Raw genomic sequence first — 132,753 nt, forward strand, 5'->3', positions numbered from 1 at the left:
AGAATTAATATTGTTAAAATGGCCATACTACCCAAAGCAATCAACAGATTTAATGCGATCCTTATCAAATTACCCATGACATTTTTCACAGAACTAGGACAAATAATCCTAAAATTTATATGGAACCATAAAAGACCCAGAATTGCCAAAGCAGTCCTGAGGAAAAAGAACAAAGCTGGAGGCATAACCCTCTCAGACTTCAGATAATACTACAAAGCTACAATAATCAAAACAGTGTGGTAGGGACTTCCCTGGTGGCGCAGTGGTTAAGAATCCACCTGCTAATGCAGGGAACGTGGGTTCAAGCCCTGGTCTGGGAAGATCCCACATGCCGCAGAGCAACTAATCCCGTGAGCCACAACTACTGAGCCTGTGCTTTAGAGCCCACAAGCCACAACTACTGAAGCCCATGCGCCTAGAGCCCGTGCTCCACAACAAGAGAAGCCACCACAATGAGAAGCCTGTACACCACAAGGAAAAGTAGCCCTTGCTCGCTGCAACTAGACACAGTCTGCATGAAGCAACGAAGACACAACACAGCCAAAAATAAAGAAATAAAATATAGAAAACAAAAAACAGTGTGGTATTGGCACAAAAACAGACTCATGGATCAATGGAACAGAATAGAGAGCCCAGAAATAAACCGACAAACCTACGGTCAATTAATCTTTGACAAAGGAGACAAAAATATACAATGAAGAAAACACAGTCTCTTTAGCAAGTGGTGCTGGGAAAGCTGGACAGCTGCAGGTAAATCAATGAAGTTAGAACACGCCCTCTCACCATGCACAAAAATAAATTCAAAATGGCTTAAAGACTTAAATATAAGACATGACACCATAAAACTCCTAGAAGAAAACATAGGCAAAACATTCTCTGACATAAATCATACCAATGTTTTCTTAGGTCAATCTCCCAAGGCAACAGAAATAAAAGCAAAATGAAGTAAGTCAGACAGAGAAAGAGAAATATCATATGATATCGCTTACATGTGGAATCTAAAAAACAGGTACAAATGAACTTATTCACAAAACATAAGTAGAGTCACAGATGTAGAAAACAAACTTATGGTTACCAGGGGTAGAGGGAGGAGGGATAAATTGAGAGATTGAGATTGACATATACACACTACTATTTTAAAATAGATAACTAATAAGGACCTACCATATGGTACAGGGAACTCTACTCAATAATCTGTAATGGCCTATACAGGAAACAAATCTAAAAAAAGAATGGATATATCAATATGTATATGTACAACTGATTCACTTTGCTGTACACCTGAAATTAACACAACATTGTAAATCAACTATACTCCGATAAAAATTTTTTTAAAAAGAAATAAAAGCAAAAATAAATGAATGGGACCTAATCAAAGCTATAAGCTTTTGGGATTTCCCTGGTGGTGCAGCGGATAAGACTCCATGCTCCCAGTGCAGGGAGCCTGGGTTCAATCCCTGGTCAGTGAACTAGATCCCAAACGCATGCCACAACTAAGAGTTCACATGCCACAACTAAGGAGCCTGTGAGCTGCAACTAAGGAGTCCACCTGCCTCAACTAAGGAGCCCAAGTGCCACAACTAAGGAGCCAGCAACACACAACTAAGGAGCCCTGGAGCCGCAACTAAGGAGGCCACCTGCCGCAACTAAGACCTGGCACAACCAAATAAATAAATAAATATTTTTTTAAAAAGCCATAAGCTTTTGTACAGCCAAGGAAACCATAAGCAAAACAAAAAGCCTACCTGCGAACTGGGAGAAAATATTTGCAAATGATGCAACCGACAAGGGCTTACTTTCCAAAATATACAAACAGCTCATACAACTCATAACAAAAAACAAACAACCCAATCGAAAAATGGGCAGGAGACCTAAATAGACATTTCTCCAAAGAAGGCATACAGATGGCCAATAGGTGCATGAAAAGTTGCTCAACATCACTAATTATTAGAGAAATGCAAATTAAAACTACAATGAGGTACCACCTCACAGCAGTCAGAATGGCCATCATCAGATAGTCTACAAATAATAAGTGCTGGAGAGGGTGAGGAGAAAAGGGAACCCTCCTACACTGTTGGTGGCAATGTAAATTGGTGCAGTACCTATGGAAAACAGTGTGGAAGTTCCTTAAGAAACTAAAAAGAGAGCTACCATATGATCCAGCAATCCCACTCCTGGGCATATATCTGGACAAAACTATAACTTGAAAAGATATTTGCACCCCAACCTATTGAATACACAGCAGCACTATTTACAATAACCAAGACATGGAAGCAACCTAAATGTCCATTGACAGAAGAATGGATAAAGAAGATGTGGTTCATATATACAATGGAATATTACTCAGCCACAAAAAAGAATGAAATAATGCCATTTGCAGCAAAATGGATAGAACTAAGTGAAGTAAGTCAAAAAGAGAAAGACAAATACCATATGATATCACTTGTATGTGGAATATGACACAAAATATGACACAAATGAACTTATTTATGAAACAGAAACAGACTCAAAGACATAGAAAACAAACTTATGGTTACCAAAGGGGAAAGGGGGTGGGGGAGGGAGACAGTAGGAGTTTGGGATTAGCGGATAGAAACTACGATATATAAAATAGATAAATAACAAGGTCCTACCGTATAGCACAGGGAACTATATCCAATATCCTATGAAAAAACATAAGAGAGAAACAGACTAGAAAAGTTAAGCACACAATGCAAAAGAAAACCGGAAAAGGCAAAAGAATGAACATTTTAATGAAATTATTTTATAAGGAATTAAGAAGGGAGTTGACTATTGATGCAAGTTATTTTCACTTTGGCAAAATGAAAGTAATTATTAATATGTATACTTTAAAGAATAATGGAAAAGGATATATACATGTAGGTATAACTGAATCACTTTGCTGTATACCAGAAACTAACACATTGTAACATTGTAAATCTACTTCAATTAAAAAAAAAGATTCAGATTCCTTAATAGTTATAGGATGATTCAGGCCTTCTATTGTTTTGTCGGTTTTGGTCATTTTTGTTTTTCTAGGACTTTGTCCGTTTTACCTAAATTTTCAAACATATTTTCAAACAAAAGTTGTTCAACTGTCCATTGAATCTATCACTAAGTCCTCCCTTCTATCAAACCCTCAGAATTGCACTGTGCGGTCACTGCATGTACTCTTTTTTTTTTTTTTTCTTTTTGCGGTATGCGGGCCTCTCACTGTTGTGGCCTCTCCCGTTGCGGAGCACAGGCTCCGGATGCGCAGGCCCAGCGGCCATGGCTCACGGGCCCAGCCGCTCCGCGGCATATGGGATCCTCCCAGATCGGGGCACGAACCCGTATCCCCTGCATCGGCAGGCGGACTCTCAACCACTGCGCCACCAGGGAGGCCCTGCATGTACTCTTAAAAAATTTTTTTTAAATTTATTTTATTTACTTATTTTGGGCTGCGTTGGGTCTTTGTTGCTGCGTGCGGGCTTTCTATAGTTGCGGCGAGCGGGCTTCTCATCGCGGTGGCTTCTCTTGTTGCGGAGCACGGGCTCTAAGAGTGCGGGCTTCAGTAGTTGTGGCTTGTGGCCTCTAGAGCACAGGCTCAGTAGTTGTGGCTCACGGGCTTAGCTGCTCCGCGGCATGTGGGATCTTCCTGGACCAGGGCACGAACCTGTGTCTCCTGCATTGGCAGGTGGATTCTTAACCGCTGTGCCACCAGGGAAGTCCCCACCGCGTGTACTCTTGTCCAGGGGTCACGGAGGTAGCGTTTTTGCCTCCACTGCAACAACCTGTGAGTAAACCTGAGCCACACTTTCCTGGACCGCCCCCCCGCAGCCTCCCCACTTCCCCCACCCACCCCCCGCCACCCCCCGCCACCCCCTACCACCAGAGCCATGAAGGCACTCTGAGCATTAGCAAGTTACAACTACTGCCTGTAACTCACCCAGAAAGTTCAAGGGAGAGCCACATTCCCTCCCAGCCTCGGCTCCAGAAGACAGCTCCAGTGTGCCCCTGATGTAAGAGTTTGGGGTCGACCTAGCCATCTCCCCCCGCAACTTCCAGTAACTGCTTCAGCTTCCTCTGTCCTCACGGACTTCCCCAGCTGAGCAGGGGATATCAGTGACCTCACTTTGGCAACAGTCATTCGTGTCCCACTCCCATCTCTGTTGCTGGTTCATTTCCCCACTGAGGACAAGCAGCATCTAGCAGGTTGGGGTAAGGGCTGGGACCTGGGGATAAAAGAGGAGCTTACGGGGCAGTGGGGGGTTATCTGTTTATCCTAGAGTGACCTCATGTGTGCTTATGCTAACGTGAGAAACAGACGGGTGTAACCTCAGCAATGGCTTCAGGGAGGTGCCCGTTTGGGCTGCACCTTGCCATTCACCTTTCCCAGTGGCGCCCCCTTCCTTCTTGACACTTTCAGAGAAACCATAAAGGGTGGGATTGCTGGGTGGTGCTCCCGAGCCCTTGCCTCCTGGGGGGCCCCCGGCTTGCAGCCCTCACCCTCCATCTGTCCCCTCGGTTGGGTCCTCCCTGCTACCCCGCAACCCCCTGCCCCAAAAAAGCAGCCATTCCTGAGCTCTGCCGCTCTCCAAGGGTGGCTGCCCTGAGGGCCCTGGCAGCATTGTCCTCCATCTGGCCAACCAGCTGAGGTGAGCAGAGGACACGAGCAGCTGCCGGGAGTCTTGGGGTCAAAGGTGCTACAGACTCACTCAGGAACTGGCTACTCAGGCAGCACAGGAAACTGATGTTTTGAGGGATGAGTCGGTGCCCAGCCAGGCACTGAAGGGGTTAAAGGAACGTGGTGGAAGATAGCAGAATGGAGGCACATGGTGCTGCTGGAAAAAAGCTAGCCTTGTGCGGGGATAATTAGAACTGCACATCAGTAAACAATGCCTTTTCCCCTCATTAAGGACAAATCTGTATGTATAATGTGCCTATTTTCTCTTTCATTAACTTATAAATGGCCACTACTTTAAAGCCACTTAACCAGCAGTTTTGACTTGCGCATCAGCCCGGGGATCTGATGTGTCTTGTCTCCTACACAGACAGAGGCGCCCACTTCAGCACCCAGATCCCATGAGATGTCACAGGCAGAGCTGCAGCAGCTTCCAGAAGGGAGTGGGGAGAGGGTGTGAGGGCAGACCCCAGGCCCAGGCCACCGCCCACCCATCCCCTCCCCCACCATGCCCCTCTGATGACTCACTCTCATTCTCTAAATTGCTTTGTCTGGCCTTGAGTAGCTCGAGAACCCTGACTCTTGGGAGCCCCTGAGAATGTGGCCAATCTTCAAGCGTTCCTTAGGACGCCCAGCAACAAGCTGGGACCAGAAATCCCAGTGATGAGATAGCGGTTCTGCCCTCATGAAACTCACAGTCCTGTAGGGAGAGCAAGCAGCATGTGCATGTTAAGGAAGGGATGCTGTAAGAAACGTTCACACAAAATGGAAATCTTCAGTGAAAGTCAGGAAGGCGCCCCAGATGTATGTCTCCTCCATCAATCTGGAAGCTTCCCTGGGAACTGATAACATCTCTCCCTCATCAGGCAAGGAGCTTCAGGGGATACTGACCATGTCCTTCCCATCACACTAGGAGATCCCCTGGAGGCAGAGACGCTCTCTCCCATCAGATAGGAGATTCTACAATTAGGAACTATTGCCTCATTAGATTAAAAAATCCCAGGAGTGAGGGATCAGTCCAAGGGTAGGGCGCTGTCTCCCCATCTTTCTCTGGGTAGCCTCCCAGGACCCTGAATAAAGACAGCCTCCTTACATCACTCCCTCTCTCCTGGGGCCCCGAAGTGTGCCCCAAACCTACGCCAGGACTTGAGAGGGGCAGGGACAATGCCAAAGTGGGAGATGATACAATCTTTGTCCTCAGGAGCATCGACTAGCTTTTCAGTTTTGCGGTGACACTAATCCACACAAAGCGACAGGGAGACAAGGGAAAGGGGACTGAAGTGACCACTTACGGAGCACCCTCGTGGTGGTGACGGGGGCATGTGCGTGACCCATTCTGTTATCCCACAGAAGAGCTCACAAGCCCAGGAGGTGAATACTATTTTCCCCATCCCACAAATGAAGCACTGGAGACCCAGAGAGGGAAAGAGATTCACTCAAGGTCACACAATCCGTCAGTGGCAGAACTGGGAATCGAACAGTCTCTGGCTCTTTCCACCATAGCCAAGCGTCACCCCATGTGAGTGCAAGAGCCTTATGAGCAGTAGAGGCAAGAGGAGAAGAGGAAGAGCAGTGAGACTGGAGGCACCAGGCCTGGGGACAGGAGCTTCTGCTGGACCTCAACTGCGGGAACAGCTTGGAGAGGCCAAGGTCATTCTGAGAGCCTTTGATGGTGAAGCTGGGTACAGCCTCATCTCTGAAGCCCTGTACCGTCCCTGAACAGGGTAAATGGAGGAGCCTCAGTCCTGATGAGGGACCTTACTCATAAATTCAGACATTCCTCAAAAATGCCATCTCCTGAGAATATTTTTAGACTGACTTCTGTTGGACGCTGGGTGGTTCTGCTATTGGGACAGTATCACCGTCACCATCATCATTAGCATGGTTAGTCATTCTAAAGAATTGGAAACAACCCAAATATCCATCCACAACAGAGTGGAAAAATTCACATGTGGAATGCTTGACAGCAGTTAAAAGGAATGAAGCAGACCCACATGGGCTTGACACGGCCAAATCTCCAAGACATATATTGTTGAATGAGAAAAAACAACTTGCATGTTGATATATTTAGTGTGATACCACTTATGTAGAAAGAGATACCACTTATGTAAAAAGAGAAGTCTCAAACAAGGTGCTTTCAGTGGCTACATATTATACTAAAAGGGTCTGTAAAATACATCAAACTGGTAACAGTGGTTACCCCTGATTAGGGGTGGCTGTAACCAGGATGGGAGGTGATCAAAGGGGACTTTGGTCACCCTATGTAGGGTGACCGCTTGCCCAGGTTTGCCCAGAACAGCCTCTGTTTTCTCTCTTTCTGCTGTAACTAATAACAGCACTGCCTTTCACTCTCAAAAGTGTTCAGATTGGGTGATAAGTTACTTAATTACCTTACTTATCTGTAGGGTTTAATTTTTTACAAAAAGAATATATTAAGTGATCACTTGTGTCATCTCTAGCAGTGTATCGAGAGAAGGTAAAGTCTTCCTCTCCTTCTCCAGGGCCCCAGTCCCACTCCTCAGAGGTAACCCACTGTTAACAGTTCTAACATCCTTTTCAATACTATAACTCTAGGGACTTCCCTGGTGGCGCAGTGGTTAAGAATCCGCCTGCCAATGCAGGGGACACAGGTTCGATCCCTGGTCTAGGAAGATCCCACATGCCGCGGAGCAACTAAGCCCGTGCGCCACAGCTACTGAGCCTGCGCTCTAGAGCCTGCGAGCCACAACTACTGAAGCAAGCCACCGCAATGAGAAGCCCGCACACGCAATGAAGAGTAGCTCCCTGCTTGCCACAACTAGAGGAGGCCCACGCGCAGCAACAAAGACCCAATGCAGCCAAAAAACAAACAAACAAAAAGAAACGGTAACTCTGTATGTAACCACGTAACCTTAAAACACAGAGAAAAAGACATGGAATTATGCAGCACACCCTGTTTTGAAACTTGCTTTTTTCACTTAATTTTATCTATATCTGGGTATCAGGAAAACCTAACATAGATCCTTGGGTCCCATCAACAGAGATTCAGTTTCTGTGGGTTGGCAGTGGGGCCCACGGATGTGTATTTCTGATGAGTTTTCTGGGTGATTTTGATGCCAGTGGTCCATGGACTCCATGCTAACCTTTGTCCATAAAACAATCATTCATCCATTTATTTAATGAACAATCATGGACCCTTGCTCTGGGTTTGGCCCTGGCTAAGCCTGGAATTCAGCAGAGAACATAATGCAGTCCCTGCCCTCCAGGGCACAGCCTCAGGTCTACTTCCAGTGGGACCAGTCATCTCTGACCGTGGGTTGAACGGGCTATGAGCATGGGCACTGGGGTCAGACAAGCCTAATCCTGGCACTTCCTCTTTCTGACCATCTGACGGGGAAAAGTACTTAGCCACTTTCTGCCTCAGTTACCTGCTCTGTAAAGTGGACATCAAAATCCCCATGTCACATCATGGGCACTCAATAAGTTGCAGCTACTCTCATTAATAATTAATTATAAAGAACATATACATAATAATAAAACTCCTATAGCATTCTTGCTAAGAATGTTTAAACTAAATTCAATCATGGGGAAATAATCTGACGATCCGAACTCAGAGATATTCAAGAAAACTTGACTATATGCTCCAAAAATGTCATGAAAGACAAAAAAAAATAAGAGAGAGAACCTATTCTAGATTAGAGAAGACGAAAGAGACATACAACTAAATGCAAAGTGTGTTCCAGGCTTTCATACACACACACACACACACACACACACACACACATATATGTATACATAATATCATTGGGATATATATATTATATATATTTATATATTTATCATGGGATAAGTGGGAGATATGAATATCAACTGTATATTATATAACGATATTATAGCAATGTTAAATTTCTTTATTGTAATAACTGCACTATGTAAATGTTCTCCTTCTTAGGATGTGTGCTGAAATACTTAGGGATAAAGTGTCATGATGTCTGCCAACCACTCAAAGGGTTCAGAAAATTGTGTGTGTAGGGATGGGGGGAGAAAAAAGAGAGACAGAAAAGGAGACAGAAAGACAGAGAGAGAATATGTTGCAAAATGTTAACAATTGGTATATCTAGGTGAGTATACGGGTGTTCCTATTCTATTATTCCCATTTACTTTGTAGATTTAAATTTTTCCAAAGTAAAAAATTGGGGAAAATGAAATCTAATGGTTTTAGAAAATAATATTCAGGATAGTGGTTGACTGGGGAAGGAGGGAGTGACTGGGAGGGGAGTGTGGCTGGCAGCTTCCTGACTTTGGTGGATGTCCTATATCTTGAACTGAGTGTGCTCATTTTTGGAGGATTCATTGAGCTGAGCAACTATGATTTCTCCTCTTTTTGTATGTAGGCTACATGCCAAGAAATAATTTTATTTAGAATCATCATCATAATAAAGCATCCTTCCCAGCATCCTATCCTCTGATCTAGTTCTGTAAATGCAAGATGGGTCCAGGCGGGAGGGAAGGCTGGGGCGGGGCCATCCTTCCCTGAGAGTGTGTCTCATCTGAGAGGAGGGACAGCAGGGCCTGAGTCTGAAGACAGCCTGCCTCTCAGTCTGACCCCATGGGGAGGAGGCCGGCTGCTTCCGGAGGTGTCCCAGCCTGCGCCTCCGAGCCGTGCCCACTCCTGCTGCCAGCCCCTACAGCGGGAGGTTGGCCTTGACTCCACACTTCTCAGGCCCCAGCGTTCTCCTCTCTTGTCAGCCTTGTGGGCCCAGATGGATGTGGGCTTAATGAAGCATCTCATCTTGTGTGAGAAGGAAGTCCAGGGGTCACAGTTTCCTCTCCTTGCATTGTTTCCCCATGTGCTTGATCTGATCTGCTTCACTAGCTGGAGACAGAAATGTAGTCATGTCTCTGTGTTTTACAGATTAATTGCTGGAGTCCTCATCAGCCTAAATTAACAGGAACAGTAACAATGGCTAACACTTACACAGTGCTTACGACATGCCAGATCCTGTTCTGAGTACTTTATGTATATAACTCATTTAATCTTACAACAGCTTTCTGAGGCAGGGTTGTTTTTTTTTAATCCATTTTACAGATGGGGAAATTGTGGCATAGAGAAGTAATTTGCCCAAGCAGGACTCACTGCATAATTGGCAGGGCCAAGTGAAAAATGAAAATAGAGGAATGGAAGGGGGTCCTTCTTCAAAAATAACTTATTATAAAAAAAGAATGAAATAATGCCATTTGCAGCAACATGGATGGACCTAGAGATTGTCACACTAAGTGAAGTAAGCCAGACAAAGACAAATATGTGATATCGCTTATACATGAAATCTAAAAAAACAATGATACATATGAACTTAGTTACAAAACAGAAATAGACCCACAGATGTAGAAAACAAACTTATGGTTACCAAAAGGGAGGGGGGAGGGATAAATTAGGAGTTTGGGATTAACATATACACACTACTATATATAAAATAGATAACCAACATGGGCCTACTGTCAAGCACAGGGAACTCTACTCAATATTTTGTAATAACCTATAAGGGAAAAGAATCTGAAAAAGAATAGCTAGATATGTATGTATAACTGAATCACTGTGCCATACACCTGAAACTAACACAACATTGTATTATAAATCAACTATACCTCAGTTAAAAAAATAAAATAAAATATGGCTGACAGATTTTCAAAAAATTATTATGACTTTCAAGACAGCAAGCATTAAGCCCAGCATGGTGCCTGTTTAAGGCAGGCTCCGGTGAGGATGTACAGGTCTGCAGCCCATGAGATCAGGCCAGGGAAGTAGCAGAGCAGAAACTGGAACCCGAGCAGTCTGACTCCAGAGTCCATCCTCCCATCCACGGTGCTATACAACCCTCTACCCTCAGGGTCTTCCTCCGCTCACCTTCCCCAAGGTGCCCAAGAACTGGAACCACGACTCAGTGCATCGGGATCTGTCCTGGCTCTAAAAGCCAGGTGGAGACAGAATTGAACAGTCTAATCAGCCCGCTGCCACAAGGGGTCGCTGTTGAAAACTGGTCCTGCGCAGTTTGCTGCCTCCACGTCCACAGCTCAGTACTGCCCTTGCTGAGCCAACCCTGGAGGTGCACAGCAGCGCCCCACACTTGGGCTCCAGGCTACAACTCTTTTATTTCACACTCTTATGTGCAGCCACGGCTCCCACAGCACAACCTCTACCAGAGTGCCTGGAGGTCTCTGCCATGTCAGCTGCTGGCTGGGCTCCAGCCTCACTAACAAGTATCTAGGCCTGATATTAGCTTGGTTCACCTATTCAGCATCCCCGTTTCCTGATGGTGAGGTTCCCCTGTGGCATTCTTTCTACCCTTTCTTGCCAAAGGATCTCAGAGAGGCCCAACTCAGTACATCAGAAAGGCTCTAGTAATCTTAAACCCCAAAAGGGAAGGGTCACTCAGGGTCTTGACCTCAGCCCTCCCATATGCAAATATCCTGCCTCTGTGATCAGCCCTGCAAAACCTTCTCAGAATCACATAATTCCTTTCTGCACCCTTTTCCCAGAGCAATGTATTTGCCTACTTAACATAAGCACTGCATAACTAAGAGAACAGGGATTATTCTTTTGCCAGAAAATCTAGTTTTGCCTTCCTAGGCACACCATTACACGGGGTTTAACATGACTGACACATCAGTGTCATACCCAGATACTTTCTTAATAACATAAGTGTCTAAAAAGGGTTGACGAATGAGACTTTAAAAGATGAAGGATGGGAGGAGGGAACAGAGCTGGTGGCACGTGGGTATTATAACCTCACTGGCTGATGAGGCCAGGAATGTCTGGATTACTCTGGTACCATGGGCATCTGTGCAGTCAAGCTGGCACCATCTAGAGTTCCCCTCTGTATCAGTTAGAAGTGTATTCAGTTGCAGCTAACAGAATACCAACCAACAGTGCACTAAACAAATGGAGATTTATTATTTTCACCTGACAGAAATCTGGAGGTAGGCTAGTTACTGGCATTGGTTTGTCAGCTCATGGCTGGTGTCATTACAATTCTCTTGGTCTTTCCCTCATAGAGGCTGATGGCTGCTGCAGCTCCAGCCTTCAAGTCTGCATTCAAGGCAAAAAGAAGAAAGGGCGAGGATATGGGGAGGGGGAAGGGTAAGCTGTGACAAAGCAAGAGAGTGGCATGGACATATATACACTACCACACGTAAAACAGATAGCTCATGGGAAGCAGCCGCATAGCACAGGGAGATCAGCTCAGTGCTTTGTGACCACCTAGAGGGGTGGGATAGGGAGGGTGGGAGGGAGGGAGACGCAAGAGGGAAGAGATATGGGAACGTATGTATATGTATAACTGATTCACTTTGTTATAAAGCAGAAACCAACACACCATTGTAAAGCAATTATACTCCAATAAAGATGTAAAAAAAAAAGAAGAAGAAGAAAGGGCAAGAAGGGCCAGCACCAGCAGCATCCAATGCCTTTTATCAAGAAAGGAAAAGCCTTCCTCAGAGCCCCCCCGCAGGTTTCAGCTTATACCCCATTGGTCTGAATGTGTCCCATGCCTTTCCTGGCTGCAAGAGAGTTTGGGAAAGTGAGCCTTTATGCTGCAGCAAAGAGGATGATGCCACACCCTTCCCCCTACAGTCACCCTAGGTGGCACAGGACCCCGGGGCCCCTTCCCAACAACCCCAGATTCTTTCCAGAGGAGCTCCTGCATCCTGTGGCCCTCACAATGCCCCAGGCAACAAGGGCCCACCCAGGGAGCCAGGATTCCCCTGAGCAGGAGGCCCGCTGACTTCAGCCTTTTCCTTGGTGATTCATGGTGTTCTGCCAGCTGGGGGAGGCGACTAATTAGCTGTAGACTGATTAAGGACAAGACAGGCAAAGTCCCAGACGTGATAAACATGAACTTTCCATCTTCCCCCTCCCGTCCGTCGCCACCACCCACCACCAACAGCAGAAGGCAGGCCCGCGGCACCCCTCATGGTGCACCTGGCTGGGAGGCCAGCAGACATCGTCCAGGCCACCGCTCACACTGCCCGGCGCCAACCAGGGCATCGTGGCAGGGACGGGCACACTGGGTTTTCCTTCAGGGCTTCTCCTCTCCTCCAGCCTCTCCCAACCTTCTTGCTCTCGACCAGGTATGGTACCAGGCCCGGATTTCTAAACCAGCCTCTGCCCTAAAGAATCTACAGCTGGGCTTCCCTGGTGGCGCAGTGATTGAGAGTCCGCCTGCCGATGCAGGGGACGCGGGTTCGTGCTCCGGTCCGGGAAGATCCCACATGCCGCGGAGCGGCTGGGCCCGTGAGCCATGGCCGCTGAGCCTGCGCGTCCGGAGCTCGTGCGTCCGGAGCCCGTGCTCCGCAACGGGAGAGGCCACAACAGTGAGAGGCCCGCGTACTGCAAAAAAAAAAAAAAAAAAAAAAAGAATCTACAGCTGAGGACTCTAGAAATGCAGAAAGGGGTGAGTTCAGTATGACCTGGAGTTGCTGGCCAGGGCTCCATGGCGGTGCTTTGGGTGGGTTTTCTGAGTAGAGCGGTGGTCCTGGAGAAAGGGGAGGACACATGCACAGGAGTGGAGGCAAAGTGAGCAGAACATGCTCCTGGGGCAGTGAGGCATCTGGAGACAGGCCTGGAGAGGGGCAAAGCCAGGGGCAGGATGGAGATGAGGACGAAGAGGAAGCAAGGGTTTAGATCTGAAGCCCAGCTGCTTCCAGCCTCAGCTCCTCCACCATAGGTGGCCTTCACATGCATGAGACCCCATGGGGGGTTCAGGGGGATCTGCACCCCCAGCTCCAGCTGTGACACCTGGCCTGTTTCTCTCACTCCAGAAAGCACTTGCCAGGTGCAGGCAACCTTCATGCCACCAGGGCCTGGCCAAGCCACAGTGGAAAAGCTCTCTGACACATGAATCTTAGACCAGATAAGGCTGTAATAAGGACAAAGGATACATTTCACCAACAGATAACAAGCGAGATTCAGTGAATGGGATTTCTCAAGTCGCCTCTGTTTTTCCACGAGGAGACCCCCTCAGGAGGTGGCCAAGGTAAATGCCTATCTTAGGAGGCTTGGGAAGCACCCCACCCCCAGTCCACTCTGCCTGGCCCACTCTTACCCATCCCTTGGGTCTCAGCTCGTGTCATTTCTTCGAGGGAGCTTCCCTGACCCCTTCTAGGTCACATTCTATGTATTTCCCTTCATCAATTGTAACACAGCTTATATTAATGCATTTAGGTGACTGTCTTTATTACTATAGATTCAATCAGCAAACATTAATTGAGCCACGAACTGTGCTAAGTTCTGGGGATACCATGAGACACAGACCTACCTGCATGGAGCTTACAGCCTAGGCATAAGTCCCAGCTTGTACCTAAGTGGGGATCCACCCTAACTGCAGAAGTAAGACTCCTCCCAGTCCCAGTAAAACAATGGGACAACTCATGCCCATTCAACTCATGGCCTCAGGCCACCCCCAGAAGGACCTTCCTGTGTGGTTGCTCAGGTTGTCCATGACACAAGGGGACTGTAGTGGATGCTGGTGTGCTGCCCATATTTCTCCTTCAGAGCCAAGGCACTCGTTCCTCTAGCTGCTGGGAGTGTTGCGCATTGATGGCTGGCAACCAAATGCCCCTCCAGGACCTGTCCTCAGCCAAAGAGAGGCACATCAGTCCCAGAGTGATGTCTGCTCGTTTGAAACAACAAAGGCCTGCCCCCTTCCTTGCCTCAATCCAGGAGCTTCCCGTGCGGTTGTGGTCCAACTTTCCCCTCTACCCCATCCTACTTCCCTCACTCCCTCACTCAGGGGCTATTCCTGAGGACACTCCTCAGTAAGACGCCTGCACACAAATCTCGAGTCTCAGAGTCTGTTCCCTGGGGAACCTGAGAAAGAAACACGTTGGGGCAAAAATCCACCCTTACGTGTGACTACATCTGTCTGGAGGAAAGGACTCCTTTTTTCTCATCGGCACGAAGATGCCCTTTTATGACTTAGCAGCAGCCTGGCCCAGCCTGAGAGCTGAACAAGGAGTGCAACCCAGTGCTGGAAGGCCTTGGCAGAGACATGGGGAGGGAATCGGGCCTTGCAGCCAAGTGATTTGGGAGACTCCAGAGGAGAGTATATCTGTGGTAAGAAGCCCACCAGCTCCTGGAGGCTGATTCCAGCTGATTAAGAGGCACCCAGGGCTAGTATTTCTGCAAGACAGCTGGGAAATAAGCTGAGAGAAACTGTTAATCCAGGATTTCCAACAATGTGGAAGGTGTCAGCCCAGCCCCAAACATCCTAACTCAGGCCCAGTGTGTGGGAACTCGCCCAGGTGGGCTCAGGAGGAAGGCGGGAGAAGCAGGAAGGAATTAGACTTGCACAAACTTTGTAATTGAAATCATTAATAGCAGTGAAATAAGTTGTCCATCCTACATGTAATTTGTAGTAATGTTTGGTTACTGAGATTAATTTCTAGTAATGAAATACTAATTAAACCATTTATTGAGCAATGTATTTGCTTGGTGGTGTTTTATGGGTGTTTGCTTATAAATATTTTAATTACTTTTGCTAAGTAATTAGCATTTACTAAATAATTTCCAAACTAGTTATTAATTTCCAGCAATTCTCAGCCAACCAACAAGTTATTGTTTTACTTTATATCAGTAATTAAAGCCTGGGGGTTTTTTTGGTTTGTTTGTTTTTTGTTTTTTTAGACTTTGAGTGAAGAGAAAGAGTAATAAAGGCAGTCTATTCTATCACAGGAGGTTGGGTGTATTAAAGCAAAAAAAAAAAAGGGACATAAAAACGACTCATAACCCAACATTACTCAAACACTGTTAATAAGATAAAGATATCTTTACAGACTTTCCTAATGGGCACATGTGCTGTGTTTTTCAAAATTGAGATCATACCAACTACATGATTTCTGGCCACCAAACTTTGCCAATTTTTGTATCATACTTTCTATTCTATTAAAATGCTAAACCACTCTAGAGGGGTAAAGTCTCTTTAACAGTTGAAGAGACTTTCTGAAAGTAATATTTACTTTTTCTACCTCTATGTCAGACACTATGCAAAGTAATTTACACATTATTGGTAGTAATAAACTACTCTGGCAGTAGTCTGTGTAAAACTGGGCTGCCCACATGATACAGGCTTAGCATGAAGTCATTCATCTTCAATAAAATAATGGTCTGGGAGGAAAAAAAATTACCAAAATAAATGAAATATGGTCACAGTGAACGTAGTTCTGGGACCTGCTTTTCTTGCTTAAAATATAATAAACATCTTTCCATTTCAATAAATATGGAGGAGTAGCAGTGTCCTTTTTACTAGCTGCATAGCATTCTATATTCCCAGTATTATTTAATGCCTAATTGCTGGACATTTTGGCTGTTTTCAGTTCACTATTGTGAACAAGCTTATAATGAATGTCAGTATACATAGAACATCGTGCACTTGTCACCTACTTCCTTAGAACATATTCCTAGAAGTGGAATTGCTGGGTCAAAGCGCAGGAACATTTTTAAGACTTTTGATTCATGGTGCTCACATGCTTTAAGAAAAATTGAACAAATTTATTCTCCCATCAGTAGAGGTGAGAGACCTGTTTCCCTGCACTATATACAATTATTATTATTTTAAATCTCATGTCACTTGTTCTTGCTCCCTGTCTAAAGCAGAGGCAGCCCAGGAAAGCATCCTGAATCACAGAACTTCACAATCCACCACCCCATTGGCTCAGGAGAAACACAGTTGGTTGGCTCATGAAGACCTACATGCTATGTCTTCACAGCTTACGTAGCACCAAAATGTTTAAAATTATTCCCTACCACACCATTCCCCTCTCTCCCAGCCTCTTCCTTTCCAGCCACAACACCGCTTCCCTGAAGGCATCAGCAGAGGTGGCACAAAGGGCTTGGCTCCCTGCTGGCAGATGCCCGCCCCATGTGGTGTCAGAACAGGCACCTGTCTAGGCCTTCTCCCTTTATCTCTTGACAAAATATCGCCCCACCAGCATGTCACAGTGCCTAAAAATTCTACCATCAGTGGCGCACACTAAGGAGTTTTGTAAACATTCAGAGCTAGTTAGGCTGGGTGACATTTTATGATCTGATAAGTTTTCCAGAGGCTCTCCCATCTCCTTTCCAATGCTCCTTTCTCACCTGCTGTCAAGCCACCTGGTGCCTCTGGCCGTCCCAAGTGCCCATCCTTAGCCCCCATACCCCTCCTTGGACAGGACCACCTTGAATAATGTTTTAGTACCTGTGAGAAGGTACCTCCTCCAAACAAACCAAAAAGCCTTCTTAGAGGCAGGAGATATTTCAACAACTCTTTGAATAAAGAGAGGGAGGTAAATTCGGGAGGGAAAGGTGAGAGTGAATTGAGAGATGGCTTGATGTGGAGATAGAAGGGGGGATCACTGACGTTGCCCCCTCCCAAAAGAAAACCACAAAACAGAGCACACAGCTGGAGTTTGCTGTTTCTCCAAAGAATGAGAATTCCCACAAGCATGTTCCTATGGTACCACCGTGAGTTATTTTCCTCTTTTCTTTGCATCCATTTCCTCTCTCTCCCTAGAGCATGTCGTGTCTCAGGCACTTCTCCAGGCCCTCAAAAATTGCTCAGAAGAGCGGAGGAGGAGGTGTGAGAGCCCCCAGCATCGGCTGAACATTGGAATCACCTGAGGCTCTTTAAAAACTACTGATTAATATCTGTATCCCACCTTAAAAGTTCTGATGTAATTGGCCTGGTTTGACTTGGGCCTCAGAGTTTTAAAAATATCACAGGTTATTCCAATATGCCACCAAGGCTGAGAACTACAGGTGTAGAGTTTGGACTTCATCTACTAGCCAGCAGAGCCTATTGAGGATTTGTAAATGACACAACACAGTGGAAAACAACACTAACTGGAAAGATGACCACAGCAAGTAAAAATAATAAGAGCAAATAACAATACAGCATTTTTTGGATTCCAGGCACTTTTCTTAGGTATATATTATATTATATACTTTTAAAGTATATATGATATAAGAAATGCTAAGAAGCCCAGACAGGATAAATACAAAGAAAACCATACCCACACTTCTGGCACATCAGAGTAAAACTGCCAAAAGACAAAGGCAAAGAAAAACCTTAAAAAACAGTCAGAGAAAAAAAGGAATACTACCTTCAAAGTAGTAATAATAACAATAACTGACTTCTCTATGGAAACAATGGAGGCCAGAAAAAGAAGGTAAGTAGGAAAGTATATATAGATATATATATACACACTATATATAATACTTGTTAAATCATGACAATAACCCTATAAGGTAGCTACTGTTATTATGACCATTTTAGTGATGAGAAAAGTGAGGCTCAAAAAAAGTTAATACCTTGTTCATGATCACAGGACAAGTAAACGATGGAACTGAGATTTGAATCCTGGAGTTCTGGCTCCAAAGTCCATGTTCTTTGTATTGCTTCTGGATATGGTGGATTAGCTTGTATCAGACCAACCTCTTCACCAAACACAACTAGGAAAGCAAGTTTGAACAAAAAGAAAAGTTACCAGGGCACTGAAGGCTTGAGAGGCCAAGATCACTAAGATAAAAGAAGTACATTGTGTGAACCTGATATCTGGTCACATTTTTCCCCTGCAGGCATTTGCAGATTTGTAAACAAACATCTGAGGGGCCCAGAAGCTGAGTAGATATTCAGCAGTCTCCTGGGACTGAGGATTTTAAAAATGAATTCTGGGATGCCAAAACATAGGAAATTTAGCAAACATCTCCAGCTTTCAGTTGGGACACCTGACAAGTTATAGCCTAAAAGTAAGGGCTAACCTTACTTCTAGGATATGTAAAGAGATGAGCCATCATAAAAGCTGAAACCCAGATTTAAACCATCTCAATCTAGATTAAGATGATCTAACCCTGACCTCAAGTAAAAGCAAATCCCCTCTGAAGGAAGATAACATTCAAGCTCAAATTTCCACCATAATTTTTTATCCACAATGTCCATCATTCAATCAAAAGTTACCAGACTTACCAGGAGATAAAACCAAGCGACCAAAAACCAGAGAAAGACCAAATAATAAAAACAGACTTACAGGTAATTCATATATGAGAATTAGCAGAAACAATTTTAAATGAACTGTCATCAATACATTTAAGAAAACAAATTACAAGTAGAAAATTTTCAGTGGAGAACTAGAATCTATCCAAAAAATCAAACAGAAATTTTAAAACTGGAAAATATAATGAACGAAATTAAGAACTGGATAGACAGGTTTAACCACAAAGTAAACACAGCTGAAAAGAGGACTAGAAAACTAGCTACTAATAGGACTGAAGCAAAGGGAGAAAAAATAGAAAATACAGAAAGGAAATGAAAGATATGAACAAAGTGAAAAGGCACAAAATATGTGTAATTTTCCAATAAGGGGAGAAGAGAGAAAACAGAGCAAAAGCAATATTTGAAGAGATTGATTATTGACTAAGAATTTTTCAAAAGAAACGAAAAAACACAAGCTATGTATTTAAGAAATGTTAAGAAGCCTAGGCAGGGTAAATACCAAGAAAACTACATCCACACCTTTGGCACATCAAAGAAAAACTGCTGAAAGACAAGGCAAAGAAAAACCCTAAAAACAGAGAGAAAAAGGAATATTATCTTCAAAGTAGTAACAATAGCAGCAACTGACTTCTCTATAGAAATAATGGAGGCCAGAACAACGAGGGATATCTTCAAAGTTTTGAAAGAAAATAATTGTCAATTTAGAATAATATATCTTGCAAAAAAATTCTTTAAAAATAAATGAAAATAAGACATTTTCAGACAAAAATTAAAATATTTAACCAACAGACCAACATCAAAAAAAAAAAAAGGGGCTTCCCCGGTGGCGCAGTGGTTGAGAGTCCGCCTGCCGATGCAGGGGACACGGGTTCGTGCCCCAGTCCGGGAAGATCCCACATGCCGCGGAGCGGCTGGGCCCGTGAGCCATGGCCGCTGAGCCTGTGCGTCCGGAGCCTGTGCTCCACAACGGGAGAGGCCACAACAGTGAGAGGCCCGCGTACCGCAAAAAAAAAAAAAAAAAGACCCCAAGAAAGTCTTACAAAAAGGAAAACAATCCCAGATGAAATCGAAGATATTCAGGAAGGAATGAAGAGCAACAGGAAGGGTCAAAATGTATATAAAACTATAATGATTACATTGTCTATATAGAAAACTCCAAATAATCTACAAAAAAAGTTCCTACAGACTTCCCTGGTGGCGCAGTGGTTAAGAATCTGCCTGCCAATGCAGGGGACACAGGTTCGATCCCTGATCTGGGAAGATCCCACATGCCGCGGAGCAACTGAGCCCCTGTGCCACAACTACTGATCCTGCACTCTAGAGGCCAAGAGCCACAGCTACTGAGCCCACATGCCACAACTGTTGAAGTCCATGCACCTAGAGCCCATGCTCCACAACAAGAGAGGCCAATGCAATAAGAAGCCCATGCACCGCAACAAAAAGTGGCCTCTGCTCACCACAACTAGAGAAAGCCCGTGCAGCAACAAGGACCAGTGCAGCCAAAAATAAATAAATAAATAAGAGTGAACTTTAAAATAAAAAAGCTCCTAGAACTAATAAGTGAGTTTAACAAAGGTACAGGATACAAGGTCGATATACAAAATTTTATTGTATTTCTATATATCAGCAATGAACATTGGATTCAAAAATTTAAAAACAATACAATTTACAATAGCACCCCAAAAATGAAAGACTTAGTTATAAATCTAACAAATATGTGCAGGATCTGTGTGTTGAAAACTACAAAATATTGATGAAAGAAATCAAAGACCTAAATAAATAAAAAGATAATCCATGTTTATGGATTGGAAGAATCAAATTGGTAAGATAACAATCCCCCCCATTGATCTATACATTCAATGCAATCCGAATCAAAATCTCAGTATACTTTCCTGAATCATTACTGACCAGCTGATTCTAAAATGTATGAGACAAGGGCAAAGGATCTAGAATGACAATTTTGAAAAGGAAGAAAAATGTTGAAGGAATTAAACTACCTAAATTCAAGGCTTAAAAAAGTATGGCAATCAAGATAGTGTGGCATTAGCAAAAAAGACAGACATATAGATCAATGGAACAAAACAATCAAGATACACTCAACTGATTTTATTTATTTATTTTTGGCTGCGTTGGGTCTTCATTGCTGCATATGGGCTTTCTCTAGTTGCGGTGAGCGGGGAATACTCTTCACTGGGGTGCACAGGCTTCTCATTGTGGTGGCTTCTCTTGTTGCAGAGCATGGACTCTAGGTGCACGGGCTTCAGTAGTTGCAGCTCGCGGGCTCCAGAGTGTAGGCTCAGTAGTTGTGGTGCACGGGCTTAGTTGCTCCGCGGCATGGGGGACCTTCCCAGACCAAGGCTCAAACCTGAGTCCCCTGCATTGGCAGGAGGATCCTTAACCACTGCGCCACCAGGGAAGCCCTCAACTGATTTTTAACAAGGGTCAAAGGCAATTCAATGGAGAAAGGATAGTTATTTCGATAAGTGGTGCTGGAATAATTAGATGTCCATATGTAAAAAAAAAAAAAAAGAAATAAAAACACAACCTCAACCCATGCCTCACACCTTATATAAAAATTAACTCAACCACTCCTAAGTATATATGCAAGATAACTGAAAGTATGTGTTCACACACAAACTTGTACATGAATGTTCATAGCAGCATTATTCATAAGAGCCAAAACAATCCAAACGTCCACTGAATGATGAATGGATAAATAGTATGTATGTATTTATACAATGGAACATTAGTCAGCAATAAAAAGGAATGAAATACCAATACATACTACAAAATGGATGAAACTTGAGAACAATATGCTAAGTGAAAGAATCTATAGAGGCAAAAAGTAGATTAGTGGTTGCCTAAGGCTGGGGGAGGGGCAAGGGGCAGTGATTGCTAATGAGTTCTGGGGCTTCTTTTTCAGATGATGAAATGCTCTGCAATTAGATAGTGGTGATGGCTGCATAACCTTGTGAATATACTAAAAACCACTGAATTGTACACTTTCAAAGGGTGAATTTTATGGTATGTGAATTATATCTCAATAAAATAAAATGTTTTTTAAAATTAACTCAAAATGGATCATAAACCTAAATGTATAATGTGAAACTACAAAACTTCTGGTAGAAATACATGAGAAAATCTGCATGACCCTACATTAGGTAAAGAATTTCTAGACACTGAAAGCACAGTCCACAAAAGCATGATCCATGAAAGAAAAATGATAATTTGAACTTTATTAAAATTAAAAATTCTTGCTTTGCAAAAGACACTGATAAGAGAATTCAAAAGCAAGCCACAGACTGGAAGAAAATATTTGCAAATCATATTTCTGACAAAGATTTGTATACAGAACATATAAATAACTCTAAAAGCTGAACAATAAAAAAAAAAGTAACCCAATATCTAACTTGCCAAAAGTTCCAAACACACACTCCACCAAAGAAGATATATGGGTGGCAAATAAGCACATTAAAACATGCTCAGCATAATTAGTCATTAGGGATAACCAAATTAAAACCACCATGAGATACTACTACATACCTACTATAATGGCTAAAACTAAAAAGACTGATAATACCAAGTAGTGATGAGGATGTGGAGTAACTGGAAGCCTCAAATGTTGCTGATGGAGATGCAAATTGCTTGAAAAACAATTTGGCAGTTTCTTAAAAAATCAAACATACACATAACCATATGACCCAGTAATCCTACTACTAGGTATTTATCCAAGAGAAATAAAAATGTATGCTTATGATAAATTAATGTTTATAGGAGCTTTATTCATAATTGCCCCAAACTGGAAGCCACACAGATGTCTTTCAACTAGCAAATGGATACAGTATAGTGTAACTATACAATAGAATACTACTCAGCAATAAAAAGAAACAATCTATTGATTCACACAATAACATGTATGAATCCTATATGTATATTGCTAAGTGAAAGAAGTCAGACCCAGAAGGCTACATATATCTCTAGGGGTTGGAGTTGGGAACAGAGTAGACTATAAGGGGACAGCACAAAGGAATTTAGGGATGATAGACTGTTCTCTATCAAGAGGTTTTGGTGGTGGCTCTGTGCCACTCTGAGAGTCACTATATGACTCGGTGCATTTGACAAAACCCATAAAATAATACAAAACAAAAAACAAAGTTTACTATATTTAAACTTTTAAAAAAATCAACCAAGATATGGAGAGAACCCCAAATGAAATGCAAACTGTTAACTGTAACAAATCAAAAAACGAATATTGTTTCTACAGAAAAATAATAATATCATGTAAGGTGTAAAATATATGTAGAATTAAAACATATGAAAGTAATAGCATAAAAATTGGAGGTGGGAAATGGAATTAAAGTATTCTAAAGTCCTTGAATGATATGAAAAGTGCTGAAAGTACTATTTTATATTAGACTTTAACAAGTCAAAGATATACGTTGAATGTTCTAAGGTAACTACTAAAAATAATAATAAAAGAATTATAAAGAACAAGATAATAGAGGGAAGAAATGGAATAATAAACATATTTGTTTAATTGAAAAGAAGTCAAGAAGTGCGAGAAAAACGGAATACAGAATATGTGGGATAAATACTGAATAAATAAAATGGTAGATGTAAACCCAAATATATTTGTAGTTATATTAAATGTAAGTGAACAAGATACTCCAATTAAAAGACAAAAAATGTAATATTATATTACATAGAAACAATTGCATATGTTGTTTACAAGAGACATCCTTTAAAAATAAAGATACAGAAAAATTTTTTAAGTAGAAGAATAGGGGGGAGTTCTATGCAAATACTAATGAAAAGAGAGATGGTGTCACTATACTAAAATCAGACAAAACAGACTTTAAAGCAAAAAGCATCACATGAAATTAAGAGAGAGACTTCATAGTGATTAAAAGCACAATCAACCAAGAAGATTGAATAATTCTAAATGTATATACATGAAATAATATAGTCTCAAAATATATAAAAGAGAAATTGACAGAGCTAAAAGGAGAAATAGACACTTCCTAATCATGATGGATTATTTTAACATACCTCCCTTAGTATTGGATAGAATATACCAATAATGATATAGGTTTTTTTTCTATTTTATTTTATTTTTTTAAATTGAAGTATAGTTGATTTACAATGTTGCATTGTGTTAGTTTCCGGTATACAGTTATATATATATACCTATTCTTTTTCATATTCTTTTCCATTATGATTTATTACAGGATATTGAGTATAGTTCCCTGCACTATACAGTAGGACGTTGTTATCTATTTTATATATAGTAGTTTGTATCTGCTAATCCCAAACTCCTAATTTATCCCCACTCCCACCCCCTTTCCCCTTTAGTAACCATAAGTTTGTTTTCTGTCACTTCACATCTTTTAAGCAGGGTTGTATTTCAACCATTAGAGAATCTTAAAAGCTCAAACAAAACAAATCTCTTAAGTTCACTGGCTTTTAAAAAAACGATGCCCACTGTTCAAAGACTCAAATCTCTCATGATACCAGCTTAGAATTATTTCCTTTTATCAGAAGTCAAGGGCTTCCCTGGTGGCGCAGTGGTGGAGAGTCCACCTGCCGATGCAGGGGACACGGGTTCATGCCCTGGTCCAGGAAGATCCCACATACCGCAGAGCGGCTGGGCCCGTGAGCCATGGCCGCTAAGCCTGCGTGTCTGGAACCTGTGCTCCGCAACGGGAGAGGCCACAATAGTGAGAGGCCTGCACACCGCAAAAAAAAAAAAAAAAAAAAGAAGTCAAGATGTAGTGAACACCTGTGTGCATGGAAATGCATACCCGAAGGAACCTTTAAGCCTCTAAGGTTATAATATGTGACTTCTTCCCCCAAATCCTCTTATTCCCTTCATCCCTCTTTTATGCCTTTCATCCTCCTCCTCTCCTCCTCCCTGTATGGCCTCACATTCTACTTTCTGGTCCACCTCTAAATTCACTGTCTGCCATCAGATACTCGGCCTGCTATCCGCTCTACTGGCAGAAGCTCAGGGCAGCACTGAGGAAAGAGTCTTGCAAATCTCAACTCAAGGTCTCAAAAATGAGTGTGCGGATGGCTCTCTCTGGATTCCTCTACCAAGGTAAGTCTAAACAGGAGCTGCTTTGCTACACAACCATTAGAACTCTCATTCAAGTCTAAGTGACTCCACGATCCCCTCCTCCACGCCTGCCCCCTCTCTCTCAGGCTAGCAATACAAGTAACATGTTAACAGCTGAATTCCACATCTTCCCTCCCACTTGTCTATTTTGCTTTGTAGAAGTATCTTTCTTCCAGAGCCCTGAGCCAGAATCCCACTCTTTTTGATTTCTCACTCCTCTACTCAATAGCTCCCCACTCCTTTGACAACTATCTAGTCAATGCCAAAATCATTTTCCTTCAAAAATATATCCCATATCTCTTCCTTCATATTTTTTTCCTATCCTAATTTGGCACGCTCCCATCAGATTCATCTTCTTTGGTATTCATACTCCGCTGCTTAGAAATCCTCACTGACTTCCAAATGCCTGATTATTCTCTATTTCCCAGTGAATCACTTGATTATCAAATCCTCCAGAAACTAATTCAGTAGAAGGAGAACCATCCTGTTTACAAACCCACTGTATGCAATTGACTCTAGCAGTGTGACCATTCAGGTTGGTAATAACAACACTTTTCTGAGGGTCATAGAGCACCACGGAACAGGACGTGCTGAAGGCCAGAAGTCCTCCGGGCCTGGAGCTCCAGCTCAGGGCTCCCCACACCCGGTTCGGGCAGCAAAACACGTGAGCGGTCTCCAGCACTGGTGCCACCATGTTGCTGCCTGGTCAGCGACCGAAACCTGGGCATGCACTTACGCCCTCAGAGCAGAACTGCTCGCCCGCCGCGTCTCCCGCTGGCCGATATAGATTTTTCAATGTAGAATATTTTATTAATTTTTCTAAGTATCACAGGTGACACACATATAGACGATTAAGAGAGTCCAGATTTTTTTAAATTAAACTCTTTGTTTTTATGTAATACAGAGTGATCCTGCATACCCTTTACCCAAGTTTCTCTGAATAGTAACATCTTGCAAAACGGTACTATGATACCATAACCAGGATATTCACATAGATACAGTCAAGATATAGAACATTTTCATCCCTTATGTTATTCTTTCATAGCCATACCCACTTCCCTCATGTTCCAACCCCCACCTTAGCCCCTGGTAATCACTAATGTGTTCTCCATTCTATAATTTTCTCATTTCGAGAACCAGATATAGATGGAATCATTCAGTATGGAACCTTTTGGGGTTGGCTTTTTTTCACTTAGCATAATTCTCTGGAGATTCATCCAGGTTGTTGTGTGTACCCATAGCTTGTTCCTTTTAATCATCGAGTAGTATTCCATGGTGTGGATATATCACAGTTTAACCCTTCACCCATTGAAGGACATCTGGGTTGTTTCCTCTTGTTGCCTGTTATACATAAAGTGCTATAAAACATTCATGTAAAGGTTTTTGTGTGAACATAAGTTTTCATTTCTTATTTACCAAATGGTTTTCCAATCTGCAAGCCATTTATTTCCTTTTCTGGCCTTATTGCACTGGCTAGAACTTCCAGCACTACATTGAACAAGAGTGGTTACAGCAAACATTTTTACCTTGTCAACTTAAGGGGGAAAGATTAGGTCTTTTATCATTAACTATAATGTTAGTTGTAGATTTTTTGTAGATTCTTTTTATCAAGTTGAGGAAGTTCTCCTCTATTCCTATTTTTCTGAGAGTTTCTTTTCTTTTTTTTAAAGCATTTTGTGAGAATTTATTTATTTATTTATTTATTTGGTTGCACCAGATCTTAGTTGCAGCAGGTGGGCTCCTTAGTTGTGGCTCGCCAGCTCCTTAATTGCAGCCTGTGGGCTCCTTAGTTGTGGCATGTGAACTCTTAGTTGCTGCATGCACGTGGAATCTAGTTCCCTGACCAGGGGTCAAACCCAGGCCCCCTGCCTTGGGAGCATGGAGTCTTATCCATTGCACCACCAGGGAAGTCCCCTTTCTGAGAGTTTCAGCACCATGAATGGGTGTTGAATTTTGTCAAAGCTTTTTATGCATCAATAGATATAATAATGTGATTTTTTTCTTTAGCTTGTTAATATGGTAGATTACATTAATAGAATTTTGAATATTGATCCAGCTTTGCATCCCTGCAATAAACTCCACTTAGTCATGGTATATAATTCTTTTGATATACTGCTGAATTCTATTTGCTAATTTTTTAAAGGATTTTTTAATCTATATTCATGAGGGTTATTGGTCTATAGTTTTCTTTTTTTGTATGAACATAGCTGATTTGGGGTAACAAGATAATATTATCCTCATGAAATGAATTTGGAAGTGTGCCCTCCTCTTTAATTTTCTACAAAAGACTGTATAGAACTAGTGTTAATTCTTCTTTAAATATTTTGTAGAATTCTCCTGTAAAACCATCTGGGCCTGGAGATTTCTTATTTGCAAGTTTTTTAAATTATGAATTCAATATCCTTAATATAGGATAGTATATATCTATCTATTTCACACTGGGTGAATTGTGGTAGTTGGTGTTGAAATTGGTCCATTGCATCTAAGTCACTCCTGCTTTCTTTTAATTAATACTTGCATGATATGTCATTTTCCAGCCTTTTGCTTTCAATCTGGCTGTATCATTATATTTGAAGGTAATTTTTTTGTAGACAGTGTATAAGTTGGGCCATGTTTTTTAATCCTGCTGCCATCTCTGTCTTTTAATTATTGTATTTAGATAATCTATATTTAATGTAATTTCTGATATGCTAAGGCTTAAGTCTATTTTTTTTCTGTTTCTTCTTTGCTTTGCCTTTCTCTTCTCTCTTCATTAAGTAGATTACTTAACTTTTTAAAAATTCCATTTTATCTGTAGTGTTTTTGAGTGTATCTCTTTCTATAGCTTTTTTTAGTGGTTGCTGTAGGTATTACTTTATACCTACGTAAGTTGTCACAGTCTATTTATGTCATTTTACCAGTTCAAGTGAAGAATAGAGGTCTTATCTCCCTTTGTGTTCCTTTACTCTCTCCCACTTATAATATAATTATTTTAAACATTTCTTATATATACATTTAGAACTGCTAAGATATTATATAATTTGCTTGAATCATCAAACATTATATTAGAAAATTTAAGAAGAGTATGTCTATTATATTTACCCATATTTTTGCTTATTGTGCTATTTCTTCCTGATGTTCTAAAGTTCCTCACTTTATTATTTCCTTTCTGTTTAGAGAACTTCCTTTTGCCTTTCTTTTAGGATAGTTCTGCTGGCAACAAATTACTTTACTTTTCCTTAATCAGAGAATGTCTTCATTTCTTCTCCACTCCTGAAGGATATTTTTGCTGGGTATATGACTCTAAATTGACAGTTTTTTTACTTGCAGCACTTAAATATATTGTGCCGCTCCCCTCTGGCCTCTATGGTTTCTGACGAGAAACAAACAGCAATTCAAATTGTTTTCCCCTCGAGGTAAACTGTCATTTTTATCTGTCTACTTTCAAGAATTTTTCTTTACTTTTAGTTTTTAGTAGTTTAATTATGACGAATGTTAGGATAGATATCTTTGAGTTTACCCTGTAGTGGGTTCACTCAGCTTCTTGAATTAGGTTTATGTCTCTTGACAAATTTGGAAAGGTTTCCACCGCTACTTCTTTTCATACTTTTTCAGCCCCACCCTCTTTCTCCTATCCTTCCTGGACTCTGACACCCAAATGTTAGATATTTTGTTATAGTCCTACATGTTTCTGAAGCTCTGTTCTTCCTTCCTCTCTCTCTTCCTTCCTCCCTCCCTCCTTCCCTTCCTTCCTTTCTTTCTTCCTCCCTCCCTCCCTCCATCCCTCCCTCCCTTCCTTCCTTCCTTTCTTTCTCTTGCTCTCACTCTTATTCAGATTGGGTAATTTCTATAGTTTTAGTTTCTGGTTCACTGATTCTTTGCTCTACCTTCCATTCCAGTGTTGACCCCATTCCCTGAGCTTTTAATTTTGGTTACTGTATTCTTTAGCTCTAATATCTCGATTTTTATCTTCTGTTTCTTTATTGAGTCTTTCTATTTTTTTTGTTTGTTGCAAATACACTTGTAATTGCTTGCTGAAGCATTTTTATCATGGTTACTTTAAAACTCGTCAGATAATTTTAGCATCTCTGTCTCTTTTACACTGTGAGTACAAAGAGAGTTTAAGCAGAATCCTTCACACATGGAGATTCCTTCTGGATATTTGTGACTTTTTTCCTCCAATGTTTTCCAGCTGCTACATGCACACCCACTTTATTTACTTTTTTTTTAACATCTTTATTGGAGTATAATTGTTTTACAGTGGTGTGTTAGTTTCTGCTTTATAACAAAGTGAATCAGTCATACAGATACATATGTTCCCATATCTCTTCCCTCTTGCATCTCCCTCCCTCCCACCCTCCCTATCCCACTGCTCTAGGTGGTCACAAAGCACCGAGCTGATCTCCCTGTGCTATGTGGCTGCTTCCCACTAGCTATCTATTTTACGTTTGGTAGTGTATATATATCCATGCCACTCTCTCACTTTGTCACAGCTTACCCTTCCCCCAACCCATATCCTCAAGTCCATTCTCTAGTAGGTCTGTGCACACCCAATTTAACATTAAATTTTTTGCTACTTGTCTTTATCAAGTCTTTCTAAAACATTCAATTCAGTTAATATAAAAAATTATTTTTATAGTCAGATTTTATTAGTTTATGTTATATTTAAATAAATAAGGTTATTAAAATTCAAGTAAAACTGACATAAACAAGCTTAGGAACACATACAACTAATTTGTAGTAAGCAGACAACACAACTGGTGGACATGTTGGAGAGTAGCATACAAGTGTTTATCGTATTGAGGGCATAAGTCCATATATTTTACAGAGGAAATAAAGAAATATTTAAATGGAGGTCAATTAGCAGAAACAAAAACCAAACCAAGCCAGACAAGCAAGCAAACAAAACATTTCACACTCTGGAATTCTACCAAAGGCATACAACAACTAAGAAAAATTTATTTATTAAAACTACCAAGCTTTGGGTAAGAACACCATGAGTCTATGGCTGCTCACACCCCATTCCCCTTCCCTCAGCTTTGTCAATGCCATGAAAACCAGTAGCTTCACCACTGGTGCTGGAGGGGGCACACTTTATTTGGAGCACTGTCAGTTGAAGAGATAATCTCAGTGGCTAGCAAACAGGGAGGAGCATTCTCTCCATTAATGTGAGGTTTTAGGCTTGGTTCTGACAAGCAAAAGGACTGGTGGACTAGCCAGGAATTTATCAAGAAGTTGTAGGTGGTAAGACAGCCATCAGGGGCTTGATGAGCTTCCCACATATCCTGGGATGACCAGAGACTGTGTGCATGTATAGCAGGGACCAAAGAGGGCCAGAGATGCCCACACATCCCTGGCCAACAGAGCCTATCCACACGTGCAAAGATGTGAGGTAATATTTTTTTTGTTGTTGTTGTTGGGGGTAGGAGTTTATTAATTAATTAATTAATTTTTGCTGTGTTGGGTCTTCTTTTCTGTGCGAGGGCTTTCTCTAGTTGTGGCAAGCGGGGGCCACTCTTCATCGCAGTGCGCGGGCCTCTCACTATCGCGGCCTCTCTTGTTGCGGAGCACAGGCTCCAGACGCGCAGGCTCAGCAGCCGTGGCTCACGGGCCCAGTTGCTCCGCGGCATGTGGGATCCTCCCAGACCAGGGCTCGAACCTGTGTCCCCTGCATTAGCAGGCAGACTCTCAACCACTGCGCCACCAGGGAAGCCTCGATGTGAGGTAATATTAAGGGTACCAACAAATCTGTAATTGTTATCTTAGAAAGAAAGTAGAAAGTGAAAGGGGTATAAAAATTATGTAAAGATATAATGACCAAAACCTTCCTAAATGTAACAAAAATATTAATCTGCATATCCAAGAAGCTCAATAAATCCTAAGTAGGATCAATACAAAGAGTTTCACAGCTGGATCCACACAGTCGAATCGGTGAAAGCCTAAGACAAAGAAAATTTTCAAAGCAGCAAGTGAAAAACAACTCATCCCATACAAGAGAAAAACAATACAAATTTTTTTTTTTTTGCCATGCCATGCAGCTTGTGGGATCTTATTTCCCAGACCAGGGATCAAACACAGGCCCTCAGCAGTGAGGGCATGGAGTCTTAACCACTGTACTGCCAGGGAATTACCACCAACAATACAATTAACAGCTGATTTCTCATCAGAAACAATGGAGGTTAGAAAGCAATGGATTGACATATTCAAAATACTAGAAGAAAAGAAAAATGTTCAATCAAGAATTCCATATCCAGGGACTTCTCTGGTGATACAGTGGTTAAGAATCTGCTTGCTAATGCAGGGGACATGGGTTCAAGCTCTGGTCCAGGAAGATCCCACATGCCACAGAGCAACTAAGCCCGTGTGCCACAACTACTGAGCCTGCACTCTAGAACCTGTGAGCCACAACTACTGAGTCTGCGTGCCACAACTACTGAAGCCCATGCACCTAGAGCCCATGCTTGCAGCAAGAGAAGCCACCGCAATGAGCAGCCTGTGCACCGCAATGAAGAGTAGCCCCCACTTGCCACAACTAGAGAAAGCCCACGAGCAGCAACGAAGACCCAACACAGCCAATTAATTAATTAATTAATTTTTTAAAAGAGCTATTAAAAAAAAGCCTACACCCAGATGGATTTACTGGTAAATCAAATTTAAATATTTAAAGAAGAAATAGTACCAATCCTTCACAAATTCAGGAAACACTGGAGGAGGGATACTTCCCAATTCATTCTATGAGGCTAGATTTACCCAGAAAGCTAAGCTAGACAAATATGTCATAAAAAAAAGAAAACCAATATCTTACATTAACGTAGATGAAAGAATCCTTAACAAAATATTAGCAAACTAAATTCAGCAACATACAAAAAGGATTAAACACCATTACTGGGACTTCCCTAGTGGTCCAGTGGTTAAGACTTTGCCTTCCAATGCAGGGGGTGAGGGGGTTCAATCCCTGGTTGAGGAGTTAAGATCCCACATGCCTCATGGCCAGAAAAACAAAACATTAAAAAACAGAAGCAATGTTGTAACAAATTCTATAAAGACTTAAAAAAAAAAAAGGTCCTTGGGCTTCCCTGGTGTCACAGTGGTTAAGAATCCACCTGCCAATGCAGGGGACACAGGTTCGAGCCCTGGTCCAGGAAGATCCCACATGCTGCAGAGAAACTAAGCCCATGTGCCACAACTACTGAGCCTGTGCTCTAGAGCCCACGAGCCACAACTACTGAAGCCCGCATGCCTAGAGCCTGTTCTCCGCAATGAGAAGCCACCACAATGAGAAGCCCACACTCCACAACAAAGAGTCACCCCCGCTCACCACAACTAGAGAAAGCCCACGTGCAGCAACAAAGACCCAATGCAGCCAAAAACAAACAAACAAACAAAAAATACACCTTCCAGGGACTTCCCTGATGGTCCAGTGGTAAAGAATCTGCCTTACAGTGCAGGGGATGTGGGTTTGATCTCTAGTCAGGGAATTAAGATCCCACATGCCGCGGGGCAACTAAGCCCACGTGCCACAACTATTGAGCTCATGCGCCTCAACTAGAGAGCCTGTGTGCTGCAAACTACAGAGCCCACACACTCTGGAACCTGCCTGCCACAACTACAGAGCCCACATGCCCTGGAGCATGCACACCAGAACTAGAAAGTGAAAAACCCGCTTTCCACAACTAGAGAGAAGACTGTGTGCCACAATGAAAAGCCCCCATGCCACAAAGAAGATCCCATGTGCCGCAACTAAGACCCGACATGGCCAAAAATAAATAAATGTATAAATAATAAATAAATCTTAAAAAAAAAAATCCGTGTTCCAATGCAGGGGACGCGAGTTCAATCGCTGGTTGGGGAACTAAGATCCCACATGCCATGGGGCAACTCTCATGGGCCACAAGTACTGAGCCTGTGCACTCTAGAGCCCACATGCCACAACTAGAGAGCCTGTGTGCTGCAATTACTGAGCCTGCATGCCACAACTAGAGAGCCGCACACCGCAATGAAGAGCCTGCTCGCCGCAACAAAAGATCCCGCATGCCGCAACTAAGACCTGATGCAGCCAAATAAGTAAATAAATAAATAATTTTTGAAAAATGGTCCACATCAAAAAAAGAACTTAAGAAAAATGCAACACCATTACTAAGTGGTATTTATCATAGGAATGTAAGGTTGGTTTAATATTTGAAGATTAATTAATATAGTAAACCATTATTAAAAGAATAAAGGACAAAACTCATATGAGAATTTCAAGGAGAAATAGACAGTTTAATAGTAATAATTGGAAATTTCAATACCTCACTCAGTAGATGTAGAAAAATCATTTGACAAAATCCAGTGCTAATTCATGATTTTTTTTTAAAGTTATGCTGGGACAATTGGATATCCACATGCAAAGAAATGAACTTAGACTCTTACCTCATACCATACACAAAGATTAACTTCAAATGAATCACAGTCAAAAAGTTAAACACAGAGTTAGCATATGACCTAGCAATTCTACTTACTCCTAGATATATGTCCAAGAAAACTGAAAACATATGTGCACACAAAAACTTGTACATGAATGATCATAGCAGCATTATTCATAACTACCAAAGTGTGGAAACAACCCAAAAGTACATCAGTGAGAAATGGAAAAAAAAATGTTGTAAATCCTAATAGTGGAATACTGTTTGGCCATAAAAAGGAATGAAGTTCTCTTACATGTTAGAACATGGATGAATCTTTAAAAATATTATCCTGAGTGAAAGAAGCCAGACACAGAAAGCCTCATATTGTATGATTCCATTTATACTGAATGTCTATAGTAGGAAAATCCATAGAGACAAAATGTAGATTAGTGATTTCCAGGTACTAGGGGGAGGGAGGAATGGGGACTGACTCTAATGGGTATGTTTTTTTGGGGGGGAGGGGATGATGAAACATTCTGGAATTAGGTAGTGGTGATATTTATACAACTTTGTTAATATATTTAAAAACCAGTGAATTTTACCTTTTCAAAGAATGGACTTTATGGCATGTGAGTTATGCCTCAAAACAGTTGTTATATATTTTTTAAATGGATTGCAGACCTAAATCTAAAACCTGGTTGCCTAGGACTAGGGCTGGAACCCAGGATTGACTGAAAATGGCCCTGAAAATTGACTGATAATTTGGAGGAGATGATGGAAATGTTCTAAAACTGGATTGTGACCACAGTTGTGCAACTCTATTATAAGTTTACTAAAAAGCATCACATTGTTCACTAACAATGGGCAATTCTATGGTATGTAAATTTTACCTCAATAAAGCTGTTCAAAAAAACCCAAACCCACTGAAAACAGAAATCAAAATGTCATAGTTAATAGCAGGCAAAAGTTGGGATGGGCAACAGACGAATGGACAAAGAAGATGTGGCACATATATACAATGGAATATTACTCAGCCATAGAAAGAAATGAAATTGAGTTATTTGTAGTGAGGTGGATGGACCTAGAGTCTGTCATACAGAGGAAAGTAAGTCAGAAAGAGAAAAACAAATACGGTATGCTAACACATATGTATGGAATCTAAAAAAAAAAAAAGGTCATGAAGAACCTAGGGGCAAGACGGGAATAAAGACGCAGACCTACTAGAGAATGGACTTGAGAACACGGGGAGGGGGAAGGGTAAGCTGTGACAAAGTGAGAGAGTGGCATGGACATATATACACTACCAAACGTAAAATAGATAGCTAGTGGGAAGCAGCTGCATAGCACAGGGAGATCAGCTCAGTGCTTTGTGACCACCTAGAGGGGTGGGATAGGGAGGGTGGGAGGGAGGGAGATGCAAGAGGGAAGAGATATGGGGACATATGTATATGTGTAACTGATTCACTTTGTTATAAAGCAGAAAGTAACACACCATTGTAAAGCAATTATACTCCAATAAAGATGTTTAAAAAAAAAGTATCATGGAATGAGAAAGAAAAAAAAAAGATGGGATGGGAATTTCACTTAAAAATTAAAAAGGGGAACTAGCGGTGGTGGGGGGCCAGTACTAGAGTACAGAATGTTCTGTTTCTTGAGCTCATTGTGGGTTACAGTTTATGAAAATTTATTGAGCTATATTCTAATGATAACGTGTACTTTTCTGTGTATATATTATACCACAAAAAGTTTAAAAAGTGGCATTAGGAGCTCGGAGAGGCCATGAAGGAGCCAGTTACGAGTTATAAAAGTTGAGAGGCTCAGCTATACCGTTGTTCTTGGGTCCCCAGAAGATTTTTGTGTCCTTATTGCTGCCATCTTACAATAACCCCCACTACTAGAGCTAGCCTAGGTGAGTTTCTGTTTCTCACTATGGAAAAAACCTCACTAATATACCCACACATATAGCTACCAAAATGTCAGCTCTGAGAGGGCAGGGGATTTTGTACATCGCTGAATCCCCCGTGCCTAGAACAATACCTGGCATGTAGTAGGTTCTCAATACATATTTCTTGAATAAGCAGACAAATGAATGAACAAAGGAACAGTTGCAGAGGAAGGGAGGTATAGAGGGAGAGGTCTGTAAACACAGACATTTTTCAATACAGCCTGGACAATATTTTCACATGGATATGGACAGAATGCTATGGGAGGGCCAGAGGGTGAAATAATGCCTCCTGGGGAATGTCAGGAATATGTGGCAGGGGAGGACACATGGGAGCTGGGTCTTGAAGGATGAGTAGGAGTTTGCCAGAGAAAGAATGCAAGGAAGTGGGATAGATAAACACAGACAAAAGCACATTGTTCTGAAAGAGCCTGGCATTCTTGGGGACCCAGAGAAGGCTCATGTGGAGGTTCATACCCAGAAGTGCAGGGTTCAAGGTGAGAGAAGAGGCCAGAGAGGTAAGTTAGGGGCAAATGGAAAAGGGTCATCTATACCCAGCCAAGACATTTGAACTGACTCCTGTGGGAATCACAGCCAAGAGAGAATTTTTAGGCAGGGGTCAGATGTGCTTTTTAGGGAACTCATTTTGGCTGGAAAAAGAAGAGTTTCTCTGAGTTCACAAGCCATCTATTCTGTCGGTATCTACATTTCTTTATGTCTATGTCTCTCTCTCTGTGCGTTCGTCTCTTCCTTCCATCTCTCTCCATGTGTTTTCATGTCTCGCAGTCTCTCCTCCCTGTCTATGTATTTCTTTCCATTTTTTTCTCAAGACACCACCCCTTGAAGATGTCCCTCAACTGCCTCCATCTTATCTGTCCCCAGACACCTTTCGGATTCCATCTCCGGGACTCATTTTCTCCAGGAAACCATCCCCACCCAGGCTTGGGTCCTTCACAAACAAGAGGATTGTCTTTTGCACAGCTAGCTCTTCAGGGGCTTTCCAGTGTATGGACAAGGCATCTGGAAGAAGGAGAAGGGCCTACTGGGCCCAGAGGGGGTGCCCCCAGGCCTGCATGGAACCAACAGGCTGGGAGCACTACACTCCACTCTCAGGCATCCTGTTACTGCTTATGACACGGATGGGGCCAACGGCTCCCAATGCCAATCCAGCCTCAGCCAGGAAAGCCTACTGCCCAGTTGCTCAGACCTCTGACCTTCTGCTCTGCAGTATTTCCTAGCATCTGCCCACCTTCCCCAGGGACTGGACAAGGGGGTGAAGGAGGAACAGCCCCTCCCCGCAAGCTGAGGCTGGGACTCCTCTCCCGGACAATCCTCTCCCCTGGGACATGAGGGTCAAGCTGCTCTTGGAGACATGACCTCAGAGATGTGCAGCAAGGGCCCTGGCCGAATTTATCACCACGGGGCTATAATTAGGTTTGTTAACATACAGTGGAGTGTAGTCTTGTTGACTAGGAACTTAATCACGTTACTATTGAGTTCCTGTACGCATTGCTCGGGGTGACTGTTTTACTTGTGGAGTTATAGCCAAGCCCAACGGGAGGAAATTAGCTTTGGACACAAGTTTGGAGGGGGGTTCTTTTTCCTCCTGACTCTCTCCCGCTTCCATGTGAAAATATTTAGCAAACAGTGACAATGATGAAAAACAGTAGGAAACAAAATGTTCTACATTAGTATAAAACATGAAAAATGCAGCAAGGACCCTTAGCGGTACAACATGTGTTATGCTGGCTGGCAGTCCATTAGCTCTGATAGACATTTCACTTACCTAAGTCAAATATAACAGTCTAGTATTCATTAATATAAGAAGGGGCTGTGGAATCAGAGCTACCATCTGGCTGGGCCGACAGAATAATCTACAACTCATGATTAGGTCTAAGGAGTGGGGTTTCACTTTAATCTTTCTCATTGCTCGAAATTTCCATCTGCGCAGTTCGGCACATCATTTTTCTTCAAGACAAATGTGCTGTTTTTCATGTTCCAAAATTAGATCAGAAGAAAACGATTAATCATGTCACGGCCTGGGAAAGGAAACAAAGCTCCGATATTCTGCTCTCCCCTCACCCCTCCCCACCCGCCCCTCCCCAGGCCCCCGGACCGTTGAAAGTTTCTCTTTTTTCCCCCAACCTCTGGGTTTTCAGCACAACTTTTGGAGACGCCACCGCCAGCCGAGAGGAGGAGGGTGGGATTGGAGGGAAAGGGCGCCGGCTGGGCTTAAGGGGAGAGTCGGTGCCGGGGGGCGGGGGGGAAGGGGGCCTGGGTCCGCCCCCCACCCTCCGCCCCGGGGAGTCACCCCGGGCCGGTCTGCACCGCTCGCCCCTGGGAGCCGCCGAGTCCGGGCGCTGGGCGCTGCCGCGGGCCCAGAGTGACAAAAAGGGCTGCGCGCCTCCCTCCGGCGTCCCCTCCCACGGCCGCCACAGCCCTGTCTGTCAGCCGGCTCGCAAGTCATAACAAATCCCTGGCGCGGAGCTGAAGCTGAGCATTTGCCGGAGCGTCATGGGGAAGATGAATGACCCGCAGGCCTTTGAAGTGCTCTGCCAGTTCAGCTGGGTCCGCGGTGCTGACAGAGAAATATACACAACAGCGTAACCAATAATGAGAACATTAAACATTCCTGCGCCGTGACAGGCTGACAGAAAAACCCAGGCTCGCATCCATCATCGCGCAGATAGAACCTTGACAATTGGCCCCTCGCTGATACCTGCGGTCACCTTGCCCTCTCCCCGGCTCGCCCTCGCCCTCTCTCCTCTTCCTCCCTCGCGTTTTCCTCTTTCTGTCCCTCCTGACTCCCCCCCACGCCTCTTCTCCAGGCTCTGGCCGGCTTCTCTCCCCTCTCTTTCCCCACTCTCTCTCCCCCACCTCCCCTCCCCCGCCCCTCCTCCTCCCTGTTCCCTGCCCTCCCGTGACTGCCTTCTGGGCCTCTCAGAGGTCAAGTGAGGTTTGAGCCACTTCCATTTGGTTAGGTGGCCCCTGCCTGAAACCATGAAGAGATGCCGCTTCTGGGTGAGAAGTGTGAAGTCTTCAAGTTTATATTTAACAATCTGTCACTTTTAACCAGATGCAAAAAATAATAATACAATCACTGTGTATAAAACCTCATTTGGAAATATTAAAAGTCTAAAGCAAGGCCCTTGGGGAAAGTGAGGACCACATGAACCCCCTTCTCCCTCCTCTGCAGGGGGAGGGCCTCTCTGGTTTCTTCCTGTGTGACCTCTGCCAGGGAACCTTCTCTTTGGGCCAGCCTCTGCCACTTTCTTTTCATCTGGGCTTATCTGACAGGATCTGATTTCTGATCTGTCTGAAAGGGAAAAAACAGCAGAGAAACACAAAGATCTCTTCCTTTTCCTCCAACGGGAAATGAAATCTGCCCAGATAAAGCATATTGGATGGACCTTCACCCAGCTGCCTGACGAGCCGCTGGAGACCTCTTAGCCACTCTCTGAACCCTCCAGGGCTCCCAACAGAACTTTTTTTATGGTTTGGGCCACACTTTCCTGGGCTGAGCCTCTATTCCTGCCTTGTGAAGGTGGGGCATCCCCCCCCTCCACACATACAGATTCCTCTGCCAGGCCCACTCCCCACTGGTCAGCAGGGGCCCATGGTGAGAGGCCAGGGTCCCAGTCCCACCACAAGAAGTTTGGCAAGTCCGGAATGTTCCTGGACCTCTATTTCTTCATCCAAACATGGGAGTAGAAGTCTCTATTTCAGGGCTCTTATGGGTCTCTTTACCTTCTCCACATGCAAAATGTTATTTTCCTCCTTTTACTCTTGGAGGGTATTTTTGTGGGTTTTTTGTATTTTGTTTTCATTCTTGGCTTTGGGGGAGAGAAGACATTCCCTGACTTTCCAGAAAGTCATGGAAAACTCCCTACAACCTCCACACACAGGTCCAGAGATGGTGAGCAGCAGAGCGGACGGGTCACTTCATGGTCAGCCAGGGACCAAGGGTGTTAAGAGGAGGCTGGTGGGAACCTGGGGGTGGAGGTAGGAAGGCCTATACACTTCAAGTACATCTGCAAATTGGTTCAGGTGAGCCAGCTCAGGGGCGAAGAAGGCCAGCTCTGTTCTCCTTGCTCTGCTTACCCTGGCCTGCAATGACCTTGCCCTCCTTGAAATCCTGTGACCCCCGGCTCAGATGGGCATCTTGCCTGCCCAACTAGACTTGAAGCTACTTGAGGCCTGGGGCGGCGCCATGCTCTGCTCTTCTCTGGGTCACCTGGGAACAGGATGATGTCTTGTTCTGAAAATGCCTGCCCCACCCATAGCCCCCTTCCCTAAGGTACCGCTCCTACTAGGTCTGCTCAAGGGGAAGGCCTCACAGGAATGTCTGCACTATATAACCCTACCTTTTGCTATCATTCCAGTAGTGAATGCCTATCCCTGCAACCAATCAGATTCTCTTTTCCTTGAAAAAAATCTGAACTCAGCCACAGGTGGTGCTGGGCTCCTGAAAGTCAGGTAGTGTTTGGGTCTGAGGAAGCCACTATGAGCCATGTACGTGCTGGGAGAAGGGGTGGGGGGGAAAGTGAAGTAAGAGAATGAGCAGGTGGGCAAAAAGAAGCAGATGAGAAATGCCAGGTAGACCCAGAAGACAGCATAGCTTCAATTCCTGACTTGCCTATTCCTGTCCCCTGAGTCCTGGTTGTACTGCTTCCTGCCCTTGGATGCCTATGAGACAGCTGACCGCTGGAAAAGACATGTGACCCAGGCCTGGCCAGTCACTCTATTCCATCATTCTGCCTATACAGATCGGCCCAGAGATAGGCATGGGACCCACGTCAGGCCAGTCAGAGTCCTTCCCTGGGATTTCATATCTTGATTCTGAAAGAGAGATGCTCTCCATTCCTTTTTTAAATTTATTTATTTATGTTTGGCTGCATTGGGTCTTCGTTGCTGTGCGTGGGCTTTTCTCTAGTCGCGGTGAGTGGGGGCTACTCTTCGTTGTAGTGCACGAACTTCTTATTGTGGTGGCTTCTCTTGTTGCGGAGCACGGACTCTAGGCGCGCAGGCTTCAGTAGTTGTGGCACGTGGGCTTAGTTGCTCCGTGGCATGTGGGATCTTCCTGGACCAGGGATCGAACATGTGTCCCCTGCATTGGCAGGCGGGTTCTCAACCACTGCACCACCAGGGAAGCCCTCCATTCCTTTTGGATTGAGAGTGGTAAGGTTAGGACCCCAGAGCTGCCAACATCAGGACTGCCGCTGCCTGGAGGAAATCAGCTGACTGCAGGAGCGAATGAGGCCAACCAGGGCAGTGGGGCCCACTGAAGACAAGTCTGATGACTTCTTCGGGTCCCTGTATTTAGTCAAGCCTGAAGCCCACTCTACCCTTGACCTTCGCAGCAGGTGAGCCGACACATTCCTTTTCTTGCTTAAACTAGGTTTAGATTTGTTTTTGTCACTTGCAACCCAGAGAGAGCCCTCCTCAATTCAGGAGGATTCACCTAAAATCAATAAATGCTTCTACTCTTTTTTTACATATACGTCCATGAATAAGAGTCTGCCAAGGCCCAGAACAAGGAGGGCTGCAGTGAGCCTTTTCTGACCTTTTATACCCCTTCAGTCCTCCCTGTGACCTTGGCCCTCAGGCCAGGCAGCCAGCCTATTCCCAGGCCAAGCTCGAGCAACTTGCACTTCTAAGCCTGTCAGGAATGGCGCTGCCCTAACACTGTGGAGTGGTGGCAGGTCATCACCACCTGCAGTAGAGGCACGCTTCCCCTTTCTTCTGGACAATACTGCATCTAACCACGAACAAGAGAGGGCAGGGGCCCCATTTCTGGCCCATTCTAGAACCCCATCTGCTCAGCACGGTGATGCGTCCAGAGGTGAGCACAGGTCCCAGGCTTGGACAACAGAGTCCTTCCTAGGATTTTTTAACTAGACCAGGGATAGATAGCCTTTGTCCTCCAAGGGTATTGATGCGAGGCCACAGCTTTGGCAGCTGTGCCCCTACTGTGAGGAAAAGCTGGGCAGGAGAAGCTTCTCTGTGCCTTGGTAGAGAACCAAAGCACAGAGAAGATAAGCAACTTGTCCAAGGTCACAGAGGTGGGAAGAGGTGGCTTTCGACCCTGGTCTGTCTAGCTCCAGAAATGGTGAAGAAAGAAAGAGGAAGCAGAAGGAATATACACCACGCCCTACAGTTCATAGAGCAACATGTGTTTTGCACAAATGCCCATGGCCCTAGCCCACTGTGTACACGTTTGATGGAACTGCCTTATATTTGTGAGCAAAAACTTAAGTTTAACTTTGTAGCACTAGGCTCTTTGTGAAGGTATTTTTGTACTTAATCCTATGACTATGGTGGCACCTAAGAGGCCAACTGACACAAATGAGGACAAAGAACTCAAGTCAGGATCCCTCAGGGGCAAAACCAGGTCTAGAACTCGGGTCTCTTGACGCCCTCTCCAGTGCTCTCTGCACTTCCGTCTGATGCAGAGAACTTACCAAGAGGTTACCATGAGCTACAGCATCATGTTTTCCCCTTTCCCTTGGGTCCTCCCCAGTGGTGTGCTGGTAAATGTTTAATAACCATCTCTTCAGAAAACAAACAAACCAACAAAAAACCTGACTTGTAGCATCTGCCATTTTCCATAGTGTAAATACTCCTAATACGGTCAATTTCAGTGTTCCAACATGATGTCCCTGAATGCAGTTGGGAGGACTCCAGCACACCACTGAACCTCCCACAGTCAAGGAAAGTTTCCAGAGCAGCTGGTGCTAACTGAAAGGACTTTCCAGTCAACCTAATAGTCTTCCTGCGATTTAGCCTGAAATCAACGTGCCTGCCATCCACGGAGGCTCAGAGTGAAAGGGTTACTGATGGCAGAAGAGGAAAGTCTGTCTGTAAGGGCTTTTGATGCCAAACAGACCAATACACCAAAGTCATTAGCTAGAAATGTAAATGGTTCAGAATGAATTAAGGAAAATACGTTGCCATGGTTTAGGGAATGGAATCTGGAATCTGGAGCCAGATGGTATGTTTTCAATCCTATCTAGCTGTGTGACTTTGGATACGTAACTTAACCTATCTGTAAAATGGGGATGGCACCAGGGCCAACCACATACGGTTATGAGGATTCGATGAGAAATGTGAACACAAAGATCTCAGCACGGTACCTGGCACATAATAACTACTAAACAGATGTTAGCTGTTATTACCATTTACGTCGGGTAGAAAACAAATAAGGATCAATAAGTAGGGATTGATCTCTGGACTAGAAGCTCCATGAGAGCAAGGTCCTGGTCTGTCATGATCTCTGCTGTATCCCCATACGTAGAACAATACCTGATACATTTACTGAGGAAGCACTCAATTAATATTAACTGCATGTTGAGTACGGCATCTAACAGTCTTTAAATATTTGTATTTCTTTAGCTCTTGCTTTAATCGCACCCTCTGTTTTAAAACAACCATCAGTAACCTGGCTAATGTTTATGTTCAGTTTTTCTAAAAAGTCATTACACTTTTTAAGTCCGTTTGAGTGGAAATAAGGGCCTACCTTCCCCTTCGTTAATCACACACACAGAAATCTGTTGGTTTGGATTACAATCCAGACGGTAAATCCACTTGGTTGCAGGACAGCTAAATAAAGGCAAAGGGGCTCCGACTTCAAGCATTAGCCTTCCACACGCCAGGCCCTGAAGTGACAGACATAGCTCATCCCAGCCCAGGTCCTGACCCTCACCCCCGCCATCCACCTGGCAGGCCCAGGGCGGAATGTTCTGGACCTGGGTGGGGGCTGGATGGATTCTGTCTTCCACTTCCACTCTGGTCTCTTCCTGTGCTCTCCTCCCCAGGGCCCCTCTCAGTCCCCTTCCCCGCCCTCCTGAGCAGACCCCAGCCACGGCCTCCACAGGCCTCCCCTCCCCACTCTCGTCTCTCTCCTCTCTCGCAGGCTGCTTTGTTAGGGCATGAAAAACGGCTCCGTGGAATAAAGATGTTTCCCCTCTGATGAGCACATTTGCAGAAGGTATGTCACAGATCCCAGGCTGGGGTTGGGCGGTCTCTCAAGAAAGTTGCTTGTGCCCCCTTCTCTCCCTCCCTCTCTCTCCCCTTTCTCCCCTCAGCACCCTCCCCCTCTTTGCTTACTTATTGGAAGAGTAATAAATATCGGGCCAACGGGCCCTTCTCACAGCTACAAAGCCTACCTGTAAGCGAGCTCAATAATTAGCAGTCTTGAAGATGATATATGACTTTCATTACCCTTTGGGACTGGAGACTAAATGAGGACAGAGCTAATTGCCGTGCAAAGCAGTTTGGCATGAATGAGAAAAATGCAGGCCCTGTCTCCTGCCAGAAAAAGGGCCCTATTGCTGCTCTGATCTCAAGGCTGGTTTCTGCCGCAGGAGTTCACTCGGTGTCCATAAATCATGGGCCGCTTACAGCTCGGCTGCCCTTAGTCGTCAGCGGGCTGTGCGCTGAGTGACAGATCCCAGCCGACTGCACTGGAACTTCAACTCTTTCCTTTCTTCTCCTCCTCCTCGTCCTCTTCCGCCCCCTTTTTGCACTGACCAGAAAATTAAACCCAGACTCCTCAGCTTGGGGAGGCCTGGGCTGGGGGAGGCGGCTGCTCACTTGCTTTGGGTTCTGGATGCCGGGGCCCAGCTGCTCACTCCCTGCACACTGTCTCCCCCTCCTCAAAACGTGCCCTGGACCCCGAGGCCAGCAGAGGATGGCCCTCTCCATCCTCAGGAGGAGGCAGGCCCCTCCTGCAATGCTCCAGGCTGAGCCTCTGTCCTTGGTTTGCCATCAAGACAAATGTGGCCTCTCTGCTGGCCGCATGTCTCCCTCTCCCCCCACCACCCTTTCAGGAAGTGCTTCCCTTCCCTTAAAGGGGAAGGACTGACAGCAGCCACATGTGTGTCTGCAGCTGACAGATGTGCACAAGCCATGGAGGGCGGAGCTACCCAAGGCAGGGCCACTGTGATGGGGGGATGGGACACCTCCTAGAAATATTCTCTTCTCCACCCCTCAGCCCCACTCCTTGATCACTTCTCAAGGAGCCCTGCTGCTGAGGGTCCAGGTGGGAAATGCTGAATGTGCAAAGCACCATGCCTGTGTCCCCTTCCATTCACTTCCCTGGGGTGGGGGGAGGGTGTCCCTCCCTGTGGGCAGACACCAATTTCACAGTCAGAGTTGAGCTCCCTGGCTTTTCTAGGGCAGTCGCATAATTAATTCTTAGTGTGGTCAAATCATATTTGACACTTAATTTATAACTCAAGGTTCCATAATGCAAAATCCTCTCCTGGCAAGAAGGGTGACATGCACAGTGAGTGTGTGTGTGACTTGACAGCCAGGGTTGGAGGGGTGGCTCTCTGTAACTCCCAGAGAGGGAAGGGGGCTGACTTTTATTGAACAGCTACTTTACATCCAGGGATTCCAGAATTACTTTCTTGATTCCTCATTATCCCATTTATTTCCTCATTCCCTTCACAACAACTCTATGAGGAAAGTACTACTTATTGCCTCTAAAGTGCAGACAAGGAAACCAAGATCCAGCAAGGTTAATTCACCCCAGGTCATCCTGTTAGGGAAGAGGCCAAGCTGGGGTTCATGATCTTAGGAATCTCTCAATTCTTTGTGCCATTCAATTCCTCCTTTAAGGATAGGGACAGGGGTTCCCCAAACTGGAAGCCTCAGCTGCTTCATAGAGGTGGGAGTCAAGGCCAGACTTTGGCTGTGTGTCACAGAATGCTCGCTACAGCAGCTTAAACAAGTACAGGTTAATTGTCTCCTATAACAAGAAGGCCAAGGCAGGTCGTCCAGGACTGGTGCAGCTCAACAAGGACTTCAAGAACCCAGACTCTTTGTGTCTCCCCATTCCATCATCCCTGCATTCTAGCTTCTTGCCTTCTGGTTACAAAGTGGCTGCTGTACCACCAAGCATCATGTCTTCAGTCCAGGGAGGGAAAAGGGGTTAGAGAGAGGGAAAAAAGGAATTGTCCAGTCAAAACTTTGTCTTTTCGCTCGGGAAGAGGAGCACTTCCCAGCAGACTTCCCCACGGGAAGGTGGAAACCAATGTGCTAGAGACCAAGGGCACCAAAATGGAAGCCTTATCATCTTATTCGTACATCCCACACTCTTGCTTGATAAAATCCTTGACAGTCAAATTGATTTAGGCTATTATAAGGGGGTTGTTCCTTTCCCACCTCCACCTGCAGCTGGGGCAGGACAGGGTGTCCCCCCGACAATGCCCCAAGCCTGTGGCACCCATGAGAAAATTCTCATCACTGTCTCCTTATCCAATTAGGGGCAGATTCACTTGCTGGGAGCTGCATCTGTCAGTAAGCAGGCAGGAGACAGGTAGAACCTAAATCAGGGCCACTGTGGTTGGCGGGTTGCTACACAGTAACAGTAACCAGCTTACTGCCCACCCCATGGGATTCCACAGGCCATTTCTCTGCTCCTGGCTGCTGCTGTCGCTTGCAGATTTCTGATATCTCCTAAACCTTTCTCCAGAAGCTCCTCCATGTGGATGGGAAGGATGGTGGGAGGTTTCTGAGTGTTAGGGTCCCACCTCAGGCCCTCCAGGTGCAAACTGGGTCACATCTCCCTTTCCTCCAGACCCCAATGGCTTCTCATAACCTTGAGAATAAAACTCAAACCCTTTACCTTGACCTACAAGTAGGGTGACCTGTTATCCCAACATTATTATTAGTAGCACCCCTTTCGGTCTCAAATGTGTCTTAGTCTGGATGATAAATTATGTGGTCACCTTATCAAGCAGTAGGCTCTGCACGTTTCCTGTCTTCATCCCCAGGCTCCACCCCTCCGCTCCCTCTGGCTCACACACCTCCCTCCAGCCAGGCAGAGGGCTCACTGAAGGGGCCAATGCCTCGGGACCCCACCGGGAACACACTGTCCCTGCTCCCTCTCTAGCCTAGTTCTACTGAGCTCTCGGGTCTCATTTCAGTGTTCCTTTTTCAGAGGTGTCTTCCTTTATCTATCCCCCAGGAACCTTAATTCTATTATACCAATGCTGTTATTTTTCTTTATTGATAGAATCATCCATTTGAATGACATGTTTGTTTAATATCTGTTTCCTCACTAGATTGTAAGCAGAGACCCCTGCATCTCCAAAACCTAGCAGAGGCTGTTGACCCACAACTGTTGAATGAATGAATGAATGAATGAATGAATACACGATGTTTCTCCCAAATGCATACCTCCACCAGGTTCACTGAGATCGTCTGCAGTGAGAAGTAATTCTGGCACAGCTGGAGCTTCCCAGCAACATAACACGTCACTCTGAGCTGCCCGTCACAGGAGGAGCTTAAACAAAGGCCATCATAGAGTGAGAGACACTGCACTGTAAGGCTTTCCCTGCACCTGGTTCTCATACCCCCTCAGGCAGGATATCAGCCAGATTGCCGCCAATTCCACAGCGCTATCTACAATGCCTCAGTGAACATGTCCATGCCCCTTATGGATCTGTGAGAAAATTTCCCTGGAATACAGATTTCTCGGGTCATTAGGGATCTATATACCTAATATACTTAATTGGATTAAATCCCCCCCCCTTTTCTTGGTCTGCACAAGTTCTAGAATTTTAGGGCCAATTATCTGTCCTGACAAGTGGGGCCTTAAACCAAATTTAATTTGATTTTAAAAATGCACCTTTCTTCTATTCCAAGTATCATGGAAACTTTGCCACCTGCTATGGACACAGCTTTATGTGCTATTGTCCACCCTTAGAAAAAAAGGCCTCAGAATGAGCTGGATGCTGTGGAGGTGGCCTGGGCAATGTCAGCCCTTGCTTACCTCCTGGCATAAGTGACAAGAGCAAAAGAGGAAAAGCAGGGAGTTCTGGGAAAGGCCGGATGGCCTGGAAGTGTGATGGTACTGGCTCTCCTGGAGGCCCATGGAAAAATTCATAGTGCAAAACACCAGGTCGTGCTCCTCCAAGGCCAAGCCTGGGCTGGGCTGATAGCAACAACCAGACCCATCCTACGCCCAGAGAGACCAGCACTCGAGCCAGGAACCACAGAAGGGTCAGCCTGGGGCCTATGGGATTTCTGTGTAAGGGAAAGGAGAGACAGGGCCCCTAGATCAGCCCCAGCTGACTCAAAACAGGAAAACCATTCTGCTCTCCACCCCGTCTTCCCAACCTGACTACAAAAGGCAACGTCTCACATGCCACGGAGCGGCTGGGCCCGTGAGCCATGGCCGCTGAGCCTGCGCATCTGGAGCCTGTGCTCCGCAACGGGAGAGGCCACAACAGTGAGAGGCCCGCGTACCGCAAAAAAAAAAAAAAAAAAAAAAGGCAACGTCTGCTTGCCTCATCTTCAGGCTGTACCAAGGCCAGCGCAGGCCTGATGGACTCTGGTGTGGGACATCCAGAAATTTGGCAGAGTGATTGTATGAGCAGCCTGGAGTTTCACCTGAGCAGACAAAAGGAGGGACTCTGTTCCAGGGTGCCAGCCACAGACAGCTTCCCAGACTCCAGCAGAATGCATTCAGACGTGCAGAGATACGTGCAGACAGATGTGCAGTCAGGGACAGCAGATACACAGCTACGGGCACAGAGATGCTCACCCTATCATATAAACTGACCCTTCTTCTTCCAGCCAACCCCATAACACACCTCAGACTCCTCCAGAACTGCTAGCCTCCCAGTTTGACGGCACTATTGCTAAAAGCCAAAGGGCACTGAGCGCCCTCCACTTCCAGCCAAGATAGAACAACAGGGACTGGATTTACCCTCCCACGTGAAACAACTAAAACATTGTACTAAGTATATGAGACAATTTTCGAGCCACTGAACATACAGCAACCGAGATGGGAAATCAGCGAGGTGAGCCATGCACTTTCCCCAAATCACTGCCTTGAGAGAGTTTCCAGGATGCCACAAAGGGTGGAGGAATCCCAGGCAGAGCTTAGTTAATGTGATGAGTTAAGGAGATGGAGCTAAGATGGTCTCTGAGGAAACCCGGGCACCTGGCATTTGCAGGACAGAGCCATGGATAGGAGAGGGTTGCACAGAGAGGCAACCCAAGAGATGAGCACCTCCCCCTCAGGTACTCAGCAGAGTACTGAGCAGTGCGTGGTGTATAAGGATGCTACCCGAGGCCAGGGGAAGAACTACCAGAAGAGATTAGAAGGCCAAGAATATTTTTGGTTTCCAACAGGCATTGGGTAGAGTACTTACAAGGGTTTGTCTCAGCAGTGAGACAAGATTAGCCCTAGATTAACACTACTCTGGTTCTACCTATCAAATCTTAAAAGCAAGACTCAGAATGATCAAACTGTTTCCAAGTAACATAATGGCATCTAGAACAAAGCTCGAGAAGACTTATAAGAACACAAAGCACGCAAGAAAGTAAAATTCAAAATGTCTGGCATCCATCAAAAGTTACCACACAGGGGCTTCCCTGGTGGCGCAGTGGTTGAGAGTCCACCTGCCGATGCAGGGGACGCGGGTTCATGCCCCGGTCCGGGAAGATCCCACATGCCGCGGAGCGGCTGGACCCATGAGCCATGGCCGCTGAGCCTGCATGTCTGGAGCCTGTGCTCCACAACGGGAGAGCCCACAGCAGTGAGAGGCCCGCGTACTGCAAAAAAAAAAAAAGTTACCACACATGCAAAAAAGTAGGAAAGTGCAAGCAATGAAGATAAGAATCAATCAGTAAAACCTGGAAATGATGCAGCTATTAGAAGTGGCAGACAAGTACACTAAAACAGTTATTATAACTGTATCCATATATTCAAAAGCTAGAGGAAAGAGCAAACGTGTTGAGAAGAGACACAGAAGACATAAAAAAAGACCCAAATCAACTCTAGAGAAATAAAATTGAACTAATCATCGATAAACTGTGGAAAAACTCAAGCAGCCTTATATATATATATACACACACACACATATATACATATATATGTATATGTACACATACATACATATAATATATATTATATGAATATGTATATGAATATTATATGAATATATCCCTAAAGGAAAGGAGAAGAGAAAGAAGAAATAATGGCCAAAAATTTTCATCAACTTACTAAAGCTTACTCAAGAAGAAACAGATATCCTGAATATTCCTATATCTATTATAGATACGTACTGAATTGGAATTTGTAGTTATAAACTTCCCAGGCCCAGAGACTTCACTGGTGAATTCTTTTTTTTTTAAATAGATCTTTATTGGAGTATAATTGCTTCACAATACTGTGTTAGTTTCTGTTATACAACAAAGCGAATCAGCCATATGCATACACATGTCCCCAGATCCCCTCCCTCCCCCCCTCCCTATCCCACATCTCTGGGTCATCGCAAAGCACCGAGCTGATCTCCCTGTGCTATGCTGCTGCTTCCCACTAGCTAACTATTTTACTTTCGGTTTCACTGGTGAATTCTATCAAACATTTAAGTAAGAAATAATACCAATTCTACACACTCTTCCAGACAACTGAAGAGGATAGAATACCTCTGAACTCATTCTATGAAGCTAGAATTACTCTAATACCAAAGACATTATTAAAAAAGAAAAGGATTGACCAATATCCCTTATAAAACTTGATACAAAAATTCTTAACAAATTTTAGCAAATTGGATCCATCAGTATGTAAAGAGTAACATATCATGACCAGGAAGGGTTTATCCCAAGGATGCAAGGTTGATTTAACATCCAAAAATCAATTAATGTGATACACCACATTAATAGAAAGAAGGGGCTAAAAGCCAGTTGATTATCTCAATAGATGCAGAAAAAGAATTTGACAAAATCCAACACCCACTCATGATGAAAATTCTCAAGAAACCAGAAACAGAAGGAAACATCTTTGACTTGATAAAGGGCACTATGGAAAGTTCACAGCCAGCATCATAATTAACGGTGAGAGGCTGAATGCTTTTCCCTTAAGATCAGGAACAAGGTAAGGATGTTAGATTTTGTCACTCCAATTCAACATTGTACTAGAGATTCTAGACAATCCAATAAGGCAAGGAAAGATTTCTAAGAAGACATCTTAGGAAAGACTGGAAAAGAAGAAGCAAATTGTCTTTATTTGTATATGACTTGATAATCTATATAGGGAATCCCTTGGAATCTACAAAAACCTACTACAACTAATATGTAAGTTTACCAAGATTACAGGATACAAGATCAATTTCAAAAAAAATTGTGTTTTTATATACTAGCAATAAACAATTGGAAATTAAAATTGAAAAATATCATTTACAATAGCAGCAAAAATATGAACTACCTAAGGATAAATCTAACAAAAGATGTGTAAGGCCTGTATACTAGAAACTACAAACCACTACTGAAAGAAAAATAAACAAGATCCAAATAAATATAGAGAAATACCATGTTCATAGGTCAGAGATGGTTAGGATGTCACTTCTCCGCAAATTGATGTACAGAATCAAAGCAATCCCAATCAAAATCCTAGCAGGCTTTTTTTCTAGAAATTGACAAGCTGATTCTACAATCCATATGGAAATACAAAGACTTAGAGTAGCCCAGAAAACTTGGAAAAAGAACAAAGTTGGAGGTCTAACACTACCTGATTTCAAGATCCATTATAAAGCTACAGTTATCAAAATAGTGTGATGATGACATCAAGGTAGACAAATAGATCAATGGAACAGAAAAAGACCCACAATAAGTGAATAATTAACCTTCAACAAAGATGTAAAGGTAAATTAGTGGAGAAAACATAGTCTTTTCAACAAATGATGCTGAAACAACTGAATATATGTAAAAAAATGAAATTTTTTTACATATATGTAAAAAATGAAATTCAATCAATACCTCAAACCATGTGCAAAAAATTAGATCAATTAACACCCATCCTTCTGAAACTATTCCAAAAAATTGCACAGGAAGGAACACTTCCAAACTCATTCCATGAGGTCACCATCACCCTGATACCAAAACCAGACAAAGATACCACAAAAAAAGAACATTACCGGCCAATATCACTGATGAACATAGACGCAAAAATCCTCAACAAAATACTAGCAAACCAGGGCTTCCCTGGTGGTGCAGTGGTTGAGAGTCCGCCTGCTGATGCAGGGGACACGGGTTTGTGCCCCAGTCCAGGAGGATCCCACATGCCACGGAGCGGCTGGGCCCGTGAGCCATGGCCGCTGAGCCTGCGTGTCTGGAGCCTGTGCTCCACAACGGGAGAGGCCACAACAGTGAGAGGCCCATGTACCGCAAAAAAAAAACTAGCAAACCAAATCCAACAATACGTTAGAAGGATCATACACCATGATCAAGGAGGATTTATCCCAGGGATGCAAGGATTTTTCTATATCTGCAAATCAATCAGTGTGATATATCACATTAACAAATGGAAGAATAAAAACCATATGATCATCTCAATAGGTGCAGAAAAAGCTTTTGATAAAATTCAACATCTATTTATGACAAAAAAAAAAAAACTCTCCAGGCTCTTCCTAGAATAATGCATATGCACACATTTTGCATATACAGACCTCAGATTAAGAGCTTATGTTGGGTGGGATGAACTGGGAAATTGGGATTGACATATATACACTATCGGTACTATGTATAAAATAGATAACTAATGAGAACCTACTGTATAGCACAGGAAACTCTACTCAATGCTTTGTGGCGACCTAAATGGGAAGGAAATCCAAAAAAGAGGGGATATATGTATATGTATAGCTGATTCACTTTGCTGTACACTAAAAACTAACACCACATTGTAAATCAACTATATGTCGATTAAAAAAAAAAAAAAAGAACTTATGTTGGAGGCATTAAAGGAGTCCATGAAAGAAAAATTTAAAAAAAGCTCTCCAGAGACTTCCGGGGAAGATGGCGGAAGAGTAAGACGCGGAGATCACCTTCCTCCCCACAGATACACCAGAAATACAGCTACACGTGGAACAACTCCTACAGAACACCTACTGAATGCTGGCAGAAGACCCCAGACCTCCCAAAAGGCAAGAAACTCCCCACGTACCTGGGTAGGGCAAAGCGGAGAGATTCCCGCACAGAGGATCGGTGCCGACCGGCACTCACCAGCCCGAGAGACTTGTCTGCTCGCCTGCCGGGGCGGGCGGCGCTGGAAGCTGAGGCTCGGGCTTCGGTCAGAGCACAGGGAGAGGACTGGGGCTGGCGGCGAGAACTCAGCCTGAAGGGGGCTAATGCACCACAGCTAGCCGGGAGGGAGTCCGGGAAAACTCTGGAGCTGCCGAAGAGGCAAGAGACTTTTTCTTCCCTCTTGGTTTCCTGGTGCGTGAGGAGAGGGGATTAAGAGCACTGCTTAAAGGAGCTCCACAGACGGGCGCGAGTCGCGGCTGAAAGCGCGGAGCCCAGAGACGGACGTGGGATGCTGGGGCTGCTGCTGCTGCCGCCGCCAAGAGGCCTGTGTGCGAGCGCAGGTCACTGTCCACGCCGCCCTTCCGGGAGCCTGTGCAGCCCGTCACTGCCGGCGTCTCGGGATCCAGGGAAGGCTTCCCTGGGAGAACGCACGGCGTGCCTCGGGCTGGTGCAACGTCACGCCGACCTCTGCCGCTGCAGGCTCGCCCCGCACTCCGTGCCCCTCCCTCCCCCCGCCCCGGCCTGAGTGAGCCAGAGTCCCCGAAGCGGCTGCTCCTTTAACCCTGTCCTGTCTGAGTGAAGAACAGACGCCCTCCGGCGACCTACACGCAGAGGCGGGGCCAAATCCAAAGCTGAGACCCGGGAGCTGTGAGAACAAAGAAGAGAAAGGGAAATCTCTCCCAGCAGCCTCAGAAGCAGCGGATTAAAGCTCCACAATCAACTAGATGTACCCTGCATCTGTGGAATACATGAATAGACAACACATCATCCCAAATTGAGGAGCCCGGAGTCAGTGCTGTGCCTCTGAGGTGGGAGAGCCAACTTCAGGACACTGGTCCACAAGAGACCTCCCAGCTCCACATAATATCAAACGGCAAAAATCTTCCAGAGATCTCCATCTCAACACCAGCACCCAGCTTCACTCAACGACCAGCAAGCTACAGTGCTGGTCACCCTATGCCAAGCAACTTGCAAGGCAGGAACACAACCCCACCCATTAGCAGAGAGGCTACCTAAAAACATAATAAGGCCACAGGCACCCCAAAACACACCACCAGACGTGGACCTGTCCACCAGAAAGACAAGATCGAGCCTCAACCACCAGAACACAGGCATTAGTCCCCCCCACCAGGAAGCCTACACAACCTACTGAAACGACCTTAGCCACTGGGGACAGACACCAAAAACAACGGGAACTACGAATCTGCAGCCTGCAAAAAGGAGACCCCAAACACGGTAACATAAGCAAAATGAGAAGGCAGAAAAACACACAGCAGGAGAAGGAGCAAGATAAAAACCTACCAGACCTAACAAATGAAGAGGTAATAGGCAGTCTACCTGAAAAAGAATTCAGAATAATGATAGTAAAGCTGATCCAAGATTCTATCTCCAAGATCCATAATCTTGGAAATAGAATAGACAAAATGCAAGAAACAGTTAACAAGGACCTAGAAGAACTAAAGATGAATCAAGCATCGATTAAAAACACAATAAATGAAATGAAAAATACTCTAGATGGGATCAATAGCAGAATAACTGAGGCAGAAGAATGGATAAGTGAGGTGGAAGATAAAATAGTGGAAATAACTGCTGCAGAGCAAAATAAAGAAAAAAGAATGAAAAGAACAGAGGACAGTCTCAGAGACCTCTGGGACAACATTAAACACACTAACATTCGAATTATAGGGGTTCCAGAAGAAGAAGAGAAAAAGAAAGGGACTGAGAAAATATTTGAAGAGATTATAGTTGAAAACTTCCCTAATATGGGAAAGGAAATAGTTAGTCAAGTCCAGGAGGCACAGAGAGTCCCATACAGAATAAATCCAAGGAGAAATACGCCAAGACACATATTAATCAAACTGTCAAAAATTAAACACAAAGAAATCATATTAAAAGCAGCAAGGCAAAAACAACAAATAACACACAAGGGAATCCCCATCAGGATAACAGCTGATCTCTCAGCAGAAACTCTACAAGCCAGAAGGGAGTGGCAGGACATAATTAAAGTGATAAAGGAGAAAAACCTGCAACCAAGATTACTCTACCCAGCAAGGATCTCATTCAGATTTGATGGAGAAATTAAAACGTTTACAGACAAGCAAAAGCTGAGAGAGTTCAGCACCACCAAACCAGCTTTACAACAAATGCTAAAGGAACTTCTCTAGGCAAGAAACACAACAGAAGGAAAAGACCTACAATAACGAACCCAAAACAATTAAGAAAACGGGAATAGGAACATACATATCGATAATTACCTTAAATGTAAATGGACTAAATGCTCCCACCAAAAGACACAGATTGGCTGAATGGATACAAAAACAAGACCCATATATATGCTGTCTACAAGAGACCCACTTCAGACCTAGAGACACATACAGACTGAAAGTAAGGGGATGGAAAAAGATATTCCATGCAAATGGAAACCAAAAGAAAGCTGGAGTAGCAATTCTCATATCAGACAAAATAGACTTTAAAATAAAGACTACTAGAAGAGACAAAGAAGGACACTACATAATGATCAAGGGATCGATCCAAGAAGAAGATATAACAATTGTAAATATTTATGCACCCAACATAGGAGCACCTCAATACATAAGGCAAATACTAACAGCCATAAAAGGAGAAATCGACAGTAACACAATCATAGTAGGGGACTTTAACACCCCACTTTCACCAATGGACAGATCATCCAAAATGAAAATAAATAAGGAAACACAAGCTTTAAATGATACATTAAACAAGATGGACTTAATTGATATTTATAGGACATTCCATCCAAAAACAACAGAATACACATTTTTCTCAAGTGCTCATGGAACATTCTCCAGGATAGATCATATCTTGGGTCACAAATCAAGCCTTGGTAAATTTAAGAAAATTGAAACTGTATCAAGTATCTTTTCTGACCACAATGCTCTGAGACTAGATACCAATTACAGGAAAAGAGCTGTAAAAAATACAAACACATGGAGGCTAAACAATACACTACTTAATAACGAAGTGATCACTGAAGAAATCAAAGAGGAAATAAAAAAATACCTAGAAACAAATGACAATGGAGACACGACGACCCGAAACCTATGGGATGCAGCAAAAGCAGTTCTAAGAGGGAAGTTTATAGCAATACAATCCCACCTTAAGAAACAGGAAACATCTCGAATAAACAACCTAACCTTGCACCTAAAGCAATTAGAGAAAGAAGAACAAAAACATCCCAAAGTTAGCAGAAGGAAAGAAATCATAAAAATCTGATCAGAAATAAATGAAAAAGAAATGAAGGAAACAATAGCAAAGATCAATAAAACTAAAAGCTTGTTCTTTGAGAAGATAAACAAAATTGATAAATCATTAGCCAGACTCATCAAGAAAAAAAGGGAGAAGACTCAAATCAATAGAATTAGAAATGAAAAAGGAGAAGTAACAACTGACACTGCAGAAATACAAAAGATCATGAGAGATTACTACAAGCAACTCTATGCCAATAAAATGGACAACCTGGAAGAAATGGACAAATTCTTAGAAATGCACAACCTGCCAAGACTGACTCAGGAAGAAATAGAAAATATGAACAGACCAATCACAAGCACTGAAATTGAAACTGTGATAAAAAATCTTCCAACAAACAAAAGCCCAGGACCAGATGGCTTCACAGGCGAATTCTATCAAGCATTTAGAGAAGAGCTAACACCTATCCTTCTCAAACTCTTCCAAAATATAGCAGAGGGAGGAACACTCCCAAACTCATTCTACGAGGCCACCATCACCTTGATACCAAAACCAGACAAGGATGTCACAAAAAAAGAAAACTACAGGCCAATATCACTGATGAACATAGATGCAAAAATCCTCAACAAAATACTGGCAAACAGAATCCAACAGCACATTAAAAGGATCATACACCATGATCAAATCGGGTTTATTCCAGGAATGCAAGGATTCTTCAATATATGCAAATCAATCAACGTGATACACCATATTAACAAATTGAAGGAGAAAAACCATATGATCATCTCAATAGATGCAGAGAAAGCTTTCGACAAAATTCAACACCCATTTATGATAAAAACCCTCCAGAAAGTAGGCATAGAGGGAACTCTCCTCAACATAATAAAGGCCATATATGACAAACCCACAGCCAGCATCATCTTCAATGGTGAAAAACTGAAACCATTTCCACTAAGATCAGGAACAAGACAAGCTTGCCCACTCTCACCACTATTATTCAACATAGTTGTGGAAGTTTTAGCCACAGCAATCAGAGAAGAAAAGGAAATAAAAGGAATCCAAATTGGAAAAGAAGAAGTAAAGCTGTCACTGTTTGCAGATGACATGATACTATACATAGAGAATCCTAAAGATGCTACCAGAAAACTACTAGAGCTAATCAATGAATTTGGTAAAGTTGCAGGATACAAAATTAATGCACAGAAATCTCTGGCATTCCTATATACTAATGATGAAAAATCTGAAAGTGAAATCAAGGAAACACTCCCATTTACCATTGCAACAAAAAGAATAAAATATCTAGGAATAAACCTACCTAAGGAGACAAAAGACGTGTATGCAGAAAATTATAAGACACTGATGAAAGAAATTAAAGATGATACAAATAGATGGAGAGATGTACCATGTTCTTGGATTGGAAGAATCAACATTGTGAAAATGACTCTACTACCCAAAGCAATCTACAGATTCAATGCAATCCCTATCAAACTACCACTGGCATTTTTCACAGAACTAGAACAAAAAATTTCACAATTTGTATGGAAACACAAAAGACCCCGAATAGCCAAAGCAATCTTGAGAGAGCAGACCAGAGCTGGAGGAATCAGGCTTCCTGACTGAAGACTATACTACAAAGCTACAGTCATCAAAACAGTATGGTACTGGCACAAAAACAGAAATATAGATCAATGGAACAGGATAGAAAGCCCAGAAATAAAGCCACACACATATGGTCAATTAATCTACAACAAAGGAGAAAAGAATATAAAATGGACAAAAGACAGTCTCTTCAATAAGTGCTGCTGGGAAAACTGGATAGCTACATTTAAAAGAATGAAATTAGATCATTCCCTAACACCATAACAAAAATAAACTCAAAATGGATTAAAGACCTAAATGTAAGACTGGATACTATAAAACTCCTAAAGGAAAACATAGGCAGAACACTCTTTTACATAAATAGCATTATCTTTTTGGATCCGTCTCCTAGAGTAATGGAAATGAAAACAAAAGTAAACAAATGGGACCTAGTTTAACTTAAAAGCTTTTGCACAGAAAAGGAAACCATAAACAAAATGAAAAGACAACCCACAAAATGGGAGAAAATATTTGCAAACAATGCAGCTGACAAGGGATTAATCTCCAAAATATACAAACAGCTCATACAGTTCAATTAAAAAAAAAACCCAATCAAAAAATGGGCAGAAGATCTAAAAAGACATTTCTCCAAAGAAGACATACAGATGGCCAAAAGGCACATGAAAAGCTGCTCAACATCACTAATTATCAGAGAAATGCAAATCAAAACTGCAATGAGGTACCACTTCACATCAGTCAGAATGGCCATCATCAGAAAGTCTACAAATAACAAATGCTGGATAGGGTGTGGAGAAAAAGGAACTCTCCCACACTGCTGGTGGGAATGTAAATTAGTACAACCACTATGGAGAATAGTATGGAGGTTCTTTTAAAAAACTAAAAATAGAACTACCATATGATCCTGCAATCCCACTCCTAGGCATATATCTGGAGAAAACCATATTTCGAAATGATACATGCACCCCAGTGTTCACTGCAGCACTGTTTACAATAACCAAGACATGGATGCAACCTAAATGTCCATTGACAGTGGAATGGATAAAGAAGATGTGGTACATATATACAATGGAATATTACACAGCTATAAAAAAGAATGAACTAATGCTATTTGCAGCAACATGGGTGGACCTATAGATTATCAGACTAAGTGAAGAAAGCCAGACAAAGACAAATATCATACAATATTGCTTATATGTGGAATCTAAAAAAAGGATACAAGTGAACTTGTTTACAAAACAGAAATAGACTCACAGACATAGAAAACAAACTTGCAGTTACTAATAGGGAAGAGGAGAGAGGTATAAATTAGGAGTTTATTTATTAGGGATTAAAATATACACACTACCATATATAAAATAGATAACCAACAAGGACCTACTGTATAACACATGGAACTATACTCAATATCTTGTAATGACCTATAATGGAAGAGAATGTAAAAAAAGAATATATATACTTATGTATATGTATGTAAAAAAATTAGATCAAAATAGATCATGACTTACATGTAAAATCTAAAACTATAAAAATTCTAGTGGGGGAGGGTGTCCACGCTGGGCTTGCTGCCCGCCAGCCCGCGGGGCAGAAGCTGTCAGGGAAGGACGCGGAGAGCCGCGGTCACCTGCGCTCGGGTTCAGCAGTTGCTGCCTCCCACCTCCGGGAGTCAGGACCCAGAGGGAGACAGTCTGACCCTGCCCACCCATGGATGGCTGCCAAAAAGAAAAAAAAAAAGACATTAACACATCCCCTCACCCAGGCTGGCAGTTCCAGGGGATATTTGCAAAACGTATGGCCTTTTTACTTTACTTCCTCGTCTCTAACCCCTTTCTGTGCTATAAAAGAAACTGGCATCCAAACCCCGATAAGGTGGTTTATCGGAGACACTAGTCTGCCATCTTCTCGGTCTGCCAGTAGTGACTTATTTTCTCTCTTATTCTCTACCTTGCTAAGGAGAGATGAGAAACTAGGGCTTCCTGTACAGTGTGAATTCCAGAGAATCCTGGAGTTTTCCATAAATACACTCCTCCAAGGCCATCAAGTGATATGTTTTGCTTTCCAGTTTGGTATGATCGTGATGAAATGCCTACTGTTTTGTTTTACTACATCACCTACTCCGTTCCTTCCCTAAAATGTGACAATTAAAAGGTGGAGCCCCAAAGGGAAAAAAAATTTTTTTTAGAAATTTTTGTCACTTTGGGTAGGCAAAAATTTCTTAGATATGACATTGAAAGCATATACATAAAGGAAAAAATAATAAATAGGACTTCAACAAAGTTAAATTTTTCTACTCTTCAAAAGATACCGTTAAGAGAATAAAAAGACAAGTCATAGATTGGGAGAAATGTTTACAAATCACATATGATAGAGGTCTTATATCCAGAATATACAAAGAACTCTCAATGATAAGAAAACAAACAGCCCGATAAAAAAATAATCAGCAAAAGATTTGAACACTTTCCCAAAGAAGTGAAAAATAATGAGAAATGAGAAATAATGGTCAATAGGGAAATGCAAATTAAAACCACAATGAGACACCACTACACACCTATTAAAATAGTTCAAATAAAAAAGATGTATCAGGGCTTCCCTGGTGGCACAGTGGTTGAGAGTCCGCCTGCCAATGCAGGGGACACGGGTTTATGTCCCGGTCCGGGAGGATCCCACATGCCACAGAGCGGCTGGGCCCATGAGCCATGGCCGTTGAGCCTGCGCGTCCGGAGCCTGTGCTCTGCAACGGGAGAGGCCACAACAGTGAGAGGCCCACATACTGCAAAAAAAAAAAAAAAAAAGATTTATCATACCAAGTGTTGGTGAGGATATGAAGGAACAGGAACTCTCATACATTGCTACTAGGAATGTAAATTGGTATGACCACTTTGGAAAACAGTTTGACAGTCTCTTTAGAAAGTTAAATATATACCTAGCATATCCAGCCCACTCCCAGATATCTGCCCAAGAGAAATGAAAGCATAGGTCCATATAAAGACTTGTAGACAAACATTTATAGCAGCTTTATTTGTAATAGTCAAACCTGGAAAATAGTCAAATATCCATCAACAAATGAATGGACAAACAAGTGCTGTGTTAAAAGAACAAAGTACCAAAGAGATATATACCCATTTTCATAGCAGCATTACTCACAATAGCAAAAAGGTAGAAGCAACCCAAGTGTCCATTGATGGATGAATGGATAAAAAAAATGTGGTATATACATGCAATGGAATATTATTCAGCCTTTAAAAAGGAAGGAAATTCTGATGCGTGTTACAACATGGATAAACACTGAGGACATTATGTTAAGTAAAATAAACCAGTCACACACACACACAATAAAAATACTGTACGTTTCCATTGATATGAGGTACCAAGAATTGTCAGATTCACAGAGACAGAGTGTAGCATGGTAGTTGCAGGGGCTGGGGAGACGGGTGAATGGAGAGGTACTGTTTAATGGGGACTGAGTTTCAGTTTTGCAAGATAAAGAGTTCTGTCGATGGATGGTGGTGATGGTTGCACATCATTGTAAATGTACTTAACACTATTGAACTGTACACTTAAAAATGACTAAGATGGTAAATTTTATGTTATGTGTATTTTACCACAATTAAAATTTAACTTTTTTTTCAGTGCCATGGAAAGGAAGAGATTCCTTATACCTTGAAAGAATCCTAGAAAGCTTCCTGGAGGAAGTGTCATTTGAGTTAGACCCAGGAAGGAGAGTAGGATTTACCTAGAAAACAGGAATTGGCCATCCCAGGCAAAGGACAGCTCAAACAAAGGAAGGGGGGCTGGACTGGGCTGAAGGGTGTGGGGTCAGAGAGCCAGCAGCCAGGAACCTGGGGTTGGAGGGATGAGGTTGAAAAGTAAGATGGGACCCACCCCACGAGGGCCTGCCAGCCTCTGTTAGAGAAGAGAGACATTTGTAAACATCAGCTCTGAACAAGCCAGACCCACAGCACCATGGCTCCATCAAGACGGCCATGCGGAAGGAAAAGACTTGGGGTCGGCTCTGGATAGTCGTCGAAAAATAAACATGTCCCTGGACATTCAGGAAACGCTCTGCGAGGCTGTGTCCAGGCAGGGCTGTTTGCTTATTTGTGACTTTCCTGCTTTCCATCACCCTGTCAGCGGCCACCCTGCCCCCATCCTGACCCTGACACCCGGCTGGCCGGGCCTCCGTCATTGGCTTCAGAAGAAAACTGGTCCCTAGGAGGGGAAGGAAGGCAGGAGGGGCAGCAGGAGTGCACGTGTAGGGTCAGCAGTAAGTGTGTGTGTCAGAGTGCATTTGCACACAAACTGGTAGCACTGTGAGTGGCACAATGTGTGTGTGTGTGTACATGCATATGTGTCACACCAGAGTAGATGGGGGCCTGGGTGAAGCAGTGTGGACTCTAGGCCCAGATGGGCTGGGTTCAAATCCAACTCAAGCAAGTGACTTAGTCTCTTTGTGCCTCAGGTTCTACATCTGTTAAATGGGAAGAATAATATTACCTATCTTACAAGGTTGTGGTAATGACTGAAACCAATTCATGAATGAAAAGCACTTCATCAAATGGTGCGAGTACACAGGAAGTGCCTAATAAGTGCTAGCAAGTATTATTCAAAAATAGATCTGTGGGGCTTCCCTGGTGGCGCAGTGGTTGAGAGTCCGCCTGCCGATGCAGGGGACACGGGTGCGTGCCCCGGTCCGGGAAGATCCCACATGCTGTGGAGCGGCTGGGCCCGTGAGCCATGGCCTCTGAGCCTGCGCGTCCGGAGCCTGTGCTCCGCAACGGGAGAGGCCACAACAGTGAGAGGCCCACGTACCGCAAAAAAAAAAAAAAAATAGACCTGTGTGTGTCTCTGTGTGTGTGTGTGTGTGTGTGTGCGCGCACCAGTGCGTGTCGATATGGGTTCTGAGTATGGAAATGTGTGCAGCTTTGCAGTGAATGGGCATGAGTGCTCTTGAGGGTGCACATGCTAGGATTCGGGGAAAAGCAGCCATAACCAGTCAGGGGCTGGTCCCCTGGGTACTGCTTCCCAGCCTGGCACCCAGCTCTGAAGAGCCTGGAACCAGCCTCCCCATGGAGACAAGCAAGGCCTTTGGGCAGCTCCCTTCTCCACAGCCCCCTGCCCTGGGGAGCAGCTCCCACGCTGGGCTGCCTTCTTCCTGCCTTGAGCTGCTCAAGCCTCCTTTGTCTTTCCACTTCCTCAGGCTGCAGGAGTGAGGGTATTTTTTTTCTATCAAAGGCCACTGACCCTAAAAAGGAATGAAGCAACGGTCAGCTACAAAGTCAATTTAATCTGGGGGCTGTTTTTCCTTAAAAATACCGAAGGATCTCAACTCTTCTGCTTTTTAAATCAAGAACAATAAGTAGCACCAATTCTAAAAAAAAAAAAAAGTCATCAAATTTATATTATATGAAATTGCTTTATAAAGGGTAAATCACTTTACAGATGTGAGGAATTCTTCTCTTTTAGAGGCACAGCACAACCCACCAGTGCAGTGGAGGAACTAGTAAGAGGGGGAAGAGAGACAGAGAAGAAAACCCCTGATCCTGGCGGGAGCTGAGAAGTTCATCCAGGATGAGAACTTCAGATCCAGCCTTCAGCGTGAATCTAACCAGTGTTGGGCTAACCACAGCTATCTATTCTTGAACTGCTCTAACTGCTCTAACTCTCAAACCTTTAGAGGTTAAATTCTAGATGGAAACAGTGGGCTTTGGAATCAGGCTGGCCTGGATTCAAATCCCAGCTCTGCCGTCACCAATAGGACCACCATGCTAAACACCATGTATCTGCAATTGTGTAACCCAGGGACCTACTTACCAGGTTTCTGAGCTGGGTTGTAGTGGGATAAAGGCTGACCCCCAAAAGGATATGTCTATGTCCTTTCTGAGCACCTGAGAGTATTCCCTTATATGGCAAAAGATGCAACTAAGTTAAGGACCTTAAAAAGAGGAGCTTATCCTGTATTATCCAGGTGGGCCCTAAATCCAATGTCAAGTGTCCTTATGAGAGAGCGGCAGTGGGAGATTCGAGACAGACACGAAGAGGTGATGTGAAGATGGAGGCTGAGATTTGGAGATGGAATAGTGACAGTTCTTTCCTCCTAGAATTGTTTTTGAGAATTAAATAATGAAATGACCATACAGCTAGCTGTGGAACTTGGGGATCCTGTTGTAAGATTTGGGGTGGCAATATTAACCCCTCAGTTGTGCCCCAGGAGACACAGAGTGAGCAAGATACAGGATCAGCAACACAGTGAGAATTTTGAGATTTATGTCTGCCTTGGAGGCCTCAAAACCTAAGTCTCTGCTGTCCCCACCTCCTGGCAACAGTCTAAAGCTACCCAGTTTCCTTGTCTCTAGTTGTCCACCAATATCTATTCTCCCTCTTCTTCCTTTTAGTAGCAACTGTTCTCCAGCTAGAGACTTCATTTCCCTTGCAGCAAAGCCTGACCCTCTAAGTTCTGGCCAATGGGAAGGGACAGGAACTGATCTGTGTCCTCAGAAGGAAGCTGCTTGCCCCTCCTCCTTCTTCCCATCCTGAAATCTATAAGGTAGGTTGGTAGAGTCTCTTTCACAGCCAGGCAGATGAGGACAACTTCTAGACATATGCTGTCTGACCCTGGAGCCATTAGCCACATGAGCCTAAATTAATTTAAATTTATTAATTAAGATAAAATAAAATTTAAAGTTCAGTTCCTCAGTCACTCTAACCACGTTCAAGTGTTCAATAGACACATGTGGCCAGTAGCTACTGTACTGGACAGCACAGGTAAAGAACATCTCCATCATCACCAAAAATTCTATTGGACAGCACTGTCATGGAGGATGCAGAGCAACAAGACAGAAGGAACCTGGGTCCTTGGACAACTCTGAGGAGCAGAGTCACCCTGCAGCCTCCCCTGCTCCAACTGCCTATCATCTTACATTTTTACAAGACAGAAATAAATGCTCTATCTTTATCTGTCAGTACAGCCCAACCAACATCCTAATACGTACTTCTTAAAAAAGCAATCCTTTTTCCATTTAAGTCAGCAGAGGTAGTTTCTGTTGCTTGCAGCCAAGAATGTTGACTGTTGCCAAAATGAGTAAAATAAGAAATGTAAAAGAGGGGCTGTTGATGTGGTCTGGGGAAGCACTGAGGGCTTTCTTGAGAAAGTGCTGTTTACACTGAGACCTCGGCCACTTGCTCTGTCCGCAGCAATGGGACCAGATTGAGCTCTTTGAGTCATGCAGTGCCCAAGCCAAAATGGTACACAGGATGTAAGAGAGGATGCTCCTCTCCACAAACATACCTAGGTTTATTCACCCACAGGAAATGGCTGATCCCAATTCTGAGGCAGAGAATGGACAAGATGAGCCATATCGTATCAGCCAGCAAGGACTCTTCAAAGACCACTAGGGTGGCATCAAAAGGACTCGGGAGCCAACTGAAGTGTTCCCATTGGACAAAGATGGGACAAGTAAGACATCAATAATAAAACTAACTGCAATGGACTGAAATTCACCAAATATGTTTAAATCTATGAGTTCATAATGATACTGAAAGCAAGCAAACAAACAAACAAACTCAGGAGGATGATAGGAAACTAACTCGTTCTTTTAAAGACTGGTAGATAAAAGGATAAATCCAGCTTTATCCTGCCTTTCCTATATGAATCGTACCACTGGGAAACCAAATAGTAGATGAGGAGAAGTTTCTCTTTGCAACAAATGCAGAAGGAATAATGATAGTTTTTGCAGCCCCTTATGAATTTATGGATCTAGACATTGAGTATCACAAAAAGAAAGACAACCAGACACTATGTGTCTCCTGATGGAATAACGCACCACCACCGACATAGCCTTGCCAAAAACAGAAAAAAACAAACAAACAAAAAAACTGAACCTGATCAGACCTCAAGACCCAACTTTCAGTTTACAGGAAATTCAGAGTCCAGAGGAGCTTGCTAAACATACAATTGGAAAATTCAGCCTGTGAGAAACTTTTCTGAACAACAACCCAGTTTCTTCAACAAACCAACTTCAAGAAAAAAAAAAAAAAGGAGGAGGAACTTATGGATTAAAAAAAGACTCAGATGGGACTTCCCTGGTGGCACAGTGGTTAAGAATCTGCCTGCAAATGCAGGGGCTACAGGTTCAAGCCCTGGTCTGGGAAGATCTGACATGCCATGGAGCAACTAACCCCGTGTGCCACAACTATTGGTCCTGTGCTCTAGAGCCCATGAGCCACAACTACTGAGCCCACATGCCACAACTACTGAAGCCTGCGCGCCTAGAGCCCATGCTTCTCAACAAGAGAAGCCACCACAATGAGAAACCCACGCACTGCAACAAAGAGTAGCCCCACCTCACCACAACTAGAGAAAGCCCGTGCACAGCAACCAAGACCCAACACAGCCATAAATAAATAAATAAATAAATTCATATATATATATATAAAAGACTCAGAGATATATCAATTAATCACAATGTTTGGCCTTATTTAGATCCTGACTCAGACAAACTAAAATTTTTAAAAATAAGACATTAATGGAACATTTGGAAATCTGGATAATGACTGGATATTTGATGATCTTAAGGAATTACTATTAATTCTTTTAAGTATACTAATGTTATTTTCAGATGAAATATGATGTGTGGGATTTGCTTCAATATAAGCTGGAAAGGGCACAAGTGAACGGGGATGTGAATGAAAAAAAAAATGGCCATGAGTTGATAATTGTTGAAGTCGGATGATGGGTACACAGGAGTTCATTATACTATTCTCTTTTGGGATATTTAAAATGTTCCATTTGACATTTTCTTAATGAATCCTTTGGTATCTTCGTCTGTTTGAAATTTTCTAAAAGTATATTAAAAAAAATAATTTGCTACACACAAAATCCCGGACACAAACAAGAACAACTGGACTGAGGCAGATTTTAGTCTCTGCTGCCTTCTCTGCCCCACGCAGAGCCACCAGCCAACCCACCGGTCCCAAGCCTGTCCCCACGATGATTTTTATCTCAGGGACCTCAATAGCCCTCCCTGCCACTGGGTCTTTTTGGTGTTGTTTTTTTTAAATTTATTTTTGGCTGTGTTGGATCTTCGTTTCTGTGCGAGGGCTTTCTCCAGTTGTGGCAAGCGGGGGCCACTCTTCATCGCGGCGCGTGGGCCTCTCACTATCGCGGCCTCTCCTGTTGTGGAGCACAGGCTCCAGATGTGCAGGCTCAGCAGTTGTGGCTCACGGGCCTAGTTGCTCCGCGGCATGTGGGATCCTCCCAGACCAGGGCTCGAACCCGTGTCCCCTGCATCGGCAGGCAGACTCTCAACCGCTGCGCCACCAGGGAAGCCCCTTGGTGTTGTTTTAATAATTACTTTATTGAGATACAACTCACACACCCCACGATTCATCCGTTGTAAGTGTTTAATTCAGTGGTTTTTGGTCAAGTCACAAAAATGTACAACCATCACCAAGTTAGTTTCCAAACATTCACAGCATTTCACATACACGCTCCCAAAGCTCTGAATACCTTTAAGTCTTGGTCCTTTCTCTCCAAGAAGGTTTCTGCAACTTTCATGCCAGTTTTCCTGCCATGATGCCAGTTCTCTGTCTCATTTATCCCCCGACACACACACAGTAAGTGTCACGTCACTGGCCAGCCCACCACAGAATGGTGGCCTTCCAAGCCCAGGCTCAGCATGAGAAGAGACCTGGAGGCATGAAGCTGTGAGCATTTGGGGTCAACAGGAGACCTGAAGTCATTCAGAGGTGAAAGAGGAAGCAGAGGATGGAGAAATCCAGGCGGGGCTGAGGAGACTGCACCCAAGTGGACCCCTAGCACTGCACGGGATGCAGGTGCCCCTGCCCAGAAGGAGGGGCGCCTCCCCCTCTGCCCTCCTCCCAGGTGGGAAAGCCATCACCACCCCTTTCCTGTCCTCCCGCCCCACTCCTGAGGCCTGCAAATCACACGAGCCACTAAGCCCGTCCAGTCACACCTTTCAAAGAAGTAGTTTCCTTTATTCAAAGACAAGAGACGTTTCCACCGGGAGCAGACAGGCCAGGAGCCCTTTCTCCTTCCTGTCCTCCCTTCCCAGGGAATCAATCTTCTTAAACCTTATTCTCCCAGAGACCATCTGGATGAAAACTGCTCAGGAAATTCAGTCGGGTACTAAGCCCAGTGATCTCATCCATCTTGCCCTGTCACAGCCCAGTGCTTCAGCCTTAAAGAATCCTTACAGCTCGGGCTGCCACGGGCCTCCTGGCCACAGGAGCAAGCCCTGCCTGCACTCAGAGCCACACCTTCCAGACATCTCAGGAACTGTAAACAACCTTGCAGTTTTCTCCAGCTCTCACCCTCTCTGGACCCTTGGTCCCACTCTGCAGTGCCACCCAATTGTAATGTCCAGAGAAGTAATGTGGTACAGCGGGAAAAATTCACAGAGGCACAGGGCTGGAAGCTTTCTCTGCTGTGTGACTTTGGCCAAGTGACCTGACCTCTCTGAGTCTCAGTATCCCCATCAGTAAAACTATGGTTAATAACGCCCACCTTGGGGAACTGTGGTAGGGTTCAAATGAGATAATGGACTTTAAAATCACTTTCCTCCTCATTTATTCTGCTCTGGCTTTCTTGCTTTTTCCGACTCTCCAACCATCCTCCCACCTCAGGGCCTTTGCCCTTGCTATTCTCTATACCTGGAAAGTCTCTTCCTGAATATCCATATGCATAGCTCACTTCCTTCCGGTCTCAGCTCAAAATGTTACCACAGGGCTTCCCTGGTGGCACAGTGGTTAAGAATCCACCTGCCAGTGCAGGGGACATGGGTTCGAGCCCTGGTCCAGGAGGATCCCACATGCCACAGAGCAATTAATCCCATGAGCCACACCTACTGAGCCTGCTCCCTAGAGCCCGCGAGCCACAACTACGCACCCATGTACTGCAACTACTGAAGCCCGCACACCTAGAGGCCATGGTATGCAACAAGAGAAGCCACCACAATGAGAAGCCCGCACGCTGCAAGGAAGAGTAGCTCCCGCTCACCGCAACTAGAGATAGCCTGTGTGCAACAACAAAGACCCAACGCAGCCAAAAATAAATAAATAAATAAAATTTAAAAAATAAATAAAATTATATATTAAAAAAATGTTACCGTGTCAGAGAGGCCTTCCTAGACCAGCCTATCTAAAACAGACACCAGGGAAGTGGGTAGGGCGAGGGCAGCCCACCTGACCCCTGGCTCATAGTCCTGTTCTCCCCACAGTTCGCCATGGATGACGATATTGCTGCACTCCTGGTCGACAACGGCTCTGGCATGTGCGAGGCCAGCTTCGCGGGCGACGATGCTCCCCGGACTGTCTTCCCCTCCATCGCGGGGGAACCCCGGCACCAGGGCGTGATGGTGGGCATGGGCCAGAAGGACTCCTATGTGGGTAATGAGGCCCAGAGCAAGAGAGGCATCCTGACCCTCAAGTACACCATCGAGCAGGGCATCGTCACCAACTGGGAGGACACGGAGAAGATATGGCACCACACCTTCTACAACGAGCTGTGTGTGGCCCCCGAGGAGCACCCCATGATGCTGACTGAGGCCCCCCCTGAACCCCAAGGCCAACCGTGAGAAGACGACCCAGATCATGTTCAAGACCTTCAACACCCCAGCCATGTACGTGGCCATCCAGGCTGTGCTAGCCCTGTACACCTCTGGCCGCACCAGTGGCATCGTGATGGACTCCAGTGACAGGGTCACCCACACGGTGCCCATCTACTAGGGGTACGCCCTCCTCCACGCCATCCTGCATCTGGACCTGGCTGGCGGGGACCTGACGGACTACCTCATGAAGATCCTCATGGAGCATGGCTACAGCTTCACCAACACGGCCGAGCGGGAAATCGTTAGTGACATCAAGGAGAAGTTCTGCTGCATCGCCCTGGACTTCAAGCAGGAGATGGCCACCGCGGCTTCCAGCTCCTCCCTGGAGAACAGCTGCGAGCTGCCCGATGGTCAGGTCATCACCATTGGCAACCGGCGGTTCCACTGCCCTGAGGGTCCCTTCCAGCCTTCCTTCCTGGGCATGGAATCCTGTGACATCCACGAAACTAACTTCAATTCCATCATGAAGTGTGACGTCGACATCCGCAACGACCTCTATGCCAACACGGTGCTGTCTGGCGGGACCACCATGTACCCAGGCATCACCGACAGGATGCAGAAGGAGATCACTGCCCTGGCTCCCAGCACAATGAAGATCAAGATCATTGCTGCCCCTGAGCGCGAGTACTCCGTGTGGATCGGCGGCCCCATCCTGGCCTCGCTGTCCACCTTCCAGCAGATGTGGATCAGCAAGCAGGAGTACAACGAGTCTGGTCCCTCCATCGTCGACCGCAAATGCTTCCAGGTGGACTGTTAGTTGCATTACACCCTTTTCTTGACAAAACCTAACTCGTGCAGAAAACGAGATGAGACTGGCATGGCTTTATCTGTTTTGTTGTTGTTGTTGTTGTCTTTTTTGATTTGTGTGTGTGTGTGTGTGTGTGCACGTGCGCTTGACTCAGGATTTAAAAACTGGAACGGTGAAGGTGACGGCAGTTGGCTGGATGGAGCATCCCCAAAGTTCTACAAGGTAGCCGAGGACTTTTTGTGGAACGCGGGCCTCTCACTGTTGCGGCCTCTCCCGTTGTGGAGCACAGGCTCCGGACGCGCAGGCTCAGCAGCCATGGCTCACGGGCCCAGCCGCTCCGCGGCATGTGGGATCCTCCCGGACCGGGGCACGAATCCATGTCCCCTGCATCAGCAGGCGGACTCTCAACCACTGCGCCACCAGGGAAGCCCCTAGCCGAGGACTTTGATTGTACATTGTTATTATTTTTTTTAATAGTCATTCCAAGTATGGTGAGATGCATTGTTACAGGAAGTCCCTTGCCTTCCCAAAAGCTGCCCCGCTTCTCCCTGAGGAGAAGGGCCAGTCCTCGCCTGAGTCCACACGGGGGAGGGTGATAGCACTGCTTTTGTGTAAATTATGTACTCCACAATTTTTTTTAATCTTCGCTTTAATACTTGTTCTTTTCGTTTGTTTTATTTTGAATGGTCAGCCATCATGGCCCCCCTTTTTGTCCCCCAACTTGAGATGTATGAAGGCTCTTGGTCCCCCTGGGAGCGGGTTGAGGTGCAGAGGTAGCCAGGTTTACCTGTACACTGACTTGAGACCACTTCAATAAAGTGTACACATTAAAGAAAAAAAAAAAAACAGACACCACCACCTACTACCACTCATCGCCCACCACCTCCTTTCCTATCTTTTACCCTGCTTTAATTTTCTTCAAAGCCCTTACGTCTACCTAACACATTAGAGAGTAATATGTTTACCGAATGCCTATCTTCCCTACTGGAATGTTAAGTTCAGTGAGGGCAGGGACCATATCTGTTTTATTCTTTGCTGTATCCCCAGTGCTGGGACAGTGCCAGGCACACAGAAATCACTCAATAAATATTGAAACAATGGAGAAATAAATGGCTGACTGCATGAACAAGTCACTTTGCACAGTGCCCGGCCCTTCACAGGTGCTCGGGAAATAGGAGTTATTACTGTTAGTAATTTGGAGGTGCTGAGAGAGGCATGAAAGGGCCTGGACTTTGGGAACAGGTGGGGCTAAAGAGAAGAGAGCTCAGGTGGGACTCAAAGCTACCCGCAGCCTGTCCAGAGGCCACACACCACATACTGAGACTTCAGGCCAAGGCAGGGATTTGCCCTTAGAGAACTCCCTAGCCTGAGGGGCCCTCGAGCCCCACTCACTGCAGCATCCTCCGGGAGCTGGGGTCGGGGGAGGGAGGTAGGGGATTGGGATGCTCCTGGTCCTCAGGATGGACAGACTCGCCCACCCACACCTAGACAAGGTGCCCAGCTACCCCAGCAATGGGGTGTAGAAGAGGCTCTCTGTTCCCATAGGGAGCCCGAGCAGCAGAAGGGCCTGATCACCGGGACTAAGTTTGTAGTGGACACCTAGGCCAGGTAGGGAACAGGCCAGGCCCAGGCAGAGGAAGCAGAGAACAGTCATGTGTCCGGAGCCCTGAACTGTGCCCCCAGGGGTCTGGAGTTTCTCAGTTCAGAATAGGCTGGGTGTCAGAGTTATGGAAGAAAGAGCAAATCAATGCGGAAAGCCCAGCTCCGTCCCTTTAACCGCGTGACCTCAGACAAATCACTTAACCTCTCTGAGCCTCAGTGTCCCCATCTGTCAGGTGGAAATAATAATATCCACCTCAAGATGCTTATTAATAATAATAAGAGTTACCATTTACCAGCACTTTGCTATGTGTTGGGATGTTACATTATCTCCTTTGAGCCTCAAAACATCCCTTCCATTAGGCATTGCTATTCTCACCTTACAGAGGAGGAAAGAAGTTCAGAAAGGGTAGTAACCAGCCCAAAGCCACACAGCTGGGAAGGATCAGAGTGAAACTGGACCCAAATCTGCTGGTTGTAAAGCCCTATTTTAACCACCATCTAGAGGATGCATGTAAGCCCCCAGCATGAGCCAGGCACACAGATTCCCAATTTGTGAATTTTCTTCTCCTTCCTTGAGCTTCAGGTCTGGAGACAGATGAGCCCAGCTATGGGGGCTGAAGGGACAGGAAGCCAGGTGGCCCTTGGGCTGGGCTGAAGCAGCAGCAACAGCCCTCACCTCACTCCTGGCCAAGCACAAGCAGCCCGGGCTGTCTTTCTGCTCCCCACCGTTTGCAAGAAACCCCTTCCCAGCACCTCCTCCCCAGCCCGGGCAGGCTGGGGTCATCCCTGCAGAGGAAGTTCAGCCAGGTCAGGCCTACCCCTTTCCCACAGCCCCTCCATGGCTTTTCCACTCACCTCTGGGCTGAGAATCCCCCAAGGCCCCCCACCCAGGGCCTGTGGGGTTACACTGCCATTGGCATTGCTCCCTTGATAGGGGACAGCCTAATTCATGTCTGACCCACGCCAATAAATCAGGGAGGGGTGCGGGGGTGGGGACATTCATAAATCTATATCAAACAGCCCCCAAATTATGACAGATGACATGGCAGTCATAAAATTGCACAAGCAAAACTCACCAAGTCATTAATTTCATGGCCGTAGAAAATAAACAGACACATTTTTTCGTGGCCCTAATAAATTTTTAAAAACTCAAAGAATGGTCCATCTGCTTCGAATAATTTTTAATTTCCTATTCTGTCTCATTCCCATTAGCTATTCCACTGAGATATTTGCTAAATTCTTTCATTTACCTCCTCCCATCTGTATTCAATTACCCTATTCCCAAATAGAGTGAGTTTTTGTTTCTCCTAAGTGCGGGACAAAATACCCCTGCCTGTACCTTAAAGCAAATGTTATGTGTGTTTTATTATCTGTTAGACCGTACGAGTCATTCTAACTCGATTGCCTGTGCGGAAAGTCTTGGAGAGCAATCTGATTTTGATGTTTTCTGGCTTGGGTGGAAAACACCTGCCCGATTCTCAAAGCTAATCTATTAACGTGGTAAATGCTGTAGCAGATGTTCCTGAGTGAGCGAGGGGCCGCAATGGGCTGTGACCAGACCCAGAGTATCGGGCACACAGTGGAGATCAGAGGCCGGCAACACCACTGGGGGCCGAGCTGTCACATTTTCCGGCTGGCCCCCAGGCTCTGGCTGCCTGGTGACTCCCCACCGCCTCCCAGGGCTCTTAGCAGCCACGCGAGATGGAAGGACATTTCAAGGTCATCTGGTCCACCCCCAGCAGGCCCGTGTTTTTTATAGAAGGAAGACTGGGCCCAGAGAGGAGGTGTGATTGCCCAAAGCCACACAGCATGCTGAAAAAGGAGAACATCCTTAGTGTCTCTAGTGGGTGCAAGGAGCTGAGACGGGAAGAGGAGGGGAATTCTGTGAGCAACTTTCCCACCAGTGACTTCCACCTGGGGAAACAACATCACTTAGGTCTTTTCTGTCTATCAGTCTTCGCAAGTCATCTTTCCTCATCCTGCAGGAGCAGTGACAGATGCAGAGACTAGGAAGTGAGCTGAGGGGCTAAAGCCTTGCTCGGGGGTGGGTTGGTTTCAACACAGTGATGCAGTGGAACCCGCAAAGCCCCAGGAACGTGGAAGTCCAGGCCAAGCTGCAGATCTGGGAAGGAGCTGGGGTCTCCAAAGCCTCACACAGCATAATCCAGGTAGCTGCACTATGGGGGCCCACATCCCTGCAGCCCTCGTTATTTCCACGCATGCTGGTGGCTTCTTACTATGGGCAGTTTCTCTGCTGCCTGAGAGCTTTCTCTGGCCTAGGATTCAGGAGACCCTCAGGACAGGCCAGAAGTGCAGGGATTTGACAACTTCAGAAGCAGCCTTAACAAGACGATTGGGAGTTGGTGTATATATCCCCCCACCTTCTCCCCTCTTGGATGGGACAATTCTGAGACAAATCTATACCAGTGATTCTCAACCAGGTACAGTTTTGCACCCCCAGGGGACATGGAACAATAGCTGGAGACATTTTGGTTGGATGGTTGCTACTGGCATCTGGTAGAGGCCAGGATGCTGCTAAACATCCAACAACACACAGGACAGCACCCCACAACCAATAATTATTCAGTCCAAAATGTCAATAGTGCTGAGGTTGAGAAACCCTGTTCTCTACCCTCTCACTGAGATCCTCAGTGGGATTGAGCCCCAGATGCCCATAGCAAAGACCTGCTCAGTTAGGCACACACTCCTGACTTCTCTCCCCTCCTTGGTCACCTTCCTCACTCCCCTTCCAGAACTTCCTGAGACCATCTCCCACAAAACTACTTTCACGCGAATCCTTGCCTCAAGGTCTGCTTCTTGGGGGACCCAACCTAAGATCATCCATTACTACAGTCATGAGGACAACCTTGGAAAGGTCTTGAAGAGTTGGGTTCCTATTTCAGTCATTTACACTCTTACTGCACACATTCAGTCCCAGGGATACCCACACTGAACGTAGCTTCTTGAGGACACATACATGGGGTCACACCAGACCAGCTTGGTCAGGAACATCCTTTGGTCCTACTCTCGTGGACCAGTTGATTGGAGATACGCTCACTTTGCAAAGAGATGTGAGACTTGAATACAGATTCAATGCAATCCCTGTCAGAATCCCAGCTACTTCTTTGTAAAACTGGCAGGCTGATTCTAAAATTCACATGGAATTACAAGAGACCAGGAAGAGCCAAAACAATCTTGAAAAAGAAGAATGAAGTAGGACGACTCACACTTCCTGATTTCAAAATTTGCTACAAAGCAACAGTAATCAAGATAGTGTGGTACTGGCACTAGGATAGATATAGAGATCAGTGAACTAAAATTGAAAGTACAGATATACCCATATATCTATGGTCAACTGACTCTTGACAAGGGTATAAAGACAAGGGTGTAAAGACCATTCAATGGAGAAAAGATAGTCTTTTCAACAAATGATGCCAGGACAACTGGATATCCACATGCAAAAGAATGAAGTTGAACCCTACCTCACACCATACACAAAAATTAACTCAAAATGGATCAAAGACCTAAATGTAAGAGCTAAAACTATAAAACTCTTACAAGAAAACATAGGGTTAAATCTTCGTGATCTTGGATTTGGCAAAGTATTCTTAGATGTGACCCTAAAAGCATGAGAAAAAAGAGAAAAAAAATTGATAAATTGAACTTAAAATTGAAAACGTTTGTGCTTCTAAGGACACCATCAATAAAGTGAAAAGACAACCCACAGAATGGGAAAAAAATATTTTCAAGTCATATATCTGATAAGGGACTTACATTATTAGGTATCCATGAATTTAGAACTACTATTTTCTCCTGGTAAATTTAAATTTCATACACTGACCCTCTATATCTCTAATGATGCCTTTTTGCCTTAAATTCTATTTTGTCTGATAGTAATATAACTATGCTAATTTTCTTTTGGTTAATATTTTTCTGATTTTTTTTCACTGTTTTACTTACAATTTTTTATCGCTTTTAGACATGTCTCATGTAAGCAGCATTTGGTTATTCTTTTTTCAGTCCAATCTGAGAGTATATAATTTTAACTGGAGAGTTCAGTCTATTTATATTTATAGAGCTTACAAATATATTTGACTTTATTTCTATGATCTTGTTTTTGTTTTGTTTTTATTTTAATTTGTCCTGCTTCCTAAGGATTTATTTTCATCTTCTTTGTTGCATTATTTTGAATTGAGGTTTTTTACTCATCCCATTTCTCCCCCTTCTACTGTGTAGAGGATAGGCATTCTATTTTTTTTTAATTGGTGACTTAGCATTTTGAAATTATTACCTAACTTAACTTAGTCTAAAGTTAATCAATATCTTACCCTTCTCCTGAACAATGCAAAGTGCTTTGAAAGCTTTAATTCCATTTATTATACTTACAGTCCAGGCTTTTAGTTCCATCTCCTGTTTAACCCCACAGAATAGACATTGTTTTGGACCATCAGTGTGTTTGTTTAGATTTACCCATATTTTTATTATTTTCTCAGTTCATCATCACTTCTCGTATCTGAGACTTTTTTCCTCAGATCATTTTTCTTCTCAAGCTCATCCTTCAGAAACTCCTTGAATGGGGGTCTGTTGTTTATAAATTCTCTCAGTTATAGTAAACGGACATACCTTTTATTGAGCTTCATTTTATTGTGCTTCATTACTGTGGTTTTTTTTTTTTACAAATTGAAGGTTTGTGTCAACCCTGCATCAAGCAAGTCTATCTGCACCATTTTTCCAACAGCATTTGCTCACTTCGTTGCTCTGTGTCACATTTTGGTAATTCTCACAATATTTTAAACTTTTTCACTATTATTATATTTGCTATGGTTATCTGTGATCCGTGATCTCTGATGTTACTACTACAACTCATTGGAAGGCTCAGAAGATGGTTAGCATTTTTAGCAATAAATATTTTTAAATTAAGCTATGTATACTTTTTTGACATAATGCTATTGCACACTTAACAGAACATAGTATAGTGTAAACATAACTTTTTTTTGGCCACGACACGCACGCAGCTTGTGGGATCTTAGTTCCCCAACCAGGGATTGAACCTGGGCCCTCAGCAGTGAAAGTGCCGAGTTCTAACCACTGGATCACCAGGGAATTCCCAAAACATAACTTTTATATGCACTGGGAAACAAAAATCTTTTCTGTGACTTGCTTTATTGCAATATTCGCTTTATCACAGTGGCCTGGAACCAAACCTGCAACATCTCCAAGGTATGCCTGTAAGTGAAAACGTCCTTATTTCCACCCTTATTTTTTGCATTTTTATTGAGATATGATTCACATACGATAAAAATTCACCCTTTGAAAGTGTACAATTCAGTGGTTTTAGTGTACTTACAAGATTTAACAAACATCACCACCATCTAATTCCAGAACTTATCATCATCCAAAAAGAAACCCCATGCCCCTTAGCTGTCACTCCACATTCCCCTCCAGCCTCTGGCAACCACAAATCTACCTTCTGTCTCTATCGATTTGCCTATTCTGGACGTTTTATATAAATGAAATCATACAATTTGTGAACTTCTGTGTCTGACTTCTTTTGCTTAGCATAATGTTTTCAAGGTTCATCCATGTTGTTGCAAGGATCAGAACTTCATTCCTTTTTATGGCAAGTGACACTACTGTATGGATATACCACATTTTGTTTATCCATTCATAAGTTGGTGGATATTTAGGTTGTTTCCACTTTTTCACTATTATAAATAATGCTGCAATAAACATTTGTGTACAAGTTTTTGTATGAATATATGTTTTCAATTTTCTTTAGCACATACTTAGGATCTACATTTATCCTTAAAAGATAAATTATCTTTTAAGAAATTATTTCAGTCTTATTAGGGGCTGGGGTATACAGTCCCTAGTTGGTGTGAATTTTAAAAGCCCTTTAAAGTCATCATTATTCTGTTTTTCATTGTTACTATTTATAGTATTATAACTAATCACCATTAGTCTAATTTCTTCTAATTAGAGAAGTTGTGAACAACAAAGTTTTTTCCTGTTGGGTATGTTTAAGATCTTCTACTTGTCTTTTTTTCTTTTTTTCTACTTGTCTTTGATATTCTTTAATTTGATTATGACGTATCTCTGTATGGACTTCTTTTTATTTACCCTTTTTGGGATTCACTGGAATTCCTGAATCTGAAGATTCATATTTTTTAATAATCATAGAAAATTCTCAGCTGCTATCTCTTTGAATAATACCTCTCTCCCATTATTCCTATAATCACTTTCCAAATATCTGATTAGACATATATTAGAGCTTTTCATTCCATTCTCCATGTCTCTTAACCTCTTCTTCATAGTTTCATTTGTCTTTCTGTCCTGCATTATGTATAATTTTTCAAATCTATCTTCCTGTTTACTAATTCCCTCTCCAGCAGTGTCTATTCTATTTAACTATTCCATCGAGTTTTAAATTTTGTATGTGATATATTTAAATTCCTAGAACCTCTGTCTGGTTCTTTTTCAAGTCTTCCTGGTCATGTTTATCATCCCTTGCTTCTTCCTTGTCTTTCTTGTGCCACAGAAGCTCAAGGTGTGGAAGTTGTAGGCTGCCCAACAAGGTAGAAGTCCTCAGGGTGTCCAGCAGTCTTTCCTTCCCTGGACTGATGTTTCCAGTTTGTTCCTGGCCTCTCATAATTCCCTTATTTGCTTATAGGCTCTTCCATTAACAGAAAAGAACTTCAAATTTCAAAAATATTTTTTCTAGCATCCTTAGATGTTCTGTAGCTGATATATTTGTATACCTTTAATCATCATATAGATTTTAAGTCCCTTTGTTCCTTTTCCAACATCCATGCTTTCAGAGACTAACTATTAAGCACCTACTATGTGCCAAGAACTGTGCTGGGGATTCAGGAGAGAACAAGACATAGCCTGTCCCTGCTCTTAGGGTTGCTTCCAGTCTATGGAGAAACCAGACACTTAACCAGGCAACTGTAGCCCAAGGGTAATCAGTGCTCTGACAGGGTAGGTGTTAGCAAACAAGGCCATGCTGAGATATATGGAGGCCAGGAACACTCTAATAATCACATTGATTCTCTTTAAGTAAATATTCAACATTTATTTAAGGGGGAGGAATACAAAGCAAAACTCAAGTTCTTTTCCCACATTAGATGGCTTTAGGGAAGCTGTCTGTTATTATTCAAGCACATGTTGTTGCTGGAACATCCATCTTTTGTGGGGAAGATCCAGACCCGACCCCAAGCTACTTAGAAAATCAATTATCCCAACCACATACAGTAGCCTCCTAGAAGGATGTTCTGGTAAATTACATTTCCACTGATGTTTTAGTTGCTTCCCTAGCCATCCTCTAATCCTCATGTTCTGAGTAACTACTGCTACATAACGAATCACTTCAAAATAGTGGCTTAAAATGATAACGATATGTCATGGGTTGAATTATGTCCCCCCAAAAGATATGTTAAAGTCTTAACCCTCAGTACTTCAGAATGTCATCTTATTTGAGAAATAGGGTCATTGCAGATGGAATTAGTCAAGATGAGATAATACAGAGTACAGGTGCCCCTAATCAAATGTGACGGTGTCCTTTATAAGAAGAGGGAGATTTGGACACAGAGACACAGCAAGAACACAATGCGAAGATGGAGGCAGAGGCCAGAGTGATGCACCTACAGGCCAAGGAAAGCCAAGCACTGCCTACAACCACCAGAAGCTAGGAGAAAGGCAGGGAACAGATTCTCCCTCAGAGCCCTCACAAGGAACAAGCCAATACCTCGATTTTGGACCCTAGCCTCCAGAACTCTGAGAGAATAAATTTTTGTTGTTTTGCCCAGTTTGTGGCCATTTGTTACCTAGGCAGCCCTAGCAAACTCATATATGATCTTGTCTTCCACTCATGAATCCGGAGGTCACCTGGACTGCAGGCAGCTTCTCACTCTGGGTCTGTCATGCATTGCAGGCATTTGGTGGCTGAGACTAGGGTCATCTCAAAGGCTTCCTTATGCACATGTCTGATATCTGGGGCAGGGGAGACTCAAACAGCTGGGGATGGATGAGTTGGGGCCCCTCAGGCATCTCTCCCACTCTTTGTGATCCCTGCACAAGGCGGCCTCCGCAGAGATGGACTTCTTACAGGGCAGCTGACAGCTCCCAGAGCAAGTTCCCAAGAGAACTTGGGAGATGCTACCTGGCCTTTTCCAACCATTCCAAGCGATGTCAGAGAACATCGCTTCCATCACATTCTGTTCAAGGAGGCTCGCCCCAGTTCAGGGTGAGGGGACACAGACCCCACCTCCTGATGAGAGGAGGGTCTAAGGATTCAGTCACATTTTTATGCCACTGCACCGGCTCAGTCAGGGGCACATCGGGCCTGAGGGAGACAGCACTGTCTGCCTCCCTGACAGGCATGAGGAGTTAGCCAGGTGAGCAGGGCGTGAGCCAGGGAGAAGAGCCACCCCACCTGCCCCAGCCCGGAGCCCGCAGCTGATGCTGGAGTACCACTCCCTTCATCCTGCTCACAGCCTCCAGGCCTGGCAGAGCCCAGGGCTCACTCGTTCAGCTGAGGCTCCACGCCAGGACCTGGAGGTCAGACCCTGCCCAGAGAGCACCCAAGCCAAAGGCGACCCCTGGGTCCTTGCTGCCCACCACCCGCAGGTGCTTTGTTTTCCTGACAGAGATCCTTCTTCTTTTTTTTTTTATGAATACTTTGGTTTTTGAGTTTTATTTTATTTATTTTTTTTACAGCAGGTTCTTATTAGTTATCTTATACATATTAGTGTATACATGTCAATCCCAATCTCCCAATTCATCCCCCCTCCACCCCGCCACTCAGAGGTCCTTCTTTTCGTCCTTAGTCTGGGGTCATTTCTGTCCCTGCCTTCCTCACTAATCTGGGGCAGACAGGAGGCCCCTCAGAGAGGGCTCCACACACACACATCAACCCCCGAGGTTTGGGAGCTCAGTCTCGGAGTCTGGAGCATTGACTCTCCCCCCAGCTAACCCCAGCTGTGGCTCCCCAATTCCCTTCCTTCTGATGGCTCTTTAAAAATCTCCCCCCACCCCACCCCACCCCACCCTCTTGGTCAGGAGACAAATGTGTTTCTGGTATTGCTGTTAGTCCAGGAGGCCACTTTCCCGTCAAACAAAATACCCAGCCTTCTGATAACTTGAAAGCACCTAGTCTGGGACACACAAACGCTGCTCCCCTTTCTCCAAGAGGCCACTGCTCTCCAGAAGAGGTGAGACAAAGGTTCACCTGAGGTCACATCATCCTCCCTCCACCTTCAGAGCAGCAACCAAACCGTCAGACCAGTCTGGGTGGGAAAGAAGCACCCACTGGCGGAGCGCCTGCTCCAGGCCCGTGCTGAGCCATCCCTGCCAACGGCCCTGCGAGGCAGGTGCCCCAGTCTACTCCATTACACAGTGAAGAGGCTGCAGCTGCGGCACGGGGGCGGGGGCAGGGTGATGGACTAGCTTGTGTCTGACTTGAGGTGACTTGTCACCTCAAGTGACTTGTCACGTTTGTCTCAACGTTTATCTCTAAAACCTGTCCTCCTTCTCTTCTCCCTTCCTCTCACCCTCCTCCTGCTCGACTTCTGCCTCTCTCTCCCTCTCCTTCCATCTCTCTGTCTGTCTATTTCTGTCTGCGTTCTCTCTCTCTTTCACTGTAACCCCCACACAGGAGTCTAGGGCTGCTTAGAGGCCAGAATCACTCCAAAATGGGCTCAGCCTTCCACTCGTCCTTGGTACCAGAATCTGGCCACACTTGTTTGGAAAACTCCATGAAGGAATGGACAGTGGCTACCTGCCACCCCCTTCTCCCCACCTCACAAGGGACCTTTGCCGAGTCTCTAAGCTGAGACCTAGGGTGGGATGGATTGGGAGAGAATGACCAAAGACAAGAATGGAGAAGGAAGGAGATTATTCCCAGTGGTCAGGCTACAATAGGACACACACAACAGAGACAGGAATTAAATTTTCATCAATAATCAAAATTCCTCCCAACCTGAAAGTTCCAGCCCAAAAGGATGCTGCCCTTTGTCAGCTGTGTGACCTTAGCTATGTCACTTAACCTCTCTGAGCCAATAATAATAATCCCTACTTTAAAAGACAGTTATTATGGAATTCCCTGGTGGCGCAGTGGTTAAGAATCCGCCTGCCAATGCTGGGGACACGGGTTCAAGCCCCGGTCTGGGAAGATCCCACATGCCGCAGAGCAACAAAGCCTGTGCGCCACAACTACTGAGTCTGTGCTCTAGAGCCCGCGCACCACAACTACTAAGCCCGCATGCCTAGAGCCTGTGCTCTGCAGCAAGAGAAGCCACCGCAATGAGAAGCCCGCGCACCGCAATGAAAAGTAGCCCCCACGCACCACAACTAGAGAAAGCCAGTGCACAGCAATGAAGACACAATGCAGCCAAAAATAATAAATAAATAAATAATTTTTTTAAAAGACTGTTATTATGATTCAGTGAGATAAAGACTGTTGATTTGTTTGGAATGCTTTGGGCTGCAAATACCAGAAAATTCAACCAGGACTTGCTTGAGCAATAAAGACAATTATTTCACATACTGAGATTCTAGAGGTAGTTTTCAGGTTCTGTACAATGATTCAGAAATGCCAGTGAAAATCAGTTGCTTTATATATTTCTGCTTCACTCTCCTTAGCTTATTGTTTACATCTCATGCTGTTTCCTCATGATTGAAAGATAGTTGCTGCGGCTCCAGACATCACATACCACATTCAAAGAAATACGAAGAAGGGAAGGGAAATATTAATAATAAGCACCCCTTCAGGTGATGCAAGGATTCCCACCTTAAGAGAGTCTGCCCTGCAGCATGATCACCTAACGTGAAACTCATTCTCGTCTCAGATGCTTTTGTATTTTGAAAAAGCCTTCAGAGAAAAGTCCCCGATGGTAGGACTCCATGCACATGTGGCACTAGTTAAGAAAGGAGAAGGCTTCCTGGCACCTCAGGTCATATCACAGACCTTCAGAGCTGGAAGGGATCTGAGAGAGGCTCCCCCAACCCCAGCCATACAAAAGGAGAAACTGAGGCTCAGGGTGGAGAAGTGATTTCCTCACCATCACACAGCAGAGCCAGCGGCCCTGAGCCTTTCTTAGTGCTCTGGGAGGAGTCCTCGGAAAGGAGGGCTCAGACCAGGAAACGCAGCTGTCTCAGGAGGGTTCCCCAGAAGCAGAGCCTGAGTCAGGGATTCCCATTCAGATGAGTTATGGGGTCTGGGGAGGCCCTGAGGAGAAAGGGAGTGAGGGAAGCAGGATAGGGAAGGGGTAAAAGCTAAGCCAGAACACGGTCTCAGCTGGGGTCAAGCCACAGTCCCACCAAGGATATTGGACCCCTAATAGCATCACAGAGTTTGTCCTACCTTGAGGCTTGGGGTGGTCTTTTGCACCACATCAGCCGGTCATCAGCCATCGACTGCCCAGGTCGGGAAAGGAAGGCAGGGTGGGCCGGCCTTCCGGGGGACGCCTCTCGTTTGGCTGAGGGCTCATCTCCAGCGAAGGGGCAGCTGGGAGTCATTAGCAGCAACCTTCAGCAGCTGGGGGACGGGGAAACCAGCAGGTTAGAAGGAAAACAAGCAGGTCTCCTCCCCGGAGTCCCGAGGCATCCCCGGCGTTCCCAGCCACAGAACACAGTGTGCAGGAGCAGAGGCCCGTCCCTGCCACAACCTCAGTTTCCCGGTTCATAAAATGGGTATGCAGGACCAAGGGGTCCTTTCCAGCTCTGCATGTCCAAGCTTCTGTGATTTCACTTCCACCTCACCCCAAAGTTCCAACCAGGCAGTCCCCCTACCCCCAGGCTCCCCACTAGCCAAAACAGTTTAAGAATCAGTGAGACCAAAGTAGGGTCTCCATTCAGTCAAGCCTGAACCTCACGAGGCAAGTAAAGGCAACAGTTTCTTGGCACGTGTACGTCTCCAGCCTGCAGAGCAGGCCTAGGGAGTCAGTATTTCTTGAAATGTAAGTACCAAGACCACACTGGGTTGTCAGTAAATTCATTATCCCATTACGCAGAACTGAATTATTCAGCGCTCTTGAGGCCGCCTCAGGAACGTGCCCGAGCACAGTCGATGCAGCATTAGAGGGATGGATGGAGTCAGGCCCAGGGCATGGTTGGTGCCGGGGTGATGGATCTGGGCCCAAACAGGCTGCCAGGGCTTGCAGGCACAAGGCTGCCTGGCTGGCAGGACCTTGGCACTGGGTGTTCCCGGGGTCTGTAGAGGGGGTTATGCACGTATCCACAGTCCTCCTCACCCCTTAAGAAATCGGCAGAGTATATCTTTGGAGCCCACCTGCTCCAATGGGCCCAGGGACAGAAGATCCAGGCTCCACCTCTTCCTGGCTGTGTGACCGCCAGAAGGTCATTCACCTCTCTGAGCTTCAGTCTCTTTATCTGTAAAAAACACAGTGATGATGCTGAATGTTCCCAGTATCCATTCTCCCTTTTAAATTTAATGATAGAACTGATTTTTTCATTGAACATATAACCCTCTAGAATAAAGACTATTTCCAGGCCAAAGTGTGGTCATGTGACTAAGTGCTGCTCAAAGGGATGCAAGTAGAATATCTTATGAAACTTTCAAGAAGTGTCCTTAAAGGAACGAGGTTAGTTCTATTTTGTCCCTTTCTTCTTCCTAAAAACTGGGTTGAAGGTGTGATGGCTGGAACTCAAGCAGTCATCCTGTTTAATGAGAAGACACCACATGAGGATGGCAACACAGCAGAGGAGAAGCCCGAGTCTCAGTTGACCCTGGAGGCTCCGTAAAACCTCCAAGTTACATCTGTATAAAGTAGAAACCAACTTCTTTTTTGGATTTTTCTGTCTCTCACAGCCAAACTCAACCTTACCTTGTTGGGCAAGTCCAAGGGTGAAATGAGTTATTACAGGAAAAGTGGCCAACTCAGTAGGTATTTCCTCTAGGATATGTCAGTGGTTAAGAACTATAAGTCCTGAAACCAGAGAACCTGGGTTCAAATCCCAACTTTACTACTTATAAGCTGTGCAAATTTAGGAATGTTGCTTAACCTCTCTGTGCTACAGCTTCTTCACCTGTAAAATGGGGATAAAAATGGTGCCTTTCCCCTTACAAGGTTTATGTGAAGATTGAGTTAATAGGAAGTTTAACTGACACACAGTAATTGCTATATAAATATCAGCCGTTAGTATTCCATTTTTGTAGATCTAGGGGGATTCCCTATGTAACTCAGGGACCTGGGTCCCTGTAACATCTCCCAAAGCTCATCTCAGTCTAGATTTTCCCCTCAAAGTGGCTGTGCTCTCAGGGTAGCAACGCCAGAGGTGTTCTGAGTTTCAACCATGACATGAACCGTTTTGCTTGGGGTGGGCGGCACCGTCTGGGATCCTTGTTTGGAGCCCACAGAGGGATTGCTCTTTGGAATCCAGGTGAAGTTCTTACTCAGCAAGCGAGAAAGAGAAACAAAAGCCTGAGATGGGCTGTGTACCCCGGGCAGGTGTCTCTCCTCTCTGGGCCTCAGGGGAGTGGATTAAACCAGAGGTTACAGCTCATGCGCCAGCAGCTCAAAGACCAATGTGGAATATGAGGGAACCTCTCTGGGTTTAGGGCAGCAGGGAGTGGTGGGGACTGGGGCAGGGGCACATGACCCGTGGGGGATGGGGGAGGCACCACACAGGACCAGCCAACCTGCCCTGCAGCAAAATGGGCCCAGTGTTGTCAAATCTGCTGCTCTTTCAAAAGAAATGGAAATCAAATCTGAATTCTTTGCGAAATTTTCTGATTGTTTAGTGTTGGCTCCATTCAAATAAACAAAATACTGATCGAGGCAAACAAAATATGTCCCCAGGCCAGCTCAGGGGCCACCAGAAGTAAACAGGCACTGAGAGGTCTCCCATGCAATGCAATCGGAATCCTTGAGTTCCAGGCTCCATGTCCTGGTGTCTCGGGGGGAAATGGGCATATGCTGAGCATGGGGATAAAAGAAAGGGGCTCGTCCTCCCCAGGGAGGTAGGCGCCCTGGGCTGAACCCAGGGAAGGTGAGCCTGACCCCTTTTTCCCTCCCCGCTGGGTTCAGGATGGCAGTGAGGTGGACAGAGGCAGGAGGTTGCCCTGTGACCTCAGGTGACACTCTGACTCCCAGAGCTCCAAGTTCCTCCTCTGAGACACAGACTGGGGAATCTTCAGCTGAGGCACAAGGCAGGGACCCTGGCCCTCCTGTCCCTGCTGAGGCCCTGCCCTGTGGGGATCTCTGCACCCACGGCTTTGGGGACACCCAGGGGCCCTTGGGATCTGTGTGTAGATTGAACTGCTGATCCTGACTCTTCTCTCCCTGACCCATCATAGGGCTACACAGCCACACCCTTTGCCACGTGAGCTCACAGGGCCACCCCACAGAGAGGGCAGAGTACACACACTTGCCCCCTATGCAGAGCTTGGCCGAGTGATTTGTTGGGGCCGCTGGAACATGAGCAGACCTGACTGAGGCAGAGGCTTTCAAAGCACCTGTGTGGTTGGCCTCTGGCCCCCATGCTGTCCCCTGGGAAAGAGCACCCCCAGGTAGCTTCTGGTCTCAGAATGATCTGGACCCACAACCCCAAGCAGAAATAGCCCAGCTGATCCACTGACCCAGCAGTGAGAAAAGTAGGTGGTTATTTTGGAAGTTGCTGAGACTTGGGGCTGCCACACAGCAATGTTGCAGCAGAAACCTGACCGCTATGCTGGGAGGTCGTGGGCTTCCCCAACCTGGACCCAGCTTGCTGCACAGAAGCTCCCACCCTGTCTGGTCATCCACTGTCCCAGAAGCCCCTGCACCCCTGGCTCTGATGCAAATAGAGAGACTCTCCTTGGAGTGGGGAGACCCCAGGCTTTGTGCCATAGAGAACTGGAGCCAATCCCCACATCCTGCCTATGAGACCCCAGATGTCCCCTGTCTGTAGAGGGTGGGTGATCATGCCTGCCTCACCAGGGACTGGGGAGGCTTGATGAGACACCACGAGTCTGCAGCAGGGCAAGGGTAGGGTGCACGGTACTGGCATTTCTACTTGTCAGGTGGGGGAGGGATAGGGCATCTCCTGGGAGAAAACTGACCCCTGAGGAAAACGAGGCCTTACCTTTGGAGAGCGTGATTTTGAGTTCAGTGTGGAATCTGTCACTCAACCTGAAAAAAAGCAAAAGGGGTTATCTCAGCACCAACTCTCAATCACCCCTGGGCACAGGCCACACTGCTAGAGTGCCTGTATCAGTTAGGAATGCTTTGAACTTCAAATAAAGAATAAATAGCTAATCATTGCTTAAACACAAAGGGCTCCATTTTCTCACATAACAAAGAGGCTAGAGGTAAACAGTTGCTGGGAGTGGTTTAATGTCTAGATAATGCCTTCAAGGACCATCACCATCCTCACTGTTTGTTTTTTTTTAATCCTTAAGCTTGTTGCCTCATGGCCACAAGATAGCTGCTACAGTTCCAAGCATTTCATCTTTACACAACCCTATTCAGGGTAAGAAAAGGCTAAGCAAGAAGAGGGGATTTCTTATTATCAGGAAATAAAAAGTCCTGAGAAGCACCTCTTTTTCCCTGGCAAGATATCCCTGGATATCTTGAAAAAGGGACTGGGGGGGAGGGGGGTTGTGACAGCCTGAGACTGATCACAGTCCATCCCCCCGGATCTGGGCACATTGTCGCCTGAACAATACTGGGCTCCTGTTGGTAAAGCAGAAGGAGGGGTTTGGCTCTGCAGTGGATGGTAACACTGTGTGCTGGAGGCGGGAGAATCGGTCCCACAGAGGAGCAGGTACCAGGCAGGACTCCTAACTGCAAATCTAGAAGCTGCTTTGTGGCAAAGAGCAGACTTCACTTTGTTGCAAATAACAGAATCCACTTTGCTGCAAATAGCAAACTCTACTCTGTGGCAAACAGCCGACTCTGGGAGGGCCAGAGCTTGGATGCGACACAGCATCACTCTCCTTCCAACCATGGACTCACATGCCACTTTGGCATGCGAATCCTGTGCACTGCATCTGACTGTGGGCATCAGGTCTGGTACCTGCAGGGGAGGCTGGGACGTGTGTGCTTGTCTTCTTTTGGGGAAGGAAGGATTCACAATGTAGGCCAGTGTCTCAAGGAGGAGAGAGAAGAGCTGCAGGGGGACTTTCTTTGCTATTTCTCAAAAGGACCCCCATGAAGTCTTGACCATTTGACGGCTCCTGAGTGTCAGCTGAGGTGTCCGGCAAAAGCGATGACACCCAGGAGTGGCTGTGATAGTGGCACCCTGGCCATCCCATCAAGAAGAAACGAGCAGGGCTTCCCCGGTGGCACAGTGGTTAAGAAACTGCCAGCCAATTCAGGGGACACGGGTTCGAGCCCTGGTCCGGGAAGATCCCACATGCCGCGGAGCAACTAAGCCCGTGTGCCACAACTACTGAAGCCCGCGTGCCTAGAGCCCGTGCTCCTCAACAAGAGAAGCCACCGCAATGAGAAGCCCGCGCACCGCAACGAAGAGTAGCCCCCGCTCATCTCAATTAGAGAAAGCCCACGTGCAGCAACGAAGACCCAGCACAGCCAAAAATAAAAACAAATAAATTTATTTAAAAAAAAAAAAAGAAGAAGAAGAAAGGAGCAGGTGACACCATGAAACACACACCTAAGTCATCCACTGGGGACTCCCAGAGACACCCAAATGCCAGGACCTGAGTTGAAGCAGAGAAATCGGATCACAGGTAAATCTCTGGCACATGGTGGAAACCTCTCAAGAGAACTCGATGAACTTCCAGGGGATATAGGAGCTCTGGACTTGGGCCAGTGGTGAGATGACAAACTCTTATGTGAAGCTGAGACAGGGACAGGTTCACACCTAGCTCTGCCACTTATATGTCACCTGACATCTGGGAACCTCAGTTTGCACATCTGGAAATGGGGGCAATGCTAGCTTCTTGAGAGGGTGGCTGTGAGGAACATGCCCACCGCCCATTCTGTCTATGCAGTAGCAGGGAATCCTCTGTATTTAAATACCTAATGTGACTTCCCTGGTGGTCCAGTGGTTAAGACTCCTCGCTCCCAATCCAGGGGCCCAGGCTCAATCCCTGGTCGGGGAACTAAGATCCCGCATGCCGCGTGGCGTGGCCAAAAATAAAAACAAACCAAAAACCTCACACCGTGGTTCTCAAAGAGGGAGGACGGGAACTAGGCAGGGTTATCTTCATCCTGACAACCACACTGAGAGGCTGCAGTTGGTGGCAGAATTTGACCACTCTCTCATGATCTCTACCACCAATGTTACTCTCTTGGTCATCAACTCAGATGGCAAAGGGAACTTTGCAGATGGAACTAAGGTCACTAACCAGCTCACCTTGAAATGGGGAGATTATCCTGGATTAGCCGGGTGGGTCCCCTGGAATCACGTGAGCCCTGAAAAGCAGAAAAGGAAGGCAGAGTGATCTGAAGTATTCGAGGTGCCTTCCACCCGGTGAGACCCTGAGCGGAGGATCAGCAAGGCCTGGCCTGACTCCTGACCTACAGAACGAAGAGATTAAACAATGGCATTGTTTTAAGCCACTCAGCGTGTGGTGGTTCATTACACAGCACAGAACACTAAGACAGAAGGATCATCCCCATTTTTCTAGCTGAGAAACTCTGAGCTCACACAGCCACAAAGCGAGTGGTGGACCAATGTTTGAACCCAAGTCCCTCAGACTCCGGAGCCCATGCTGTCATTTCCCATTTGGCCTGTCCAGATGAGGAAACTGAGGCATGAGAGGCCAGGGCACTGCCAGCGCCAGCTCCACATCTCAGCACAGAGGAGGCGGGAGCAGGCTGTGGCCCCCGTCCTCCCCCACTCATCTGAGGCGCCCCAGAAGCTCCTGATTCATGGTCTGTCTGCGTCAGCCCACTCGGCCCACCACGGCCCCCGGAGCCACTAGAGTCACAGCATCGCCCCCCAAAGTCTTAGGTGAAAAGCTCGGCAGACCTCACCCAGATGTGGTCAGACTCCAGGCTGCAAGTTTGTCTGTGGAGAGAGGAGGCCTCAAGAAGGCAAGCCCTGGACAGAGGCTCACAGGCACCTCTGGGAGAACCACAGCTGCCGGGGAAGAGCCCACAAGTGCAGGAACGGGACTGAAGGGCCCAAAGGTAGGAGGAGGATTCCTGGGGCAGGGCCTGGGAACTGGGGGTGATCAGCCAGCCAGTGAGGCCTCTCTGGCTCCGACAGACTCCACTCCTATGTCCTAACTTCTCTGACCCATGCTCCAAATTAGAAGAAACAGCTGTCCTATGGGCCAGGTCAGACACAAAGATCAAAGATGTATTCAGTTTGGCTGACATGGAGATTAAAAAAAAAAAAAAAAAAGAGTCTAACCCAAGTGTTTTAAATTGTGAGATTTCACATTAAAAGCCAGATTTCCAACCTCTTTTGAAAAATCAGAAGCTCCAGCCACAACATGCTCTTCTTCCCACATGGCCAAATGAGCGGGAGCTGAGAGGCTGCCACACCTGATGGGGCATCAGTTCTGGAGCACCACAGTCCCCACTGCTCCCTACCGCCCTCCCCTCACCTGCCTGCCTGACCCCTGAAGATATCTGAATTCCAATCCTTTAGGCCCAACTTGACTCCATAACCTTACTCTTCTGCCCCTACCCCGCCCAGTCCTGGGGGGGTCCTGAGGGAAGGCGCCCAGCCTGTGTGATGTTAGCAGGGCTGAGAGAAGTAGGGGTTGGGGGCATTAGGTTAGTAACTCAGGGGCCTCTACCAGATCCATTCTTGTGAACAGCTGTTTCCAGTGACCCAGTCCGGCTAAGAATTTGGCAGGGGTCAAAGCCCCTGACTTCCTGGTGTCGACCCAACAGCATGTATGGGCACCCATCCTCTCGGCCCTCATGACCAGCAGGTGCCTTGGTGCCTAATGGGGCAGCTGCACTTGGCCAAAAGGGCAACTGAGAGAGGCAGAAATGATCCTCCCCCACCCCTAGAGACAGCTGCCCACATCCACGTGGCCCTCTGGGGAGGCCCAGCTTCCGCCGCCACCACTGGGGCCACCTCCAAGGAAAAGAACCCAAACCTACTTTGTCTTCAGCCCCCTGGTCTTCTAGGAAAAGGCCCTGTAACAGATTCGGAGGCGACATTTTGCTCCCTTCATTGTGAACTGAGACACCGGCGCTGTAATGGAAGAGACAAGAAATGAGTAGCGAACGGGGGAGGGAGGTGGAAAAATTAAATTTTGCGTGATCAGCAAGGTTTCAAACAATCGCTCGCCAACTGAAGTGGGTGCCACGTCTATAAGTCATTCTGTTTTATAGACCATTAGGATCTCCAGAGAGAACCTGCATGGAGACCACTGCTTTTTGTTGAAATTAAAATGTCAGAGAAAAAGAAATAGAACAAAACAGGGAATCTGCAATTAATTACCAGGCCATAAAAATTCAATAATCAGGGGGCAGGGCAGCCGCAGGCCCAGAGGTATCAGAGCCAGCGTAGCAAGAATGGAATACATTAATCTTTTCAAATTAGTTTTTTAATCTGAGGGGGATATATGGTGACATGCCTCCCCTCCCTGCCCGCCTCCCACCTCCACAGGCTCCGGCCTGAAGCCAGGTGGGGGGAGGGAGGTTCTGGTGTGAGCTGGGGGCCTGCCCAAACCCAGACCCCCAGACAGGAAAGAGAGTGCCGGTTTGCAGCCTCGGCTGAGCCCAGCGCCCCGGTGCCGCCTGGCCTGGTGGAAGGGTCTCAGCAGAGGAACCATGAAAGCACTTCTGGTTTCCCCCGGGTCAAAAGAGCTCATTGTGTGTCCACGCGCCTGCGTGGTCTCCCGCGGGCCCAGAGCTCCCGCAGCTCCGGTCAGTTCCGGGCTCTGAGTTCCGGGCTCTGATCTCCAGGCTTCTTTAGTTCGCCTGGGCTTCTTTAGTTCGCCCCGTCTTCAGCCTCAGCCAAACCACTCCCTCACCAACCTCCCCCAACAAGCCTGTCCCTGAGCCTTGCTGGGGCTGAGCCTCGTCTAGAAAGCCCCCGGTGGGGCTCAGGTCTGCCCAGTGTGGTTGCTGAAGGCTGGTGTCAGGGGACAGCCGCGGAGCAACAGCCGATGGAATCTGACTCCTTTTAAATGTAACAGCTAGAGCCCACTAAGTCCCAGGCCCTGTGTGAATCCTTCACCTGGATTTTCTCATTTCATCTCCTGAGAGGTCAGGACCGTTAAGAACCTCATTTTACAGAAAATTGTGAAGCTGGGACACACAAGTTCCCTGTGTCCTGTGGTCTCTGAGCCCAGCTTCACTAACACAAGCCAGGACAGCTTCTTTCACCTCACCCTATTTGGCACACAGTCGGTGTTCCCATCACTGTTCACTGGATAGCGTCCCTGTGGAACAGCCCTGAAAGGGGACTTCACCTGCCCTCTGATCTTTCCTCCCCAAGATATCTTCAACTTATGATAACAGCGGCTGCCATTTCTTGAGCAGCTACTGTGTGCCAGGCTATGGGATCTGGTGCCATTAATAGTAAGACAGTGGTCCCAGTTTTACACAAAGGAAACTGAGGCGCAGAGACTGATGGGCCCAAGCCTAGCTGGCACCCAAGAGCATGATTCTAACTAAGGGTGTTGTCTCAGCACCCCATCAACCAGACCTGACCCAGGGCTCCCAAACCCCAACTCCCCCGAAACATACATTCCTTCAACTTGACATCCTTGGTGACCTCCCCCAAGAGGCCCCCCCGATCCTCTCGGTCCCTCCCAGGGTTCCTTTAATTTCTATCATTTGTACCTGTTAGTACCCTGTTATACCGACGTTCTACTCGCCCACCCACATATGCCCCTGGAGGTTCTCAACAAAAATGGTAGCGATGAGGAAGCAGCATAGCCGCCGGCACAGTTCCGAAAGCGGCCACTAGATGACGACTGACCCACTTGGGCGGGGCTTGCAGTAAGGCCATGAGGCCGCCAGATGGTGGTCGAGGCCGCGGCTCCGAGGGCACTGCCCGGGCAAGTTGGAGCCGCGAGGGCCCGCGGGTCCCAGGGCGGTCCCAGTAGCCCTAGCGCAAGTGACCTGGACGCCGCTGCCTCCTGCCCGCACCATGACCCAGCCCGTGCCCCGGCTCTCTGTGCCCGCCGCGCTCGCCCTGGGCTCGGCCGCACTGGGCGCTGCCTTCGCCAGCGGCCTCTTCCTGGGTGAGTAGGGCCGGGCCTTCGGCACCCTCGGCAGAGGCCCCGCGGGCGGGCGGACGCAGGAGCAGAGCCCGTGAACCCGCGAGGCTGGCTGCGGCTGAGGCTCACCCCTGGCGCCCTGGAGCCCCAGGCCCTGACCCAGCACCACCCCTCCCCGGCAGGGAGACGGTTCCCTCCATGGCGATCCCGGCGAGAGAAGCGTCTGCTGCCCCCGGAGGACAGCCCCCTGTGGCAGTATCTGCTGAGCCGCTCCATGCGGGAGCACCCGGCGCTGCGGAGCCTGCGGCTGGTCAGCAGGGCCGGAAGCGGGAACGGGCGCCCACCTCGGGCCGGGAGGGACCCACGTGGCTGTGTGACCTAGAGCTGGTCGGTGGCCCCCGTCCGCGCAGGCCGGGCATGGTTGGGCGTTCCATGAGGGTCCGCCCCTGGGCCACGCCCACAGCCACGCCTCTGGGGGCTCTAAACCTGGGGCTCAGCTGGGTGACTGGCAGGGCTAGTGCGACCCTCTCCTCCCCCCAAGCAGCTGACCCTGGAGCAGCCGCAGGGCGATTCCATGATGACCTGTGAGCAGGCCCAGCTCTTGGCCAACCTGGCTCGCCTCATCAAGGCTAAGAAGGCGCTGGACCTGGGTAGGGCGCGCGGCTGGGGTCACTGGGGGCCGGAGTCACCGGGCCGTCGCCCCACTCTGGCCTGAGCCTGTCCCTGTCCACGTCCCCAGGCACTTTCACAGGCTACTCGGCCCTAGCGTTGGCCCTGGCGCTGCCCCCGGCTGGGCGCGTGGTGACCTGCGAAGTGGACGCAGGGCCCCCGGAGCTGGGACGTCCCCTGTGGAGGCAGGTAAGTGTCCCACACACCTGAGGCCCTCGTCGGGCCCCTGGAGCCCGGCCACTCCCAGCTCCGGAAGAAAGGACATGCTGACTCTGACCCCGCTCCTCCCGCACGCAGGCCGAGGAGGAGCACAAGATCGAACTTCGGTTGAAACCCGCCCTGGAGACCCTGGGTGAGCAACGGAGCGGAAAGGGCCTTGGCGCCATTTCCCAAATGGGACCACCCGGCGCGAGGTAGTGACCCGGTCCAAAGGGCGGGCTTGGGCAATGACAGCCCCCCCGCCACCCGGTACGCGGCCACATGCAGAGTGGCAGGCAGGGGCCCTCGAGTACCTGAATGGTCACAGCGCCTGGGCCGGCCTGGGCGGGGTCTTCCGGCCGCTGGGGCCTGCGGACTCAGCTGCATCTGCCCCTCCCTCCCCCGCAAGATGAGCTCCTGGCCGCGGGCGAGGCCGGCACCTTCGATGTGGCCGTGGTGGATGCGGACAAGGAGAACTGCACCGCCTACTACGAGCGGTGCCTGCAGCTGCTGCGACCCGGAGGCGTCCTCGCTGTGCTCAGTGTAAGGGGCAGCCCCGGGGGAGAAAGACCCTCTTGAGCTGGGTCCGTCTTTTCCTTGGGCTCCTCCTCGCCCCCCTGCCCCAGAGCCCCGCCTAGTACAATCACGTAAGCCCCTCCCCCCAGGTATTCGAACTGAGTCCCCAGGTTTTCCACTTTCCCCTGCTCAGGTCCTGGGTCTCCAGCTCTCACCCCGCCTCCTGCTCAGGCACCCCCCCAGGCCCCGCCCCCACGATGCCCCGCCCCTCCGCAGGTCCTGTGGCGTGGAGAGGTGTTGCAGCCTAAACCACAGGACATGGCGGCCCAGTGTGTGCGAAACCTGAATGAGCGCATTCTGCGGGACGCCAGGGTCCACATCAGCCTCCTGCCCCTGGGCGACGGCCTCACCTTAGCCTTCAAGATCTAGGGCTGGCCCCTAGCGAGTGGCCTCAAGGGAGGGGCCCTGGGACCCCCAGCCATCGACATCGAGTTTTAAATCTGACAATAAAGTGAGGCCTGGGACACGATGATCTTCTGAGCCTCCATATGTGCTGAAGTGGGGTAGGAAGTGAAGGCCCCGCACTGGCTACATCTTCAACAAAAGGGAGCCTTGAGGCCACAGATGTTCATCCCCTCCCTGGCACACTCCTGAGGACCCTCTGGCACCAGGGTTGTGGCCTGACCACAGGAGCTTCCAGCTGACTGGAAGCAGGATATCAAAAGTTTTAATTGACCTGCCCACATGCAATTGGTCAGAAACCCCAGCTCCTTGTGGAGATTTGCCTCCACAGGATCTGAGGGCTGGAAGCCTGGTAGAGCCCCTGTGGTCTCCCTCTAACACCTCTTCCTAAGAGGGGCAAATGAATGAAGTTCCTGTTCAGTGCAGCTGGAACCAGTGTAGACCAATCTGGGATCTGATGGCAGGAAAAGGGCCTTGCTCCGTGTAAGTGTTGTAGGTTATGCCAATTCTGCTGGCCGTTTGCCCATGTTGTCACAGAACTGTCAGCTTGGCCTCACCTCTGCAGTGGAGGCCCTGGTCAACATCACCTGAGACCAGGCCACTTGACTTAGACCTGAGGGCCTCAAGGTTGACTGGAGTATGTATCCTGTCCTCCCCCTGAAGTCCTTGAAGAACATGAGAGACTGAGTGGGATCACTGGCCAGAGGTGTGAAGCAGACAGGCCAGAAGGTAGGAGGCAGTTTTTAACAAGTTCCCCAGAGGAAGATGAAGAGAAAGTTAAGCTTTCCAACACAAACATCTATGAGCCTATGAGCCAAGGTGGTGAGGGAGCCAGGTGCTTCACTCTTGTGGTTTAAACCTCCACAATCCATAGGAAGATCTTATCTCCACACCACAAATGAAGATCAGGCTCAGATATGAAGTCTCCTTTCCACCAACACAGCCTCAGGCAGAAATGGCATCAGCCTAGAATTAGGTTTTGCTACCATCTGTTAGGCCTGGGTGGTGGAACTGAACCTGGAGGCTGCTGATTAATAAATTAATCATCTATTAATTTCTAACATATCAAGGCCACAGGAGCCCCATGAGCCCACAGCTGGCAACTTTCATAACCCTACAGCATTTGGGATATATACTTGCATTTCAGACAACCCTCAGGAACCTGGCTGTAAACTATCCTCTCTCCCACTTATAAAAGTATATAAGAAGCACATGGGTGAATAGGTCCATTTTACTCTTTAAGTATCCTGAAAATACAAGAGATGCTTTCATACCTAGCTTGCAGACACCCTTTCCTGTTTTTCTTCTTACCTAGCAATAGGTCCTGCCTGATTCAAACAAACTGGTTCAAATTCCAACTTACTGCCATTAAGTTATGTGTCTTATTCAATGGGCCATTCCAGCCAGTCCCTTAGGACAAACAGTGAGATCAGAAGGGGCCTTTGTGCCCCCCATTCCACCTGTATGGAAAGCTTGTTTGGGTTGCTAATCTCTCATCAGATTCTTCTTGACCTGGAAATTTTCAGCATGTATGACTTTTTGGGTAATGAGTAAGTACTATACTTTCTTATCTGTTCTGACTTCAAACTACACCACAGATCTAGTATTATGAATTTGTTCAACAAAACCCTTCTCTAACCTTTGATGGTATCTTTCTAACTCTTCTCCCATCAAAATCCCTCTTTCCTACTTTTCCAACCAGAATCATCTATTAATTTCTATCATTCAGCTCAAGTCCAGATTAAGGCCAATGGCCACATAGCCTGAAGGCACTCTGGTCACAAACTTAGGCCCAAGCTTCTCAGTGCCTGCCTGAAAAGAAATATTTGAGTAATGACCTCTCACTGGGGCCCATACACTTCCATTCTACAGACCCTCTGGGTACTGACACTGTCTGTCTACGCCTTACTCCCTTTCCCTACACCTCATCCCATCCCACCTAACTAGGGCCTGGATCATTTCCAAAGCAATAACCCAAAGGGGTGTGGTGGGTGTATACAACCTTCAGCACCATCCCTTCGTTTCTCTTTTTTCATCACTTGCTAACTCTTCCTGGAGTTCACAATGATCCAATGTAATTTTTCAAATTTACAAACTGAAGATATGAAGGCATATACCTTCTTTTCTGTAGTCTAAAAATCTCATGGAGTTACTCTCAGGTCAGAGGACTCTGTGGCACAGATTTATGAAAAGAGCAAAATAAATGCTCACTGGAAAAATAAAGTACTAGCTAGAAACAAGGAAGATTTGACCCTAGCTGCCAAGTTTTTAACTCTGCAAATACTTAAGAGTCATTAATTATGTATCCTTGTTTTATTCATAATTTGTAATGTTTTGGGATACCAAAAGTAATTCTAATGATGGTTGAAATTAACAAAAAATTTTAACCTCATCTTAAAACATCCACTGATCCATCTCATTCAATGGCAATATTCAATGTTAAAAGAAACATAAAAACAAACATGCACACAATTGCACAGTTTTCATAAAGGTCTATTTCATTATTGGTGGGTAGCGCATTTAACAGTTAAATACATTTAAATAATGTATAGGTGACTGCACGACTGCAGCATTGGTAACCAGATAAGATAACCAATTCAACTAGAAACCAGCTAACAAGTAACTGCCTAAATATTTAAAATACAGCTCTTGTTTAGATCATCCTTTGTTTTGATCACCTTCTTGGGTGGGGGTGGGGGGGAAGCCTGCTGGTCACACTGGAAATATATTAAGGCCAAATCTTCTGATATCCATTCCCAAAGGTTTTTTTCAGCTGGATTAAGCCTCCAGCTCCAGGGCAAGCCCAAGTTTGTGGCCTCCAGCATTAATGCTCTTCCCATCTACCAGAGCAGACAGTGTAAGCTTCACACCTGTAAACAAAAGCAGACAACTATCATGTGCCTGAAACACCTCATGGGAGAGTCTGCAGTCACGCCACAACCTGTCGCTTTTCCTCAGCTTGTCAGATGACCTACTAGTGCCAGCCACCAGAGGGCGCTTGGGAGTATCTGAGACACCAGACAATTCATTTGCACATCCACAGTAAGGAAGGCATCAAGTCCCAGAGCATAAGAACGTTCATAATAAAGCTCAAACAGCTCCGGAAAATATAATCATGTTCAAAACACTATCCAGACTAAAAGACAACCATAATTGGATCCTGGAAAGGAAAAGCTACAATTAAGAGACACTTTTGGGACAAGTGCAGAAATCCAAATGTACACTACATATTAAGTATTATTTCAAACTGTTAATTCCCTTAGCTGTGAAAACGGTATTATAGTTATGATGTCTTTCAAATGATGCAGTTAAAAATGTCTTACTCTCATGATATGTATGCTAGGGCTGATCTGTCTATGTGTTTGGAAAACATATTTAAATAATTCATAAGGATATGTGGGGAAAAAAGAAAAGAAGGATTATATATACAGACATGGAAAGATAAAACAAACAAAATAAATGTTAGTAATTGGTCAATGTGGGGAAGGTATGAGTGTTCGTGGTACCATTATTTTCTTTAGGTTTCAAAACAGTCAAAAAGTCTGGGGAAAAAGTTCCAAGTGCTTTAGAACCTTGCTCTTCAACTGGTGGTTCAAGAACCAGCAACACTGGCATCACCTAAGAGCTTGTTAGAAAGTCAGAACCCCTCGCCCCAGACCTACGTATTTTAATAAGATTCCCAAGGTGATTCATGCACACACTGGTATTCGAGAAGTACTGCTCCAGAAAACACAGCAAGGCTCAAAATACTATGTAAAGTAAATGAGACTATAGAGACCAAACAACCAAAGCAATGAGTGAACTATGATAGGAGAAATAAAAATTACTACAAGACATTTCAGGTACAAGTGAGGAAAGTAAATAGAGAATGGATATTAAATAATAATATGGAATCACTGTTAACTTTCTCAGTATTGTGGTTATGCAGGAGAATGTTCTTATTCTGAGGAGATGCATGCTGAAGCATTTAGGGAAATGTCATGATAGCTGCAACTTCCAAACAGCCCAGCATAGGAAAAAAAAAAGGAAAGGAATAAAAAACTGTGGCAAAAGGTAAACATGTGTTCACTGTACTCTCTGTCAATTCTTCTGTATGCTTGAAAGGTTTGCAAAAGCAGCTGAATCTTGAGAAAGAAAAATGGAGTTGGAGGAATCAGGCTCCCTGACTTCAAACTATACCACAAAGCTACAGTAATCAAGACAGTATGGTACTGGCACAAAAACAGAAATATAGATCAATGGTACAGGATAGAATGCCCAAAGATAAACCCATGCACATATGGGCACCTAATTTACGACAAAGGAGGCAAGAACATACAGTGGAGAAAAGACAGCCTCTTCAATAAGTGGTGCTGGGAAAACTGGACAGCTACATGTAAAAGAATGAAATTAGAACACTACCTAACACCATACACAAAAATAAACTCCAAATGGATTAAAGACTTGAATGTTAAGACCAGACACTATAAAACTTTTAGAGGAAAAACACTCTTTGCCAGAAACCACAGCAAGATCATTTTTGGCCCACCCCCTAGAGTAACAGAAATAAAAACAAAAAGAAACAAATGGGACTTAATTAAACTTTTTGCACAGCAAAGGAAACCATAAACAAGACAAAAAGACAACCCTCAGAATGGGAGAAAATATCTGCAATTGAAACAACAAAGGTTTAACCTCAAAATATACAAACAGCTCATGGAGCTTAATATCAAAAAAACAAACAATCCAGTTACAAAATGAGCAGAAGACCTAAATAGACATTTCACCAAGGAAGACATACAGATGGCCAAGAGGACATGAAAAGATGCTCAACATCACTAATTATTAGAGAAAGGCAAATCAAAACTGCAATGATGTATCACCTCACCCTGGTGAGAATGGCCATTATCAAAAAAGCTAGAAACTATCAATGCTGGAAAGGGTGTGGTGAAAAGGGAACCCTCTTGCACTGTTGGCGGGAATGTAAATTGATACAACCACTATGGAGGACAGTATGGAGGTTCCTTAAAAAACTAAAAACAGAACTACCATATGACCCAGCAATCCCACTACTGGGCATATACCCTGAGAAAACCAGACACGTGCACCCCAATGTTCACTGCAAGCACCATTTACAATAGCCAGGACATGGAACCAACCTAGATGTCAATCGACAGATGAATGGATGAAGAAGATGTGGCACATATATATATAATGGAATATTACTCAGTCATTAAAAAGAAACGAAATTGAGTTATTTGTAGTGAGGTGGATGGACCTAGAGTCTGTCATACAGAGTGAAGTTAGTCAAAAAGAGAAAAACAATTACCGTATGCTAACGCATACGTATGGAATCTTAAAAAAAAAAAATGGTACTGATGAACCTGGTTGCAGGGCAGGAATAAAGAGGTAGACATAAGAGAATGGACTTGATGACATGGGGTGGGAGGGCGAAGCTGGGACAAAGTGAGAGAAGCTTCAACATATATACACTACCAAATGTAAAATAGTTGGCTGGTGGGAAGCAGCAGCATAGCACAGGGAGATCGGCTTGGTGCTTTGCGATGACCTAGAGGGGTGGGATAGGGAGGATGGGAGGGAGGCTCAAGAGGGAGGGGATATGGGGATATATGTATGCATATGGCTGATTCGCTTTGTTGTGCAACAGAAACTAACACGGTATTATGAAGAAATTATACTCCAATAAAGATCTATTTTTAAAAAAACATCTAACAGTCTGTTTTCCAAAGTGGCTGTAATATTTTATGTGCATGCCAGCACTGTATGAGGGCTCTACCTTCTCCCTATCTTCATCTACACTTGTTATTTTCTAATGTTTTATTATATCCATTCTAGTGGGTAGAAGTGGTATTTCATTGTGGTTTTAATTTACATTTACTTAATGACTAATGACACTGAGCACCTTTTCCTGTGCTAATTAGCTATTTGTTTGTCTTCATATAAATGTCTCTGAAAGTCTTTTGCCATTTTTTAATTGGGTTGTTTGTCATATTATTGAGTTGTAAGAGTTCTTTACATGTTATGGGTACAAGTCCTTTGTATGATTTGCAAACATTTTTCTCAGTCTATGGTATGTCTTTTCATTCTCTTAATACTGCCTTTTGAAGCATAAACTCAAAAGTTTCCATTAAAAAAAAAAAAAGCTGAGAAATGAAACTAATTTTGAAACCACTATCAGAACAATCCTTAATACTTACCAGGCCTCAGAGTCTGAGTGTAGCCCACTCCAATTAAACTAGAGTTGTTGACTTTTGCCTAAGATAAAAGGCAAAAACAAACGTAAGGCAAATTTTTGAATGGAGAGACAAAGCCCCTGGGTGTTTCCCTATCATACAATTATGACGCATTCACTTTTCCACGTGAGTTAATAAAATTTAATATTGTATTAAGCTAAGCAAAAACTAGGTGCCACTTAATCCTCATCCACTAAATTCAAATTGTCAGCAGGACACAAAACTCTTGCAATCTTTTGGGATGTGTCCACAGACCCCAAATTGTCCATATAGCACAAAAGCCTAAGCACTCTCATAAAAACTGTCCTTGTTGAGTCTAATCTAGCACATAAAACCATACCAGAATGTGGGTAATGGAAGTTCACCAGGCTCACTAACTACATGACATTGACACACACACCACCCTCAAAGTATGGCATGTGTATAGTTTAAATTTGTGACTATGACACACACTACTTTCAAGGGTATTCCTAAAGAATCTAAACCATGCATGTTCTAAATCTCCAAATGACAAGTACTTCCTCTGAAGAAAGAGACTGACTACAACTCCTTCACCTCACTTTCTCATACCTCTCATTAATGCCCTTGAGTCTTGGCTGTATATAACTGGACTGTGCTTAAGAAGGCGTTCCAAAGGGGCATCATTTGCCAATCCAGACCCCTTCCCTCCTTGTACAATTCTACTATTTTAGGATTTTAGTCACAGACTTTCAAGGGCTGGAAGGAATCCTGGAGAGCAAGACATGGTCAGGAGAAGCTTCTAGCTCCATTCTCTCCCACTACTGACATCACTTAAGCCACACCAGAGGCCTACGGCTGTAAATGGGGGCATCTCACCCTGCTCTCCATGGCCTAGGTTGCCTAGTCAGGTAACTTTGCTCTTCAGCATTTTGAGTGCTATGGTAATAAAAAGGTAACAAACAGCCTCTGGGATCAAAACAGACTTGGAAATGATTTGACGTCTACACTCTTTTGTAATGTATATCAAAACAGCCCAATTGAGAGAGAAATGATCCAACTATACAGGCAAAAGTCACAGAAACAAAACTTGTATTCACTTGGCACTACAGCCAAGTCTTCATGAGCCACCAATGACCATGTGAGTTATTTGTCTAAGGAAGAAATGCCCCACTAGTAACCATCTTGTGCCAAACAAATTAAGAGCCCCAAACAATAAAATAGCTCCTACTATTTTAGGAGTCAACCATGAAACTAATGGAGCATTATGCAATGCTTCGGGGGTGATGCTTGATTAGGGTAACAGCAGCACTACTTAGGCGGACCATGCTAAATATTCAATAGTTTTCCAAACTAATCCCCGGAAGTCACTCACTGGCACACAGGTCCCAAGCTGCCTTCCCATTTTAGATTGTGAGAGAGCTGCATCTTCTGCTGGCATTAAACTTGTGATGGTGCCATAGACATATATTTGAAGAGAATAGAAATGTAGCTACCACAGCACAGTGTGCTGTGTGAATCCTGAGGATTTTACTGCTACAGTGTAGTCAGAAATAGAGACGGGAAAAATAAATGAATCACTGCCTTGCCAACAGGAAAAGCATTCCGGGTGCTTCTCATTTTCTCTGATTACAACTCTGCTAAGCTAAAACAAGAATGGGGCTAAAACTTAACTGCCTAAATTATCAAAACATATCGTCCTCAGGAATGAAGATGACTTTATGTAACAGAAATAACTCTCACGGAAGGTTTAACTCTTTCATTCTAGTACATATGGTACCTGACCTGTAAGCAACTAACACACAGGAAGAGCTGCTGATCTGCCTGAAACTGGAGCCAGCACTCTATACTCTCAGACACTGTACTCCCTCCTACCACAATCCACTATGACTGAAGGAAGAAATAGCAGAAAGAGTATAAGGACAGGACTAGGGTGGCCATGCAACCCAACCAACCCATGATAGAGGGGAGGGAGTTCCTGGGATGCAGGACCTTCAGTGCTGAAGTTGGGATAGTCCCGGGCAAAGCAGGATGAGCTACCTAGTCACCCTAGACAGAAGGGAAATCAAAAGACATGCAAGTCCAGTCCTGGCCCTACCTCTCTTTCCTTCCTTCCCTAGCTGTTGTCTAAGTCCTTCCTCTCTCCAAGCTTTGGTTTCTTCACTTGCAAAACAGCATGTGTACCATTGGCTGCTCAGATCAAATCTGAAGATATTTTGTAAACCATAAAGACAAACACAAAGTAACAAAGTACTATTACCTTCCAACCAGAATGAGAAATGCCCAGGGCCCAAAACACTGGCATCCCTGGGCTTGGACAGGCTTGGCCCTCATAGTTATTATCTACATTACTTCAGCAGCTTTTGAAGTTAATTTAATCAAACTCCTGTGGCCTGGATAGCAAACATCTCTGTCTCAACAAAAAAAGCGGCATTCCCGAGTTCTAGTCCCAATCTGTGTGTAAACTGGGAATTGTATGAACCACAGTTCAAATTTTCAGCACAATCCAATATACCCAAAGATTAAGTCCCACAACCAAAATCCCATTCTAAGCCCACAGCAGTACTCACAGAAATGGAAGCAGTGGGATCCAACTGATATTTAGCTGCAATGCCAAAGCGAGTACAGTTGGTTCCTGACGTCCAAGCAAGGTTTACTGAAGTGTCAAGATCTTCACATACTTTCTGATAAATTGATCCTCCAAATTCTGTCCCATCATTGCTATAAGATATTTTAAATTAGTCAACCTAGACTAGACAATGTAATAATGTCTAAGGCACAAGGCTGATACTGTAGCATTACATTTAAATAAAAGCCATTGCTTACATGGGTCTCTAGTGTTCCACTGAAAACTTTAGTTCTAAAAGGTCTTTTCGGGGCTTCCCTGGTGGCGCAGTGGTTAAGAATCCATCTGCCAATGCAAGGGACACAGGTTCGAGCCCTGGTCCGGGAAGATCCCACATGCTGCGGAGCAACCAAGCCCATACGCCACAACTACTGAGCCTGCGCTCTAGAGCCCGCGCGCCTAGAGCCTGTGCACCACAACAGGAGAAGCCACTGCGATGAGAAGCTCACGCACTGAAACGAAGAGCAGCCCCCGCTCACCGCAACTAGAGAAAGCCCACGCACAGCTACGAAGACCCAACACAGCCAAAAATAAATAAATAAATAAAAATTTTTTTTAATGTCATCAAAGGTCTTTCCCAACTTATGTCCAAAAACAGGGATTGGTCAAATCAATCATGGCATATCTATCCAGCAGAATTATCATGCAGCCACTAACCGTCACTAAGAATATATAATGCTATAGGAAAATGATCAAAATGTATTAAGGTGGGGGAGAAGGTTATAAAACAGCCTTTTTGGTATGTATTTTATATACAAACATATAAAAAGATGAAACATCAAAGCAATAACAATTAACAAAAATTATACGTGTAGATGGTGGGATTATGAAACATTTTTGTTTTCTTCTTTGTACTTCTGTTATATACCAATGCATCATTTTTATAAGGGAAAAAATTATTTTTAAGTCCTTTCTACATATACATTTAACTTGGGTTATGTAAAAACTATACATTTTAGGTAATCCTATCAAATGAGCACCTCACACATCACAGACAATGAAGTCAAATGAATGCACATAGAGTTTGGCAATGTCTTAGCCTTTTTTTTTGGCCATACCACGCAGCTTGTGGAATCTCAGTTCCCTGACCGGGGACTGAACCTGGGCCACGGCAGTGAAAGCTCCAAATCCTAACCACTAGACCACCAAGGAACTCCCGTCTTAGCCTCTTCTAAAAATCCAAAGCACATCAAGCCTCATATGAAATGAACATTTACTCTCTCAGCACCAAAACTCAGACTAATGGTTTTTACTGTACACTTCTGAAGGGCATTCTAGAAATGCCCAAGGATGATCTTTTTATGTTAAGAGAACTCCTTTACATTGTACTTAGATTCACAGATGACAGGAGACATCAATACCACTTTGAGGTCCTACATCATAATATCCCACAAAAGAAATACTCACACATTAGTGTGTAGCTGGAAGTCCCCAGTCCTGTAGCCCACTGCAAAGTTATTCCTTGTCAGCTTTGATTTGGCACTGTCAAAGGTCATCTGGTACCCAGCAAGCCAGCCTTCATAACCAAAGACTGCTGAACCGTGGATTGCAGGTCCAGCAAAATCAAAGTCAACATCACAACCAAGGTTTATACATTCCCTCTTGTAAGAAGACTTGATTTTACCACTTTTCTTTCTGGAAAAAGAACAAACTGTCTTAAAACTGATGTCAGTGGGAAAGATTTACAGACATAACTTCTGCACAGAGGGCACAAAACAGATTTAAATGAACCTCACTGTAACTAGGGAGTACAAGCACACTTCGTTGTTTTACTGCAGTTCACTTTACTGTGTTTCCCTCCCCCCCACCACCTGTTTGTAGCAGGATTTGTAGCAACTGAGGGTTTGCAGCAATCCTGCATTAAGCAAATCTGTTTGGGTGTTTTTTTCCAACAGCATTTGTTCACTTTGTGTTGCTGTTGTCACATTTTGGTAATTCTCACAATATTTCAAACTTTATTACTATTATTATATTTGTTACAGTGATCTGTGGTCACTGATCTTCTGATGCTACTACTACGACTTGGCGAAGGCTCAGATGATTGTTGGCATTTTTTAGAAATAAAGTATTTTTAAATTAAGGTATGTACATTGTTTTTTTCCCCAACATAATGCTACTGCACACTTAACAGACAACAGTATAGTGTAAACATAACTTTTATATGCACTGGGAAACCAAAAAATCTGTATGACTCGCTTTTTTACAATATTCACTTTATTGCAGTGGTTTGGAACCAAACCTGCAATATCTCCAAGGTATGCCTGTATAAGAGGTAGCAAGATAATTATAAGAGGTAAAAAAAAAAAAAAAAAAAAAAGGCTCAATGAACTAAAAGACAGGCACAAGGGGCGACTGGACCACCACCACCATAGGGAGACTGCTTTGCAGAACTGGTTATCAGTCACAAAAGCCTATAAAAAACATGTTAGGTACCCAAGTTAGTGTCACAATAAGAGGCAAATATTTGAAGGCAAGCCAACAACCATACTGCTCATGCTCCAAAGGCAGAAACAGAAATTCACCACCACAAGGCAGCTGAATGTGCACCTTTCTTAAATATACCAAAGAAGAATGCTTTTAAATTTAAAGCAGATAAAAATGTCCATGCTTACCCCGTGTTTGGTGAAAAGGTGGTATCAAATGTCAGTTTCAAACCTTGACAAATCTATTTTGAGAGAAAAAGAATTTGTTTTCAGCTTTATTTCTTTTTTGAAATACAAAAATAAAATAATTAATACTAAAGCACATTTTCAGACATTACCTGGTCTTCAATAGCAATTTCTGTTCCCAGAGTATTATCAGTGTTCCACTTTTCTGTGAAAGTCAGACCATACTCACACCATTTATATTTGGTCTCCAAGGTCCCGGTAACTTTACCAGTGTCTGTATTAGATGAACCAGATGTTGAGAATTCCTAACAAGACAAGACAAACTTCAGGAACTTTCTCATAAGCCTAGAAGAATCCACTTCCTAATTTACACACACACACACACACAAACCCACTGAAACATAATAATTTCACTAATCCTCTTTTTTTCTAGCTTCCCAAACACTCCTACCCTCTGCTACTGAGTATATACAAGAGTGACAAATTAGCCTGTAAGTTACTGACTACATCTTACTACTGCTGACATTTCCAACCAATGGATCAAAAGTTACTTGTATCTGATTCTCAAGTGAACAACAAACTACACAGCTTTTAAGGAAACTTCTGCTAAGGTGATTTTATTTGGGATTCAACAAAAATCAGTGGGGATGGATGGATGTTTTAGTACTGCTTCCAATCTGCCTGATAGTGAATGAAACACTAAATTGGTCAGTATGGCTAATCACAGACACCCTTCATTAAAATCTGAGTTTATACACAATTTACTATGAAATGGTTCCTGAAAATCCTTAAAAGGAAAGCACCCCACTGTAAGAATCTATGCCACAAACAAAAGATTTTTTAAAAAAATTCTTTGGTAACCTCAATATTCTGTTTCTGACATAAAGAGTCTTCATCAGGTTTAATGCCTTTCCAACCATCTTTACATTCTCATTAAAAAAAAAAACAGGGGGAGGGAAATTATAGGAGATTTACTCTATAACTGGTTTATATCATGCATAATATAAACTATACTCTGTACAACAGATGATATTAGTAGAAAAAACAACCTATGCAGTGATCAATTTGAAGTGCACTATATAATCTTATGTTTGTAGCAAATATAAATAACTTGCCAATCCCTAACTACACACCAACTGAAAAGGAAGGCATAATGTGGAGAGGGCTTATCTGAAATTCAAAATCTGCTACAGATAATCCAGAAATCTAACCTTTCAGAGCTTAGTATACAGGCAAGCAACTGAAATCTTCCAAGATAAAATGTTAAAAATGCCCTTTGAGGGTTCTGATCTGACTGCTAATGATGGTTATACCCTTAAGGCCATTGGAAAGCCAAGTTTAAAGATGGCTGATCTGAACTAATAAAGAAAAGCCTTCGACCTGAAATTGTGATACCTGCAGAATCAGGAAATACCAACAACTCTATCAAAAGGAGAAAAGACCAAATCATCCTTCACTTAGAAAACAGAGCATCTGTGTAACTATTGCTCTGCCGTGAAACAGACTCAATTCTTTAGGTCTTACATACAATCTCCTGAAATTAGATGCTTTCAGTAACAGAAATTTCAAGTCAAAGCTTGGCACTCAATGCCCATACTAAAAAGCACCAAATTGTGTTAGGGAAGAACACTGGATATGAAATTAGGAGTCCTGACATCCAGTTCTGGCTGGCATTTACTAAATGAGTAACACTGAGGAAGACACTTCTCTAGGTCTCAGTTACCTCAACTGTAATAACAAAACCTACTTCTGGAGGATTAACTTGGACTGAGACTTTGAAAGCTTTGCACATTTTCACATGCTCTACACAACAGGAATGCATTATTAAAACAATATAAATATATATGGAGCCATGTTCTAACAGATACTTGAAATGCAAATGTGTATGAGTAGCTATTTTTAGTCCTGAGTGACAATGATTAATGATTCTTGAGGTCCCACCCACTGCCACCCATCAGCCCACAGACTGAGCCAGCTTATATACATGCCAAGTACATGCCAAGGAGTCCTCAAGACACAAAACCAAGAAGATCACACTGTGATCTGGGACCAGAATTGGGTCAGATGACACCACTGGTGGAGCTTATACTCTCCCTTTCACTCCTCACCAAGACATTTAGGCTTCTACCTTCTGCAGTGGCCCAGACATCTTTGCAGTTCAGGTGAGAAATGGGACTATTTGGGGCCAGGTACATATTACAAGATCAGTACCACGTTTCTGAGTTACATACATTAAATGTAAATTAAAACATACTATATCTAATCAAGCTCTTATATATCCTTCATGTTCTTAAGCTTAACTTCATAAAATTCCTATCCACAATAAGCCTTTCCTTTCCAACAAAGATTTTGATTTATCAAACAATCTAGTACTAGATATACTGCTCTGACTGTTCCCCACTTTAAAGTTTATTTTGTCTCTCCAGCCAGCAAGCAAGCTTTTTAAACACAAGAATTGAGTCTTCTACTTTTTTTAGAAGGCCTTTTGTGTTTCAGCAAATACACAGCAAGTGGTTTATAAGGGGCAATAGGTTAAGAGAGGGAACACAAAACAAACACTAAGTCACTGCTCTGTAACCTGTTACCTTGAGCAAGTAAGTCACTCAATCACACTAAATACTCAGACCAAAGAAACCAAAAAAACAGATGCGACCAATATAAACCCCCAGAAATCCAAGTCTAGGCATTGAGAAACTACAAAATGATTAAGTTAAATAAATACCAGGTATATGCACTAAGGGAGTTAACCACTGTAGGAAGAATTTATCAAAATAACCAATAATATTCAATATGCACACTATATCCATCCCCAAAACAATCCCCAAACAAAAAATTTTAGAAGAAAAAAATTACACAAAATTAAATTTTACTTTACTCTCTTTGAGGGAGTTTGTTAGGCAGGATCAAGACATCCAAATATCAAAATAGTAACCTCTTTAAAAATACTCAAATTTAGGACTCTCTAAATTCACAAAATACAAGTGGAAATCTTCCCCAAGGCGGGCTGCTAGAATATGACCATTACATAAACGATTAGTAAACTCAAATTAAGAGTTACTGAATATTTTTATGCCCAGAACTCTTAATGTTTTTCACAGGCATTAAAAGAAGGGGTTACAAAAAAGTATAACAGGTTCCCTGCCTTTAAGCTTGCAACCTTACTGAGTAAACAGAATCCCACATGACCAGTGTCCTTCCTGAGTTCCTTGTGCATACAAAGTAATATGGCAAAAGACCACATGAAAATCAGAAATCATATCCAAAGCCAAAATAAATCAAGATAAAATTCCCTTAAAACGAAATTATCTTTTGCCCCTTCTTTAAGATAAAATGGGTAGACATCTTTCAGTTATGACTATTTTATGGGTTGAAAAATTGTATAAAGGCTCGTCAGAACTTATCAAATACCTAACACTCACCACGCCACTGCATGACTTTGTTTTCACATCCAGTTTCACCAACCCAAAACCTTCAAGTAGAGAGCAAAAAAGAGCAAAATGATCTTTTTGTATAAAGGATGCATACCAATAGCTGACTCTACATTAAAAAAAACAAAAACCAGAAAGATTTCACATATTCAGAGGGGGATAAAAATGTGTGTTGATATACAATATTTAAATGAAAACAATTTAAATTATTCTATGTAAACTAACATGTAAAGGACAGAACATCTCTATGAAGCTTTCCTAGTATGTTGGTGTGTATTTGGCACCCATCCTCAAAAACAGCTTCCAAATCATCTTATCAAAGCACTTATTAAAACATGCTTTTCAAACCTAAACATCAGATCAGAAAATCAATTCAACTTAAATATCAAAATAGTCAATAGTTTATTATGATACAGGCATTTAGAACATTTATCCCAAAGGCATACCTCGCTTTGGAATTAATAATTTGAACAACTGGGGAAATAACCTAAAGGATAGGGAGGGTGGGGTGTGGAACAAAATCTTTAACAAAACCCAAATTTATTTGCAGAAACCCATAACCCTTTATGAGTCACCACCATAAAAGCAAAAAACAGTAAAACATCGTAATTCTAGTCAACCAAGGCCTAAACTATATCCAAAGGAAATGAAAGCACAATTGTTTTTTTTCTTAAAGGTAAATTCCCTGAACTAAAGTATGAAAAAAAGGAGGAAATTGGGATGGAGGGAGGAAATGTGGGATGGAGGGAAATGTGGATTGTTACAGTACTCTTTTAACAGAAATGTTACCTTAAATGTAGCTAATAGAAGACTTAGTGCAGCAAGATATTTACAACCTGAAGAAATTACTAATTCACTAAGCAATCCAAACACACATTTTCGCTTCAGATCTAAAATTTTTAAACAGTTCTTACCAAATCCTTTGTTGAATATATCTCTGGCAGCTTTGCCAAGGTCAGCATATGATGGAGGAATACACATTGCTGGTGGGAAGAAACATTCCAGTGTTAACTTCCCTGTTCTCCCAAGTCTGTCCAAGAACTAGCTTATGACCCACTGCTACCTTTAAATCCAAGCAGTCCAACTTGGTTTTGATACCACTAGAAGCTACAATAACACTGTAGTCTAGTATGATCCATGAAGGAGGTATAAGCACCAAAGGCTTATTTCTAAAATAGATAATCACAGTTAAGTGTTTATACAAACTTGGGAAATTCCCTCCAAAATATATAAAAAGATTTTCTATTCCTAAATTTACACAGTGCCTGTAGCCTCACTTCCTAGGATGGGACTAGTACAAAGAATCAAACACATACACACGTATATATCTGTACATACAGATATACCTGCCAAAATTCACTGGAATGTGTTGATTTAACCAAATGAGATAAGATTAAAAACTAAGACAAGTCCCTCTCCCCCCTGTTCATCCTTTAGTATCCTCACGGAGATCAAAACCAATATTCCGAAGTAGAAAGAGAAAGATAATTCATACTTCTGAAACTTAAATATTGGAACTTAAAAAAAAAATAAAGCCATTTATGTTTCACTCAAGCGCCTACATCAACTAAATATCAAATGCACTTTAAACATATTAGTATAACACTCAAGTCCTCGGCCCACGCTGTGAGGCTTAAGGGCAAGCAATCTGAGGTCTTTACACCAGCTCATTCATCCTACATAGCACGTCCACGCCCTTAGAAGCACATGTAATGAGTGACCTTGCGCCCTCACACAGGGGGTTACTACTTCCTCTAAAAACGTGACCGATCCAATCCTGCAAAAGCTGAACCCAATCATTAATAACTTTCTGCTTCTGAGTTCGTCAAAGCTGAACGTGAATGCGGCTACAGACCAGCTCCCCAAGCCTAGTCAGTCCCCCTATCCGAAATCCAACCACCCAGCCCCTCCTCCGCAAAGCCAGATAAGTCAGACGGTGGAGTGGCTACCGAAAGGGGCGAACTTCCAAGCCCTTGGAGAGAGAGGGGGAAAAAAGCTGCGGTTTTCTGGTCGGGAGGCTTCGGCTGCCCAGACACCGCCGCCCCATCCCGCAGAGATCTCCGCTCTACTTACGCCGCGGAGAGGTCTGTCCGTAGGTCGCCATGGCGAGGCCGCGGGGAGAGGTGATCTGCGGGAGGGACAAGAAGTGAGGTCAGCGGGGCTCAGAGGCGAATCAAGGGACCAGAAGGGGGTCTCAGACAGAGGGGAGAGGGGCCGCAGGGCAGCGCGGCCATCTTAGGGAGTCTGGGCCGACCCCGAGTCCGGCTCAGGCGTCCTGCTTGGCCGCCGGGGCCTAGGCCCCAAGGTCCGAGTGAGGCGGGCGCGGCGGTACCTGGTGGTCTCCTGGGGGGAGGGGGAGGCACCGCTGCCGCTCCGCTAGCAGCTGAGGCCGCTCGGCTAGCTCGGCGTCCCGCTGCAACTGCCGCGGCTGGAGGGCGAAGTGAAGGAGACACCGTTCCGCCCGCCGCAACCCTGTCCTCCCCCCGCCAGGACCCTGCCGCTGCCCCTGGGGCTGCCCACCGCGCCTGTCCCCGCAGCGCCGCCCGCTGCTCACTCCAACCTGCTCCGAAATGGCCACGTGTTCCGAGAGCACCGCTGCCCACGGGGTGAGCTCCCTCGGTCCCTCGGAAGGGGCAGGAAAAGCAGAAGCTGCCGGACCTCAAGTCAGGCAGCTACGAGGGCAGCCCCTGAGGCGAGGGGGCGGGGAACGGAGGAGGCAGCGTGGAGGGGAACGCGCGGGCGAGGGATGGGGCAGAGGCCCCGCGCGCGCTCGTCACGGGCGGGGCGGGGCTTCAGGCGCGTTCCTGCGCGGGGCTCGGCGCGACTGGGCGCCCCTGGGCGCGGCCGCGCACCGCCGGTCAAGTACTTGTCTCCAACTCCCTTCGGAGAGTTTCGCACACCCTGCAGAGCCAATCCCCAGTCTAGGAGGGAGTCAGCTGAGCGTTACCCCTTCTACACTGAACAAGTACAGCGTGCGCTTCTGAAAGACTGTCTCTCTCTCCTGGCCCAGGGAGGAACGAGTGGGGCACAGAGACGCACGTCCCGCCCCTTGTGCACTCCCTTCGTCCGCCTCCCACCACCGTGTAATCGCCTTGCAGGGCGGGACTCGACCTGAGAGTCTCTCTTGGGTTGCCGCTCCCTGAACAGACGAGCACGTCTCGCGGTGCTTCGCCTTGCCCCGCACGCCCCCCTTCCCCGGCTCACGCCCTAGGGTTTCTTTTCTGCCGCCTCCGTCTCGCTTAGAGGTGGGAGTGCTTTACACACTCAGAGAACTGGAGCTGTCTTAGTGAGTCAAGCCTGCTAGAAAATTTAGGAATCATGCTGACCAAGCATTAGAATGCTGCACTGAAGTTCCCTGGGTATGCAGGAAGAGTGAGGGAGCCAAGGGAATAAGAAAAAGTGAGGCGTCTACTGAGATGGAAATAGAGTCAATTTAGGCTCCGGAATCGATCGCCAATTATCAGCAATTTATCCCCTTTGTACCCCAGTTTCTTTATTTATAAGTTTAAATGAGATGAAGTGGTCTTTAATAACCATTTGGCCATAGACTATGAGCAAAGCCTTTTGACCCCTGACTCTGGCTCTGATAGCCACCTCTGCTCAAATGCTGACAAGGTTCCATCTCCTCCTAAACCAGGAAAAAAGGATAGCTAGACAGGCTTCCACAATGCAAAGCCGGATTAAAGCTGCAGCCTGGTGGATTTCCCTCCCACGAGCAAACCCAGCCAGCAATCTTGCCTAGTCATGGTTGGGATTAGTCATTGCAAAGGGTTATAAGAAGGGAAGAGCCTTTGCTCTTAAAAGTTCAAGCACCAGAAGCACTGATAAATTCCTTCATTCAAGCTCAGACAGATTGGTCTGAAATCAGTCTGGTTCCACAGGGAACTGGTCTGCTCTGGCCATGTTTGATGCTACTGTGAGGCTAATGGCAGAGAATGCCATCCCATCACAATTGCAGCATAATATACCACCTCCCAGAAAAACCTAGACTCTGCTCAGCCACCTTCATTACCTGCAGTAGGGCTTATCACCCTGTGAACTATCTAGCATTTTTAACCCCCAGAGAATTTCACTGTGCCACAGAACACAGATCTGAGCCTTCACCCTCTACAACTCGGAGGAATGTACACAAGATCTAATAGCCAGCAGCAGAATCATGGCAATTTATTTCAAAGTTGGATTCAGTAAATATATCTGAGTGCTTACATCCAAAGCCCTTTAGACCGAAGCATCATTAGTAGCAGCCACCGCTTATAAAGCAACAACCTTGTGTCACCCACAAGGGAAGCAAAGTCCATTCAGACACAGCTCTTGCTCTCAAGGCACTTACAGTCAAGCATGTGGAGAGGTGTCAAGAATTGGGAAGAGTCCAAGATTTTCCCTATGTGCAAGCTAGCAAATTAGCCTGCCATAGTTTCATGGGTTCATAGATGCTGGCAGAAGACATGAAACTTGAAGGTCAGACAAAGGACTTTATTATGTATGGCTCAGCAGGCAGCATAAGCTTCATGTTCACATCAGTTCCCCTTGCCCTCTGTGTTCCACAGGGGTGATGCAGAGCACCCTAGGTAGAAACTGCACACCATGCATTTGTGTCACAGCTGAGGAATCCTAAGCTTAGAAAACCTCCTGCCTTATCAGGAGCTGCTAACCTGCCCAGTCTTTGCCCCAGAGACATACATTATTATACTTCTCTGGAAATAAAATCTGCCTTCTGCCTCCTGTCCCAGAGGGAGTTACTACCCCTGACTTCCAAGGCTGTTTGCTATGCAAACATTCTTAAGAAGATAGTTTGAGATAAAAGCTGTCACAAGACATGTAGAAATACCATGGAGAATTGCCCTACAAAGTAGGATGGAGAATTCAGGAGTTGCAAGGACGATGCTAAACATAAGCACAGAGAACTGTGGGCACAGTTAGACTGAGAAGACGCTTGCACTAAAGTTTGAAAGTAGGACTTATCAAAATTGGAAAGCCAACAGGTCAAGGATGGAAAAGCAAAATTCTAGAAAGAGGCATATGCAAAGCCATACAGGGGCTTGAAGTGGCAAGAATCGTTTGGAAACCACAAGTAATTAAGTAAAGCTGGAAAAAACCTGTAGAAAAATTTGCAAGATGGGGCTTCCCTGGTGGCACAGTGGTTGAGAGTCCGCCTGCCGATGCAGGGGATACGGGTTCGTGCCCCGGTCTGGGAGGATCCCATATGCCGCAGAGCGGCTGGGCCCGTGAGCCATGGCCGCTGGGCCTGCGCATCCGGAGCCTGTGCTCCGCAACGGGAGAGGCCACAACAGTGAGAGGCCCACATACCGCAAAAAGAAAAAAAAAAAAAAAAAAAAAAAAAAAGATATTGGCTGGAGTCAAATGACTAAGGCCCTGAAAGCAGCAAGTAAGGAGGGGTCTAGGGTGGCTGGGAGCAACATTTTTGACTTGAGCAGCTGGGAGGACAACGGTCTCACTCATTGTTGGAAGGGCTATGGGAAGAGGGACAGGTGTGAAGATAAAGAGGATGATTCAATTTCAAGTAAGTATGAGGAGCCAGGGACCACCAACTCTAAATAGAGTTGTCCTATAAGCGGTTATCCTATAAGCAGAAGCCTAGGAGACAGGTCTGGAGAGGAGACATTGACATGAAAATTTTAGTTTTAATTATGACTAATCATGGGTGTGATTAAAGTCAATAAGCAATGTGATAGGAGTAAAGATAGAAGTCTTAGGAGAATTGGTTGTTTCAGGGACAAGTAGCAGAGGAGCTAATGAAGAAAACTGACAAAGACTGGCTAGGAGGCTAAAAGAAAACTCAAGTGGAAGTACTTTCCTGGAAGCCAATGTGGGAAAGCCGTGGGTGGAAGAGGGAGTGCTGAACAGTGTCACGTCCTGAGGAGTGGTCAAGTGAGGTCAAGACCGAATAAGTATAATATTAGTTGCTATTACTGTGTCACCAATCACCCCAAAACTTAATAGCTTAAAACAACAAGCATTTTGTTATCTGAAACTTCCCGTGGGTCAAAAATTAAGCTTAGCTGGGTAGTTCTCGCTCAGGGCCTCCCATGAGATTGTAGTCAATATATTAGTTGGGCTACAGTCATCTGAAGGGTTGACTGTGCTAAAGGATCTGCTTCCAAGGTGGCTCCCTCACGTGGCTCTCGGCAAGAGGCCTCCGTTCCTCACCATGTGGCTTTTTCCATAGGGCAGCTGCTTGAGCATCCTCATGACATGGTCCCTGGCTTCTCCCACAGCAGGTGATCTGAGAGAGAGATGGAAGCCACAATGTCTTATATGATCCAGCCTCAGAAATCACACTGTTATTCCTGCCTTATTCTATTTGTTAGAAGCGAGTTACTAAGACCAGTCCACCCTCAAGGGAAGAGAAATTAGGCTCCTCCTTTTGAAAGGAGTATCAAAGAATTTGTGGATACATTTTAAACTACCATAGTCAACACTCTGGTCACATTATTTACATTTCTTCTACACGGAAAATGCACTAACTCCCTCCTAAAGCCTCCCCCAAACCTTCACATTTATAGCATCAGTAAGAGGCTTGTCAGGTGTAGTTCCTTTAAGTACGGCAGCTCCAGTACAGTTCCTCTTAATCTGAAGATCTGTAAACTAAAGAGAATTTGCCTACCCCTACACATACACATATCTAACACACACGGAGAAGGTTAGGCACAAGATAACTGCTGAAGACACCCCTGGTCAAAAAGGGGAAACAGGACGTACATGGAGTCCACAGCAGTTCTGAAATCCAGCCAGGTCGTTTTTCAAGATTCCTTTATTAGGACTCAGTCCTAATCCTGACTGTGCCAGATGAGGTCACATGGGAAGAGCCAGCCCTAGATACACACCCCTTCTCTTCCTGCCCCAGGCTCCACCCCACATTGTGAAGGGTACACAGTAGCCTGCACAGCAAGCTCCATCCTCCCTCACATAGCTCACTCCTTGACCACCCCATGGGCTTAGCGGTGTGTCACTGGCAGTTCAATCCATGCTCCAGAGAAAGGACTCTGAAGACAAAGCCCATGCAGGCCCCAGAAGCAGGATCAGGACTCTTTCAACAGGGAAAACTGAGATCTTCTGTATCCAGAGTTTGGTCCAGATATGGAGAGAGTGAGCACGGGCTTTGGTGGGCATGTTCCCTTGGCCCTGCAGACTCCTTACCCTAGAGGAATAGGCACCATCTGAGAAGGGTTAGACTGGGGCCCACTAAAGTATGAGACTTGGGGTGGGGGCTCCTCTTGCCCGGGTCATCGGGGCTTGGCACTGGGAATCTTTATACAATTGGAACATTTATTGAGGTGAGACAAGAGAAAGAGAGAACCCTAAGCACAGTTAGAATGTGGAATGTTGGGGTATAAGGTTTAGCAGTGGAGCATTCTGGGTGGGGAGTGGCCATGGAAGGGTGGAAGTGAAGTTCACTGGAGTTGAAGGTGGTCCAGGACAAGAGGTGAGGCTTGGTTGTTGGAGCTACCTGCCCCCCACATATCCAATACACAATGGTGGAATAGGCACAGTTTGCTGGCAGGGATACTGAAGTTACCAGAATGTTGCTAGGATAAGAGATAGGAAAACTGAGTCAGGTGCCAAAGTCCTCAGAGAACACAGGAAGCTGGCCATAAAGGATGACCTCAGTAGAGGATGGTAGAACTGATGGCATGAACCTCAAAGGAGGTGATTTTATAGCAGGGTGGAGGAATTAAGAAAGTGGCCATCCTTCCTGTCCCCAGGTCCAGCCCTAGGATGTGGGAGGGTGTGGGAAAATGAGCAGTCTTCCCTAGGATCCAATATATCAATGGAAAAAGGTAGTTTTTTGCCAAGGTGAGCAGAGTGAAAGAGCACTAAGTGGTGAAACTAAGGACTTAGGGTAGTTTGTTTACAATGGAACAAGGTTCTAGAGGGCTCCATGGGATAGGGTGGCAGGAAGAGCAGCAGTGGGAGGACAAACCAGGAAGAAGGAAGCACAGACAGGATTGAGATGAAAACTAAGGAGAGCACAGATAAATAGAGGGACTTAAAATACTTGGGGGAGTTAAGACCCACAGTTGGGGGTGAGGGCCATTTTAGGATTAACTGGGCTCAAAACTCAAGCCAGTACCTGTGAAAAAAATCCCTGAAATTCCACATAAAGGACAGTGTGCCTGGTTTTGTGCATACAACATTGGACTGTCATTCTTAGGCACACTGAAGCATGAAAACCACTGATCTAGACTGTCTATCAAGTCCCAGCAGTCCCTAGGGGAAAAGAGGAGCATTCTAAAGCTCTCCAGACACATGCAGTGTGGACTCCGTTTCTGATTTAGTATTTAATGTAAGATGTGACTATTAAAGCAGATACTGGAGTTACAGCTTAACAGTCAGGACACAGATTAAGTCCAAGTTTCATGCAGTTCCTCTCAACTGATATACCAGTGGTTCTGGGTTTGTATAGAGACTGATATGTAATAAAAGGACTTTGCTATTTATCATCCAGTCCAACCTGTGGTCTTGATCAGAGCTCTAATTAAAACACTGATGAAACATTGTTTAGTTCCTTGAAAAAGTTCACACCTTCCTATATGGGAAAGCCTAGCCCAAAGTGACAGGAAAAATGCAGAGAGTCTCCTGCTCAAGAAACTTCAGTGGCTCCCATTTATCTGTAGGATAAGGTCCTTGATATAAGGAAGATGGACCATTATCCTACTCTGCCTTCCGTCACAGTCATGTTTCCCTCCTACCACCTGTACTAATTCAGGTCATACATTCCCAAATCACATTGTTTTTAGTATCGTGGCCTTTGCTGTTCATCCCACCTGGAATGCTTTCCTGTCCCCACCATTTTTGAATTAAACCCTTTGAATCCTTTTAAAGCCCAACTCGAATATACGCCCACCACAGTTTTTTTCTGACCTACCAGTTACACGTCATTTTACTCCCTCTGAAATTCTATGGTATGTTTTACCTTATGGCATAAGGTATTAACATATATTTCCAATATTTTATTATGAAAATGTTCAAATATGCCGGGAAGTTGGAAGAACTGTAAAGTGAACCCCCATATATCCATTACCTAGAGTCTACATTTACCATTTTGCTATATTTGCTTTATCCCATATCTTTCCATCTATCCATTCATCAGTCCATTTCAAAGTCAATTGCAGATATCAGTATACTTCATTCTTAAATACTTCAGCATACATATAATTAACTAGATTTCAATATTTTTGGTTTTTTAAATTAAAATTTACCTACATATCATGTTTTTAAAAAACACTCTGCCTTCTGCCTTTCCCTATCAAACTCTTTAATGGTGGGAACCATTTCTTACTTAACTTTATCCCACCCACCTCCCCACCCACCCATCCAGTAACTAATAATGATGACACTAGTAAGGATAAACACAATCAAAATAATCACAGCTAACACATATCAAGCACTTCCTTTGTGCCGGTACTGTTCTCAACACTTCATATGCTTTATTTAATTCTTATAACAACCCTATGAACACAGGTACTATAAGGATGCCTGTTATACCTGTTATAGATTAGAAACACAGAGGTTAGGTAACTAGCCCAGTATGCATAGATACCTTTAAGTGGTGGAGACAGAATTTAAGCCCAACTGTGAGTCAGGGCACATGCTCTTAACCATTCACATTGCCTCCCCGTCGTCAAAGCCTTACCCCATGCAGGTAACTAACCATATTTATGGAATGTTCAAAGAGTCCACTGCTTTGTACCAGCCTTGTCATGGCCCATTAGCAGAGACAGTTGCCTTGAAAAATTTTCCCTGGGCATGGACATATATACACTACCAAATGTAAAATAGCTAGCTAGTGGGAAGCAGCCCCATAGCACAGGGAGATCAGCTCGGTGCTTTGTGACCACCTAGAGGGGTGGGATAGGGAGGGTGGGAGGGAGGGAGATGCAAGAGGGAAGAGATATGGGGACATATGTATATGTATAGCTGATTCACTTTGTTATAAAGCAGAAACTAACACACCATTGTAAAGCAATTATACTCCAATAAAGATGTAAAAAAAATTTTTTTTCCCTGGTAGGTTTGTGATGAGGGCATGAGCCTCCACAATGAAAGTAAATGGGGGAGAGGGAAGCTAGCTTGTCCATAGACTTGTCACTGGGTCACCTACGAGAATGTCTCATGACTCACATCCCATGGCTGCCTGCATCTACTGTGTGGCTGCCCTGTGTCTCTAGGGCTGGTGCAGGAGGCAGTGGAAGGAGTGTGAGGGAGAGTTCTGAGGCCTGGGAAAGTCACAAGCGCAGCTTGACTGGCAGCTGCCTAGACACTCAGTACAGAGGGAAATTGATGAGGAAGCCAGCAGGACAATGGGCCATTATTTCTGGCTGTAGGAGGTTGGTCAGTTTGATACTGGGTGACCCACCCCTCCCAACAATTTGAGTTCTCCTAGTCCTTTGATTGGAAGTAAAGCAATTGGATTTCAAATGATTCACATGCTATTTCTGGAGACTGGAGGCAATCCCAGGACTGGTTACGGCTGTTAAGTAATCAGGGATTAACTTTAAGGGTCACCCTCTTGCTCCAATCACCACTACACACCATTGCCAGATAATACAACTCTGATTGTATGAATCCCCTCTTCAGAACCCCTCTATAAAGCAACCCAGGTTAAATACAGGTTAAAACCCTTCACCATATGGCTGATACCTAACTTTCTAAGTAAGCACAGAGTTCTGCTGAACAATAATCACACAGGGCTTTAACAGAATTTACATACATAGAAAGAGCTCTGTAATTAAATAGGTGTGGGAACTGTTATATTAAACCAAGGTTAACCCATTTCTTTAAGTGGAACTTCACAGAGCCTTGAATTATTGTGCATGATGAGTCTCTGAAAGGAGAATGCAACAAATTCCCAGTTTTTTCAACAAGGATCTTGAGAGCCTAGTGTTCCATAGAAAGTGTGCTATCTCAAATGTCATTCTCAACATAGCTACCCCTGAAATTTAACCAGTTTTTCTAAGGCTATCATGGCAGCCACGAAAAGGCACTGTTCACATCTGCTGCTGTGAGGAGCATGGCAGATTCACTGCTCTCGCTGCTGCCCCTCTGGATCCAGTGAAGCCACACAAGCTGCTGCTGATGACCAAGCATGATGGGGGTATTCATGCAGGCCCATCCCTGCAAAACATGGGACTCGTCTAACAGGATGCCCCTTTGACCTGGCTGAAACTTTCTTAGAGCTACATTGTCATTTGAAACTCTTCTACCCAATCTTCTTCCTGTATCCAAATCTGAAGCTGCTACTGCTTTTTCTTATCTGTCTCTGGCATACCCCTCAGTAAATCTCTTGCACATTTAATTCCATCTTGGCATCTGCTGCTGAGAGGATGTAAACTAGCATACCTGTCTCAAATGTATTTCTAAAGCCCTTTCAGATTCAGTTCCTCCTTGGAACCTCACATCACTTTTATGGAATCTGTTTCTATGGTCTGCTCTGAGAGGCCTCCTGATACAGTAGGGAGGCTCACGGACTCTGGAAGACAGTATACCAGGTTCAAATCCCAACTCTGTCACTTGCTAGCAGTACAACCTTTAGGAATTTCCTCAGCAAGCTGTAAAATGGGGGATTACACCACTATCTTGCAAGGCTTACAAGGATTAAATGAAAAATTACACTTAAAGCACTGCGCATATAGCAGGTACTCAACAGACAGAATACTTATGGTTTACAGTCATTTGTGTTTTTTTCTACTTTCCTTATCAGATTTATAAGTCTTGAGGATAGACAGTGTAATCTTCATCTTTAACTCCCCTTAAGGGCCTTATTCATTGTGGCCCAACAAATAGCTGTTAAATTGAGTGGAAAAATATGGTTCCTTGCAGAAGGAAAGGGGCATCTCAGAGAAAAGGGGCAGAAGCGCCAATGAGGAGAGTCAACCAATGGTACAGGAAATATTCAAAACACATGTATAAAATAGGAAATGTTTATATAATATATATAAAATATATTTATTATATATAATATTGAAATATATAAAAGAACCATGATTTCAGAAATAACTGCCAAGAAAAGGGCCAGGAATTCCAAAGGTGTGCTCCTAGGCCCCTTTGCAGAGGTTGGCACTCTAAGTCTTGTAAACACAACCAGGAAGAGCTACTTTAGCAGTAAAAGCCTCATACCCAAGCTTAGTGTAACTAGGAAAAAATGGAAGAAAAATGAAGGAAGGACACTGCAAAGATTGATAATGAACAATGGGTCAATGTAGGGACACAATTAGAACATACAGAGCCAGGGCTTTCCTGCCTAGTTCAGAGTATAGCCTTCTCGTTCAGTACATGGTGTCAGGCCATGTTTTGGGGTTTTTTTTTTTTTTTTTCTGTTTTTTGTTTGTTTTCATCTTTACTGGAGTATAATTGCTTTACAATGTTGTGTTAGTTTCCACTGTACAACAAAGTGAATCAGCTATATGTATACATATATCCCCATACCCCTCCCTCTTGAGCATCTCTCCCACCCTCCCTATTCCATCCCTCTAGGTCATCACAAAGCATCAAGCTGATCTCCCTGTGCTAAATAACAATATTTATTTGTTTGTTTTGTTTGGCTACACTGCGTGGCATGTGGGACCTTAGTCCCCCCACCGGGGATCGAACCTGTGCCCCCTGCTGTGGAAGCTTGGAGTCTTAACCACTGGACCACCAGGGAATTCCCCAGTCCATGTTGGTTTTAGGGTTTTCCCATGAACTCTGACTTGGTGGGGGAAACCACAGCACATCGGGGGTGGCCTCCAAAGTAACCTGTCATTGGTCTGTGCAGGAGGAAGCTACTAGAATCCCTAGATCTTCTGCCTGTATGCCCAGCTGTGGCTCTGGATCTGGGGAGGCTCAGGAAAGGGTGTAACCTGTCCCACGAGCCCAATGTTGCTCTCTGATGGGAGGGGAAGTCTTCACACTCACCTCAGCTCTTCCCAAAACCTCATTAGTCCCTTGAAACCCCAGCTCTAGGATATTTGAGCCAAGAGTAGAAAAGTTGTAGGTAGAAGAATTGCCTAAGGCCCCGCTGGGGGTACAGCCCAGCACTAGTGATCTCTTTGTTCCCCCAGTAGGCAAGTGTGTTCATGTGTAGCAAGGTTCCTTCCCTTGTCTTCTAACAGGATGACCCTCCATGACGAGTCTGTGTTTTTCTTCATTTAGGGTTCTGATGCCCCATGAAAGTTCTTTGGGTATGATATATATATAGAAGTGGGCATTTTGGGGGTTGGAGGTAGGAAGTCACTGGGAGGGGTGCCTTTTAAGAGTCGGGGCTGCTGCTACAGCTCCCATTTAGTAGAAAGCTACCAAGCTTATGAGGTTCAAATCTAGAAGCCAAAGTGTACCAGGGACAATTCCTTCACTGCCCTCAAAACAGCATCCATTTTCTCTGAGCTTCCAGCAATTTTATGAGACAAGCTACAAGGACACACCATTTGAATGAATCACTCGGCTCTCTGCAGTGCCAAGGACTTCATGTATAGTTAATTCAGATTAACTAGGTCCAGCTGACAAGAGTTGGTTTGAATCATAAAGCATATTAAAAGAAATTCAGTTTTATACCTTCAGGAATCTAGTGGAACTATGCTAATAAATTGCTTCTCAGTATAGGTCTTAAGGGAAATCTGTTTTAATGAACAGATGAGAATATTTTCTAATTCAGTCCATCAATTGTGTATACGGAAAGGATTACTTGTCAGGTGTTTAAGGCTACTTGAAATGCTTGCTTTTGTTTATATGGCAGGATTTCAGTTGAACAAACCCTGTGTTTATAAATGGTATAAAATAAACTATCCAACTTGTTATTCCTTCAAAATTAGTGAAGTCCCAATTAACAGAGCAATGAAATCAAGTTACTGTATTCAGGGACTTCCCTGGTGGCACAGTGGTTAAGAATCCACCTGCCAATGCAGGGGACACGGGTTCGAGCCCTGGTCCGGAAAGATCCCACATGCCGTGGGGCAACTAAGCCCGTGCGCCACAACTACTGAGCCTGCACTCTAGAGCCCACGAGCCACAACTACTGAAGCCCACGTGCCTAGAGCCTGTGCTCCACAACAAGAGAAGCCACCGCAATGAGAAGCCTGCGGACCGCAGCGAAGAGTAGCCCCCGCTCACCGCAACTAGAGAAAGCCCGCGCAGCAACGAAGACCCAACGCAGCCAAAAATAAATAAATTAAATAAATAAATAATTAACAAAAATAAAAGTTACTGTATTCATCACTCAGAAGGAACCACTCAGCTTTTGCATGGGCTATTCTTCCAGCTGGGGCAGGTGGCGGGGGGAAATCCCTATTCTTTCAAATTTTGTAACACACATTTCTCCTTCTCTCCTTTTCTTCTACAAGCATTTATTAAGCAACTAGTGTGTGTGAGACACTGTGCCGGAGGCTAATTAAAAATCAACAATCTCAGGCTTCCCTAGTGGCACAGTGGTTAAGAATCCGCCTGCCAATGCAGGGGACACTGGTTCGATCCCTGGTCCAGGAAGATCTCACATGCCACGGAGCAACTAAGTCCGTGCACTACAACTACTGAGCCTGCGCTCTAGAGCCCGTCCTCCGCAACAAGAGAAGCCACCACAATGAGAAGCCCGCGCACCTCAATAAAGAGTAGCCCCCACTCGCCACAACTAGAGAAAGCCCGCATGTAGCAACGAAGACCCAACGCAGCCAGAAATAAATTAATAAATTAATTTAAAAAAAAACCAATCTCACAGTCTAGAAAGGGAGACAAACATGAATAAATATTGTAAAGTGCTGTCTGCGCAAGAATTGCTATATGAACAGAGGACAGTGGGGTTATGAAGGGATCAGATCACCCTGAAAGCATCAGGAAGGCCTCAGAGTTCAACGGATTCTTAAAAGTAGAGGATGTGTTTGTGTGGCAGACAAGGAGGGGAAGGGCAGCACATAAGGAAAGAGTGCTCAGGCACGATGCAGCATGGCATGTTCAGCAAACTGCAAAATATGACAAGAATGGGAATGACAACAGATGGGATATTAGGGGAGGAGGTAGCAGGAAGAGGGGTTTTCTAGCCAGGCCAGTCTGGAGAGGTCAGCTGAGGCCAGGTCACAAGCTACCAGACAATGCCTGCTCAGGTTCTACCTCCTTCATGAAATTACAAATGTGAAGTGATAGACATATAGAGTCCAGATCAAGGGAAGCATGGGCTGGCTGTCCTCAGTATTAGGCCCATATCACAACTGGAATACCATATTTAGGATGATGATGGTGACAAACTAGAGGGCATCGATGAAGTGGAAGGGTAAATCTGGACCCCACTGCTTCACCTTGGCCACGGGCAGAAATCTTTCTCTAGTTGCGGCGAGCAGGGGCGACTCTTCGTTGCGGTGCGTGGGCTTCTCATTGTCGTGGCTTCTCTTGTTGCAGAGCACGGGCTTTAGGCATGTGAGCTTTAGTAGCTGTGGCACGGGGGCTCAGTAGTTGTGGCTCATGGGCTCTAGAGCGCAGGCTCAGTAGTTGTGGTGCATGGGCTTAGTTGCTCCACGGCATGTGGGATCTTCCTGGACCAGGGCTCGAACCCGTGTCCCCTGCATTGGCAGGTGGATTCTTAACTACTGCACCACCAGGGAAGTCCCTAAATTTGTGATTTCTTAATTGAAAAAATTTGAAAGCATATTTGTTGGTCCTTTTAATTCCAGGCAAAGCCAAGCGACAATGCACCAGTGACTCACCAGTGAGACTGCATTTAAAATACAACTGACTGGGCTTCCCTGGTGGCGCAGTGGTTGAGAGTCCGCCTGCCGATGCAGGGGACACGGGTTCGTGCCCCGGTCCGGGAAGATCCCACATGCCGTGGAGCGGCTGGGCCCGTGAGCCACGGCCGCTGAGCCTGCGGGTCCGGAGCCTGTGCTCCGCAACGAGAGAGGCCACAACAGTGAGAGGCTCGCGTACCGCAAAAAAAAAAAAAAAAAAAAACTGCCTCAGAGCCAAGACCAGCCTTGTGAAAACACACTTCAGGACAGCATGGAACTGGGTATTGACCAAGAAGTCTGGACAAACACACTCTGCACTCTTAAAGACGTAGAGCCAGGTCTTTCAAGACAGAATACCAATGTGAAGGGGCTTTAGAGATAAAATGTTAGGTATGTGGGTTATCTATTGCCACAGAACAAACCAAACCATACCAGAACTTAGTGGCTTAAAACAGTTTATGTCTATAACCCTGTGCATTGACTGGACAGTTCTCCTGGTCTCCCTCGGGCTTACTCATGCAGCTGCATCAGCTGGTGGGTGAGCTGGGGACTGGGCTCAGCTGGGATAGCTTGGTCAGCTGAGCCTCTCTCTCCTTACAAGATCTTTCATCCCAGTCTCCTTCATGGCACAGCAGCTTCAGCCAGCATCCCAAGAGGGTGAAAGTGGTAGTTTCCTCAGTCACATAACAGCAATTCCACCGCATTTTATTAATTAAAGCAAGCCACGAAGACAGCACCTACAAGGGCTGGGGAAACAGACTTTGTGTCTTGATGGATGGAATAGTGAAGTCACAGTGCAAAAGGGTATAGCGTCTACCGCAGAGGACTTGGTGCCAGGGCAAAAACACCTGTATGATGTGGGGTGAGTGCAAAAGGGCTGAAAAGCAAAGCAAGCCTTCCCCAGGCTCCTGACCATACAGAGATAGAACACTGGAAAAACTGAGTGGCAGAGTGGCCAAACTTTTGCAGGTTCAACCAAAGCCTTCAGAGGGTGCAATTTAGAGTACAATCTAGCAAAAAGCCTTGACAGAGGCCAGCAAGAGAGCAGGGCTTACTGCTCCCCCACACACCCTAACTCTCCAACAGAACTCACTTTTAGGGAGGTTTGGTTCAGGAATGGTAATTTGCCAAGTACTAGTACAACCTTTTATTCCAATAATACCTTTTTTTTTATATATATATCTGGGACTTATTAACTCACTGCCTCTTTTCCAGTGCCTTGTGAAGTGAGAACAGGGACTCTTGTTCCTCTTTTAGAGGTAAGGAAACTAAGGCCCGGAGGGACTACCCTCCAGTCCTCCAGAAGTTTGGCACAAGAGCCAGGAATCTCACAACTCTCTGTCAGGTCTCTGTCCCATGCCAGGGCATTATCCTTGTCCCTGCCACCCACTGAGACCTCCCTCTTCAACTCCCTTCTACAGAGGTGGTTCAGTCGCTCCCTGGGGGTGTGATAACATCAGCACCTAAGGCTCTGGGTAAATAAAGAGGACCGAGGTCCTCCATGCCGTTCTGTGGGCAGAGGAACTGTCAGGCAAGAGCAGCTTTTCAGGGTTTTGGGAAGGTGACATTCAAAACAGCCGCCCTCAACCTGCAGACTAAGCATAACTAAGGTAAGAGTCAAAGGTGGGTATCATTTTTCAGTTTCAAAGGACTTTTACAATATGAACTCACTGGATCCTTATAATCATGATGATGATGATGATGATGATATCTTACACTTAGGATGTTCCAGGTACTATTTTACATCCTTTGCATGTATTAACTCATAAATCCTCATAATAACCCTATGAGGGTAAGTACTATCACCAACTCAAAATTGAGAGACACTAAAAATAGCACTACCATACGACCCAGCAATCCCACTACTGGGCATATACCCTGAGAAAACCAGAATTCAAAAAGAGTCATGGACCACAATGTTCACTGCAGCTCTATTTACAATAGCCAGGGCATGGAAGCAACCTAAGTGTCCACCGACAGATGAATGGATAAAGGTGTGGCACATATATACAATGGAATATTACTCAGCCATAAAAAGAAATGAAATTGAGTTATTTGTAGTGAGGTGGATGGACCTAGAGTCTGTCATACAGAGTGAAGTAAGTCAGAAAGACAAAAAGAAAAACAAATACCGTATGCTATATTCCATATATACGGAATCTAAAAAAAAAAATATGGTTCTGAAGAACCTAGGGGCAGGACAGGAATAAAGATGCAGATGTAGAGAATGGACTTGAGGACACAGGGAGGGGGAAGGGTAAGCTGGGACAAAGTGAGAGAGTGGCATGGACATATATACACTACCAAATGTAAAATAGCTAGTGGGAAGCAGCCACATAGCACAGGAAGATCAGCTTGGTGCTTTGTGACCACCTAGAGGGGTGGGATAGGGAGGGTGGGAGGGAGATGCAAGATGGAGGAGATATGGGGATATATGTATATGTATAGCCGATTCACTTTGTTATAAAGCAGAAACTAACACACCATTGTAAAGCAATTATACTCCAATAAAGATGTTTAAAAAAAAAAAACAAAAAACTGAGAGACAAAGAGGCTTAGTAACTTCCCAAGGTTAACATGACTAGTAAGTAGAGGAGCCAAGATTTGACTCCAGGTACTTGACTTCAGAGCCCATGTCCTTAAACCACTATACTATTCTACCTTCCAAATACTGAATATTATCATCCCATTACATCAAATGAGGGAATTGAGTCAGAGTGGTTTGATGGCTTGCCTAAACTCACCCACAGTCCCACTACATCAAAACTAGGAGACAAAAAAAAAAACAAACTAGGAGACAAAACCAAGGTCTTTCCCCTATACAAGACCTATTACAGTGTGACAGCTGAGGTTATCAGCCATTTCTATTTTAAGTAATTTTCCTAACAGGCAGAATTATAAGGGGTGAGAGGTGGAGCCCAGAGTGGGAGGCCAAAGGCAGTACCAATTTTGAATCTATTCCAAAACATGCTACCCTACAGCTAGGGAAATGAAAATGTAATGCATTTTATACATGATGATATTTTCCTTGAGAAGACAATGTCCACCTTTAAGAATAGAAGCAGAGGAAGGATGAAGCTGTGACAATGGGAACTCTCAGTAAACTGACCCCAGGAAATGCGGTTTGGCAAAGGGGGGGCCCAGGGAGGTTATGTTCCTAGTGCCAATGTATGAAGGCACCAGGCAGCGTGCAGGGAGAAAGGACACAAACACATTACTTTGCCCCCAGATGCTCTTCATCCCCATTCAACTACTGCCCAGGAAAAGGCAAACTTCCTCTTCCCTGCTGCCTACATTAGAAGCCCAATCTGTTGCTTTCCATTTGGAGCCTCCATGAGAATGCAGCTACCAACTCCCAGGACCTATCAAGTGGGCTACCTTCACCTCTGCCAAGCCCTTGTCTGCCCCAAGGTTTAACCCGAGTCCCTTGGGATGCTCCAACTCAGGAACTCCTGGCTTAGAGTAGCAGGGCTGTGCTAAAGGCTAGACTCTCTAGCTGTGGCCAATAAGTACAGACTATTTCAACAAGGCTAGGTCTCTCTTATTTCAAGGCTAGGTCTCTCTATTACCAACATTTCAGATGTTTTCCCCGTAGTGTCCTCAGTGGTCACTTAGGATTCAGAATACTGTCAATTGCTTTGTGAACTGGTACGTTATCTGCTCTTGAATATCATGACAGAATGGGGTCAGCAGATCTATTTCTGGCCACCAGAGAAACAAGAGTTCAAGATGGACAGGGGGAAGGATAAAACTGTCCCTGTTCGCAGACAACGAGATTGCCTATGACTATGCAAAAAATCCTAACAAATCTACAAAAGAACTTCTAGAACTAATACATGAGTTTGGCAAGGTCACAAAAGATCAATATTCCCAAATCAAATGTATTTATATACACTAGTAACATACAATTGGAAAGCAAAATTAAAAGAAGAAATGGGGGAATAAAAATGCTAAGCATGATGCTTACAAGCTTCAGTGAACTTTCACAGCCACTTAAGAGGAGGAAAGAGGGAGCTTTGTGAACACCTGCATTCTCACTACACCCGATTGTGAAATGCCCTTAGGGAAGGGCGCCCAGCCTTGTAGAAAGGGTCTTCAGGTGATTCTGATTGCCTCCAGATAGAGAACCAATTTGGAAGAATTTGCATTGCCTGGAAACCTGTTAGAAATGAAAATTCTTCCCATCAATGGAATCAAACTCAGGAGGTAGGAGCTAATGAATTTTAACAAGCCAGGTGATTCTGATACCCACACTATACTTTGTTCAAAACAGCAACTTCCGTAGTTCATTCTGTGCCTAAGTGACAAAGGCACACAGGCTGCTGGAAGTTTGTAGCACCCTCTGCTGGTGCCCATCTGCAAAGGCCGACCTCTAAACTAAAAACAAGACACTCATAACTCTAGTTTGACAGCCTGTGATTTTTTTTTTTTTTTTTTTTTTTTGCGGTACGCGGGCCTCTCACTGTTGTGGCCTCTCCCGTTGCGGAGCACAGGCTCCGGACGCACAGGCCCAGCGGCCATGGCCCACGGGCCCAGCCGCTCCGCGGCATATGGGATCCTCCCAGACCGGGGCACGAACCCGCATCCCCTGCATCGGCAGGTGGACTCTCAACCACTGCGCCACCAGGGAGGCCCAGCCTGTGAATTTTTTATTCAAGTGAAGAAAAGAAAACTCCAGTTTCCTATTACATCCACTGCTGCTTCAATCCACTGTAGCTCATGGTGCATTCTGCTATGGCTCTGCTGCAGCTTTCATTTCCTTGTGCAACCTCATTCTTCCGGGCTCCTAATAAAGGACCCAAAAGAGCTTGTTGAAACTGCCTCCAAGGCCAGGCAAGTCGCCCCACACAGAAAGAGGTGGGTGAATGAGGCCTTCTCTGCCTTGGCCCAAGGGCAGTGTCACTTTGGCTACAATGGCGATGTGGTACGTGAGTCACTCCCCTACACAAAACCAAAATTTCTCAATGGCTTCCTATAACACTAGAAGCAAAATCTAGTCTTTACCAGGACCTTTGAAGCCTGCAGGATTAGAGCCCTGGCTAATTCTCTAAATTCATTTCCAATCACCCTTTCCCTTCTCACTCTTAAGCCAAATTGGCCTCATAATTGTTTGGAGAACATGCCAAGCCTGCTCCAGAGGCCAGCACAGTTGCTATTCCTTCCACCCCTAGATATCCACATGGGTCCTTCCTCATTTCATTCAGGCCTCTGCATAAAAGTCACCTCTGCAGGCCTTTTAGCGCTGTCAGGCAGCAAATGCTCCTGTCTCTTTCATCCTGTTTTCTAGTGTGTGTGTGTGTGTGTGTGTGTGTCTGTGTGTGTGTGTTACAAAGACAGCACTTTTGCTACCTAAAGAGTCAATTCCCACCAGCCAAAGATCACCAGGAACACACATTAGTCAAAGTTAGTTTTTAAAATTAAACTCCCTGTAGCAAGAGAGACTGAACACCACGGAGAAGAGTGGGGAATCTCAGAGGGTTTTAGGAGGGACTTGTACAGGATTTGGGCTTGTGTTAGGTGATGTTACAGAGTGTTCAAGAAAACAAGTGGGGTGCTATTCCAGATTGAGTGTTTTCAGAAAGCTTGGGCAATTCAGTATCTTAGTTACTAGTATTTTTTTTCCTGGCTGCGCCACGCAGCATGCAAAATCGTAGTTCCCCCCACCAGGGACTGAACCCATGTCCCCTACAGTGGGAGTGCGGACTCTTAACCAATGGACCACCAGGGAAGTCCCTCTTAGTTACCAGTATTAATCGGGGGGTGTATTGTCATTTTTGTGTTGCATGGTGTTCATTCAGGCTTAATTATGACTGAAGATGGCCTTTCACAATCATGCAGAGTCCTCATCTGCTGTTGATATTCGGTAACATTATGTTCAGTAGGGGAACACCACTGTAACTACGCTAGTTGACAGCTATCAGGGATGCTTTTTTTCTTTCTCATATATTTGTTTATTGTCTAGAAAGTAAGCTTCCTGAGGGCAGGGACTTTGTCACCAGTGCTTGGCATATAGTAGGTGTTCAATAAATGTTTGATAATTATTTTTTCAAAACATCTTCCATACCTCAGGTCCTACACATCTACAATACAGCCCTATATCTGGGACAGGTAAATCTGAGTCCTTGGAATGTCTCATAAGTGATGTCAGAGCCAATAGTAGCTGCTGGTAGGCAGACAGGTATTAACAGTTACATCTTATAGAACTTTAAAACAAGGAGAGCAACTAGGTCCTCTGGACGCTCCCTTAGACTAGATGGCACTTAGCTTTCATCAGTGTTCAGGGAAGATAATTATCATGAAAAAACACTACTCTCCAATGACAAAAGATGGCCAAGTTGAAAGACTATGCTACAAATAAAATAGGAGAAACACTCCTCAATCTAATAATCATCTTCCTTTTCCCATTCAACATCTTATAGCCATATGGGTTTTTAACAAAATATATGACATAGTCTGTGATTCAGTTAGTCTTCCAGAAAGATTCGCATGTTAATAAAGTTGTCACCATTCCACCATTCCCTTACTGCAATTTAAAAATAATTCTGCAGCTTACTTATGCAGAAAGGGAATTAAGATACCATTTTTAAACCTATCAAGTTGGCAAAAATACAAAAGTTCAGTAATACCTTATTTTGGCAATGATGTGGATCAACAGGCAAACTCATACATTGCTAGTGGAAAAATAAATTGGTACAACTTCTATTGAAGTCAATCTGACAATATCTAATGAAATTTAAAATGCACAAGGCCTCTGACCCAACAACTTTCCTCTTAGCAATTTATTCTACAGATAAACTTGCACACAGGCAGAGTAACATATGTTATTTATTGCAGTACTGTTTGAATAGTAAACAATCTAAACGTCCATCTCTCTGGGAATGCGTAATAAATTAGGACATCTGTGCAGTGGAGACAACACTAACAGAAAAGCTCCCCTTGACACTGGGCAGATGGCCTGGTACCATCATCTAGAACTCGATGTTGCTAGAAGCTGGCCTGGCACTCACAGCTAGGCCTTACTGTTTTCCTGTTGAACATAAAAAATTTCCCCAAACACCCCAACATAAGACAAGGAGATCTGTGACCATGACAGATCAGGACAAAAACAAGAATATTTAGTAATGATGTCTGAACACAGATAAAAACATGAACATTATTGTAACTACAAACACGACCAAACATCCCTCTATCCTGGCTGATATGAGTGACTGTTGTAACAGCAGCACTTATGAATTGTAACATTAGCCTCAATTCATTCCTCCTGCCTTATTAAGATTTATTAAAATATGCAATCATAGAATTGCTCCAGCAACCTGAAAGCATCCAATCCACAGCAAATATGAGCTTCCTTAAAACTTTCCCCCCCAGGCTTCCCTGGTGGCGCAGTGGTTGAGGGTCCGCCTGCCCATGCAGGGCATGTGGGTTCGTGCCCCGGTCCAGGAAGATCCCACATGCTGCGGAGCGGCTGGGCCCATGAGCCATGGCTGCTGAGCCTGCGCGTCCGGAGCCTGTGCTTCGCAATGGGAGAGGCCACAACAGTGAGGGGCCCACGTACCGCAAAAAAAAAAAACAAAAAAAACTTTCCCCCAAAACCAACTAATCCAAACCCCAATCCGGTAAGTCCTTTCCAACACACTGCAACTGAGATGCCCTATAATTCCCCATGGTGTGTGTTCTCCCTCACTGCAATGAGCAATAAACTCAACTCATTCAACTAAGGTGTGTCCCTAGAGGGGAAGGGATTGGCACGTTAAGCAAAATAATCAAGGTGCAAAACCATGTTTATATGTGCACATATGTGTATATGCTACAATTTGTGTAAAATAACGTAAAAATAAACTTTAAAAAATATATTTGTATATGCATAGAATAGCTCTGGAAAAACATACTCGTTAAAAATGGTTGTCTCACTTAGGCAGCTGTAACGACTCTAAACTGGAGTTCGGGACTTTCTGGGAGCTGACTGGAGAAGCAGCCAAGAGTGTGAAGCTGGAGAGCCCTGTCCGGGGGAGTTGAAAACCTTCCCCTGGAATTCTGCGGTGGGGGGATATTGGGGAAAGGGGGCCTCCAGAGCCTGGGGGGCCTGGAAATAAAACTCCTCTCTCCACCACCCCCACACTATTCCCCAGCCCCACCTGTCTCACCTCTGCAAGGTTCAGGTTCATAATGGCCCTTCCTGGGGCCTCTGTGTACTTCATCCCTGGGAGCTCCGTGGGGCTAATGGGTCCAGGGGTCCCCACCTGGGGGAGGCTCAGGGGGTGGCTGGGGCCAGGGATATATTGGAGGGCTGCTGGAGGGTTGAAGATGCTGTAAGGGCCAAGTC

General features: G+C 45.0%; 3 protein-coding genes and 1 pseudogene across 6 annotated transcripts; 2 read left to right on the plus strand and 2 right to left on the minus strand.

Annotated features, from left to right (window-relative positions):
- Window positions 1–17,893: 17,893 nt before the first annotated feature.
- Window positions 17,894–92,227, minus strand: LOC308623057 (uncharacterized protein). Its single transcript, XM_081244925.1, has 7 exons — window positions 92,154–92,227; window positions 89,953–90,046; window positions 88,244–88,302; window positions 86,009–86,055; window positions 83,214–83,314; window positions 82,287–82,460; window positions 17,894–18,128 (listed from the first exon to the last, which is right to left on the minus strand). The coding sequence occupies exons 1-5, from the start codon at window positions 92,222–92,224 to the stop codon at window positions 83,283–83,285; spliced, it is 303 nt and encodes a 100-aa protein (XP_081101051.1). The 5' UTR covers window positions 92,225–92,227; the 3' UTR covers window positions 17,894–18,128; window positions 82,287–82,460; window positions 83,214–83,282.
- LOC308617883 (actin, cytoplasmic 1-like) lies at window positions 68,176–69,370 on the plus strand (annotated as a pseudogene). The gene has a single exon. The product of its transcript is annotated as an actin, cytoplasmic 1-like (transcript).
- COMTD1 (catechol-O-methyltransferase domain containing 1) lies at window positions 91,475–93,934 on the plus strand. 2 transcript variants are annotated; one of them, XM_081244905.1, is made up of 7 exons: window positions 91,475–92,048; window positions 92,207–92,334; window positions 92,566–92,674; window positions 92,764–92,882; window positions 92,991–93,045; window positions 93,301–93,434; window positions 93,684–93,934. In XM_081244905.1, the coding sequence occupies exons 1-7, from the start codon at window positions 91,955–91,957 to the stop codon at window positions 93,834–93,836; spliced, it is 792 nt and encodes a 263-aa protein (XP_081101031.1). In that variant the 5' UTR covers window positions 91,475–91,954; the 3' UTR covers window positions 93,837–93,934. The 2 variants fall into 2 exon arrangements, with proteins under 2 accessions (XP_081101031.1, XP_081101032.1); XM_081244906.1 differs by having other exon boundaries at window positions 91,607–92,048; window positions 92,569–92,674.
- Window positions 93,935–96,341: 2,407 nt separating this feature from the next.
- VDAC2 (voltage dependent anion channel 2) lies at window positions 96,342–111,365 on the minus strand. Of its 2 annotated transcripts, none has more exons than XM_081244885.1 (10): window positions 111,284–111,365; window positions 110,797–110,851; window positions 109,638–109,706; window positions 108,715–108,764; window positions 105,448–105,600; window positions 105,299–105,351; window positions 104,094–104,321; window positions 102,631–102,781; window positions 100,067–100,124; window positions 96,342–96,739 (listed from the first exon to the last, which is right to left on the minus strand). In XM_081244885.1, exons 2-10 carry the CDS (start codon window positions 110,825–110,827, stop codon window positions 96,648–96,650), a joined length of 885 nt encoding a protein of 294 aa, XP_081101011.1. In that variant the 5' UTR covers window positions 110,828–110,851; window positions 111,284–111,365; the 3' UTR covers window positions 96,342–96,647. The 2 variants fall into 2 exon arrangements, with proteins under 2 accessions (XP_081101011.1, XP_081101010.1); XM_081244884.1 differs by lacking the exon at window positions 111,284–111,365 and adding an exon at window positions 111,056–111,219.
- Window positions 111,366–132,753: the final 21,388 nt, after the last annotated feature.

The sequence above is a fragment of the Mesoplodon bidens genome, assembly GCF_964165515.1.
Source record: "Mesoplodon bidens genome assembly, chromosome: 1".
NCBI classification, from domain to species: Eukaryota; Metazoa; Chordata; class Mammalia; order Artiodactyla; family Ziphiidae; genus Mesoplodon; species Mesoplodon bidens.

Coding starts and splice junctions, on each gene's coding strand:
- COMTD1 (XM_081244905.1), top strand. CDS start 91,955: ATGACCCAGCCCGTGCCCCGGCTCTCTGTGCCCGCCGCGCTCGCCCTG. Junction 92,049..92,206: donor CGCCAGCGGCCTCTTCCTGG/GTGAGTAGGGCC, acceptor CCTCCCCGGCAG/GGAGACGGTTCCCTCCATGG. Junction 93,046..93,300: donor ACCCGCCCTGGAGACCCTGG/GTGAGCAACGGA, acceptor CTCCCCCGCAAG/ATGAGCTCCTGGCCGCGGGC.
- VDAC2 (XM_081244885.1), bottom strand. CDS start 110,827: ATGGCGACCTACGGACAGACCTCTCCGCGGC. Junction 105,601..108,714: donor CAAAGTCATGCAGTGGCGTG/GTGAGTGTTAGG, acceptor TTGTCTTGTTAG/GAATTCTCAACATCTGGTTC. Junction 96,740..100,066: donor CACTCAGACTCTGAGGCCTG/GTAAGTATTAAG, acceptor TTTTGTTTACAG/GTGTGAAGCTTACACTGTCT.
- LOC308623057 (XM_081244925.1), bottom strand. CDS start 92,224: ATGGAGGGAACCGTCTCCCTGCCGGGGAGGGGTGGTGCTGGGTCAGGG. Junction 90,047..92,153: donor GGGGCTCCAGGGCGCCAGGG/GTGAGCCTCAGC, acceptor CTTCCATTACAG/CGCCGGTGTCTCAGTTCACA. Junction 88,303..89,952: donor ACCAGGGGGCTGAAGACAAA/GTAGGTTTGGGT, acceptor TCTGCTTTTCAG/GGCTCACGTGATTCCAGGGG.